The sequence below is a fragment of the Aulostomus chinensis genome, chromosome 21, assembly GCF_037954235.1.
Source record: "Aulostomus chinensis isolate RoL2024-O1b breed Wild chromosome 21, RoL_Achi_v1.0, whole genome shotgun sequence".
NCBI classification, from domain to species: Eukaryota; Metazoa; Chordata; class Actinopteri; order Syngnathiformes; family Aulostomidae; genus Aulostomus; species Aulostomus chinensis.
Genome location: NC_141340.1, coordinates 10,012,633 through 10,156,811, shown reverse-complemented (window position 1 = coordinate 10,156,811; position 144,179 = coordinate 10,012,633). Strand labels below are relative to the sequence as shown.

The following is a 144,179-nucleotide window of genomic DNA, read 5'->3' as shown; positions in this document are numbered from 1 at the left end:
ATAATTTGATTGATTTATTTAATTTGGCTTTCAAACCAAATTCAGTCTGGTCTTCTTGGCCAGCTTCGTACCCTCCTCGGCAGCCTTCGCCATCCTTCTGTGAGAGCAACTTGCGGGAACGAGTGAATTCGAAGCATTTTGTCAAACACCCCAAAAGTAAGAGATGTCATTTAAGATTGTGCCAAGCTGGCCCGGTGCCTTTTATTCCCTTTTTAAACGCCTTGCAACCGTGATTGCAGGTTTATTCTTGCAATCAGACGGCTACATTCAATGACCACAGATATGGAAACGTTTATTCTTAAATTATCAGTATGGGTGAGTCATAAAAATCTATAAATGAATGTAAATCTGCTCCTTTTATTTCCACCTCTGTCAGAGTGCACACTGTGTCTCTGAGTCTATTTTTTTTCTTTACTCACTGAAATAAAAAACATGCCAACGCAAGACGACAGCTACTTTCTGCATCTCACTTGCACCGCTGTCCAATACCCAGATCCTTTCAAAACACTTTATAAAGCCGTAAATTGCAACGAAAAAGTCAAATAAATCCTTAAAAAAAACAAAAAAAAACAACATTTAGCGATTTGAGCAGGAGACCTAAAAGTGAAGTCCGCTTTGCAATTAATTGTTGGGAGTGCAGTGGAACTGTAATGAAGTAAATAAGAAGGAAAGCATCCAAGATTTCCGCTCATAGATTGCTTGATCTCCAGAGGAAGTTTCCTTCCAACCCTAAGTGGATGAAGGGCGGAACATAAAAATGAAGATAACAGTCTGCTGCTAGCTTGAGGCATTCGTAGTAGTCTTCCTCTGAAATTGGATCATTCCTTTGTAGCAGGTGTGCATCATTTGAGCACAAAATTTAAGCTATAACACGCTCATGTCTACCATGCCGCTTTCCCATTACTCTATTACAACTCATTTAAGAACATCTATTCATTTGGAAGATACGACTAAATTTGTATCCACAATAATGTGACACTTGTCAGGGTGGCCATTCATAAAATGAAGGTTTTGCCTTCGAGCACTGACAATTTCACTAATGCTGCAATATGTTTGATGTACGGTAATGACTCCCAGGTTGATTGTGTTGGGCCTGTCAAGGACTCCTCACAACACGCTTAGAGCAGAGGACGAAACCATAATTGGAATTTAGGAAGCTGACAGGCTTGGTGTAATACACTGACCTTGGACTGGAAAACCTGAGACGTGGGGAAGGAGGAAGAGGGAGCGAGACAGGATGCAACACAGGCCTGTTGAAGTTAGTTTCAGTTCCTGGATTCGCTTTAACATCCATGATTTTTGTTTGTTTGTTTGTTGCAGGTGTGTCATTTCAAGATGCGATACAACTGTTTTCCTTAATCAAATCCTTTTTTTCAAGATTCCTCGGTTCCGCGGCGTGAATTATTAGTGAAGGTGTCAACTGCAGTCTGAGATTCTTGAGTCCTGGAAAAAAAACGAAACAAAACAAAACGACTGAAGCATGACTTAATCACGAATTTAGGGTTATTGACGCTCGGGGAATGTGCTGGATACATCTTTGAACGTAAAAAGAGTTTTTTCACAACGAGCGTCAGGTGTTAAATATAAATCATGAATAATAAAATCATTAAGAACTGCGGGTGAAAAAATAAAAATGTATTTTTCAGCAAAATCTTTTTTTAAAAGGTCGAGCAACAGGGACAATTCTTGGATCAGACAGGGGCTCAGCCCCGAAATAAGACACCCAACAAGAACTACTTTGTTCTACACATTATTTTCTGTGTGTGTATGTATATATATATATTTATATATATATATTCTCTCTCTCTCTCTCTCTCTCCACCCAGCGAGGGCCAGGCGAGCAGGATTATAAACCAAAGCGCCGTAACCTTCAGTCATGATGAAAATCAATTAAGTGCATTTCCTCTAACCTCGACAAATGAATGCCTTCGCTACACATAAATAAGATGAAATAACAGAAAAACCGCATGTGAACCGGGGAGCGCTACTTTTCTCCAGGTTGTTATTTGGACATTAGACATTTTTATAGTCTTTTGAAAGAAAAAAAATCTTCCCAGTTCTAAATAATTCACATGAACACAAAACTGAAGAATAAATCGCAGAGGACTTGAGGAAAATGTATAATCTCATGAATGGGAAGTAGAATCAAGAGATTTACTAACAAAAACTCTCAACATCAGGAGTCAACATTCATAAAACAGTCATAATAAAGCAGATCTTCACAAGATTTGCCACAGTAAAGATGGTTTCTTTTTGCCAGTATGTTACTTCGAGTTCAGTTGTATTTGTTCTTGAATCTTCCACAGCAAATGAAGAAACAATTCCCCAATAAGGGTGAATAAAAGTCAGCAACTATCCACGGTACTGCATTTCCATTAATTAGAAGTTTTGGGGGTTTTTTTTTGTTCCAAAGCGCCGCAGTTACTTCATGTTTGGCTGTTCGCCTCAGGCAACAGCAAACCCAGATACCTGCTATTATCGCTTAGCAGGAAGCTAATCAAAGCTTTCTTTTCACTTTATCAGATCTGCTGTTATAATATTCTTATAATGATGACTTTTCTATGATGTGAAAGTTGTAAACAGAAGAACCCTTCATCAGTTACAGTTACGTAGCGTAGTTTCTTCAACATCTGTCTTCGTTCTTATGTGGAGGTTATTTCTGTGTGATATATATTTTGAACAACTATTGCCTCTTCTTCCTCTTCTTCTTCTTCTTCTTCTTCTCCTTCTTTTCCTGCCCGTTCATTGCAGATGGTACAAAGATATCAGATGCACTACCACCAACTTCACCCCGGAGCTTCTTCCATTCTCCGACCTGCGTTTCGGTTCTAGATTCGTTCTCTGTTTAGCTTTACTGCGGTACCAGTAGTGTAACATTTACTGGAGCTATTAGCAATCACAGACGGAAGGTTAAAGAGTAAAAAAAAACAAAAAACACTTCCTGTTCCTGTGCTTGTATAGATTTTTCAGGTATCAAGTCCTATTTTATTGGTCGTTTAAAAGCGATAACAGAGCGATCGTACAGGATGCTAAAATTACGTGTTTGAAAGATGAAAGCTGGAATAGTGAGGTCCAAGTTTAGCTTTTGGGTAGTTAGGAAGCTGGTGTTGTCGTCCTGTGGTTATCTGACACCATCTGGAACGTGCACTTGTTGGCCTTGAAAGATGCGTAAAAGCACAGTGTTGCTGTGTTATTGTGAATGAAAGGAACGCACCACGCGGTTGTTTGACGGTGTGAGACATAATTAAATGTTTACCGACATTTCTCTGCGACAGCAGCCAGTCGGATTACCGTCAGCAAGCCACAAGTCTGAGTCACGAGCGTGAAGGTGTCAGGTTCTTCAGGAGGCTGCAGATGTGTAAAACATTTAAGCAGAGAGTGAGAGAGAGGAGGAGAGATGTTATCGCAGAGGTACGTTTAATGCTCAGCAGACATGGAGATTTAGCCGATAGAACGCACAACCGCGGCGGCGCCAAATCTGCACGCTTATTTGTATCAAACGATACTGCCAGACTAACACCTGAGTCAGCTGTACGGCTGCTTACTGCAGCCTGAAACCTCTCCCAACCACCTCTGCTGCTTTCTTTGAATTCCAGGGAAATTGAACTCTTCGAAACATAAACGTGATTTAAAGATTGTCCTTTTTATTTTTTCCCCCGCAGCAATAACCCACTATCCAATCTCCCCGAGTGTTTCTGCAGTGATGAAATTTGATATGGATCATTGGAATTTTTTGATTTAATAACGCGATCTTGCAAGGTTGACATGTTTGATACACTGGACGGTTAGCAATTAGATGAAAAGATAGATTTTTCGTCTAAATTCATTTCATTTTTTAATCTTGTTTGCATATAGTATTGATGATCAGATATAATTCCCAATAAGAACCTTTTTTTTCAGCCCTTATCTTCTGTTTGTTGAGATTTAATTTGATTTTTAATGGAGACAAGAAGTTTGGGTGCGGTGTTTCCTCAGTTCCTAATGTTATGAGCAGGTGGGAAATGAAGTTAAGTGCTGATGAAATGTAAGCTCTGATGCTATGACATCACACGGCGTTGAAAAACCTCATGTATATTGTCAGCTTTTATTCCTGACATGAAAAATACCACGCAGCCAAAAGCTTTTTCTTGCTTCAGTGGAGCCGAATTTGCAGCTGAACTAATGCACACATACTGTACGCAAGCACACGCGCACACACATGCACACACATGCACACACACACACACACACACACAAGAAATGTGTGAAATATCTTCATTTTGCATTTACTTGTGTGCAAATCTCGTCTAAATTCACAAATTGCATAAATTTCATGTTAAAGTAATGGATGTTTTACTGTACGTTCTTAATGTCCTGCCAGATCCAAATACAATGCATGTAAAGCAGCTTCACACGCATCTTTAGCTTGCCTTAAAATCCACTTCCCTCTCTCTCTCTCTCTCTCTCCCCCTCCCTCTCTCTCTCTTCTTGACCTCCCTGCTAGAGTTTTATAAGTGCAATCTGTAACTGACAAGCTCAACTGGTTTGCATGCAGGGTACGAACATTAAAGACGACATTAATCCTCTCTGATTCCCTGCTACTGTCACTCACACGCACGCACACACACACACACACACACACACACACACACACACACACACACACACACACACACACACACACACACACACACACACCAGACTTACAAGCTGCAAAAATGTTCCAGAATCAAATAACACAGCTTTCGAATCCTTTTATGCCTTTAGTACTTTAAGACTTCAAAATAATACCCTATCATTAGAAATAAATGAATAAATAGAGAAGATTACAGCTGTATGGGTAGCAATCACCTGAGGGATTTTGCTGGACTAATTAGCAGACGTCCCTATGACCTGTAAGATATTCTTTAGAATTCTAGTGGCCTTTAAGATCACAGGAGAAGAACACAGAGTCCCGCCTGTGACCGAGGTGCTCATTTCAGTCACACATGATTATAATACCGGTCATTAATCTGATGATTAATCATTTCACGCGGTCAGAAGCTCCACATTAATGTTGCTGGCAGCAGTCAGCTGGAGCTCATCGTGTTCTCGTACTTTGCCAGATAAACCCATCCAGCAGAAAGATAATAAACCTTTGTAATTGCAAATCATTTTGGCATTTGCACGTGGAACTATGATGTAAATTAGGCTTAAAAACAGGAGCCTGACCCTGTGTGTGTGTGTGTGTGTGTGTGTGTGTGTGTGTGTGTGTGTGTTGAAACTTCACAGTTGCAGTAAAACCTATACGGACGACTAAGCTTCTAATCATAACTCTATTAGAAATGGAAATCAGCCTTTGACGATAAAAATGCATTCCTGCTGCACTGTTAAATGGGTGTGATGTATAGTGTGGATGTTAAGGCGTATAACTGCAAGTGTCATGCTAAATTGTCCTTTTTTAATGCTTCTTTGTGCGTTTATGCTCCGGTTTTTATCTCCCATCACTCTGCAAACAGAAGAAATAAAAACTTGAACCTGAACCTGACATGCAAACCACATTTTTTTTCATCTTAATCCTCTTCCCCAAAAGGTCAGCGAACTCACATCGGAGATATCTTATGCAGTTCTGCGCGAAAGAGTACTCGCTAGAATATAAAGTACTCTTGCGGCACAAAAGGATGCTGATTTGTTTTTTAGTCTTAATTTTTATTTTCTAACGTGAAACCCTGCAGTCTGATTAACATGCTGTTTTAGTCTACCTTGTTGGAGTTTTTGTTGCTCCGCTCCAGCCGAGGATGTTCCTGTTTATTTGTCAGATCATATCCTGACAACTGTGTATGAATTCCTCTCCTACATTTAATGATGTGTCAGATCAAAAAAGTCTAAACCCAGGAAGTCTGCGTCGCCCTCTCCTAGATGTGCCAATAAATCAAAGTGAGCGATAACGCAGGAGCAAACGTACGTTTCTCAATAGATCTTTCAGACTTGATTATTCAGCATCGGATTAAAGTGAAGGGATTTAAGCGTATCCTTCCGAAGCATTCACACTACAGGCAGACTTTTATTAAAAAATGCTCATATTTTAGATGATTAACAACTGATTTTTTTTTTTTTTTAACCTTCGCGCAGTATCTTCTGCGAGCGCGCCAGGCGTGAAACGCGAGTGGCCCCATGAGTCAGTATCAGCAGGTATTGGCTCATACGTGTTTAATGAATAACATGACAGTGCTGCCAATCATCTCACTTTAAAAGGAAAATTGCATCGTAGAAATGTTTCATTGTTCATACCAGTGCTGAAGATGGTATCACAACATAAATGGAGTCACTTGATAAAACTATTGCGTCAAAGCTATCAAGTGTATAGATGAGAAATGTGTCAAAGCCTGTTGCAGGTTCGACTCCCTCAGTATCTGGAGCTGAATGTCTTCTTTAGAACTTTTTCCTTTTTTTTTTCTTGAGCATTGATATTTTTCTGGTCAGCACTGTCCCCTCGCAGCAAGAAGGTTCCAGGTTCAAGTCCCGGCTCCAGCACAGGATCTTTCTGTGTGAGTCTCCATGTTCTCCCTGTTCCTGTGTGGGTTCTCTCTGGTACTCCAGCTTCCTCCCACAGTCCAAAGACATCAAGAGGGGACGGGGCTGATTGATACTCTAAATTGACCGTAGGTGTGACTGTGAGTGTGAATGGTTCTCTGTCTCTATGTGTTGGTCCTGTGATGGACTGGTGACCTGTCCAGGGTGAACCCCGCCTCTCGCCTGAAGGCTGCTGGGATAGGCTCCACCCCCCGCGACCCTTAACAGGCTAAGCGGTAGAAAATGGATGGATATTTTCCAGCAGATTTTTTTTCTTACATGTTTTTAACCTATTTTTATATCTAGATGTGTTTCTAATATAAACTTTTAGAAACATAACACACTTTAAATTTTTTTCTCTCATTATGCTTGGGAAGTTGGATTTTAACGCATGGAAAACAAGGCCTTACTCTTTGACTTCAGGCAGAATAACTGTTGTTTAGATTCGTTCTGTTTGGGCTTTAATCGTTGTGGAAGATGATTGTGTGTTTGTGGTCAAATAAGTGTAAGAAACTTGAATTTGTGTAACCATGATTGACATGGTTGTGATTGTTAATCAGACAGTGAGTTCTTGTGGGTAGAGCGCATTGCTAGTCTGTCGTCATGCAGCAACGCCATCATTTCATTTTACAGATAATTTGACAAAAAAAATGGACAGAATGGATCAGGGTGCAGCCTCGTTCTGTGACACCGTCTTTAAGTTCATTTAGTTCCTGGTTGAACAGATTGTGAAGGACAGAACAGTCCACAGAGCAGAGTCAGACTCCAAGATTATTGGAGTTCAGCAGAGGGACTTGGGTACAATCGAAACAGGTTGCTGAGGGGAAAAAAAAAAAGAAAAGAATCAGCAAACCAGATCAAATTATTTTGATTGATGCCCTCGGGCACTCAAAAGGAGGACAAACCATTACCTCACTTCCCTATTGCTTTCATTGCTTTTATCTTCTGTGGTTCTTATTGTAACTTGTCCCTCCTGCTGTCTCGGTGCCGTGGATTCTGGCTCTTAACCTGGACTAGAAGATCTAATCTGGTGTAAAGGGTTAAAGCAACCACAGAACCACATCCTGAGCAACGGCAACACACCGCCACGGAGCGTTACGTTAGTAATTGGGAGTTACATCACAGTCTCGCCGCTCTCACCTGACATTTGTTTTTGTAAGGTCACTTCTGTATTTTAACGACCTTACTCCAGTGCCTTATGTTCCGGTGAAAGGCCAGTCTTTTTCCAAGGAAACTACAGGCAGCAACATGCATTATTCAGAGGACTGGACCATCTTTTCCTGTCATATCACTTATGCAAGCTGGATCTTCCCCTTGAACAGGACAGTAGCCTCCTTCTTTTTTTTTTTGTCCCCCCCAGAGTGAATCCTCAAGCCCTGAATGAATGTAAGCCTGCGGGTGACACTGCCGTCCCTTTTAATTTATTAACTTTTGTTTTACAGATTAGATATTTACTGTAAAATTCATTATGGTGTTCTTAACTTGGAAAGATGTGAGTCATTTGCAAGTCTCTAGAAATTACACAGCGTAATGTTCTGAAACATGAAACTTCGCACTGGCGTGGAGAGGATGTCGGTTTTTAAGTCAGCTGTTTATTTAGTGACCCTTATTTGACGACCCTGTGCTGAACTATACGGCATCATTTTGCCACTCAAGTGAAGCGAGTGTGGATAGCAGGGAACCAGATCTGGTCCTGGACTCCCTGGGGGGTCCCTCCCATCTGACCCCTGACTTATGACTATGCAGTCCCTCTCGAACCTCCTTCCGTTATAATGCTTCAGTTAAAGAACAGAATTAGCTATAAACAAGCACCTGTAAATTATAGATAACGGTACAGTTGTTGTCGTTATCGGCCTCATCAGGCCCGGTCCAACTGACTTCATATTCAGTGAGCAGATGAAGATTGAACCATCGCACAGAATTCAAAAATAAGGTTAAAACTCCAGCAACAAGGAAGAAGAAGAAGCAGGTAGAATCACGTCAAGGCTGCTGGTATAAATACAACTTTACTATACATCATGATATAGACTATGTTCTATAAGCATAAGCCTTTTTTTAACTTCTACAGAAAACCTGAAGCAGAAATATCACATCATCAACCCAACAGTATGGGCCTGTCGCAGCGACCTTTGACCTTTAAATTCCAACATAGTTTTTACAACTTCATCCCGGACTCCCAGGAGATGCTGGGAGCAAGTTTGGAGAAATTCCAGCCGTGTTCCTCGAGATGTCGTATGGAGAACACGGATGTACGGCAGGGCAGGAAACCTGATGATGTAACGGTCCCGGAATGCACTGTCAGCTCCCAAGGGTCCCTCTGACTTGTTACATTTGATGATTCTATTGCCTCTTTTGTCGGAACAACAACTAGAACGTCTCATTAAGACCAAGATAGTAGGTGTGAGAACGTTCTCCTTATTATGAGGGTGAGCAGGAACTCTTTATCCCACGTTCTGTTAAGTTTTCTCTCTCAGGACTACTTGGAAGTTTGGAGTAACTCTACTAATGTCTAAATAAAGACTCCGCAGAGCCTTCATCATCTCCATTGACCTTTCAAGACAAATCCTCCGGCGTCTCCCAACACTCCCAATTTCATCTCTGTTTCCCGTGGGGGCCGTACCTCTCTCGACGGGCTAAAAATCAATAACCACTTTTCACATTCATCTTACTATTTACGTTTGCTTAATCAGCGATAGAAAAATCACCTGACACCCGGCTCAACTCTCAGGGCTCGGTCGGTAATAACGCTGAGCGCTAATGCTAATCTGTTAGCTCTTGTGCTCTGGCATTTTCTAATTGGCCGTGCTGATGTTTGCTTATTAAAACTATCATTTCAGTCCATTTCTTTTACTTTTTTGGCCCCTCCCACCTCCTTAAATATTTAAACAGCACATTTTTAAACTTTTGTCGGGCTGGACTCGGGTTATGTGAGGCATGAGACGTGATAAATAACGAAACGTATTACCACGCAGGTGCAGAATTCATCTATTTCATCCATCCAGCCATCCTGTGGCATGTATTTGATAATGATTTGCACGGAACAGAGCTTTTTTTTCTACCAGCTGGAAAATCAGCATTCATGCACATAAAATCCAGAAGACTTTTTTTTTCCTCTGAAAAGTAGACTACCTTTTTCCAGAGGAATGTCAGAGAAACCGGCTTCACCGGGACTTGTTGACACCAGGCGAAATTGAACAAGGATAAAAACATGATTGGAAGGATCAAAGTTACAGGAAGGGACACATTAAAAAAAAGAGAGATACAGCAAAAATGCCTGCTCCCTCGAGAGGTTCCACACGGTTCCGCCATCTGTAACCGTCTGCGTGTGTGACGATAGCTACAGTATCGAGTGGGTTAGCTAAACGCCGCATTTCTGTGTGGCAGTGCCAAGTGTCAGACCTTTCACCGACGTCAGCAGAAGGCGCCTCTATATTTCAGTTTTCAATCAGCTCTAATCATTGAAGTTGCACTGATTTGTCTCTCCGAGCATCTTGAATGGCTCCTGCGCTCAGTGAACCACGCATGATCGATGCCTCCTGCTCTGTTCCTGTCGCGGAGGCTGAGCACAGGTAATACCCACGCTGTGACCCCTCTCAAAGACGTTTTCCTTTGTCCTAAGGCCCCCCCACCCCACCCATATCGAGCAAACATCAGCGAAAGACACAGAAACAAACACGAACGCACACCCCTGTCCACTGGCAAAACAGAGCTGTGAGTCAGCTATTGGAAAAGTGGAAACCAAGGCACTTGATATGCAGGCATCTGCTTTGTGGCTTATCTCCATTGCTCAACTGTGCAGAGCAATTTCTGCTTGGCTGGACCCACAAAAGCTTTTCTTTTTCCCCTCCTTCTTCTCCTCATCATTTCCCTCCATTTTTTTTTTGTTCCTTTTCAGATTGGTTTCCTCTGGTTGCCTTTGGTTTAACTGCTCTCGGATGCTATTTTGAGAAAGAAATAACTGCAATAATTTTCAATTATGTCAATTGCAATCGGGATGATTTAAGCCTAATATGAAAGTAGCGCTGCTGAAATAGACGGAAGCGCTGAAGGAAGGGAAAATCTTCCTAATCCAATGTTTAAAGTCAATCAAATAAACGAAACGCTAGGATAAGCTAAAACAGGTAACAATCCCGAAGGCAATCCCTCTATGGACCAAAAAAAAGCAACTTTCCATTTGGTTACAATTGGTTCTGTGAGGTTTAAGGTCTCGGCTTTGCACAAAATGACATTTCAAGTAAACTTGCCTCCAGCGTTGAACTGAATTTAGTCGACAAGCTCATTTCTGACACCGCCTGAAAAAAGGTTCAACCGCAGAGTCAAACGAGGTTTAACAAAGTCGGGCGTTGATTGTAGAGACGTGTCAATCATCTACACACGCCCGCGGGAATTTTAATCGTGAGAAAGGAGGCCGAGGCAGAGACAAATTTGTTGTGTTATCCTCGATATTATACAGAGCCAGATTTGACCAGAATAATCAGTTGATCTCTACAAAATGAATCAATCATGTGGGAGTAAACGTGGAGGTGATTTCTCATCTGATTCCGAGTTTTCTTTCTTAGTGGTGCAGAGAAAAGTCCCAATCATATTTACTACTTCACTTATTTTTTGTATTTTTCAGCATAAAAACATTAAGACTGAAGCGAGTCCACCTTTCTCTGTGTTTATAGCCTTTTTCGCTTTTTATTTTTATTTTTTTTTAGTCCCGGATGAGTTATTGTAGTTTAGTACATACATATAAATATATATGTATGCAATTCAGTTGTTGTGAGAGCTCTGCCTGTGCAATATCACCGTGTCCAGCCACCTCACTGGAGCGCTGAGGTCACGCGGACCACATCATGTGCTGTGGAGCAGCTGGATGCCACCTGAGAGAAAATAATGAATGCAGATTTCATCACCACTCAAAGAAAACCGACACAATAGCCAGGTTTCATCTTCGAACTGTCTTTTATGTATTCAAATGGGGAAAAAAATACATTTTTGTCTTCAAATGATATTCATAATGTTATTTGGGACAGGGCGCTAGCTAAGTGCTACTGTGCACGCCGGTTCATTTATCTATATTTACGCAAGTTTTACACTGACATTTCATTCACGCAAGTTCATCTAGTTTCAGAATATTTCGGCAAATATCCTCCAAAGAAACCACCGCGACAACGGCCCACCTGCCCTCTAATTATCAACGTCAGCCAGGTCACTCGACTACTCATGTCATTACTGAAAAATCAATTGGCGATTCACAATTCATGTTTATGTGATAACCTTGAGGTGCACAGTTTGTGCACCTATTTAGTGGTTCAGGTGTGTAACATTTTTTTTGGTATTAAACCTTCAACTAACCTTTTTTCTGTCACATGATATGATATGATTCCAATGAGGACCTGAGTTAACACTAAATCAGAGAATTAAATGAACTGTCATATTTTAAGTCAATGCTTTCATTTGCTTTCGCCACTAAAGGTCTTCTTTTTTTCTTCTTTTTTTCCCCCCTTTAGTCCATTTCATAATTCCACTCACGAGGACATTACAGTGCGCTGGAACTCTTGGCTCTCCTTGTTTGATGGTATTACCACGAGAGCGCCGCTTCTTTCATCTCATTGTTCACTGTGCAGATCGCAAATGTCACCGAGAGGCCGAGGAATGATCCGGTTCGGGCACGGAACCAAATGAGATATTGAAATATTAAAGTGAAAAAAAAAGGGTACTTTTAAGATTTTCACCATGGATGAGAGATGTTCAATATATTTTATATCTTCTCCACTTTTTTTTTTTTTTTTAAAAGCATTTACTGAGCTTACTAAAAGGTTCTACACCTCAGAGGACACCGCAGAGCTTCTGTCCTGTTTGCTAATCAGGCTGTGAGTGAGGAACGTCGACTCAACGACGGAACGACACAAAATTCTTTTACATATTTGACAGCATAAAAGGAAACCACAATGTTCAAATTCACCTTCTGGTAATTGTCAAGGAATTATCCTTTGTCAAGAAGAAAGGCATATTTGTGTTTGTGCGTGCACTCGTGGCATCGGTACAATTTTCCTTGAAGGTTTACGGGCACAGACCAAACAGAACAGTACAACCAGAGGGGGGCAGCGTCGAGCAGCCAGACAGGAGGAAAGCATTGTTTTTAAAAAAAAAGGTGTAATCTTTTGAATACAAATATGAGTTAGCATAAAACTACAAAACTTGACATAAACTAATACTTTATTTAAATTTCCTTATTTGTTCCCTGCCCCATAGTGGATATATTGCATAACACCCATACATTCACACATAAAGCATGAAAACAGACTTGTCTCACAATTTTGTGGCCTGTCTCTCATCTTCATTTTTTTTTTTTATCCTGCTGGAGGTTATTCCTCTAAATAGATTCATTTATTTGCCTTTGTATAGTTCTTGTATAACCTCTGAATAATGTTTCTATTCCCAGAACCTCTGTAACTAGGAGAGACAAGCAGACAAATGATAGTTTAAATTTGTCAGCTATTCCCAGTTCATAGAACATCCTATAAGGGCTTGTGACAGCGTAGCCTCATGCACACATCTATCACTTAAGCTTTCTTTATCCTCTACAGTAGTAATCAGGTTGCTCGCAAGGACTTATATTTAGTTCATTCAATGCCGTGTAAGGACACACCAGTGATATCTGTAGTGCATCTGCATTATGTTAAAGTCGGTGTCTCCTGTGGAGCTCACCGGATTGAAAGAACATTAGGAAGAAAAAAAGAAAAGAAAAGCAGACTGATGTACTTCATACTACCTGTGCTATGTATCTGAATCAAGTGCAATCTCTCCGGTGTGACGTAAGCGACACTTCAAGCCACGCCGGCGCTCTGATTGCTCATTCCGACTTCATTATGTATGTTTAATTTAATGAACAAATAGATTCAGACACCATTAACTTTTTACATGCGGCCAAATGTAACTGCTAATTCAAATGAGGCCTAAGGGTGGAAATTTGCCCTTCCTCTTCTTTTCTTCTTCTTCAACTTTTCCTTCTCTCTGTCAGGATCAGCAGTTGGGCCAGTATCAGATGCATAATGTGACACCTTAAGCTGAGGTGTGGTCAGTATAACCCAAGACGATGGATTCGTCTTTCGCTTGACATTTGAGAGATTAATAAGTAAATAACTGCAACCATGCAGATTTGCTTTTCAATACAAACAAGACACTAAATGCAGGTTCATCTGACAACAATGGAATGAAATATGAGTGCAATCCAACTGTTTGTGTGAGTGCACACGCGCGTGTGTGTGTGTGTGTGCGCGCGTATGTGCATGTGCGTGTGTGTGATTGATAATTGCTCTACTGTGCCTGCCTGCCATCCCCACTGTGACCTGCCAATTCATCAGGCATCACAGGCAGATTGGGCTGATGACTAATGTCTGCACCCGGTGCTACTGCTGTTTCCTCTGCTGCAGCCAGCTAGCATGCTACTTTCTGGAGGCAACATTGAAATGTTGCATCTAAAAATAACACCCCACCCTTTTAAAAAAAAAATTTCGACATGTCTTAAAAGTTTTGGCTACTCTTGTGTAGCAGCGAGGAACAAACTTTCTTAAAAACATTTTTTTTCTTTTTTTTTTTGGTCCTGTATCTATCAGAATAAATTAGCAGGTGCTCCAGCGGTAGTACCCCTTCCTCTCTAAACACACCATTCCTTGTGTTAATGAGGGAAGGATACGCTCGCAGTCTCTCTGTTCTTTTCCTGATTGACTGCCTATTTTCATTCCTCATTCTAAGATAGCGCCTGTTATTAAGCAAATGAGTTGCTGCTCCAGTGGGCTTTGCCATCAGATAGCCGTGACTGAAGGTTAATGACAACCTTGCTCAGTGGGAAATAACCTCACCATCCATGACGCCTTGCAATGTACACGTGCCCCTTGACCTCCTTATGCTCGGGGTCCTGCGAGAGCAGGTTAACGGCAGAACAACGTCATTAATCAAGCGAGAATAAAGTGTCCTTAGTTTACTTTTCACCTCTGTGGTGCACATGAAGTGTTTATTACTGTAATGTACACCAAGCAGCCAGGGTGGTTGTCACGCAATAAATTAGCAGCCAAGGCTAATGCACCTGAGAAGCATAGTAAGTGGCCTATAGGAAATGTGCTCAAGGTTGGTTTAAATTGAGCACCTCACACGTTTACCTCACAGTCTCACGCTGTATTGAAACGCTATCACATCAAACCTAATATTGGGATATATGCTTATCTCTAGGTTATCATATCATACAGAGTGTGGAGGAGCGGGGCTGGACAAGCGATGGCACTGGTGGCAAAATGGCGGTGGTGCACACTCCAGTTTTAAATGGCATCGGTACATAAAACATGCAGCTAAACAAGAAATCTTAACGCCAAATCACTAATTAAGAATACATTTTTAAAAGAGTCGCACAAATCCTGTCGCAAACAAGAAAACGCAATTATAATATTTCACTTCAAAAAGATATACAAACAATCAAACTCAATTGCAACATTTACAATGATTCCATTTCCATTTTCTTTAACTTATTCCTATTAAAGGTCGCGGGGGGCGGGGGGGGGGGGGGGGCTGGAGCCTATCCCAGCGGCTACGGCCAAGAGGTAGGGTTCACCCTGGACAGGTCACCAGTCCATCTCAGGGCCAACACATAGAGACAGACAACCATTCACACTCACAGTCACACCTACAGTCAATTTAGAGTATCAATCAGCCTCGTCCCCTCTTGATGTCTTTGGACTGTGGGAGGAAGCTGGAGTACCAGAGAGAACCCACACAGGGACAGGGAGAACATGGAGACTCACACAGAAAGATCCTGTACTGGAGCCCGGATTCAAACCCGGAACCTTCTTGCTGTGAGGCAACAGTGCTGACCACTGCACCACCGTGCCGCCCATTTACAATGATATACAGTGGGAAAAAATAATTAAAAATGTGGGCCTCCATAATATCAAAAAGAGGGCATAACGATAAATAGAAGCATTTTTTAGTGTTTATCCACAATTAAAAAACAAAACAAAACAAAGCATTCTGCACATAGCCGCCACCATCGGCGGTGGTGTGGGAGAGGAGGACAGGGCGCTGCCGCCCACCATTACAAGCAGCCTCGATGGTCCGATGGCTCGGCAGTTGTTCGATCGATCTAATTTCACCAACTTTTGTTTATTTTCCTTCATCAAATAATGACTCAGGAAAAAAGTGCATGGGAGGGTGAAGTTACGCCTCTGGGAAACTGGTGGGACGCCTGTGGCGCACACTCACTTGTGATTCACATCCATTAGCTAGGAAACAGACAAAATCTCACACGTGGAAAGTCCGCGTCATCCTAACATCGCCACGGAAACAACACCAGACCTAAACCTCGGAAAACATCACGCCTCAGGTTAAGTTAATCAGCTCCTTGATGCTATTGTCGTGGTTATGACGTAGGAAACGGTTACGTTGGTGATGTCAAAACAAAATAAACAAGAAGCATGCTACAAAATCTGGGGAGGTTAGTGAATGGGACACAAACAGCAGTCTCAGGTTGCACACGCACACACACACGCATATACACACACACACACAAACTCTACAGACTTATGTTCTATGCAGTTTGATGCAATAACAAAAGAAAAGTCGCTGACCAAGTGTTAATAACTGACAAGTCAGGAGTAAAAAAATCGAGTGACTTATGTGTTCTGTCTTTTAAATCAGAAGCATCTCTTCTCCAGTTCTTAATACCTACTACACTTGATTCTGTCACCCCCCCCCCCACACACACACACACACACACACACATACACACAACCTCACTCCTTTAAGCTCCAGCAAACCAATCATTGCTGCATGACATAAAATGCATCATTACCTGTGTGCCAGCCCTGGAACGTCCAACCAGACAGCAGATTGAGAAATTATACTGTGAAATACAGAGAGATTTATCTGGCAGTGATAGGCTTAATCAGCATTGTGTGACCTTGTTTGGCACACGTTTGAACGTAATGGACATTCATTTATATGTTGAAGTCCCAAAGTACAGTTTTAATGCAGCTCTTTAATTGCTTTCCCTTTTTCTGATTTACTTTTACAACTCACAATGACTTCCCCCTCTTGTTCTCATGCATGTTTGACTTCATTTAGGTTTCTCGTGCCTCGTTCGTTTTCCCGTCCTTTTCTGTCAAACCGTCTCAACCAGCATCTGCGAGGTTTAGCGCCCAAATATCTTTTGCCGTAGGTTAATTGCCACATTTGAAAAAATCTTTGCCGGGTCTTGAATGAATCTTTTCTTTGTCTCCTTTGTGCCAAACATAAAAAGAAAAAAAAACTAGCTAGAATCCTTAGGGCTGGCAGTGCCAACAGACGTTGTACTTGGCTCGCTGCCTGGTTTCCAGAGAAGATTCTTGCAATTGCAGGAGGCTTTCCTGCTTCAACAGGGGGATAGAGGAGAAACACAGGTGGATTTTCCAGTATTACACCAGAAAAATCTCTACTTAGCTTGAAATCTGGATTGCTTTTTTTTTGGTCTGTAATGTAAAAAATATGAAACCAATTCTGTTCTTGACCATCAACAAAAAGATCGGTGCAGGAATGAGTTTATAACCCCAAAATAATTTAGCACTGTGGATCATCCAGGCTCCTCATCTTAAAGTCAACGTTTTTTGTTGTTTTTCTAAATAAGTTCAAACCAATTCAGAAATACGGCTAAGTTATCATGCTTATCCCGCTGAACGCAGAAGATGAACAAAGTTTAGCTGTAGTGATGTCATAGTCGTGCGTTCGTGATGCGGTTCATTCACGACGAAGGGTTTGGACTTCTCTCGATTCAGTTAAAACAAAAACAACACACATATCTTGTTTAAATCTCATAAAACTTTGTGTGCTGCATCGCTACATCTGGATCAAATGTCCGAATCCCACTGGTTTGTGGGTAAAGAACCATGAGGAGTTCGCATGTATTGCTGGTGTGTGTTGTAGGCGATACACAACTTCCCAAACCTGATTAGAAAGCGATGCAAACCTATCACTGAACAATACTGTTCTACACAAAACCTGCGATTATGACAACTTTTGCTTTTGACGTGAATTCTGAGACATCTGGTTAAAGGTTAAAGGTGAGTCTTGGTGTGGATGAGAAGGGGGAACATGATGTACGTTGCAGACGGTGGTATGGAAGAGACGATCTGGGGGGTCGGAAGGAAAAGAAGACGACAACAATCGTCTCCTCCTCGCCGCTCGCTGTGACAAAGAGCTCAGCCATCAGCCCAAAAGCCGTCGTGGCCATTCAAATGACATGCTGCACTTTTGTGCCTGGCGGCGGGATGACGTGAGAACATTCGCTGTTAGGCCTTGAAAAAAAAAATCAACTGCATTGTGTTGAGAATATAGAGCCATTGATTGCTAGGAGATGAGCCTGTCAGTCTCCTTGAGAGTGTTGATGTTTCCACAGTGTGTGTGTGTGTGTGTGTGTGTGTGTGTCAGTGGGGGGGGGATTTCGCTCATTTCCTTGCATTTAGTTTGCTATTTCAGATCATTTTCCAGCATGCAGTGTAGAGTGTGTGCCAACTGCATTATTAATTACTCTCTCAGTGGTTAATTACAACAGATTAATAGGTTTGCAAAAAAAAAACAACAATTCACAATATGCATATTTACATGGCACAACCAATAAAGCAGATAACAAACAAAATTAGTAAAACATCAGTTAATTCATTATCCACTCCCTTGAGCATGGAATACGTTTCATCATTTATGAATGGAAGGTAGATTTATTTTCACAGCCTGATAGTGTCATTCTTATTTAACTAGGCAAAACAGAATTGACAATTATTTTTTAATAGCCATGGATTGCTTTTATTAAATAAATGAGAAAGGAATAGATGGAGAGGAACGTCAAAACAAGCTCACGAGTATCTTGAACTGCTCAAAATGGCCTATTTCAACTATTCGGCAGGCAACTTCTCGGACAGCTAAACGACCGTCTCCAAGTTCTTGCCTCATCCGTGCAGAGGAGAGGATTTTTGAGGGAGCTACATTTCGTCACATGCGCATTTGCAAAGGTCCTCACTGACCGTCTGCAGGTTAGGTCAAGATTTATGAGTACTTGTACCCCACGGATGAATTTCTGTAAAAAAAAAAATTTAAAAAAACAACAAAACAAAAAACCAGAACCAAATGTATTCCTGCCATCTGCACCCACATTTAATCTGGACTAATTAAAAGAGGTCAAGCTAAATAGTTTGGTGAACTAAGCAGCCAGAGATCGTGTCCTTTCTCTCTTCTACCTAGAGTTTGTGTCCTTGTAACATGAGGGTGATTATTTTTTTCTTCACCAAGTGGTTTTATTGACCTAAATATGAGCCTGGTTGACCAGGAAGAGTTTATAGGAAACATGGGAAATGATGTCACTGCTTTACCTGGTGGTGAAACACCCTCTGTTAAAGTTACGCTCTGACACTGTGTTTGTACAGAAAGTAAATTCAGATCTTTTTGCGCTGGACACATAAAATACCAGCTTTAAGAACGTAGCGCTCGGGTGGCGTCAACCTGTCATTTGATTTTTGTTAAGAATTAACACTTTTGTCGCTCGACACAGACAGCAGCTTCCTGAAATGAGTCTTCACCGTTTGGAAGTAATAGGTCTGGTTTGGTGACTTGGATGTTGTGCAATGCAATTGCTTGTTGTACCAACTACCACCCCAACATGCCACGTCTTGTATCTCAGATCTTCCGCTGATGATTTTATTAGTCCCAATTTTTCTTTTCATCAGCTTGATAACAATTAATAGCGATCATCCACCAACGGCTGAGTCTGCAGCTTTTCAGAAGTGGGCCTTCTGAGAAAGAAAAGCCCTATGGGGGTGATTATGTCACAAGTTATTGCTCTCTTCATCTTTCTTTCTTTTCCCCTGCCCTCTTCCAGCTGAACACTGCTCGCCAGCACAACATCAATACTTTGGCCGAGAAGTTCAACATGAGGTTTCATCTCCCAGTGAGGAAGAGGAGAAAGCAATTAGACCCATAAATAAGAGAGAGAGACGCCAAAAAAAAAAAAAAAGCAGCCTGTTTTGTCATCGCACTGGGTTCACGACTAGGTCGAGAGTTAAACACGGTCAGACACCCAGAAAAAGCTAAAGTGTGTTGAGAAACAAACGTCTAACAGTTTGCACACCGAGAGATATAGTCGGAAAACACACACCACAGCGAGAAAACATCATCTTTAATGATGTATGTTTAAGTTCCCATGATAGGATGTTGCTCGCAGTTGGAGTTGACCTATTTATAATGCCCAGTGTGAGTAATAAATAATGTATTTCCTACACTGTCTCCAAGGGACAATTGTCACTCACAAACTGCGCTGATAGCGGGGTATAATTACACTGTGCAGTTCGAGAGAACCAGACTCTCTCTATGTGATATTTGAGGTTTTTTCTTGTAACTCCATCGGCATTAAATATTAAAACATTAACTATGAAACCTTACTTGAAAACATCACACTTGTGTACCTCATTTACAGTCCGCTGGCTTGATGCGAGCTTCTAATGTCAAAAGCAATTTATTGTACAACTTCGGAGAGTTAATTGAATTCTCTTTTGCAACTGAACATGTCTTTTGCAATTCTTTGTCAGCTATTTTAAATGGAATCTGTTTCATCATTTACATTCCTGGTTATCCACTGAGACCAGCGTGACTGTGTTCAAGGGTAATTAAAGGTATATTGTGTGTTTAATTGTGTGTATACAGATTTGTAACACCAGCATCAGATTTAATCTACAATTACCTGACCACACTACATTTACAATCATGTTGTTAGAAATCTTCTATTTCTTCTAGAAACGTAACCATTAGTCACTGATTGTTAGAACAACTTACCTTCAACACAACTTCCACAAAATTCCCCCCATTAACGTCGTCTGCGAGGCAAAACGGAGATAGAGGATGATATTTTTTTGTTGTCATTCTGAACATGTTTCCTTGCCTGTGGCTGTCCGTGCTAGCCTCTGTTTGAGCTAGCATTAAGACGTAACCCTGATATTCCCTTGTTTTGCGGCAGAAATGATCAATAGGGACCAAAATGTTTGGAATGGTTCCGACGCTATGACACAGACCCTTAAAATGACTATGATGTAATAATATTTGGCAATCATCCACAGCAAAGTCCATCTACTAAAAGTGTTTACTTTCATTTTCTGTATTGATGTTGTGTGGTGTGTCACCTGGAAACTTGTCGGATCAGGGTACACATTTGTAGAGATCCTGTCAATTATGTTATCAGACACTAAAGGTGTGTTCACACCAAACGTGACGCGAATTTTGCGCAACAAGTTGACATGTAAAGTCTATGTAGAGAGGCCAGGCATACGCGAAATTCACGTTATTCGCGTGACGTTGTGTCGAGAGAGCCTATCAGCGTTGAGATTCCCCTGGTGTCGGTGAAGTCACGTCAACGGTCCTGACTGTAGTTGGTGTCCGGCCGTGATATCCTGGCACCGATCCTCACCAACAGGTCATTGAACTCGGCCCTCGCCAGCCTTAACTACCGCTGGAAACGGCCGTCGTCCAGACGCAGTTCCCGGGGAAAGCGGTGAAATTTACCCGGCTGTGTGCTCCTCCGGATTTTGTCATGGATCTTGATACAACGGTGTTTGGTTTTTCCGCCGTATCTGGGACTTCCACAACACATACAAGCCAGCCACCGTTGTTAGGTCAGCCATGGGTGATGATGGAAAGAAATGGCAGAAATAAACTCTCCTCACAGGGGAAAAAAGTTTGCGCGAATGACACGAATATAAACAAATGGATCCAGTGATCAAATTTGCGCGAATAAAACGATGCGAAAATTTGCGTCGCGTTTGGTGTGAACACACCTTAATACTAACAATAAAAAGACGCTCTTTTAGTGGATGGACTTTGACATGGATAAGGTTACCCCTGTGCTATTTGCAGCAGGTTCCTAGTTTCCTAGTTGCGCTTAATAAAGGAAACAATTTTTTTTTTTTTTTAAGTTTGTCCTTTTAAATTATTTCCACTCAAACACACTGAAAAATTGGGCCTGGTCTAAAACTACCTGAATTTCCCTTCAAAACTAAAGGTGACTGGAAGTAAAAAGTTAAAGTCAGTGCATGTTGAGGACAATTTCCACTTGTCCCACTTCTGTCTGCCCTTTATGTGTCAGTGTACAGCGTGTGTTTCGATGTGTGCCGCAGCAAAGCAAAGACTGTGGCCCCTGGGATACTGATACGGTATCAGAAGGGTCACAGAAGACCAAGAGGAATTCAGCAACTGTTTATCACCAGGGATGGGAAAGGACAGACTGGGAGGTCGAGAGGCTTAAAGCTGTATTGTTGTTTTCTTCTGTCGCTATTGCTTCTCGTCCGTCTGCTACTGAGCTTGGTGGAAGATGAGGTTTGAGTGATCCTGATGTTTTCTCCTATGCTGATTCGAAGTTGTAAAAAAATCTTTACTGGATGGTGTGAACTTCCTGGAGCGTGTATGTCTTCGTGCTCTCATCCAATTTCCCTGAATTCCTTACCGTGTCTCTATTATTGTGAAAAATAATGCTACGTTGATAAAAAAAAAAAAAAAAAATTATAAGAATTTGAAAAAAGCAAAGGCAGCAAAAAGTGCAAGATGGTGCTTCTGCAAAGCCCTAACGAAGTATGTCACCTTCCGTGAAGAGGCTACTAGAAAGCACTTGTGTGTTTTTGCAGGGAAATTAAAAAAATATTATCATTCAAAATTCCTATATCGATAAAAAAAAGGTCAATTTTTTTTTATACATAATCCTGCAAATGTGAAGCAACATGAGCAATCAGAAAGCGCCGCATGCGGCTTTTATTCTCAGTGGAAAAAGCTCTTCTTTTTTTTTCACCTTCTCAAAAAACACTTGGTTTGTGTTCGGAAAAGATCACGGTTTAGATTACAATACAAACCAGTAAATCCAATGCAGGCTGCAAAATGACCCGATTTCGTCAAAAACACCTGCATGATGCCAACTGCAAAATGTCTTAATATCTCACCGCTGGCTCCTGGATTAAGTGGGGCACTACGAATTGTCGTACATTAATTTCTTAAGTAAGAAGGCGAGTGAGGACATTCAGTCTTGAGTTGGAACGAGTTGTTCTCGCCACAAACATACGGTACAGGACAGCACGGTTATGATCCATATTTGAAAAGCTATTTGACGCTTCATCTGTACGAGCCAGCAAGGAACCCTTCCCTTTACTTTCACACCACATTTAACCCAATAAACGAAGGAGACATCGCAGGAACGTAAAAAAAACAACAACAACAAACATGTATGACACTTTCATGGCTGTTGTGATTCCCGTGAAGCCCACAATTAATTAGAAGTCATCCGCGTGAACAACATCAACAACAAGCTCGTTACAGGCTTACAAATCACATTTTACGGCTGATAATATTTAATAAAATACATATAGTTTTTGCTTCTTGATTTCATGATTAGCATTTGATGGTAAAAAAAAAAAAAATCTCAGAATGAATTCATGTCTAGTAATAAACAAGAAAATCCATGAAAACAAGTTGTTGTTTTTTTGTTATTGAAGTTGGAAAAGAATGCGGTTGGGAAAGTGTAGCTTGGTGCCGCTGGTGTGTGGAGTTCCATTAGCCGGCCAATAACGGAGACATCTGGGTGAACATCTTTATGCTGTTCATTCACATGTGGAAAGCTATTCATCATTTAGAGTTACAACTCCGTAGGAAATAATGGAAATACCCATTAATCTTCTAACTCTCGGCGATGTGTCGAGCCCATTTCAGCCTGTTGTCACTTTCCTTTGCTCTCTCTAACTCAATAGTGGTTCCAACAGTGATAGTGGTTAAATATTGATTGAGTTAAAAATACAATTATTATAAGGCAGTGTCGTTCAGTAAAGGTAATGAGCTCTAAATGTCATCGTTTTTTCTCCTTTCTGAATGCTACAGTAGGTTTCCGTGTCGCTTTACCACGGGTCTTTGGTTTGAAATCACTTATAACTCAAGGTGAAGAAAAGCCTCCCATCTATTTCAGTGAGCGTCTGTGTGTTGGGAGGCTGAGGGAGATGGAGGGGTACCTTTAAATATGATGTTAGCTGCTCTTGTTTTTAGCAGACAGCTCCAGCAGCAGCTATGACTCAGCCATCACAATGACTTCAGACACAGAGGTGGATCTATTTGTGACCTCACGACCACAGACTGCTTCTCACAGATTCTAAATCCGACGAGTCTATATAAAAAATAAGGAGGGGCGTATATGTTATTCACATTTATTCATTGGGAACAATAGGGATAAAGAAAGCTGGATTTTTTTGCCATGATGCTAATAATTTAGAACCGATTTGGCCAACAGCTGATAGTCACAGAAGTTGATATTATCCCTATTAAACATGTTTATGTAGTTTGATATTCCCATTTTGCACATTTAAACATTGAAAATGTTAAAAGAGTTGCATTCTCCTTAATTTTCAGAACATTTGGGTAATGATATTTGTTGTTGTCTTATCACTGATGACGAGCAAAGAAGGAACCTGAGCACAACTGGGCCAGTACTGGTATATCACTGGATTGATTCTGATATACTGGAAACCTGTCCAGGGTGTACCCTGCCTCTCACCAGATGACAGCCGGGATGGGCTCCGGCCCCCCCGGCAGCCATGGCACAGAAAAATAATTAACTCCAATTAATGTTAAATAATTTTGAAAACATGGTATGTGGATTAAATAAACTTTAACAAAGTTAACTTTAACTTAATTCACAGCTGTGCCTCTGCAGCCGCCATGTGGTTTTATATATATAGGAACTTATGAGGAGGTGTCACTAAGGTTGAATCTACGCACCATGCTGTCACACGTGTGTCGTCCTCCCTCCAAAATAAAACGTTGGATTTAATCTGCATCCTTCCTGCTTCTATCCTCTGTGTGTGTGAGTGTGTGTGTGTGTGTGTGTGTTAGGTGTCATCATAAGTTACAAGCGCACCCACTCTAGATCGTTCGCCCCCAATAATTTCAGTTTGATTATGTGTCTGTTTCCCTCAGCGCAGAGGTCTGCAGAGGAAATAAATACAATATGAGAAAGGAAATGTGGATGTAGACGTTCTAAACATGAATATCTGAGAGAGCGAGAGAGAGAGGGAGAGAGAGAGGGAGGGAGGGAGAGCAAGCACTCAACTGTTAAATTTCCACTTTAATTCGTCTCACTCAGGGCCATAACTGTAGTGCTCCACTATGTTTTATCTTCCATTGTCACATCAAGTCAAAAGTGGAGCTTCTGTACTGTATTTCTTTCCTATTATGTTGAGTGCAGAAGTGACCACGTGTATCTGTACGCAGCAATGTGGTACTTGGCCACGCCAGCTACTCTAGAACCTTCTGTTTGCTGCTCCTGTAGTGAAAAGAGTGATGGAATGTTGAACGGCGAGCTGAGCAAGAAACGGAGCCATGGAAACAAAACAGAGAATGAAACTTTATTTGCGATTCAACTTCATTCATTCACGTACTTTTTTTGTTTTATTCGATCAGTCAGTGAGTGAAGCACGCATGTTAGCAAAAGCCCTGGGCTCTGCTCACAGAAATTAAATGCATCATTAATGTTATTTCCATCTGTGTTTTTTCTGCTTAAAGGAGTCACAACGTCTGATGTGAATGTGCACCGAGGACACGCGTGGATTTTAGTATCTCAGGAATTTACTTGGCGTCTTTTACAGCGTGAGTAACTTTCAGCTTTGTTCAAATTTAACATGTTCTGGTTTAAATCAAAACTTCTGAACAGATGAATTGTAAATTGATTCAGTGATTAATTGAAGGGAATTTACAAACTTGATTATTACTCAAGAAATAAAATAAATATGAGAAGAAAATAATGAAAGAAAAGTACCGTAACTCTTTAACGTTTTTCTCAACTTGAGCTTGCCGGTCAAAATAAACGGGGCTTGTATGTTTGTTTGATGGGATACAACTTTATTCATGACTATTACATCGTTAGTTATGTGACCTTAGAGTCTCGAGTCCAAACAAGAAACGATAACCAGGTTATGAAGTTGTGCAACTGAAAACTTCAGTTTAATAGAAACTCGTACTCAAGTTGAGTTTACTTGTGTTTTGAAGGGTGACATTTAATTTATAAGGTTAATCAACTGGAAATAAATTGGAATAGTGTGTATGTGGACTTTGATTTTTTTTTAAATTTGACCTTTATCTTACCAGGAAGACATTAGGGAAAATTCCTTTTTACAAAAGCAACACGGCAAAAAAGTGAACTCGTCTTGAGAAACGCGTACGGTCGCACAGGAAAAAAATGGCGAATAGATGCTACAAGACTTTGCATAGCATGTACGTGCAACATCATGCAAGATAACACACGACGGACACAAGGCAGAACAGAACCACGAATGAATGATGATCATGACTGGTTCAATCCATCACTTCATCTGTAGTTCCCCTCATCTTTTCAGTCATATTGGACAATCCTCTAGTGAGCACTAGCCATTAGCAGACATAGCTTCACACAACTGTTCAGGTGAACTATCTGTGCACTTTCTCACTGTTTGTTACTCTCTTGTCACCTTACAATGTCCAGATATTCCACATCACACGATAAAGGTCACATGAATGCCTGACAGTAACTTGTAGTTAATCACTTGTGGTGCTCACTTGATAACACGTGCAACCTTCTGAACGTGAACTTGGCGATTACTGGGCTGCAAGTGACAGCAGACTGCTGTTTTTCAAAGCTGCTGGGTTTAGAGATGGGCTGCTGTTTAATATGCATGGACTCACTAATTACAGTCCTCTTACTCTAATGATGTGGCCTTGAGACTAGCATGCAAAGGAACGGGTTCAAATATGTATGCAAGTGCGCACACACACACACACACACACACACACACACACACACACACACACATACACGTTTCGATCTCAAACACCGTGCAGAACTCGCTGCAGTCTGCTCACTGAGGAGCCCTTCAGCAAATCAGCATGTTTGCGTAAATTTGAGATGGTTGGTGCGTAGGTTGGCGCGGCACATGTGTCATAGCAGATAAAATACAACAGAAGGCTATAAGGTATATAAGGGCTATAAGATAATAAACAGGAAGAGATTTATACATAATTTATAACACGTGTAAGCCATAATTTTGGGTCTGAAGGTTGAACCTGAACCTGCAGACTCAAGTCGAAGTCCCTCCTGCCTTCCTATTCACACCGCTTGCACGCACATCTCAAAGAGAACCACGTCTCACATCATTCGCTCCGTACAAACACAATTATTTGTCTCCCTTTCATTTACACACACGCTCCTGCACAAAATCTACACACTCCCAAAACTCACACATTCCCACACTCAAAAAGTGAACACACACACACACACACACACACACACACACACACACACACACAGCCTCTTTCTCTCTGTAAAGGCAATGTGGGAGCTTGCTGTGGCAGAGACATTAAACACATGGAAGCAAAATATCCTGTTAGAACCAGAACGGAGTGACACAACACTCTTTAGTGAACACCCAGGAGAAATCTAGTGATGAAAATGAAGTTTCGCAGAGTCGATGCCACTCTGAGTCACAGGAGGTGATTGTAGATCAGAACTTCACACAAAACAAAATCACATTCTGCACTTTACATGTTCCCATTACCTATTATATTATTAGTATTATTATTATTTCAGGGTCTCTGCTGCTTCTACATGTCAGAAATTCCACAGCTAATAGTCAAGGTGTTCCTGATGGTGGTGGAGATTACAGCGTTGTGCATGCTCTGCTGTATCACTCCTGCTCGGCGGGTGTGTTTTTATGCCTACAAATGGCTCAGTTATCCAGTCATACACACACACACACACACTCACACAATTAACATCCCCCTGACACATGTCAAGTGGCTGATTTCTCAGTTATAATATCAGTCTTATGCGCATGTGTCACTGCCCCATCTGCATGGTAGAGACACTGATCTCAGCCGTGTATGTGACTGCCAAGCAGATTTAATTAGACACGGGTAAAAAAGCTCCAAGACCGAAAGGCTGCACTTGTTTGTTGCACATTTACATCATGGACCCAATTTGTAAAAAAAAAAAAAAGATTCTGAATGTGACTGCCCCCCCCCCCCCCCCCCCCCCGTGGTTTGTCTCAATATTTTTCTGACCTCACTTGTCCTGCTTGACCCTAAATTAACCACATGGGGTTTATCATTACTATTCTATCATAAGTTCTCAAGGAACGAAGATGAATCAAACAGGATTCTGTGGGTTCCAAACAAAAAAAATACACGTTCATAAACTGTCATGAGGATCAGCAATAGCCAGTGATGACTTTTTTTTTCACAATAAGTACTTAAGGGATTAAAAGGTGAAATGCAGTAATGACATTTCTTTAAAATCCAAATGATGCCCCAGTAATACTTAAGACAGCAGCTTTTAAAATATGATGGAGGTGAGAGCGTAGGTCGTTACACTGGATATGACTAAGCTACAGGAAGATATTCTTTTCCTGAAAAGGCTAAGCTAAAAAAAAAAAAAAAAAAAAAAGGCAATAACAAGGATTTACAGGAAGAGGAGCATCAGAAAGGTATGGCTCTTCCTATTCACTCTTTGTACCTGCAAAACAACAGTGTGCCATCATTCGTATGTTGTTATTGTGAGCCAGCAGAGACATGTTGACTATTTTTTTTTTAGCCGGGTGTCGTCAGCAAAGACTTTTTTAGCTGTTGTACTGTCGACGAAACCACACGCTTTTAACATGATTTCAGAATATTGTTAACGTCGTCTGGTCATTTAATTGTTTCCTAAGTGGCTTTATACCTAAAGTGACATGAAACATTGTCCACAATCTTCAGTGCAAGAGACTCCACCGCAAAGACGCCGTCCTGTCACGGATCGTTCACGCGCCGATAATCGCGCGCTACTTTTCGGTTCATGAAAATATGACGCAGCAGGAGAGTATAACCAACCTCAAATCTTTCAACAGAAACACACAAACATTCATTCTCAAAGAAGTCTTATTTCGAATTTTCAACCAAATCTTTAAATGTTGTTGACCAAAAAACATTATTACAGATTTAACAAAGTCGACATCCGAGTTTCGTGTTCATTGACATTCAAATCACCGTAATCTTAAGCGTCACAACAGGTGTTGACTGACGAAATGTAGTTTATTGTGGGTAAAACAGACCTCAGGAATCGTGAGGGAGATTCAATCCTCACTCGCCAAAAGGTGAAATCATGATGAAACTGTTAAAAATGTGCTTTTGACAAACGTTACGAATAGGAAAAGGTGAATAACAGTGAAAAAGATGAGCGCGCACACACACATTCACTGCAGGCACATACTGCACCTCTGTTAAATCACTGTATCTTTACGACCTGATTTAGCAGGTAAAGAGCAATCTACCGTGTGTGTGTGTGTGTGTGTGTGTGTGTGTGCGCGCGCGCGTGCACGCGCATGAGCGTCAGCGTGTTTGGGACTGTGTAAAGACAGTGTCAGGAACAAGAGGCATTGGAGGAGAGACTGTAAAAGAGGAGGTGAAGGACAACGCTGCCTCAGCACTGTAAAACACCCTTGAACATCTCTGCCGTGTGAACGATCACACGACAGAGAGAAAGATAGAGAGAAAAGAAAAAAGATCCATCAGTACCGTATGATCTTAGTATGAAGTCATGAATGGCATAGTGGCATAGAGGCAATTACTTTCGGACAAACTTTTCAGAACAACTCACATTTCCATTAGCATATGTTCAGCCAGACATTTTATTGCCTGCCTGATTTTTTTTCATTGCTCCAACAGATGTTCTAGTGGCTATCATCAAAGAGATTTATGCAAGCTGATTACAGCCAAAGACTCTCCGGAACGGAATAAACATATTCAAGCCTGAAATGGACTCGGGCTCCTTCTGTGGCTAAACAAGTGTTGCTCTCATTTGGTTTGTAGTTTAACTTGCATGTGGAGAGAAAGAAAGAAAAAGAAAAAAAAAAACAGACCCGGTATGTTTTAGACATGTGGGAAGTAAAATCTTGCTCACAGCTTGTTGCGCTTTGAAGAAAATCCATAAAAATCTTCCAAATCTATTCTACCGCACAAGCAGCAGGACTATGAAAATGTAGAGTTCCCTCTCAATCTGTTTCTCCGTCTCTTCAGCGGGACCTCTCCTTTCATGTTGGAGAGCTTGTCGGGAGCATTGATAGGGAGCAATAGCAGCTACCTTACAGGCTTGATTCAATTTAGAACAGAGGAACATCAAATGCTCAAGGGAAAAAAAAAATGAACCAGCCACATATAATATAAAGCATATGCACATGCTAAATATAACCTGATCTCATCAAAATGCATTAAATGTCCATGATAATGATAATAATGATTAAAGAGAAGGAACACAGTGGTGACAAAAAAAATCAGTGCCAGCAGCACCAAAACACCAGTAGGAACCTTTGTTGTCGAATGTTAATATAAAGCTAATGTTTTCTCAATTGCAAAACTTATCGTTATTCACTGATAAAAGCACCAGGATTTGACATTCATATGTAGGAGATTTAGGTTTTATGATGTCACATACAGCAACAAAAAACTGTCAAAGACCAGGTTTTTAGAAAAATCCAACCTGCTCTTTTACATGTTTTTGTTTTGTTATTTAAAAAAGAAAACAGGAAATGGCAAGACGACCATCTGATTTGTTCTGATGTGATCGGGAATTAAAACGCTCGCAAGACGAGAACATATTTCTCAGTTAATTGGTGTATTGGTCACACCCCAGGATTATGTGTCTCGCAGCACAACTAAAATAACTGATTTCCTCGAGGGAGCCGAAAAGGGATTTCTCTACTCATTGATTATTTGTCCGTTCCAATTTGTTGATTATTTCAATTGATCTGAAGCGTAGGTGTAATGACACCCCACCAAAATGAGTGCTCTGTTTACATTAGGATAATCAAACCTACTACAAAGGCACTCACAGTCTGATGTGTAAGTCGCTGCTGTAGTATTTATATAGACTTACATTCATTTTGATTAAACCTAACTGCTTCATGTCTTATCCTAACTGTAACCTGCTGATCCAAAAATCAGGACCGTCATCGCCGTGTGTTGCCCCGCCATTTTCCTGCGCCAGTACTACGGTACAAAAATGCCCTGTATTTTTTGTATTTCTGCAAGCATATAATAATGTGGGCGGTGCTAAACCCAAGATGCAGTGACAGCGTCCTTGCATAATAGAACTGGCTGGAAACTGTTCTATTCAAGAAATGATTTTATATGTTCAGTTTTATTGTTGATCTTTACAGCTACTTACCAAAATAATTCAATGCACCTTACTTATTTTTATGTTCCAAATCTTCAGCAAAACTTGTTATTTTCAGCATGTAGATTGCTACTAGCTTGGAGTTGGTAGCCGTTTTACCTAGAAGGGAGCACTTTGAAAAAGCAGCATGCAAAAAGCAGAAGGAGTAGAGAGTGCCGATTGAAAATAGTCCCCCAGTGACAACCTTAAATCTACAGTGTTGTTCTCATTCAGCAGACCAGCTGTCACTCACACCCAACGTTTTTTCGGTTACATTTAGCATTGTTGAGATAATTGAGTAACACAAATATAGAGAAACAAGTTTCCTTAATTTATGGATGGACGTTCCTGCAAAGAGAAGCACTAAAAGCATGTAACAGAATTAATTTAAATCCCCTTTACACTTTTCAGCAGTTCCAGTGCGTTGGACTGTGCTTTCAGCGGCCTCTTGGTGCTAACAATATAAACTAAATAGCTTATTCGAAGGCTTCTTTTGTCTTTTGTGTAAAATCAAGAACTCACTTCATTAAAAATTTCCATGAGTGTTAAAGTGATAAAGTTGATAACCTTTGTCATTATGCCGGTTCCAGGCAGCTGGGCTGTGTTTTTAGCTGCCTAATGGAGCTAACGTTACAAGCTTAATAGCTAATTTGTCATTTTAACTCATTAAAAGGCTACTTTTGTCTTTTATGTAAAATTAAGGACTCACTTCATTAAAAATTTCCAAGAGTTCTGAAGTGATGAAGCTGATAATCTTCGTCACTATTCTGGTTCAGCTAGGCTGAGTTTCTAGGCTGAACGGAGACAAAGACATAAGCTAACTAGCTAACTGTTGACAATCCAACTCTATAGAACTCTTTCCTCAGTTATAAGAGATCATCTCTCACTTTAAAAAATAAATTACCGAGCATCTTGGCAAAACTTATTACCATGTCATTACAAACTGGTACCAGTGGACTGAACTGCGTTTTTCACTGCCTAACGGAGCCAACTACATAAGCTAACAAGCTAACGGTTGTCAATCCAACCCTCTAGAACTCATACCATTTGTGTGAAATTGAAGAAGTGCTAAACCAAAAAACATCTAAGAATCTTAAGAGAATAAATTGATAACCCTTGTCATTATAGCAGTGACACAGGCGTAGTTTTCTTCACGTTTTGCACAGTAAGTGAAACCTATATTTGTTTTTGCTACAGCACTGATGCCTGACTGCATGTGCGAATGCACAATCACAGGTACACACACATAAGTTGTACAGCAGTTGGGCTTGAGAAGTGCCTTCTACTCCCTGCGGTCTGCTGCTGGCTAAGCCTCTGTTAATTCCACTAACCACCTTGGCCATCTTCTCTATAGTCATCATTAATCATCTCTCTTCTCCTTCCATTCCCCTTCTCCTCTCCTCTCTACCCTCCCCCTACATCTCCTTTATTTTCGTCCTCTTTAGTACCCCCACCCCCACCCCCACTCCTCTCTCTGCTCTGCTGCCGTAGTGCTCCAGCATTTGTGTAAGATCTGCAGTGATGAGATAACACCAACTGGCCTAATGGCAATGAAGTTTACGGAGAACCCAGAACTTACAATTTTATACAGATAATGAGCTGCTACACTGTTGCTAATAGTCTTAAATACAATGTTTTGCACCATATAGAATAAATTAATAAACAAGAAGTATTCTTAATTATGTCTTGCACATTAATTCAAAGCATTGGTAGACTAAAATGTAAACAGCTTATATAGCAAATGGCCGATTTAATCCTTATTCCTTATGATTTGACAACATCCTTTAATATATAACATTTTCTGTTCCACTTGTAGAGGTCTTGTTAGTGCATGATGCTGGTAGCACCTTGAACTACAAAAGAACAATTTACCATCATGTGGTATTCATGTGGTCCTTTTTTTTTTTGACTGAAACCATTATTCACACTGAATGAAGAAATGTAACACAGAAGAGGAAAAAGTGAGTCTGTTCATTCAGATGAACGAGACCACGGAAAATGAATCTTATCAATGTCTCATAAAGTGTTTATAGTATGAGATTAAGGCAATATGGCAAGCGCCTTCTCTAACATGAATTATTCAATTGCCATATTGCGACACAATTCTCTCATGAATCCATATGTCACCTTGTTCTTTTGTTCGAAATTTGCATCGTGATTGAAGAATATGTTACGATACATAAAAAACATAAATCTGTCTGACACATTTGAAGAATTATGCTTGTTTGTGTTCATGCCAAGAATTAAACAAGGAAGTTCTACATCTCTGTAGTTTGTCTCTCTGTAGATGTACAGACTGGAAGCGGTATCATAAGTGGGCGGAGCTGGTGTAAGATCGTGCATTGGTTGTTGGACTCAGACCAGAAGTAACTATTTGGATAAGAAAAGAGAGCGGCAGAGGAGCAAGACTTGGATCAACATGAGGCTGACACCCACCTGCACCCCCTAAAGCCATGCACTTAAGCTTTTATATAATCAAAAAACGCAAAACATATAAAATGACCCCGCTGTGAAGTTGTCATGAAATAAGAATGGAACTGTAGAGAGCAAAACTGTCTTCTGTACAGGGCTGTAAACGTGTGTCTACCTGCTCTGATGTTAAAATTGCAAATTGAGAGGAACTTACTTTCTATTAAAGTCTGCCTCAAGTGGCCAATTAAGGAACTACAGTTAGCTAGCATGAAGATTGAAAACTGATTAATCCTGGAATTATCACTGTTCCCGTGAGCTGGTTCTTTTTATTTTTATTATTATCCATATATACATAAAGAAATACCAAGAAAGTATGACCAATTTTGTTTTTATTTTTCCTCATGTCAAAAAAAAACACAAAAATTTGTCAAACAGGTGGAACTTTTACATCATCGTAACCGTCTGAAATGAAGTTGGTCCCTACAATTTCATTGCAGCTAAATGTTAAAAAAAAAAAAAATTGACATAACTAATGCAAATAAAGAAATGGCATTTTTACCTCAAAACATTCTACTGTGTTCGGTTTATTCCTTCCCTACAAATGGAACTTCAAAGTTTGTATAAAACTTTCCTCTTTCACTTAGACAAAATCATTTCTTCCATTATAGACATTAACTGCTGCCCTGCGCCCCAGAAAACTGAATTTGTCACACATCAGTGGCTTGACTTCACATATCAATGAGTAGGTTAGGACTTTTTTCACATCACACAGCTTGTACCCAGCAGTGCCTGTAAGGAAGATGAGACGGCTTTTGTTGGAGAGTCAAGTTATGTTATATAACTAAAGTTTTTTTTTTTTCATATTTCTACTTTCATTTCATGTCCACGTCTTTGATTCTAATGAATGAAAGTCACATTGTTTGTGTTTTTATTGGGTTTTACGGAGTGTTAGCTTGCCAGCGTTTTAAATTTAGCTTTTATTTTGTTCTTCTTCAGCTTCTTCCAACTTGCATCAGACGGTGACATTTATAAAATACCAAAAAAAAAAAACCACACAAAAAAACAACCCAGCAACAACACCACAATTCACTTCAGTTCAAGTGAATGAAATGTACTGTGCGCAAATACTGAGGAAAAGGTGAAAAATGGAGCAGAGACGTTTAAGGGTGAGAGGATCTCCGCATGCCAGCCTGTGTCTTCAAATATTGAGGCCGATATAAAAGGTCATCTCTCTCCAGTACAGAGCTCACCTGGCATTTTCAGCTGAAATGATCTCTCTCCACGCCGGTTTACAGTGGCGAATGCAGGGCAAGGACGAATAGCAGTTTTACTCTGCCGCAGAGGGGAGTGAGAGAATGAATCAAGAGGGGAAAAAAAAGAAAGACACAAACTTTAACGTATGAGTTTGCAATGGGGTTCAATGCATTGTATTGTTTTGATATTCACTCTCTTACGGAAAGAAGGCTCCGTCTGTGTGGGTGCAACTGCATGTTTGGGTCGTGCTATAGTGCTGGTGACTCTAACTCCCCCATCGGGGTGTTACAGCCCCGGCAGTGTCCATGTTACCCCCCACCACGACCAACAACAACCCCTCGTCAAGTGGCTGATGAGGTCAAACGATGAATTACACAGTCAGTTTAACCCTGGGTCTTGGGACTCCATGCACAGAGCAGACTGCGGAGGGCATGTTAGCAAAATTCAGGCCACCTGTGATGCAACACACGACGGTATCTTTCATGGCTGGTCATGTAGACAGTGGAATAGCGAAGATGAAACACATGATTTGCTGAAAACAGCTAAAAAAAAAACCCTATATATTCCGATCTCACATCCTTGGAATATGGAGAAGGAATGTGCAGACGAGGCGTAGCGACTCAGCAGACATTGAGGTTCATAGACAGTGCAGCTGCCCCTCCTGGGCTGAGATTAATTGCTGGATGGATGAAGTTACTGTGACTGACAGATGAGTTGCAGCATCGAAGAGACATGAGGATGTTGAGCAAAGTAAAATTAACATCTAGCGATACGAATTCCTAAAAACAAACACACAATGGAGAAACCATGACAAAAAATTTTTACAAAATGCACAGGTCACCATGGAAACTCTTGTGAGCTGAAGTTTTGAGTTGAAGTTTGAATGGAGTCTGACTGCAAGTATGCCAGAGCCTGTTGATATAAAGTTTAGTTTGGTTCCCTTTAAAAAAAAAAAAAAAAAAGACCCAAAATGTTAACGAAACGGACAAAATCTTTCTAATTTGTACTTTGAATATGAAAATGTTCATGTACGATTGTTATTATTTTGTAAAGTAAAGTGAATTGAACTTTACAGGATAAAAAAAAATGGCAATCAGAAATACTGTAAGGTACTGACAATGAAAGTACAGTCATGATTTTGAAAAGTAAAACGTGGAATGCTGTATCACAGCAGCATTTTTACAGTGAAATTTACCTGAAATTAAACATTAAACACATCATTTAAGCAATTTAACAGTGTTTCTAGGATGGGACCTGGGAGCCGAACCAGAATAAACAAGTCTCTCTCTCTCTCTCTCTCTCTCTCTCTCTCTCTCTCTCTCTCTCTCTAAACTAAAAAAAACACTTACCGTAGCATAAAAACAGCTCAAAGTTTGACAGTGGTCACTCTGTCCTTTGATTTAACTGGCTAATGAACTTACAAGGTGCCTTGCGCGACAAATAATATCTTTTTTAGTCCAACCAACTGCTCAATGAATCACTAATAAGGTTAATTTGAGTCCCACCCGGCAGGAGCCATTAGCCTAAGTGTTTATCTGCTTTAGCTGTGTCCCCCGTTAGACTGACAGAAAGATACATTGCTGGCATTAGAAAGACGCCTGATTAACTCAACATACAGTCTGCAATCATGTATTATTCAATGCAGTTTAAAGAGTCGTAAAAATGACAATATACTGTACCAAGCTGTATAGTTTATTTTTGTCTCAGTCCCCCAAAACATTTGGGGAAAGAAAAAGGATAAATAAGAATTTCTGGATAAAAGCTAAAAGTTAATTTTTCATTTTAGACACTTATTAAACACGTATCTACTATTTTATACATACTACTTTTGTGAAGATTTCAGAAATTCCACTTCAAGCACCCAAACTCTTCATCCTCATGGGTGAGGTTTCACTAGAGATATGAAGATTTTCAAAAAAAAAAAAAAGAAAGAACTGGATTCTAGTTCTTTCAGCTTAAAGCCAAATCATCTCTTTACACAGGGCTCTGAGACAAAGTAGGCCACCGTCTTACATCTAGCTGAGATTGTTCTGTAACTTCTGATATAAAACACTTGAGTATTACATTGTCTCCGAGTACCAAAAAAGCCGAATTTTTTTTATTTAAATAAAAAACATCACAAACTCAAGAAGATACTTTTGACAGTTTTTTTTAAGTTTTGTATTTTTTTTTTTTTTTTTTTTTTTTTACATGTTTTCAGCAAAGAGTCTTCATTGAGAAAACAAGCGAACCTGAAATAAGGAGATTGAAGCCGGACGAACAATGATGAGACTTAATTGAATTAAACAGCACGTTGATCTGTTTTCTTGTCTGCTTAGTCATGCGTGCGCTGGCTGCATTTACTGCATGTGAAACAGACTGGATGCCCCCCCCCCCCCCCCCCAAAAAAAAATGATCACACATTTAGGTGAAGCCAACACACACACTTATCTCTGTCCAAATGATAGACTTCCTTAATTAAAAATGGCAGAGTTTGAGACTGCCTATGAATGAATTATTTCTCTGCGATGCTCCCAACCGCTCCACTGCTATTCATTCAAACAGTTGCCAGAGTGCTAACTGGAGGCTGTTGTTAAATTCACCAGGGCTACTGTTGCATACAGTCAGATAGATAAGCCTCATTTGAATAATTCCCATATAGCTCTGCTGCTTTATCTCGCTGCTTACCCATCAGTAAAACGTGCACTCTTGTGCTTATAAAGTTGTCAGATGATGCAGCTCCACTGTTCATCAATAATTAGCTTCGGATGCGAGAGAAATTCTTCTCAGCTTTGTTGTGTTTTCAGTGAAATTTCGTGGAAAGCAAAGCGAGCTATGCGGCACTGTTGGTTTCATGGAAGTTGATTGCACAATAGCAAGAAAGTTAAGTGGCTAAGCTTCAGTTCTTGTGTTGAGGGTCTAAATCCCAAATCCATTAAATCACTCTGTATAACAGATTAGCAGGAGCCTATTAGTTTTAAAGAGTTCTGAGATTTCCTGCTCCCACGTGTATTCTCAAAGTGAACACGGTATACCTGCAAAGTCTGCATCACCTGCTATCAAACCAAACACTTTAAGAGTGGTGAGTAACAGGATGTAATTATGAAGAGGACGTCGGAGACAATAATGTCTTTATCTTTGAAATCTCTTGAGAGCTTTGAAAAATACACACAAAGGAAGACAGAAGGGGAGAAAGAGAGAGAGAACAAATATGTCCCGGGCAAAACATGACAGCAAAGGACTCCACACCGTAATCAGGATGACTCATTAACATTAAAAGAGGGTGAGTTGTTTCTGATACCCCAGTGAGTCTCTTTGCAAAATAAGATCCAGCTTGACTCACGTCCACTGAGTGACAGGTTTTAATTCACACAAGGCTTGTTTTTTCCCCTTCTTATAAGGTTTTATCATTTAGATTTTATTTTAGGTATAGGGCGTCATGGTGGTGCAGTGGTCAGCGCTGTCGCCTCACAGCAAGAATGTTCCAAGTTCAAGTCCCGGCTCCAGCACAGGATCTTTCTGTGTGAGTCTCCATGTTCTCCCTGTTCCTGTGTGGGTTCTCTCTGGTACTCCAGCTTCCTCCCACAGTCCAAAGACATCAAGAGGGGACGAGGCTGATTGATACTCTAAATTGACTGTAGGTGTGAGTGCGAGTGTGAATGGTTGTCTGTCTCTATGTGTTGGCCCTGTGATGGACTGGCGACCTGTCCAGGGTGAACCCTGCCTCTCACCCGAATGCTGCTGGGATAGGCTCCAGCCCCCCGACCCTTAACAGGAGTCTGGCGTTTTCGCCGCCCTGGCTTCTCCTGGATCCTCGTCATGTTTGTCACCAGACTACCACATGCTTTCTAGGCTCGTCAGTCTAATTGGATTTCTGTTTGAAACCAACACGAGCAAATGTCTGAGTATCCTTAGATATCATAGTTGAAGAGGTTCTCTTAGCTGCTGCCCGTTCTAAAGAATCAGTATGAAGTGATATACAGCGCTCAAGTTGCAACATATTCAACAAGGTTGCAAAAACCCTCTCAATGTTCAGCTTAACTACTGTATAGAGTATGTTTCTGTAAACATTTGTAGTGAAAAATATGCAGCACAGGAACAGAATTTGGGGGGCAGCATGGCTCAGAGGTAGAGCGGCCATCTCGAAACCGAAGGGTCGCTGTTTCGACCCTCACTTCCCTGGATGGGTCGCCTGTCCGTCACAGGGCCATCGGGGCAATTAGGGGCTCAATGTCTTGCTCAAGGATGCTTTAACATGGTCACCGAGGGAAGTGAGGATTGAACCAGCGAACCTTTGGTTGCTAGATGGCCACTCTACCTCTGAGCCACGGCGCCCCTTGACGCACACAGGGCTTGTTTCTTTTCTCTTTTTACAAGGTTTTTTTTTTTTTAATTCAGATTTCATTTTTAGAGTAAATGCCTTAACCTTCATCAACAGTACAAACACAACACCCTCTCTCCTCATTCTCTCATATTGAGTTATGTATTTCAACACAGAAAAATATGATCAATGTAATCCTTGGAATATAAACCTTTAGAATAAATCTAGAAAGTTTTGAAGATACAATGTCTTCCTAATTTATTTCTGTATTTGATAGAGACATAAAGCTTCAGTGAGCATCAGTGTATAGAGAATACACGATGGAAATGCACTTATTGAGAAGTTCACAAGAATGCTAATTTACATCCATAGTCCCTCTCCAGGTAAATACAACTTTCAGATACAAATATATGAAATTATATGATGCATAAAATGGATAAAGAAACCAACTCCATTATTCTGATGGGACCCTCCAGCTGCCCTCTCCTGGTTCAGGTGAGGTTAACAGTGGTCCTGATTTGACACAAATCGACGACGTGATGCAACGCGAACTGTCAGTCTAAGTGTGTTTCTGTTTGTACGTCCAATGACCCTGAGATGATGATGAAGCTGGGAGTTCTCGTACAAACCCTGTCGTTTCGGTCACTGTGTAACGCGACTGGCATCACAGTCACTCGTGATTTGGAACCAGTGACTGCAGCTATAAAGCCCATGCAACAATCTGTGACGCACTGTGTATTCTTACACCTTTCTATGAGAACTAACACGAACTTCTTAAGCAGTCTGAGCTACAGGAGCTCGTCTGTTGGATCGGACCACACGGGCCAGCTTTCTCTCCCCGTGTGCATCAGTGAGTCTTGGCCACCCATGACCCTGCTGCTGATTCACCTCTGTTCCTTCCTTGGACCACTTTTGAGATAGATACTGACCACTGCAGAATAGGAACACACCACAAGAGCCGCAGTTTTAGTGTTGCTCTGACCCAGTTGTCTAGCCGTAACCCTTTGCCCCTTGCCAAACTCATTCAAATCCTTACGCTTGCCCATTTTCCCGGTTTCTAACACATCAACTTGAGGCCTAATATATCCCATTCACTAACAGGTGCCATGATGAAGAGATAATTAGTTATTCACTTTCCTTCTCAGTGGTCATAATGTTGTGCCCCACACACACACACACACACACACACACACACACGAGGGACTGAGTCCAAGATTGGTTTCTGCAGCAAGACTTTCTGAAGATGGATATTGTCTGCTGGGTGCCAAGACTATTTTCGGATCCTGACTTCCTGACTCGTCCCTCCCTCTGATCAGCTTTGTCATCATGTGCGAGAGAGTGTGGTTACACACTTGGTGAATAAGTGCGAATACATCCTGACAATCCCCCCCCCCCCCAAAAAAAACAGTCTTTGTCACTGTCTTCTGAGTCAAAAACATAAAGAAAAACAAAACAGCTTTCTTGTCTACTTTAATTTACCTCTCCATTTCTTCTACAAATAAGAGACACAGAGAATCTGAAGTAAGTCTGAACGTTCCTTCCATGATAACCGTGAAGTTGGCCACTTCCCCAAAAATAAGAAATATCACAGTCATCTTTTTCTAAACGTTGATGGAACAAGAATAAACTGCACAGACACAGTGCACACCTCACTAGCAGAATCTGCACTAAATCCTGTACATTTGCCAAAAATCTTTAGGTTTGATCGATATTTGACAACCAACGTATACGTGCAACACTGCCACCTACAGGACCAGACTGGAGCTTGGATTAGTATTAGCATACAAAATGAGAAATTACATCCTCCTGGATGTTCAAAAACTCTGCAACATGTCCATTACTCGCCAGCATTCCTAAAACTTGCTGAAAGCGAGGATTTCCTCTTCTTCTTCTACTCTGCTTATTACAGCCGTGCATATCATCACCTATACAGCCACCTTCTGACAAAAATAGGCATATCTAATAATAGGCTATTTTTGCTTTGAACCGATTGATGGAAAAGCATGTAATTCCTTTTTTGCAATATTTCCAACTTAACTTTGTAGAAACCCCAAGAGTGACATAGTTTAAAGGCGGAGTCACTGCCAAAGAGCCCATAATTGAAGAGATCGAGGGGATGAATTCCATCCTTAACGTAAACTGTGAACACCTTCTTGTTTGGCGCATGTTGCACTAGTTTTCATGAGACCAGGCTCAATCGTTATTTTTGCTTTATCTTACTGATGTACAAACAAAGTGCACTGACAGACGTGATAACCAACCCCGCTGTGAGTCTGGTTAGCCAAGAAAGCATAATGATGTTTGTTTGTTTGTTTGTTTGTTTGTTTGTTTGTTTGTTTTCCCCTGCGAGAGCTCTGATTTAGACCATTCTATTCTGCTGGTTTGTAATGTTTGATCACGCTGATTGACTGCAGTCTTTGACATTTATCAGCTTTTTCCTTGTTTATTCCATTTCCTATCTCAATTCTCTCTCTCTCTCTCTCTCTCTCTCTCTCTCTCTCTCTCTCTCTCTCTCTCTCTCTCTCTCTAGTTTAACGTTTAATTTTGGTTGCGCCTGAAAATCCAAGAGCTGAAATGAATTCTGCAGCGCACACACACACACACACACACACACACACACACACACACACACACACACGCTGCTACCCCTTTCTTCCTTGTGTGTGTGGAGATGAAGTCGCGTCCCGGAGAACTTTCCAATACTGTACGTGCGTCAAAGCGCGTGCGGATTGTGGCGCATTGGTCGAGCGCGTAGTGGTGAATGGACGGAAGGAGGAGGGCGATCATACATTAACTCCTGCTGGCTGCAGGGACTCTCCAGTTGACAGAAGCCAAGGCAGAGGGATGCGCTTAGAACAAGATTCACATTTTTTTATGCATTCTTGAATTACAGAAACGACCCATGAACACCAAAAGAAAACCTACATAACTGTTTTTTTTTCTTATTCCAGGGGATTTCTTCTTTTTTTGAGTCTTTTTTTTTCTTTTATACGCAGCGCAAAAGAGTGAAAGGTACCGTTGCAGAGATGAGTGTTGTGCGATATGATATTCTCCTGAAGGACCCTCTCTCCTGATAAAGGGACCAAAGAAGACTCTAAAACAGAACAAAAAACCCACAAACAGCAACAACAACAAAACCCCCTCAAGGCTGCCAATGATATTTTCAAAAAGAAGATCGCAAAGGTGGAGCGATTAGAGAAGGGCTGATGACGGGACTATTAATCCTTTCAGTGCATCAAAAGCACCAAAGGGTTTTAGAAACGTTTGGATGGAAATCGGGCGAGTGTTTAGAACTGTTTTTGGTGTTATATGAAACTGGCGATTAGTTATGTGCGAGGATTTTTTTCTCCCTTCAAGATATTATTCAGGAGTAAATGGGTTTTTGTTTTCAGTGTAAGCTATGAGCTGTTTCTCGGTGTGATTTCTTCTCCTTTTTTAAAATTTTTTTCAAGAAACTCTTGTTCTCTCTTCAAGTATTCCCAAATCTAAATGGAAGTAGTTGAGTCTGAAGCCGTTTGTGAAAGGAACAGACATGGTACATGGACGCAGCTTCCATCACGGTAAGTCTGGAGAAGTCTCCGGGAGCTGCACAGGACTTACAAAAGATGCTTTTCCTTAACATGTCTTCCCCTAAAACCACCTTTTATCCGATTAGAAGGGCGTTGCATATCAGAGCAACAGATTAAAAAAAATAAATCTAGAATCACGCTAGAAGTTCATTGTAATTCTTATGTGTGTGTGCGTGGAACACGTCCCATATATTCAATTTAGACATCTTTAATATTTTTTCAGCAAGATTTGGAGTGAAAGGCTGCATTAAGTCACTCAATGTGAGGTGATGGGAGTGTATCAGCAAGCTTTTGTTACAATCCAAAAATATGTAAATTATTTCAATTGATGTATTTTTACAGTTCCACCTTATTATTTTGGTCATCATGCACTGTTTTTAGGGTTCGTTAAGGTTTCATCTGAAATCCAACATCTGGATAGTCTACTTTGCTGACTCCACACTTTTTTTCAAGCTGAAAATGAGCTGCCAACGATGAATGACAACAAAAAATAAACTAGATGGATTTGTCTCTTCATTACAGTTGTTGCAAGTCTTCTCATACTTGGGTTGTCCGGGGCGACAAAGAAAGATGCAGCAGGTAATCACCACACATTCCTACATCCTCTTAACTGATCTTTATCAATCATTTTTATATGAATATATCTATGTGTGTGTATATTTCAGTGAAAAACAATTCTGGAGTGAAGCCTGCAGGTCAATGTGGAACGTGGGTGAAGGAACCAGAAGGAGGGCTCTTCACATCTCCCAATTATCCAAACAAATACCCCCCAGAAACAGAGTGTGTTTACATCCTTGAAGGTGAATATTCCCTTGAAGTACAAAAGCAATAAAAAGCCGATCAATTTTGGATTATTCCAAAGGGGTAATCACGGAATATATGTTCACGATAGGAACTGATTAATGAGTGCGTGGGATCTATTAAAATACTGTCAGTGTCAATGAGGGAGTCTGCATGCTGGTGCTGCTGCTGACACTCCTTAATGAAAGTATACTTTACTTCCTGCTTTGTGCTTATTATTTTCATTCTATCCCGCAGCCCCGCCAAGGCAGTGTATTGAGCTACACTTTGAGGAGAATTATTCAATCGAATCCTCTTGGGAATGTAAATTCGACAACATCGAGGTTCGCAATGGACCGTTTGGCTTCTCCCCGATGCTTGGACGCTATTGTGGGCAACACAGCCCACCTGATATCAGGAGTAGCGGCCGATATCTGTGGATAAAATTTGTTACCGATGGTGAACTGGAAGCAGTGGGATTTTCAGCAAGTTATAACTTCACTGCAGGTACGCTTGTTCTTTTTTTGGGGGGGGGGGGGGGGGTTCGCTCTTGCCAATTCATTTTTTTTCCTTTGTCAACATTTCCATAGCTTCTACAGCAAGCAGAATAACAAACATCATCCAAAGGAACTCGGGCCTTGGGGGAGCCTCTCGGAGATGTATCGATTGTTCTGTCTGCTGGTTATTTCTATTGGCTGAACACTATCTCTTGCTGGGACAGTCTTTTTAGATGTGGAACGATGTGGAATAATGTGAAATTTCAGCAGCAGGAGGCTGAGAAACAAACTGACCGAGCACAGAAAACTCATTTCCATTTCTCAAACACAACTGTGGGCAATTATTGCTGCCTAGAAAAACCTTGGTTTTATTAATTTGACTCATCTTTGGTTGAGAGGGTTGATGTTAAAGAACCATAACCTTGATTTAATATTCCTTCACCTCCTGGATCTGTCCACTTTGTTTGAGGCATGAAAGGCATAGTGCCAGGATCAGGATCACAATTTGTCTCCATGGGGCGAGGGGGGGTTACCTTAGCTTGCCATTGTTTCTATGATGAAAAGCTATGCAGTACATCGACCCAACATCCAGGAACACTTGCTACTGGCTACAGGCTACTGAAAACAAAGTCAGCGAGGTAAAAAGGGAATAGAGATTGATCTCCGAAGGCTTTGTGCGTATTGTTACTGACAACTCAGAATGGTTGGAAAGCACTGCATTGGGAATTACAGTGGAGGAAATTCAGTCTGCAGCAATGAAATGAGGAGAAAGTCATGGATTTCACCCCATGCATCATCAAACAGAAGCCCGGCTACTTGTTCAAGATTCATGAGGTTAAATATACTATCAAGGCTTCATGTGTTGTGTGTCATCTCTGTAAAAGCTGTCATATACGGTAGTTTCCATGTAATTCAGAAGGTAGTTAGAAAACAACAAGAGCATGAAATGTAAGACATGAATCAACATGCATTTCGAGGAAATGTCAGGCTATGTATGAATCTCTGTTACCTGCATCAATTGCTGTCTCAACTTTGTACTCCTGAGAAATTTGTTGTTGGTTTTTTTCTGTTGTTGTTGTTCTTTGCTTTTTAATGTGCTATTTTAGCTACATCGCTCGTTGGGGAGCACGAACATTTACCAGGATTTGTAAATGGACGGATGGTTTATGACAAGAATACATTTTTATGGTAGCATATTCATGAGCTTTCTTTACAACATTTAGATTAATTTACCGTTCATTTAAATATATTTACATAAAATTGCACCAAATGGAAAAAATAGTCATTCACATGCACGCACGCACGCACACACACACGCACACACACGTATGGTACACAAGATGAAGGAGGGTAAGGGCCTTATTGGGCTCTTATCAGGTTCTTATTGAAGTCGGTCACACATGAGGGAATAAAGGATTTCTCATAACCTCTCTCCCCGACCACTGGGACTCTCAGCCTGATGGTGGCCGAGTGGAGGAGGTGGGTGAGGTCACGATAGATCCAGATTGAGAAAATAAGTAGTTGTTGATTGTCGCGTGTGGTCTTTGTGTTTAGTTGAATTGTTTTCATGTCAAATGTGAGAAGCCCTCAGTTAGGGATTTGTAGACATGGTAAATCCCCTCAGTACCTGTGTTAGGTATCTGTGTCCTGCTTTCTTAAAAATAGAGTTGACATTGTCTTGAAAGTGAGATTATTGTCTCGTTTTGTTCCTGGATATTTGAACGTGTGCTACACTTCCTGCTGCGTCATTCTCTCGCTACTGATTTCAGTACCATTTGCTGGATTACGCAAAAATTTGTGACAGTGATTTTCACTGAACTTGGTGGAGGTGTGGATTATGGGTCAAGGAAAAACCCGTTAAATTGTGCTTTAGATTGGTGATAGCGCCTCCTGTTGGCAAAAAGAATTTACTTTTTTTAACACTTTGATGTGCTCCCACTAGTTGGTGGATCAGATCCATCTGGTTTTTAGGGAGCAGTTCAAAACAGAAAAATGTTGTTACTGGACTCCACATGATCGGATCTTTTCCATACACGATGGAAGTCCCAACCTGATAACATCTACAAGCTGAGTTCATTCATAGATGTAGCACCGCCTAGTGGTTACAGGCAGAAACCTGCTAAAACAAACATCAAATGAACCTGTGTGGTCTTCACATAATGTACAGCAACATTATTTACTCTGTGTGTGTGTGTGTGTGTGTGTGTGTGTGTGTGTGTGTGTGTGTGTGTGTGTGTGTGTGTGTGTTCGTTCCCCAGCACCAACTGCTGAAATGGATTCAAGATGATAATTGCACCAAAGTGCAAGTTTTAGTCTACAATTTTATACAAAATCCAAATGTGATCAGGTTTCACCTCTGTCTCGCTGTACAGGACAGGCGCAAACTTCAATCTGTTCAGGAGTGTGAAGGTCTGCTCATTGCTGCTTGCTTCTTAAACGAGGACCGAGCAGGAGAGTGCTAGGGACCGACATGGTTCTTAGAGTCTGGCTGAGTGTTAGTCATGTTACCATCAATGGTGCTTATTTGAAGTATTGCATTAGAAAAGATTGATTTAAATTCAACAAAGAACTCCCCAAATATTGCAAAAATGATTTTACACTCGCTTACAGTAGGTGGTGCAAAAGAGGAGTATGAAATCTCTTGTGCAAATATGCTCTGACATGGCGTAGCTTTAACCCACATGACTGACCATGATGGAAACACACCTAATGTGAATTTTCTTTTCTGCAACTTTTCCAAAGACAACTACAGACTAGCCGGTTCAGGTCTTTTCCTGTCTTTCCCCCTTCTCCTCCCTTGACGTAAGCAGCTCCTCAGTCTTTGTATATAATACAAGATGCTGTTGTCACACAGGGAGGTAATGCTACTGATGTATTAAGAGTCAGGAAAGCAGGGCCATCTCAAAGTTGACAAAAGAGAGGTCACTGCTGTCGCACTCCATTTCATTTGTGAATAGTAGAAACAGCAGGGGAGATAGTGCACATCCCTGTGGGACCCCTGTGTTCAGGACAAGGCAGAAAGAAAGAGTGTTGTGTTTCCATGACAACAATTTCTCAACACACTCTATGATTGTCTCTAATGGGCCCTTTACTTTTAATGATTTATACTTTCATTATTGTTTTCTTCCATCGTGCGCATCAACTTGCAACAGTCCACTCGCTCATAGCTGTAGATCCAAAATTATACCCTTACAAATGTTACCTTTAATTTAAAAAAGGGCAGGTAAGTCACCAATGAAAATAGTACTTATTTTAAACGAACCGGTCCTGATAACAATGGAAAACCCAGGCCACAGTTTCCTGTAATTTGCAGTTTAAGTATTGTTTCTTCTCCCTGCATCTCTCGGGAGTCTAACTGGAAATTTGCTGAGAGGAAAGAAACAAAAATGTTCTGCCTCTTGACTTGATAGGAAATATCTGTAGCATATGATTTACATAATTAAAGAAGATAAAAGTCCTGAATTCACTTGACTTGATATGCGGAAATCTAGTTATATGAATAGTGTCTCACATCTGCAGCTGCCCTGCTAACCATTTTAATTCACGCAGCTCTCCTCGGAGGAATGAAGGAGAGGAAAAGAGGCAACAAAGGTGAAATGAATCATCTCCTCTTATTCTCTTTCCTCAGACATAAAGACTCTTGCTGTCTCCTTCATATTCTACCAATGTCCTTTCAGAGCGTCACACTCTTGATGACTTAGGCCCTGATCACACCTGCAATTGGAACAGATCTGAGTGACTGGATCGAACTTCCCCACCTTATCTTCTAATAAACTCGTATCGATTTTGTTTTTTTACCTATTCGTTACAAACAGCACACGTTATATGTTCCTTGAATTATATGCAATAAAATGTAATATTTTTTGATCAGTACATAGGTTCATTCAGAATACGGACAATTTAATTCTGTCTAAGAAAAGATCTTTTGTGGATTGTTTGGATAATCTGGCTGGATTATTATTTAAAAGATGGGCTTTGAGGCAGCAATCAAAAAGAAACTCTTTAGTAGTTTGCTTTGATATTACAATCCCTCTGATCAAATAGGTAGTGGGAAACGCGAGCGCACGGAATGAATTCTAGAAACGAGCCAATTCTTTTGCAGTTCTGAAGTCAAATCAAGCAAAATTTTGAGTAGGCATGTTGTCTATGGTACCGTGTGCTGGAGTTCGATGGGTCTGTCACACACACACACACTGAAGAAGAAAAAGCAAGACATTATAGTCAGATTATGTTGACTGCTAATCCATCCAACTTCACACATGACATTGCACTTTGATGGATTCAAAGTTTCCTTTGTATGTGCAGGTCCCCGTGGTGTGTTTTCTGTTTATTCTATTCTATTCTATTCTATTCTTTTCTATTCTATTCTATTCAGCTGTCTGTGTACATGCATGATTTGCTCACTATGCAGACATACAGGGGGGAAAAAATGGCAAAATTGAGCAACTGCTGGTAGCAGAAGTGACGAAGTACACACTCATTTCTTCTGTTTTTCGTCAATTTTATACATTGGTCTCAGGAATGTTGTGCTCCCCCTCAGTTTATTTAGAGGGCAGACAGACCACCTCCTCCTCCTCCTCCTCCTCCTCCTATTCTGTTGCAGCAGGACTAAACAAAGCAGCTGTCCTTGGAGGGAATTTTTGGGGTATGCCATTTTTGTAAAGATTGAGACGAAACTGTGCAGTAGATGTAAGTTTTTGAAACGCTGCTCCCCATACCAGTTTGCAGCAAAGAGAAACCTGCATGGACTATAAAAGCCCCACACTTATGCACGTTGTGACTCTGCGTTAGTTCCTGTGTGTGCAAATGTCTCTGCAGTGAGCAATACTGAACCTTTAGAAGGTTCTATGTTTCGGAATGAATGAAAATCCACAGTAGTAGCGATCCATTGTGCTTTGGAACTAAGAGTCTTTGGGAACCATAGGAGCTAAATTCTATACACCACATGATTGCTCATTTCATAAATGCTTTGACTGAAGTTTTATGCCCACTTCATTCCAGCAGTCATTGAAGACGCGCACAGAAAATGGATGAGTGTAGGAGGCGTTCATCGTCTCTTCCGGTGTGAATGTACAGAAACATCGCTGCCACTGAATGAAGAATTAGCCACTGGAATCGCACAATATCTAGTCACGTGAAATGTTGAGCTACTAGGAGGCATTTAAAGTCTGCAGATATTTAATGTACTGTATGTGATATCAGAGGAAGTAAGAAAAGTTGCTGTGACAAACACTAGAGTTTCAGCCCTGACTAAATCATTGGCTGGCTCAGCGATGCGCAATTTTCTTTGTCAAGCAAATTACTCTCAGATGCCTCATAACCGGTATGTGCTTGCGTCATGGAACTTCTAAAAACGCTCTTTTTTTCATCCCTGCCAAGTTGTGTGTTCTGCAAATTAGAGAGAGGATATCGTCATAGCGTGTTTATGAAAATCCAGAGTAGATCTCCTTTTTAATAAATCAATTCACAAAATACAAAACCATAATACAACTGAGAGGTGTGAGGACACTACCACGCTGCATTTACACCACAGTTTGGTTATGGGTGTGTGGTTGCATAGATTAAATTTGACCTGCTCTATATACAGTCTAAAGTACATGTCAGGCTTGAACATTCTGTCTGTGTGAAGAACAGAGGTGGGCTTTTTTTCCTTTCTTTCTGTGTTTTTACATCATTTTTACATCCAAGGCCCTGGAAGTAAACCAAAAAAATAAAAGTCCACCAAATCCAATCAACGTCATTTCACTAAAGATAATCCAAGCCACTCCTCGGGATTGGTATCAAGGCTCATCCAACCACGTTTGATACAACTGGCTGAAGTAAAATCGATCAAAATATGATCTTGTTGATGTTTCATTGGCTTCTACCTGCTAGTGTTGCTGGGCTCTTCTCCACATATTCTCCCGCATGATAAAATGAAAATTTTTAAGTGAATGTAAAAGATTATTTCGGTGCAACAGTGAAGACATTCCCAATTCTTCCATTTATGTTTGAAACAGGACCTCTAGCCTGTAGCCTTAGCTTATTAGCTGAGCCTTCTAACTGCTAAAGCTAACTGTAGTCTCTTCAGCAAAAAGAAGTGATTTCAGCACTAATACGTTCCTTACAGGTACAAGCAAGCAGCTGTGCTTCCTACAAGCTACGGTGGGCACAATCTTTTCACAATAGCAATGACACTGCTGAGACTTAGCAAATAAAGAAACTCAAATATAACAGGTTATTAACCTCACAGGTTGAATCTAACAAACGATTAAGGGAGTCGTCTTAAAGAAAAGCAAAGACGCTGTATACCCAACCCTAAAGTTGTGACCTCGTACCAAGTAAGTCATCAGATTCTACTGCTCCACAATCACATCCATATACAGAAAGGCTGTTGGGTCAATTAAGAGAGCAGATGACGAGCTGTCAGCAGAAAAAGGCTTGAGCCCCACAAGAGAAGTAAAAGAAGAATGTGTTTGAGTTTTTCTTTTTCTTTTTTCTTTTTGCCTTTGATGAAGATGATTAATTTTTCTACACAAATCGTGTCAACTTTTAAAAGTGTTAGAATGAGCCATTTTGCCTTTGTGCTATTTTTAGTCATTCGGTTGATACAGATGGAGCAGATGTATTATGACTCAGCTTTCTGTCTTTTGAAGTCAATTCATACGCGATCGCTGCTGGAGGTCAGTACAGAAAGCAAGAAAAATACACAGTGACAGGCGGTCTTGTAGTTAGAATGATAAAAAGTCAAGCAAACTGATGAAAACAGCAGCACTCTGGCTTGCTGTTGGGCTCATTTTTGGACATCACAACATTAGAACACACTAGAGTGGTATTAAGTGGTGTTTCACCACCTTTAGCCAAAGCCAGAGCAAATGGAAGCTGCAAGTTCTCCCCCTCGTGCTCCCTGCACTTAGCTGTTTGCAACGCCAAGACCTGATGGTGAGGCAGATGCTGCTGTATGGCAGTAGTTGTGTCCTTGATCCTTTGACCACTAATATATCATCACTTTTATGAGAATGTTGTGAGGAAGTAAAGAAATACGCGTCACAGTCCACTGGCCTTTCTACTCTATCATAGATGCGATGTTTATCTCAACTGTCCTTATAGGAATATTAGTTTATACGTAAAACATTATTATATTTTTGGTGTTTAAAGAGCATATCAAATTATATTTAGAATGAAATTGGATTTGAAAGTTACGTGGAACACTATCAGCTGATGGGCTTCCTGTATGTTGCACTGCTCCATTATGTTTTATAACGTAAAAGATCTACTTTGACACTGATTGATTTAAGTGCTTTGCAGCCCAACTGAGCTCGAGCCGCACTGGAATCAATTTGAAATAAAATGATATTTTAGATTATAGCTGGAATAGGATATATGAGACTATTATTGAACCTAGATGGGCTCAAACTGGAAAATAGAAAATTAAACTGAAGAGATGGACTCTTCAGTCTTCGGGTGGGAACTGATGACGGCAGCACCACTGTCAGGGATGTGCAGAACATTCAATTACTTCCACTGTTTTACGTCTGTCTCCAAAACTATTCGGCTGTGGCAACCCCCCAACATTTAAATGTTTTGAGTCACTTTGTGTTAAGCTGCATCTGTACACACACACACTCACAATTTATGAGTTTGAATAATGTAAAAGCTTGGCAGAAAGGGAGACAGTCTAACAGGTATTTGACAGTAAAAAGGCCGGTTTTTGACACCTTCCACTTCAGTCAGTATTGAGGTGATTCAAGGAACTTGTTTTATTGCACAACATAGCAAGTGCACACTGCAATGAAAATGACAAATGGTTAAACACTGATGGTAGGGAGCGCTCACTGTGGCCTTGAAAGTCATTGTTTTCCTCTCACTTAGGTAGAGCAACAAGAATTTGCTTGAGTCCCATTTCTACCGGCCAAAAAGCCTGCAAACACTCAGCTCTTTCTTGCAGAGGGAACAGCTTTTATCTGCATTCACTTGTGGGTTGAATGCCCCTGCAGTACAAACGGGTATTTACGGTGAACGGGATCATCCGTAGTACTTCCACTGCGTCCAATCTCGGACACAAATACACAACAAGCGATTAGAGCTACAATATCAAAAACTATATATAAATGGAAAGTTTGTCACCTTTCCGCAACTTCCTCCCCTTTCAGCTCCAAATTCAACCCGTCTGTGTTCAAGCAGCGGCACTGCAACATCATGCAGTCTCTGCAAAAAATACAAAAGAAACACCATCACTGTCCGTTATGCTGCTTTTACTACGGCTACCAAAGATTGTTCACAAGCTGAACATGCTACACTTTGACTACACCTTTCACATCTTGCCTGTGTGATGACGGTGTCGAGACGTTGAACACAACGCGCCAAAAAACACGGGCAATTCCTCATCTGCTCAACATGGAGATGGGATTGTTCTGCTTTTAAAAGCTGAAAACCTACGTGTTTGCACAGATGAATCCAGTGACGTCTCTCAGACGATTTTCTTTCCAAAAAATTGCTGTCATAAGAAAATGACTAAAATGTCAAACTTCTGCTTACATATTTTTTGGTGCAACTTAATGATAAATAACGCCATTTGGTTGCAGAGTGGCTTTTTTCTTATTGAGAAACTGCTCAACTCGTACATTCAATTGATGAGTGCGCGAGAGTGTAAATTCATTTACTACGCTTGAACAGTGGTCGAAGTTTGATGAAATTAATAAGGAGAAATATCCTGTGGTGCATTTTTTGGTCAGAAATCTCATTAAAGAGTATATTTGCCTGAATAAAGTACTTGCATAATCACACAAAACAAAACACAAATAATAATAAAAAAAATCCTCCCAGTTTTCTATTCTAATGTTCATTGCCATTAACAAACTCCTGAGCAGTGCTCGTCACATTCTCTGGGGTTGTTGTTTTTTTGCGATTGTTCTTAGCTGCCTACTCTTTCTCTGATAGTTATGGGTCTGTCTTTTACTGGGTAAATATATAGCTCTTCATGACTCACAGCGTAGGTATGCTCCTCATGTGTAATGCAATTTCCCCAAAGTAATGCTATCAGCTAGAGGGCTTTGGCACAGAGAATGCAGTCTATTTTTTAGCATCTCAATCAAAAAATAAAGGTGCAAGACAAAAGAAACAGGCAGTTTAGCCTTTTGGCTGTCTCACTGATTTGATTTCATACACACACACACACACACACACACACACACACACACACACACACCAAAAAAAATTGTATTGGTTGTTTGTGTTGAGGAAGAATGAGTGTTGTCAAGTTTGAGCTTCACTCAGGACACTCTTCACTGCCTCTGTTTTAGCAGGTTGAGATGGATGGAGTGACTTAGCATTGCAGGCACACCTCCTGCAGCTGTGGAAGAGGTCGGTCGCACCCTCACTCTCTAAATCTCTCTCCCTCTCTCTCTCTTTTTCAGTTAACACTGTTTCTTTTCTTCTCTCACTTTAGCCTCTCTTCCTGCTGTGGCTGGTTTACGCTCTCTCTCTACGTAGTGCACAGCAGATCCCTGTGAATGCAAAATCACTTTACCTTTGAACACACGTCCATTAGTAGCACTCTAAAGATCCAGCTATGCAGACCCTCTCTAACCTGAAGAATAATTCTGGTTTATCATTTTTCATAGTTTCGGTAGTGGTTTCTCTAGTAGAAATGCACCCGCCAAGTTGACGAGTTATGGCAACGGATAATGCGTGTGAATAGCATGTCATTTCTTTCGTCATTTGGCGTGATATCAGGACGTGTTTTGTGCTTCCTGCGTGACATAAAATACAGTTTAGTCTCTTTCATGTAGCGAGACTTTAGGGTCTGATGTTGGTTAATAATTTCATTTCATTACAACCCGAACCCTCATATTTTCCAATCTCTGACAATTTTGTGCCTGAACCAAACCGGACCTTAAATACAGCACTTCAAAACCGATCTCAGATACTGCGTTCTCAACTGTGGAGAAAAGGAATTCCCAGCATTTTGAGTGTGGCTGCCATTGGCATTATTTGCTGCTCAGACTAATATTCAGCATTTTACTGGAAAGCTCATGGACACTTATGACAGAAGCCGAACGCGACTTCTTCTACTGAGTTTCACCGGTACGTATGACAGCTGAAAGTAGCGGGATGAGACTGGCTTATAAGAGTTTGGTTGAACCAGAAATCTGTCTAAATATGAAAGAAGGTTCTGTTACTGCATTGCCTGTTTCTCACAAAAAAACTTCTTCAGAAACACACTTAAGTGCACAGCTTGGTTGATAAATGAGATTTTTTTTGTTCATACTTAGCCGCCATGGTGGAAACAATCATCGCAAATGATGTTTTGTGGGCACGCCAATCATAATTAGGGGGCGTGACACATGGAAAAACAAGCTTGGGTAGACATGGCTAGCAAAATGTCCTTAAAAGTGGGGCGCTATTCATTTACATTGTTGTGAGATCACGTTGAAAATTATTTCTGAAGTTCCCCTCGAAGGTTACACACTTAGTTTGGGTGTAGACTTGAGGTAGAATTGAAATATTAAAACATCTCATGGCATAAGGTCATGAGACTAGATCCTAGACTTTTACACCATGTTAAAATCAGCCTAAGCGGACCGAGATAAGCGCCTGATCACGATAAAATGTACTCTTGTCCGTATCTGAACTCACCGTTTCCCCTCAGCTTTGCTGGCATATCTGGCTGATTTTTGTGGTGGTGAGACTTTTAACTCTTTTATGAAACTAGATTGAGCTGAAATGATTTAAGGGGAAAACAAAATAGACTCTGTATCGAATGGATTAAGCTCTGAGACACACACACACACACACACACACACACACACACACACCTGAATCATCCTCCACTGTATTGTTACCTGGCACCCGCTGACACAACAAGACTAGACTGAGTAGGTCGGCACATTGCATGACAGCGTCCATTATCAGTGTTTGAATGTGCTGTGAATGTAAATGGGTGAATTAGGCGGTACAGTAAAGCACTTTGAGTAGAACTCAGGTAGAAAGGCATGGAAAAAGCTGGAAAAGAGATGTGACAGTGCATTCTTTGATTTTCCTCAACTGCGGACTATCATAGAATGGACAAAACCATCAGTTTCATGCGCTTGGAATGATCTTTGAAAAAGAACTAGCCACAAACACAAATTCTGTTTATTCCACTGTCCTAATTTGCACCAATGGTCACAGTAGCCTATCTTGGCAGTGCAGGGAACCGAGAGTCCATAACAACGGCAATAATTGTAGCTTATTGGCTTTTACTTTACCCTCCAGTGTCTGGGGTATAAACCGCCTCACAAGGATGTGACTACCATTACTGACTTGTTAACGCTTGCTCTGCTCGTTCTTATTCAGCTCCACTTCTGCTTCACTTGACTCTTTTCCCATCCTGCTCTGATATCACACCTCGCTCCTTCCCTCCATGCAGGAAAAAAAAAAAAAAAAAAGAAACCCGGCACAGAATGTCCGCCTGCTTATCAGACAACGAGCCTTCACTCGGGGGACAACCAGTCAGAGTTTATCACCCTGTGGAACTTAACCCACCATCCAGCAGGATGGCTGATATTTCTGTCCTTTGGCTGTTTCACTGACTCCCAGCCAATTACCCCGCAGATCAATCAGAGGCTCAGCCTGCCTCCTGCCTCCATCCTCTGTGGCACTTTGTTAGCCAGGCCTGCTGTTCAGCTACAGATGCTGAGGGGGTCAGGGCGCCGCTCTGTTTTATCTGGAAGTCTGCAGTAAAGTAAACCACCCTGTGGCCTAGTTTAGGGACTGGAGTTTATATATGTGTGTATACTCTCTATGCGTACACTGATGAAACGTGTATGAGTTTGGCTGCTCTCCCATACAAACGGCGGTGTCCTTCCTCTGTAGTGCCACTATTGTGTATTCACACAGTGTTTGCTACATCGCACACATGATGCATAAGGTCTTTGCTCTCAGAGCTGCATTAGAAATTAGCTCAGCAGATGTAAATGTGTTTTTCCTCCGTGGGTATAACAGTTCGCCTAGGGCTCTTTGTTTCATTAGCCTATCACCACGGTGGATCCTTGCGCTGTCATGCTGGGAGCCTGACTCTCTCCATTATGCTGTATTAGGCAGCAATGAGACTGAGCTGTGGGTTTTATCTGTGCACACATTAACCCATCAAAAACGTCGCAGGGAGTTATTCTCTTAAGAGTTTGATGGAAAGAGTTGCCTTTTTTATTTTCCAAAAAGGGGAATTGGTTTGTTTTGGGGTTGTTTTCTTTCTTTCTTTTTGTTTTTCTTTTTTTTTGGGGGGGGGGGGTGTAACAGCATCACACCACAGATTTCTTTCCATGCTTGATGCTTTTGTTTTCATGTCCTCAACAGTAGAATAATTCCTTTAGGACATGGTGTACAAACAAAAAGGGATAACTGCCTCTCAAGGAGAATGGATGATGGTTTTTTTTCATTATCTACTCTTCGCTCCCTCGTTTTCTGACATCTTTTTTTTTCTTTTCGTGGACTCGATCCTGCATTGCCAGCTTATCATCTAAGAGCAAATGTCTGATTCTGAAGGGACCTATATTACATTTGGCATTGGGGGTAATCTAATATGTAATGGCAAGCCTTTGTCTTGCCGCTGGGAGAAAGCATGTCAATGTTCATGGTCGCCAATGTAAAAGGGCACGACCATGATGGGATTATGAAATGTGTAATTTGGGTAATCCTCACAACATTTCCGACAGATAAAGCAGTTCAGCAGATGCCCACAAAAGTACATTTGATGTAAGCTTTTAGAAAATGATTTGCCGGTATATTTTATGATAGTGCATCTTGGGTCGTATAGTGGTCGCTCTGGGAGTGTGTGTGTGTGTGTGTGTGTGTGTGTGTGTGTGTGTGTGTGTGTGTGTGTGTGTGTGTGTGTGTGTTGGAGGGTTAATGCATATCATTACCATTTGATAGGCTTATAGAAAAGCCATGAAAAGTGGTTTACGGGTTACAACTGACTGTAATTCTCCGGCTCCGCTCAGTCCGGTATGTTTTATTCATTCTTGAGTTCATTCAGATTAATCAAAGTGTGGATAGTCAAACACAATTTATATACAAAGCAGATCTGTGCCGTGTTGAAGTGATGTTGGGTTTTGAAGTGGAATTGACCTCTTAGCCTTTTATTTATTTTACAGCTCATTCATAACTATAACAGCAGTATTTCCGGGCAGACCAATCCTACCTTTTACATAAAGAGACCTGCTTGGTTTTCTTGTTTTCCCCCTGTCTCCATGAAGGATTGCTATAGCACCCAAAGGATCCATTCCACAAGCGCACAGCCTGCTAAACAGCTCCTACGGGAAGGACCAGCTCAATGTGAAATGTTACTGTTTGTCGTCTCATAAGTGTGTGTGACATTTGGTCTCCTGGAGGTGTGAAACAGATTGCGGTTCATTTGGTTGAAGGTGTCATGCATTTGCTTGGGTTTTAAAAGCTGAAAGAACTGTCACACGCTTTTTTTTTTTTTTTTTTGCGCAAAGTGTCAGTTTCCATCAGCTTTTCTAGCACGAATCGTCCTCTTTCATTCTCGTCAACGCTCAAATTGCTCATCCGTCTGTGATTATTGAGGTGCAGGGGTGTGTGTGTGAGAGAACATTTATATATCCACCGTACTATCACTGAATGTACACCAGCAGAGTCCTGCAAGTCAATTAAGACCGTCTTCTTCCATTGGATGACTGAAGTCTCTGTGGCAGACTGCCAGGAGCAAGAACCTGGAAAAGTCAGAAAGTCGATCATGTGTGCTCATCTCTGTTTCACTCTCAAACAAACACTAACAGCTTGCTGAGCAGCATGGCCTTGCTGGCATTTCATTTTCCATTTGGCAAGCTCGATTAATCACAGCACTCCTATACAATGCGACGCACATGGCCACACACCGCTGCTGGATCTTATTATTCCCCTACACGGGAGAATGTACAGCTGGGAGAAAACAGAGAGGAGAGAGAGAGAGGAAGAGAGTGATAAACCCCTGTAGCTGTAGCACTGCACACTGTAAATGTTACAGGAACGTTAGCGCACGGCAAAACAGGACAAGACACAAAGGAAAGAGGGATTCAGCAATGTAGGGAAAGATTTGGATTGCTTTGAATAGGTTATGGCCATGCTGGGAGGATGACTGATAAAAGATTGGTGCTGCTCCATGTCCCCTCGAGGCTCCGCTTCTATCTGAATATTCATTGAGCTGACACCGGCTTTTCTCGCCACCGTCTAAAAAAGGATGCCAATTGGCTTTTTACCTTGTGGCTTCTAATAAAGCTTTCTGCCTAATATGGATTACACATGCGCACATTCCTCAAAGAAGCCTTGAAACTGATTAAACCGCCTCAACAGTAAACACAGAACTAGACACTCGCATGTGAGAGAATCGCCTGGCTTCATATCTCCAGGATTGAAGCAGAGATACTTTCATGCATGCACTATGATTGTTTATTCATTCAGTATAATGAAATATCTGATCTGCTGCAGGGGGATGAAATCGTTTTAGGAAATCCCTCACGAACACACACACACACACACACACACACACACACAAAAAGTGGATTTTTCAGCTATTCATCACATTTCGATAATTGTTAATCAGTTATGAATCCATTTCTTCAGGTTTAAAGCAAGTTTTATAAAATTCTAATATTGCACAGGACACAAAGTGTTCTTGCTGACAATACTGAGCCTGTTTTCTGAAGAAAAAAAAAAAAAAAAAACCTGCACTCTGCAGCAGATACAACACCCTGCGACGATCACCCAGCCGTGCCTGAGCTGCAGCAGTGCAGGAGCCTGTCAGGGTAAATGAGACAGGTGAGCTCTACTTTCTAGGAATCTTTTTTACACTCACACGTGTGAAGTGTCCTGCAGACTCACGCATGCTCTGATTTGTGTGTGTGTGTGTGTGTGTGTGTGTGTGTGTGTGTGTGTGTGTGTTTGTCTTAAAGAGTGTGCAGGAACAGTTCTCATCTAAAGCTTGGGTCAAGCTGGATTTTAGCTAGGGTAAACTACTCAAATCTGTATGCGACTCTTAATCCCTGCTCACAAACACAGACACACTGGACCTCCACTGAACATTCAGATAAAAAAAAAAAGAAATCCTTTTCATTTCCAGTGAGAGTTGGAAGTAAAATCAAGCATGGAAAATAATGGCAACCTGCTCCTAAACAGGGATTTTTTCTTAATCTGCTACACACAATACACTATGAAATTACAGCCCTGTATCTTTTTTTTTTGTGTGCGTGTTGTCCCTACATTTTCATTCAATTAACAAGAATCTCAAACTTTCAGACATTTTCTGCTTTTTTGGTAAGATTCAAAGTGAGATTGAAATCTCCATTCCTTCCATAGATAGCTGTGTGCCACAAGTCATTTTCTTTTTAGATAAATTAGAAAAGATTAGGCAGAGAATTTCTTTATTTTTTTTTTTTGGCCCTCTGGGCAACACTTTTTCATTGTACATCAAAAGTTTGCTCACTTGACCTTCTGATTTAGTTGATATGTCATGTTTCGCCTTTAAGCCCCGTCTTTTTTGCAATAGAAGGTTAAAAACCGATGTGTGTTGCAAGCCGTAGAGGTCATTCATAACAGTAAATTCTTTTTTTTTTTCTTGTGCAAAATAAACTTGTTTCAGAGCCCTTTGGCTTCTTCACCTGTTGTATGATACAGTAATGTAGTAAAACAGCTATTCATTCTCTCCAGAACTGCATTCAAAAAGCCATTTCACCTCTTTCCCTGGATATAATCTGTCATGTTTGCAATCATACAGCCATGAATGAATCTCCTCAGTCACAGCATTCATTTCATCACAGCACAGATTGAGGTGTAAGAGGGCCTAAAATGACTCAGTAGGTCAGATGGAGAAATAAAAATGTCGTGGGATGGGATTAGCTTTAGCCCCCACCTAAGAACCTCATTGTGTGCTTGTAGCTTATAGGAGAGATTGAGTGTGATCAGGAGGGCTGTGTGAGTCATTGATTTGAACATGCTCTGCTTCTGAAGAGGCAAGCCTGGAAACTTACAAAGGGCTCAGAGAAAATGCTGCAATTGAGTTTGCGTGGAGGACAGATTTGGTCGGGTTTAAATATTCATTTACTGGAGGCATTAGCTCGGGAATTAGGTTTTACATTCTAGAGGTTGAGCTCTCGACGCACATGCGGTCTCAACTTGTTAACGGAAACAAAACATATTTCAGCAGAGAGTTGCAATGCAGTCATTGTTTTTATGCAGAATGAAGGGGTTTCAACAATTTATTGAAGATGAGATTATTGCGAATTGTCTTGGAAATGTTGCTTGAAAATAATGTGCTTATCATAATTATCGAAAGACAATCCAGACTGCTCACTGAAATAGAGTCCCTCACGATTGTACCTTTACTTGAAGAGAACCACAACATCATCCATTGTCTTTTCCATCCCCGTCTCAAAAGTCTCAACTTGACGAGCAGTTGAGAGTTAATCTGACCAGGGGATTGTATTGGTGCTCCTGAAACATTCTGAACTATCACCTGCTCTTGCCTGGATGCACAAGTTTCGACAATAACTATGGAGGCTAAATCGCAAGTGCAGTGTCAAGAACATGATTGTCAACTGGTCAGTTGTTTTGGAAAATATTGTATATCGCAACTAGTTCAGCATCTCCGTCTAAACACTGAGAACTTGCGGGTAAACAGCTTTGTATTCCAACAGGTAGCGTAATATACAACCTTGACGGCAGAGCTTGTGTTTGGTCAGCATATTCAAATCTGGTTTGGATGATCTCCACGCAGTGGGGACTGGGTTTTTCATTTCATTAAATGTTAGCGGATTTTCATCAGGTAGAGGCAACAGTTTGCCTTGGTTTCAGATATGAGAAGCAACAGATATTTTGGAATTTTCTTCCTATGAACTGACATTTGTATTAATAGAACGGGATTAGATACTGAGTGATTAAAGAGTTTATTTGAGGACAAGTGAGGTTTCCTTTCGTGCCAAAGGTTTCATTGGAACAAACATCACAATCAAAAGTCCGATAGAACTACTTGATTTTCATCATTATTTTGTTTTTATCTTCAACATGCAACATCACACTCAACAAACAACCTGATTTATTTTATATGTCAATTAAAACATGTTATATTAAACTCACTATATGTGATTTTTTGATAGAATTTATCACCACAAGTGTCGGTTATAAGCAGGAGGAGAACACTTGCATTCCTTCCCCAACTTGAGGGACCACAGAGAAGGTGTGGAAGGAGAAGGAAATGTTTCAGATGCATCCCCTCAATCAGTGAAGGAGACGAGCAGGTGATTTTCTTAACCTCGTTGCTGAGCTCAGGCTGTACGGCCAACGCCATCATCAGTATTTTAGAATGAGTGCAGAGCAGATGGAGGAACTTCTGTCCATTGCTGGCTCTGAATTGGCCGAACAACTGACAAAATACAGAGCTGCAATCGACACCCAAGCAGAGACCGGCTGTTGGACAGTTCATTTACACATTTCACAAGAGTCTTTTTGATGAAGAAAAGTCTCACTCAAAGAAATAGGATGAAATGTATTTAATACATTGAAGAAAATACAATATCTGTTCAAATCGTAACAAAAGAAACTCAAATATACCTCTGAAAAATTGCATGAAAAGTTTATACAAGTCAAAAGAATGTTCAAAAGAAATCCTCACACATGTCCAAAAAAGCAAACATTTATACAAAGTCATTTGTGGGACTACAGTTCGTACAGTTCCAATGCTGCTAGGAGACAGCATTTTCATGAACATCCCTATTGATCTTGGCATGCATTGAAAGGATGGGGAACTGGCTGGAAGCCTACTGGCCTTGAGATGTTACTTGGGGGGCCAGAGATTTCCTCAGTGTCTGAGTGTGGGCTGTTGGTGGTGGTAGATGAACACGTTGCCATCCAGGTGTGCGTTGTTGGGGGAGGGTTAATCCGATATTGGTGGGGATGCCTTCCTCTCAAGGCTGTGTGGTTTTCAAAATCCTTATCTTGGCCTTGTGCCTACTGTCCCTGACCAGCACTGAAGAGGCTCACATGGGTGATGTGCCCTTTGCCACGGTCGGTAACGTTGCTTTCTTCTTAAACTGTAACTGCTGAGACTGGAGCCTTACTTCTTGTCTGGCTTATCAGCAATGTGCAGTTTGACATGCTTCCTTCTGGGATGCCCCTGAAAAGCACTTTGGAGGGTCGGACCACGTCTGGGATGCCCCTGAAACTCGTCAGGGATGGCCAGGCCACGTCTGGGATGCCCATGAAACTGGTGACCGAGTGCCTGGCTACGTCTGGGACGCCCCAGAAACTCGTCACGGGATGCAGGGCCACATGCGGGATGCCCCTGGAACTCCACATGGAGAGCAGGGCCACATCTGGGATGCCCCTGAAATGGGTCACGGGGTGCAGGGCCACATCTTGGATGCCCCTGAAACGGGTCACGGGGTGCAGGGCCACATCTGGGATGCCCCTGAAACTGGTTGTGGTGCACCCAACCACCTCTGGGATGCCTTTGGAGTAAACCATGGTGTGCCTTACCACCTCTGGGATGCCCTTGAAATGGGTGGTGGTGCGGTGGGCCATGTCTGGGATTCTCCTGAAATGCACTGTGACACTTCTGATGGAAACCCAAGCGCTGTGGAGAATGCCTGCGATTAGCACCGGCTACTTCCTTTGTATCCGGCTGCTCTGCCATGGCCTTAGGTTGATGCAGCCGCTTCTGGGGGCAATAAGGCTCCACTCTGTTCCGTCTTTTTGGTGGAGCATCTTTATATGAGGTGGAGCCTGAATGTACCTTCTTTGTACTCTGATCTCTGTTCACACTGATCACTTCGAAAGCATAGTTTAGGGTTACTGCTGGCTGACCTGGAGAGGCAGATGGAAAGGTGAAAAATTTAACAGGGTTGCTTTTCTCTTTCCTAAGGAACCACAATGAAAGCGCTGGTGTTCAGCGCCACTGAAACAGTTAAGGTACTGCTCAGGTCAATCCTGTACTTACTACGGAGCTCCTCTTCCCACTCAAGCAGCAAGGCAACCTCCTCCTCGTCCATATGCTGGTACTGACGCAGATCTTTGTATGCCATACTGGACAAATCGCTTTTTGGTGTAAGTTTCAACAGTTACATGAATTCCTATATATATCACAGCTTCATCGCTGTCATATTCTTAGATCACAGAGTTCTTTACTTGATTTCGACTCTGAGTTCTAAATTCTGTGATCATCAAATACACGCATGCAGACGCCATGAGCCACGTCTGTCAAAAGTCCTGTCCTGTCGTCTCAGAATTTTTGACTGTCGTCTATGAGCCCCTTAGACCCCAGAACACAAAACTGGAAGAAAAGTGAGACAACATGATCAATACCTTTTTTTTTTGTGTCTGTACGTCCAGTAGCTGACTTTTAGCTCTTAACCTCATGTCTTAGTTCAGTACTAAAACTGGCAGTGGATTGAAGTCAGCAGCATACTTGGTAAAAGTGAAAGCTAATTTTCACTGCCATCATAAGCTAAGTTGCGATGCTAACAGCTAAAAGCTGATGACTATGGGCGAATCCCAAAGCGATAAAATGCAGACTCCTCTCTTCTCTTTTGGACTAGTAACTTTAATCTGATTACCGGCTTGGAAAGAGTAAAGCATCAGATTACTTGTCGAAAAAAGTGCTCATATAAGATCTTCATCACTTATCATGATAAAAGGGTCGTTGTGCTTCAACATAACAAACACCACGAATAAAAGAGCTACAATAAGTCTCATTTTTGGGGTGAGGAGGAAACAGCCTTCCTTCTAAAATGAACACAGTGATCAGTTAACAAAAAGTTGCTGATCAACTTAAGGCAGCCAGACACAGTGCCACTATCGAATAGGAGTCTGAATCTCTTTTACCCCACGGTGACTTTTCCATTGAGCTGTGACCTCGGTCGGACTACTGCGTGCCTGTAAAAAAGCAAGTCACAAGTCCTTAATCTGGAGATTTATGTCTGACTCAAGTCAAAGTCACTCGACTCAAATCCTCATCTATGAATGCCTCAATAGGCTGATGTTAGCTAACATACGCTAGCGTTAGCTAGCAAACGCTAACAGTCATAGCAGTAAGTAAAACATATGAACAGACAAACTTGCGTGTTTACTGATCTTGTTGTTTTTCTTCAAAAGAAAAAAACGATGGTGCAAAAGTTAATTTAGCAGGCCGCCTTCCGTGCATGGCTGGACTGGCATGTTGGTTACAGAGCAGGAGACTGAATAACGCTACTGCACAGGCTCAGTTCTTCTTCTTAGAATACACAGTCGGAGTGAGACTGTGTCAGCGACTTATTGTTGTGAGCGAGCATAACTCTAAATAAAGTAATCTTAACTCTAAACACTGAGTATGTTGCATTTTCTCCATGCAAGTATTGTAACTGTTGCTTCCTAAATGTCAGTAAGAAATACGTATTGTTGATAACCTAGGAAAGTTAACAAAGGAATGTACGGCAGGGCAGCTATTTGATTTTACAGTGCAAAGAGCTGTATTCACTGGTGACGTGTAGCTTTTCACACACTGAGGGTTTTTTTCAACTGTAAGAATCAGTACAATCATGTTGCTAACACTTAAGTTGTAGCAGAGTTTGCAGTTTGCTGGTTGGGATTTAAGAATGTTTCAGCAATTAATTAAAATACAAATATGCTGTCAGTCTGCAGGTAAAGTTTTGAAGATTGGGAACCAACTAAATGGGATTTGATGTTTTGTGCTTCTGGTCAACGGTGTAAGAAGATAATGAAGATAAAAACTGTTTATTTGTGTCAGAAACATGAGAAAACTGCATTGTTTTCTCACATGGAGCGTAATATACAACCTTGACGGCAGAGCTTGTGTTTGGTCAGCATATTCAAATCTGGTTTGGATGATCTCCACGCAGTGGGGACTGGGTTTTTCATTTCATTAAATGTTAGCGGATTTTCATCAGGTAGAGGCAACAGTTTGCCTTGGTTTCAGATATGAGAAGCAACAGATATTTTGGTATTTTCTGCCTATGAACTGACATTTGTATTATCGGAACAGGATTAGATACTGAGTGATTAAAGAGTTTATTTGAGGACAAGTGAGGTTTCCTTTCGTGCCAAAGGTTTCATTGGAACAAACATCACAATCAAAAGTTCGATAGAACTACTTGATTTTCATCATTATTTTGTTTCTATCTTCAACATGCAACATCACACTAAACAAACAACCTGATTTATTTTATATGTCAATTAAAACATGTTATATTAAACTCACTATATGTGATTTTTTGATAGAATTTATCACCACAAGTGTCGGTTATAAGCAGGAGGAGAACACTTGCATTCCTTCCCCAACTTGAGGGACCACAGAGAAGGTGTGGAAGGAGAAGAAAATGTTTCAGATGCATCCCCTCAATCAGTGAAGGAGACGAGCAGGTGATTTTCTTCACCTCGTTGCTGAGCTCAGGCTGGACGGCCAACGCCATCATCAGTATTTTAGAATGAGTGCAGAGCAGATGGAGGAACTTCTGTCCATTGCTGGCTCTGAACTGGCCGAACAACTGACAAAATACAGAGCTGCAATCGACACCCAAGCAGAGACCGGCTGTTGGGCAGTTCATTTACACATTTCACAAGAGTCTTTTTGATGAAGAAAAGTCTCACTCAAAGAAATAGGATGAAATGTATTTAATACATTGAAGAAAATACAATATCTGTTCAAATCGCAACAAAAGAAACTCAAATATACCTCTGAAAAATTGCATGAAAAGTTTATACAAGTCAAAAGAATGTTCAAAAGAAATCCTCACACATGTCCAAAAAAGCAAACATTTATACAAAGTCATTTGTGGGACTACAGTTCGTACAGTTTCAATGCTGCTAGGAGACAGCATTTTCATGAACATCCCTATTGATCTTGGCATGCATTGAAAGGATGGGGAACTGGCTGGAAGCCTACTGGCCTTGAGATGTTACTTGGGGGGCCAGAGATTTCCTCAGTGTCTGAGTGTGGGCTGTTGGTGGTGGTAGATGAACACGTTGCCATCCAGGTGTGCGTTGTTGGGGGAGGGTTAATCCGATATTGGTGGGGATGCCTTCCTCTCAAGGCCGTGTGGTTTTCAAAATCCTTATCTTGGCCTTGTGCCTACTGTCCCTGACCAGCACTGAAGAGGCTCACATGGGTGATGTGCCCTTTGCCACGGTCGGTAACGTTGCTTTCTTCTTAAACTGTAACTGCTGAGACTGGAGCCTTACTTCTTGTCTGGCTTATCAGCAATGTGCAGTTTGACATGCTTCCTTCTGGGATGCCCCTGAAAAGCACTTTGGAGGGTCGGACCACGTCTGGGATGCCCCTGAAACTCGTCAGGGATGGCCAGGCCACGTCTGGGATGCCCATGAAACTGGTGACCGAGTGCCTGGCTACGTCTGGGACGCCCCAGAAACTCGTCACGGGATGCAGGGCCACATGCGGGATGCCCCTGGAACTCCACATGGAGAGCAGGGCCACATCTGGGATGCCCCTGAAATGGGTCACGGGGTGCAGGGCCACATCTTGGATGCCCCTGAAACGGGTCACGGGGTGCAGGGCCACATCTGGGATGCCCCTGAAACTGGTTGTGGTGCACCCAACCACCTCTGGGATGCCTTTGGAGTAAAACATGGTGTGCCTTACCACCTCTGGGATGCCCTTGAAATGGGTGGTGGTGCGGTGGGCCATGTCTGGGATTCTCCTGAAATGCACTGTGACACTTCTGATGGAAACCCAAGCGCTGTGGAGAATGCCTGCGATTAGCACCGGCTACTTCCTTTGTATCCGGCTGCTCTGCCATGGCCTTAGGTTGATGCAGCCGCTTCTGGGGGCAATAAGGCTCCACTCTGTTCCGTCTTTTTGGTGGAGCATCTTTATATGAGGTGGAGCCTGAATGTACCTTCTTTGTACTCTGATCTCTGTTCACACTGATCACTTCGAAAGCATAGTTTAGGGTTACTGCTGGCTGACCTGGAGAGGCAGATGGAAAGGTGAAAAATTTAACAGGGTTGCTTTTCTCTTTCCTAAGGAACCACAATGAAAGCGCTGGTGTTCAGCGCCACTGAAACAGTTAAGGTAATGCTCAGGTCAATCCTGTACTTACTACGGAGCTCCTCTTCCCACTCAAGCAGCAAGGCAACCTCCTCCTCGTCCATATGCTGGTACTGACGCAGATCTTTGTATGCCATACTGGACAAATCGCTTTTTGGTGTAAGTTTCAACAGTTACATGAATTCCTATATATATCACAGCTTCATCGCTGTCATATTCTTAGATCACAGAGTTCTTTACTTGATTTCGACTCTGAGTTCCAAATTCTGTGATCATCAAATACACGCATGCAGACGCCATGAGCCACGTCTGTCAAAAGCTCTGTCCTGTCGTCTCAGAATTTTTGACTGTCGTCTATGAGCCCCTTAGACCCCAGAACACTAAATTGGTACTTGACAAACAGATGGGGTTTGAACTTTGTTACGGGTTTGTGTTTGGGCATGACCATTATCCACCATCACCTGCTCTTGCTCTTAAAGTGCTCAAGTTTTGAGACTTCAGAAAGACGCACTCCAACTAAGTCACTGTGGTCATTTCAAGGACATGATTGCTCATTGGCTTGCAAACCTGAGAAGACTTAAATTGTGTATCTTGGAACTATTGCTGCCAGGATTTATACCTCCCACAGACAATGTTCCCTCTAATGTCTCATGTGTCTGAGCACACACGCAAGCCCCCTGAGCACACAGAGGATCGCGGTGAGCAACGTGAGTCGTGCAGGCTTAGCACACACCTGTTCAACACCTGGGAGCATAGCAAGGTACATGGCTTATTAAAAGAATCAAATTACAACAGCAATTTCTATTAGTTTACTTTTAATATTTTCGATGGTTTACCTCTCAACCGCTGAGCTACCGGATCTGGCCCGTCGCCATCTCTTATCTCTGCCGTACTGTTGTCAGCTAGCTAACCTGCACGATCCACGCCGCGTACGAGGAGAGCACAAACGCGGGCACTGCCAATGCTATGATTGGCTGCGTAGCCTCAGTGAACTGTATTGTATCATTGGCTGGACACCTGTCACTCACTGAGTCAACGCGCTGCAGAGATTTTCTTGTGCGCTGAGAATGTGCGAGCGGTGCGCGATTGCGCAAGCGCGCAGCTTCGAGGGATCATTGCCCACAGAGCCGTATTTGCTGCTGAAACGTGTACCTTTTCACACACTGAGGCCCTTTTCAACTTTAAGAATCTCTACAAGCGTGTTGCTGATGTTTGAGTTGTAGCAAAAAAGAAGACAATGAAGATATCAAATGGTTTTGTGTGTCAGAATCGTGAGAAAACTGCTTTGTTTTCTCACATGGAGCGTAATGTTAAACCTTTACGGCACAGCTTGTGTTTGGCCAGCATATTCAAATCTTTTTTGGATGATCTCCGTGCAGTGGGGACTGGGTTCTTCGTTTCATTATAGTGAGCGGATTTTCATCAGGTAGAGGCAACAGTTTGCCTTGGTTTCAGATATGAGAAGCAACAGGAATTTGGGCATTTTCTCTCTATAAACTGACAGTTTGGATTATCGGAACGGGATTAGATACTGAGTGATTAAAGAGTTTATTTGAGGACAAGTCAACAGATGAGGCTTTGTGGCAAAGTCTTCATCACATATATCATAACAGAACATGTTGTTCTACCATCTTTTGTTAACTTGTTTCCGATCGTAGCTTTTTCCTCTTATATTTGAAAGAAATGACTATACATTACTCCGGCTCCTCCGCCCGTTCCCATGCATCCCCGTCTCCTTCCTTAGTCCAGCTTCCTCTTGTCCCTCTGTCTGACAAAAAAGTCAAGATTGACTTTTAAAGAATGTGATTCAGTGTCCAAAGCTTCCAGAGTCCTCAGCCTGTCATTCTAAAAGTGTCAGGAATCCTGACCTGTCCTTTCAGGTGTTCCAACAATCGTCTCCGATCCCTTAGACCACAAAATTTAAATTCACATTTAATGTTTTGTTTCTCTGTCAGGCTGTTACTGCTTATTTTCTATCTGACAAGCGAGAGTGCGATGTTCGGATGGATATTCATCTTGTACTTGTATATTTAAGCCATCGGTCACAAAAAGTAAGAACGACAACAACTGCAACAAATTACCCCTTGGGAGGACATAGTTTTTAGATTTACATATCATCTTGAAGGTGTTCACTGATTTATGTATTTGCTTTTTTTTTTTTTTTTACTACATTACACTACAAACATAACCAAGGAGTCAGAACTGTTGCATTCACAATGGGAGGGTGCTTTTACACAGGCTTTTCTTATTACACTTGGCAATCTGTGCTCCAACTCAGCTAGCATGATTAGCTAGTGCTAATTAAAGAAAAGCACTTATTACATTAGAGTGAAATCTTTATTTGCTCCAACTTTCTTCGAACATTTTCCTGATATATATATATATATATATATATATATATACAGTATATATACAGTATATATATATATATATATATATATATATATATAAACCTTCTGATGTCTGTTAAAAACGATCAGTTATGTGCTCCCACCACACACACACACACACACACACACACACACACACACACACACACACACACACACACTCTATCAGACACAAAGAGCCAATTTGAGAAAATTAAAAATCTTTTAAAAGGATGGGGCTCTATCTCGCCTGTTTCCAACGCACATTACTATGTAACTCAATTGATGCATGACTGCTTCCATTAAGTTCTGATCCCTAAGTCGTTATAAATACTCTTTTCAATTTAGATAGTGGTGAGTGGGTGTAGAGTACCCACCGCCGCCAGAAATTTGCCTAATAATCCGTTTTTTTTTTTTTTAAATGACTGAACTCATATTTACTTGGTAGCGCATTCAAAGAAGCATTTGTTCACAGTGTGGGTGAGATATACATCACTCGTGTTTTATGGTGACTTAAGCCTGATATTGCATTGTAGATCTTAAGCAACACAACCTTGTCTGGATCTGATTTCACCATCAGTGAATGATGATTATTTATCTTCCAACCAACCCTTCCTCACTCACTTATCCAAGTTTAATGCCGTGTCAAAGCAACCTTGTGTTTTTGCCCTTACACTTATTCCTCTGAGGCTGAGAGTGGGTTTATGAGAGAGAGAAAGAGAAAGACAGCGAGAGAGAAAGAGAGAGAGAGAGAGAGAGAGAGAGAACAACACTCTAACAGGGTTTATCAAAGTCAACCTGAATAGTCTTAACAGTCTGGGCCTGAACATCAAAGCCCAGTCTCCACTCCACTGCCAGCTTCTCTGGCCATCCATCAAACACCCAAGTAGGGTGAAACCTAAATTGACTAAATTGGGTGACGGAAATGTTTGCTTTCTAAGGACAGATTCGCTGATGAATCCCAGTCATTGTGACTTTGAATCAAACTGACATTTTCAGCTTGAAAGAGCCAAAGAAGCTCCTCTCAATTTGGGAGGGGAAAAAAAAAAAAAGGAGAGAAAAAAACTGTGTGGAAAAGAAATCCTCATCTGCCAAGTCTACTCCAACATACTTTATGACATGCTATCGATTCACGATGAGAGATGAAAGGAAATGCTGTGGGATTTGATTTCTCATTCAGGGGTCTTAATTCCCCCTGACACGCATTGAGAAGCAGACAGTCCCTTTGATTGCAGGGAATCTGACCAACAGGGTTCTTCTTTCCCGGAGATTGGAGTGTTTCTCCCCATTTTTATTACACTTCAAAGGTTACATGCAGAAATACATGCAGTGTTTATACAGTAGATTTATTCATGGCTGCGGACACACTTTAATCCATCATGAATGTGTGAGTGAGTGTGTGTGTGTGTGTGTGTGTGTGTGTGTGTGTGTGTGTGTGTGTGTGTTCGTCTATCTGGATGCAGAGTCATGTTTATATACTTTCCTATCAGTGATAAATGAAACTTCATTGCTATAATAAAAAAATGTGACCCTTTGCGCCATAAAACAGTGTAAAATATGAAAATCCATTATGTGAACTGCGCGTTTCGTTCTCCGCAGGTCATGGAAAGCGATATTTGCATAAAGCTAATCATGTTTCACTTTGAAATACTCAGTAACAGATCATCTTCTCAGCAGCCATATTTTGCCACTCTTAAGTGGACCCAAAATAGAAATAGATTTAAGTATTATGCTGCTTCTCATGGAGATTAGAGGCTCCCTTCTTGGTTTATAATATTGGGAGATGAGATAAAGAGACCGTACGGACCATCTACTTCAGTTACACAATCTTGATCTCTTATCATCGTCAAAGAGGACAAGAACAAGGAAGGTGCTTTGTATTTTGGTACAAAAATAACATTAGAACACACGTTCTCATACACTTATGTCAAAGCACGACACTGACCTCTAACATCCGTAGCAGCTTGTACCAGAATGGCTATAAAGACCCTTCAGTTAATATTGTACCCTTCCTGTTTCTCAAAAAAGTAGATATCTGGCCTGTTGAAGTACAATTATGTATTTTTGAGGTATTCTTCTTAAGTGTTATCTGCTGACACTGAACTTTTCTTGTTTCACATGTCTTTTTCTTTTCTTTTCTTAACGCGTGTATAACTATAAACTTATTGATTGCTACTTCGGTGTTTTGCTGACAAGACTCATTGACTGGTGGCATTTCACTCATCACATTTGCCTCTCTGGCTTTCCTGTGTGCTTCATCAGCAGTTCTATGGACACACAAACACACGTGCGCGCCCACGCACACACACACACACATACACTTTAAACACAGTGTGTCATTATATCACTTGTATCCACTTCTGCCAATACCCCTCTGTCAGTCTATCCCCTTGTTTACTCTGTTAACTCTGCTACATTTCCAAACATCCGATTGCATTTGAACATAATTAAAATCGTGATTTATCAATAATAACTACAACCTGCATCCTGTTTATTTTCTTTATCAGTACCAGTGTTTACATCTGTAATTCAAAGAGTAAACACAGCAATGTAAAGCTTAAAACCTTAAAAACAAATTTAAGACTTAACCTGATAAGAACTAGAGAGAGAGAGAGAGAGAGAGAGGGCAAGGAAGAATCTCCTCAACTGTGCACGAGGGATGAACCCAGCTGCAGCTCTCAGACGATGAAGTATATTCTTCATCGGAGACAACAGTGTCCTCTGATACGTTTGTTTGGAAACACTTTTTATTTTGAAAGTTGTGTGCTTCACTATCCAGGATTTGGAACCTTGGACTTCTCTGTTTGCTTTTGACAAGGACGTGTGTAGGTGTTGCTTCCGCAAGGTGTTATTGGGGAAACCACATTGTACTCCTGTGACATATTCTACACCAATAAATAATAATAAATGCATCGAAAGCAAAGCTTTTCACGGGGTATGTAAGGCATCCGTCTTGTCCCTAGAAGGCTCCTTGGGGCTTGTATTCTAACAAGTGAACTGTTGCGTAATTTACTTGTAGGAACCACAGTTGGAAGAGCTTAACCAGCAGTAATCTCCTCATCTGGCACTATGAGCTGTGTCAAAGCTCTAGTGGGCTTTATTTCACTTATTTTGTTTGCTCATCAAAAAAATTGTACTCAATTTGGCAATGTTGAGCTAATGCATGTGACAAAAAAGGCTAATGAGTGATCATAGCAGGTGTCAGAAGTATTTTTGATTTGAAGCCCAGGGGCTAAAGGGAAAATTGGATGAAATCTTGCTGTGTTTATTTATTTATGCTCAAATCTGGCAGACATGTAGCAAACGCTATGTTGCGCTACAGCCCCCCTGCCGCTCAGACCCCTGCTGCTATATAGTGCTGAGAGCGAGTGTTTGGCTAGCTTCCTGTTGCCTCTTATTGTGCTGGTGGCAGCTAAGTGTCCCTCTGCCAAGTAGGCCTCATCCTTGCTTAAAGCTGCACAGTATTGGAGGGGGAAAGTTTGAAGAACATTATGGTACTCTAAAAGAAAAAAAAATAAAATTATGCACTCTTCAAGTTGAAGAATCACCGCCAGCAAAGAATTCATTTCACTTTTTTTTTAGGATATTTTCATTTATGGTGACTGGTATGTTCACGTGTGTAATTGTCAAATGTATGATCTCAAGTGTAAATACGAGACAAGAATCTTCGTGACGTCGCCGCCCGCTGAGTCTGACACACATGTCACCTTCCAAACAGGCAGGCGCTCCCTGATGCAAAGCCATGTTAGGCAAGAGTGCAACATGTTGAAATGATGCAAAGCTCGAAGGCTGAGCTGTCGTCACACTCGAGAGAGTCGACGGGTAGTGACCTTAGTACCTCCCGGTGACAGCAGAGACCACGCAGCTGGAAAAGTATGCAGAAACCACACATGACCTCCCACACATGAAGCTGAGATATTACCCTGCTTACATTGGACGCTCAATTTGAGTCGTGACAATGTTGACGGTGTGTCATGGGCCACTATAGCTGTCTGAAAGTTCTAACTCAAGAATGATGAGTAGATGCAGGAAGATGAAGGAGGTGAGGGAGGGGGAAGAGGGGCTTTCCTAACCTGTCACTGTTTTGGTGCAAGTAGGGGATAGCAGAGTGAGAGTGAGAGAGAGAGAGAGAGAGATAGAGAGAGAGAGAGAGAGAGAGAGAGGCTGGCACATTGACAGTTCCATGTTCACCCTAATACATCATTACACTCTCCAAAAGTGCTACATCCATAAATTTACTGTCATTATGCTTAAACAGAAAATTGCAATTCTGCGATCATATAAAACAAAATCAGCCAGTCTTCTTGCACACCTTTAAAATCCCCTCATGTTTGCACTTTTGCTGCAAAAAAGTCAGGAAGTGCCGCAAGCGAAGTCTGTTAGCGGCAATACGTGACACGCCATCGCCTCTTGTGCCCATTCTGTGACAACAAACAACCGGTCTTGTCTACCAACAAATTGCAATTTTTCACACCAAATCGCCAATTTTGCCAGTTCACACAATATTGTCACAAAATTAGAAAAAAAAAAAAAATCACGTTTACAACGTTTCAGGAAAAGCCGCTGCAAAATCAAGTATTTTTGATGGGAACAATCACAAAAAAAACGCCCACCTTAGCATAATCCTGGAGATCCTGATAAACAGGAGTCTCAGCTGATTTAGAACCATGTGGCTGCATGAGATCCCACCACGTCATGCGTCATCATAACTTGTGTTTTTACCCTATCCACACCGTCACCTTGACAAGTGAACTATGAAGTCAGTTTTTAGGATGCCAAGCTTGTCAGCAGCTCCCCTGAAAAAGTATTCTTACAATGTTTTAGCCCGGTGATATTAAGCCTACTGCAGGAACTGAGGACTGATAGAGGGCAAAGCCATTAAAACTAAAAGTACGCAGAGAAGGTAGAGTGGATTTGGCAGGACTTTTCCTTTTTTTTTAGTATTGTTTTATTTTTTTTCAAGATTAAATTCAACCTTTACTGCTATCATCCAGATGATAAAGGAGCCTTTTCTGTAAGTGTTTGTAGTTGATAGCAGTTTCAGAGGAAATAAACCACAATTTAAACACTTTTTTGTCAAACTTGTGTTTGATGCTGTAATAAACTGCTTGCACAGTATGTTAATATGTCTGATAAAAAGATTATTGTAGCAGTATACACTGGAGTGCACTCTCTCATTTAATCCACAAAAGATTTCAGTGCCATGCAGGGGCTTTGTATGAAGCTTACAATGGAGATTAACAGAAGACAGATTGAAGAAAAGATACATGGCAAAAACAGGATATGAATGAGGTCCAAAAGAGGCCGAGCTTCAGTTCAGATTTGAGATCTTGTCCCTTAATCTCAGCATCCAGGCTCTGCGTCGCTCTATTTCATGGCCATCCTTAGCTCTATACTGTAGTTCCACATATAGATTAACCCTCTAGGGCAGTCTCACACTGGCCTTTTTGGTTGTGACTGATTATACATTCGGCTTCACTGTACAGCCTCAGGCTTCAGAAGGCAACAATGCTGGATTATAGGCTCCCTAAAGACACAGATTATGGTAAATGTTTCAACATCATCAGTGCCCTACTGGGACTAATTCACCATTTAAGAATTTTGACAATGTTTTTAACACTCATTTTACATTTGTGCACAGTTATACTTCTCCTTCTGGAAAATCCTTTTAAAAGCAATTCTCCAAAGCACTGAGCAGCTTCAGTTTGGTTTTGATGTGACGTGGTTAAATATTTGCTTATGAATGCTCTTTCTTTCTCTGATTGGAAAAAGAAGCCATGTTTCTTTAACCTTTTGACAACGGTCAATCAGTCATGCAATGCAACTGCAAATTTGCTTCAGTTTGACTACTTTTAATATATGTTCAAATTTGCACCATGTAGTAAGATATCAAGCTGGAGTTCAGTCCTCCTTCTTATGGGTATGCCGTATTGCTGCCACATAGCTACAGCATATGTTTTCGACCCACAATGCACTGTGTTTTGATTAGGGTTGTCACTTTTTTCAAAAAGATCCAGTTCAAACAAAGTTCCAATGAATAATTTGAATATACCCCACCGACTCCATCCCATACTGTCTTTACTAAGAGTGAGTAATCTTTATGATGTATAACATTAAGGGACGTATTGAAGCGATCTATAGTGGCAGGCAGTTGGCAGATGCTGCCATGTGTACGCCGTCTGTTCAGGGCGTGTTTAGCTTCATTAAGGTATTTAGAGGCCGTGTAATCAGAGCACAAACCATTTTCTTGTGTCCCAAAATATCAGTGTGCTGTGGTTGTGCCAGACCAAACCTCATTAACATACTGAAGCACCGGCCGGCGCAGATAAAGGGGTTCATGCGCTGGTGAGTGTGCTTGGTGTGAAAACGTCATATGCGACCGCTTGAAACTAGTACCTGGGTGGACTGAGCGTCAGCTTGCGCCGTGCTTAAAATAGGGCCCTAAATGTTCTTGCCTGTGCATGAGAAGCGGAAAGCAGGGAATTTTAAAGATAGGTGGGTCTTTGCTGTTTCTGAGTAACATTAAGCTCAATGACAAAGGCCACTAGAAGCGATCAGGGAACAAATCCCGACTTTTCAAGAGGACCATTCTGCGATTGTTTGGTCCGAAAATGTTGTGGACTGTGGAAGGTTTTATATCAGTAATTAAACTTAACCATGCACAAGTGTACTGAACCCCTAATTGCTCCTGATGGTCCTGCAATGGACTGGCGACGCATCCAGGGTGAACCCCACCTCTTGGCCAGTGTCAGCTGGGATAGGCTCCAGCACCCCAGCCCACGACCCTTAACAGATAAGCAGTATAGAAAATGGATGGATGGCTGGATGCACAAGTGAAAGGGCCTCGAGATGCTCTACATTGTCCATAACACTAGCAAGGATCTACGATGTGAGAGACAATAGGCAAAGGTTTTTTTCCGTTGTACCGTGTGAGTGTTCGATTGAAGATATGACAAGAGTGAGCAAAAAAGGCTTGATGTGATTGCCCATCCGTGGTTAGAGAGGAAGCTCTGGCAGTGGTCCAGTCTTATTAGAAGGCTTTCTCTAACTAAAGTGATGAGCCTGTCACTAAATATGTGTCCATATGGGTGCATGTTGAAGCAGTGGTAATGACAGCACGCAGTAAGACAAAATGGAACATCTGGACCCTCAGAGCTGAGCGTGCATGCAAATCATGAATGTACACATGCAGCCACATAATTGGATGCGGACCCTCATATACATGCGTACTTGTACGAAGCACATTCACATATAAAAATACAAAAAAAGAATCCCTTCTGCAGCATTACCATCCCTACGGATCTCTAACCTACTTTTGGATTGACCAGAAAGATCAACACATAAAAAGCTCATATGTCACCGTCTGTTCAATAAAAGCTGTCTGTGCTGACAGCAATCAGTCATATGCTGAGATGACAGCGTGATGAAACGCTTTGTGTGTCTCTGTCCTTTAGCTCGATGTCGAGACTGGAGTGTGAGGGGGAAAGATGGATGTAGTGGGTTTAGCAGAAGCTCAATGTGCATGCTGATATTTGTTGCTATGCCAACAGGGACTTCATCAAGTGTCACTGCAGTGAGTGGAAGTATATTTATGAGTGCAAATCTATTTATGTCTGTTTAAGAGGCATTCAACATCTTGTTTAGTAGATTAATCTAAACAGACCTTTGCTACACGGGGGTGTTAATTTCAAGTTTGACATTTCGGGATATATATTTGCTTTCTTCACAAAAGTTAGGTGAGAAAATTGAAACCAATGACACACTGACAGTTTAAAGCTGGAGCTAAAAGCTTTTTGGTTAGCACAACAACTGGAAGAATGGGGAAACAGCTAGCCTGGCTTTTCTCAAAGATGGTGAAACCTACAACCAGCACTTAGAAATCTCAATTTTTCCCAAACTATAAATTACCCTCTGAAAAGGTAGAGTCTTTAGCATGGTTCATTTCCAATTGTGAACTCAACATTCAAACTGGGCCCTTTCTCTCAGTCTAAACGGCACCAAGAGGGTACATGCATGCAGGCCCGTCGGAGGTAGTCCACCACAAAGAACATTTCCCGTCTGATTCAGCTAACGTCACAAAAAAGGCCAGGGGTCACAGCACAACACTTGTGGGTTTGTGCATGTTAGAGTTTGGCAGCTTCACTTGATGCAAAAACTTTCACTGATTATTTTAAGCGCTTGTGTAGCCAGCAAAATTGCAAACTCCTGCATCTCCTTGGCGAAAACAAAAAGAAGCAGTTTTCTGACTTGTGCGAAGATAGAGTGCTGGTTATTAGTGATGCTGCTGAAGCAAAAAGGTCCCTAGTAACCAACTCACTTTTCATTTCATCATGCATAGGTGGAAAATGTGGGCTCTTGTTGGCCTTTTTAAACTAATTGTTTACAAGTCGGTCTGAGCCTGTTGTATGACAGGGAAACATGAGTACAGCAAGAAAATAAACACAAGATTACTTCTGTTTTTATGCTGATTGATACAAAGCAATAGGTCCAATAGAGTTTAGGTATGATCGTTAAATTTGAGTCGTGGTCAATTTCTATGTGTTTTCCTGGAGCAGCAACATTCCCGAATTTCCTTTGTAGTATAGTCAAAAGTTTCAGGAAGTAGAAAACTTGATTTGCTCAAAATCGGACCAGACGAGATTCCGAATCAAGGATTGAGAGTATGAACTCATTAGGAAAATGTTTACTAAGATGACAAATGAACTCAAAAGCTGGGAAATTTTCTCTGACAATTTTTTTTTCAATCTCCCCCTAACGCCCATTGGAAATGATGCATGTTTAAAGTGCATGAGCTATAGAAGGCACTGTCTATTTGTTACACAAACAAAGGTTTTTGTTAGCTTAGAATTAGCCATGGAGCCTGCTGCTCTGCACTGCTTTGCAGTGCTCATGGACAGGAAGAAAGACGAGGGGTTTCTGGTGCTAGCTCGCCATTTTGCAATGAAAAACTACAGCTTAAGCTGCAGCCATAGACTGTGACAATATCAGCACTAGATTTTGATAAATCCTTGAACACCTAAAGAATTAAACCTGTTTTGTACATGTGAGAGAATGATTTAACAATAAAATAATCGCAATCAATAAAGTATAAAGCAGTATCTGTCCTGGTAAAGCTCCACAGATAGCTGGGTGGACAGATTCTTCAGGATGTCACAGGGGTTATTTTCTCAGCTCCCTTCAGAGTCGCACAAGATATTATATAACAGATTTCACATGCAAAGACACTGACAGCACAATGGTTTTCCTTTTTTTTTTTTCCTCTTCCCAGACCGTGCATAAAAATTAATGCTGCTGGTGGTCTTAATGACACTTTTAGAATGCTCATAAATGTATGTACCACAGGTGTGAAATTCTGCAGTCATGCAAGTAATGAGGAGCTCATTTTCATTCATTTTTTTCCTTCTTCTATATTCTCAATAACTCTCTGAATGAGATGAGTCTTCCTGTAAATGGCCCACTTGTTTATCTGTTAACTGTGCTTCACTGCCAGTAGCTGGCGTAGTACCATATGTCTACATTCCCAAAGGGAATATGAATGTTGGAATATCCAGCATGTCTGACAGATTGTTACCCGAAATCTAGATTTTACTGTTTGCTCTGCCTCTGGGCTAATGACTGGATCCCTTTAGAGTTGTTGTTGTGCCACACAGCTGCATCGGCAGTACAAAATTCTTAACAATTTGTTTGTCTGGTGACAGAAAAGTGAAAGAAATTGAGGAGCTTTTAGTCCAAAATCTGCTTCAGCCTTTTTTTTCTTCTTTTGCTATCATTCATCTCTTCACATCGTATCTAAATGTACCCATTGTTTTAACTCCTTTCTCATAGTTTATGTAAGGGCTAACATTTCACAAAATTCCACTCTGAAATCACATTATTCCTAATTCTATGCTGCCGTAGTGGTTAGTCCTTTCACGTGGCATGCAATTTGTTCTGCATTCCTCTGTTAAATGCATCTATGTTTGTATTGGCTACTAGCTAAAGTGGGTTTGGCTGCAGTTTATCGCCCTACTGGGTCAATTTGAACCACGTTGTTGGCATAGAAATGTTTGTGAGTCATTGATTCCCCCCCGGGTCCTGTGGAACAGATGTAGAGTGGCAGTGAAAATTGAAACTGGAGTCCGTTACCTCTCATAATTCCATGACTGTGAAATGAAACACTATCTCAAGAAAGCAATCAGATTCTCAAATTACCTTTTTGTTTGCAGATCAGCACAACTGTCCTGGCTCTGTCCCTTTGTGTCACTCTCTCTCTCTGTCTCTCTGTCTCTCTGGATCTCTCTCTCTCTCTCTCTCCTCAGACACAACAATAATGAGTGGCAGAGTGGCAATGTTGTGTTGATTTATTGCATGGTTGCCCAAATGGAACCTGGATAGAGTGTGTCTGAAATTTGGGGCGTCACTTAGATAGAAACAGTAGAGACGCCAAGGGACTGTTAACTGCTCCATCAGGAACGCCGTCCACTCTGAGCCATCAGCACATCTTAGACACAGATACACAATCCCTGCGCTAACAAAGCTGCAAAGTCATTCACACAAACCTGCTTATGATTCAGTGTAGCTTCCACAGAGTGTACCAGTGCTCACACATACACACACACACACACACACACGTATATATTTACAAAGATTGGATGGGGGACATTGTTTGCAAAGGTGCTGCAGGAGTAGTGTTACTCCAGTATCAGCTTTGCGTCCTTGGTATTGTTTCCCAGGGGCATTCTGGGAGGAAGGAAAGGAAGAGAGCAGCTAACTGCTTGATCAATGGTAGAGATGGAAGAACACGCACACGCACGCACACACATGCAAACACACACGCACGCACACACACAGGCAAACACACACACACACACATACACAGCTATGAGCAGATTTTTCAAATCTATCATGAATAAAGGTGCAAAACGAAGTGAAACTCCATTCTAGACTAAATTCCCTGGTGTCCTCTCCAAAAAAAGAAAAAAAAAACACCTCATACCATTTGATAGAGACTTTCATCAGATGTGGCATACACACACTTGCCTGAGCGACGCTTCAATAAACAGAGAGACGCAGGGTCAGTGATGAATGTGCAGAAGAGCGGTGAATTAATAAATTAAGAAGTTTTTTCCTTTAATATCGTAATGCTCAACTGGCTAGAGACAAGAATAATCTTTCAGTCAATGAAATCAAAACTGACCAGAAATCAAAACTAACCACAGAGGTTGCAAACCTCCCTGGTCCTCACACCCTGCTTCATGAAGAGTGAGGGAGGTGAAACCAGATGATATTTGTATCGATGAGGACACTGACACGTGCACAAGGAGTGCACGTGTCACTTCTTCTGTCCACTAAGCAGCGCTAGAGAACACATCATTTCTATAACTGATGCTGCACAACATGCAAAGACAACAAAGTGGATTGTCACGTAGGTGAAGTGTTAAAATGTAATTTTTCTTTTGCCACCAGGTGGTGCTCTGTTTAATCTGTTTAAAAAAAATAAGTAAAAAAAATGCATTCTTTCTTGGTACACACCTCTCCAACATGTTTCATGACAGTTAGCCCCTTTTTGACTCAAAGCTCCTGAGGTTCAAGTCTCAGGAAGTCTCTGTCACGGAGCTAAAAAGGTTCCTTCAGTCCATCTTTGTATGCCCTTCCATTTCGGGCAAAAGACTTGTGAGGATTTGGCAAATTAGTCTGCTAAAAGATGTAAAAGCTCCACACTGTCTTACTGTGGGACACTTTCTAATTTCTGAAGGCCTAAATTGTTATTGTTGGTCCATTGGTAGTAAGCTTTCTCATTACTCTGCTTCCCTTTGTATTGGTACTACTGCAACTATAAACGCAGTTGGGCTTTGGGACCAAAATACAACAAGCTCAGTAGGAACTGCTCAGAAATGTTCCACAAAAGAAGACCCACGCTTTATCATTTCTGGAACTTCAAAAGTTACTACTGAAGTGCAACTTTCTTGGGGTAAAATAACAACCGCGGAACTAAATTTAGATCCTACTTTTAGGGCTTCATTTTTTGCGTACCGGTAATCCTGCTGACTGACTGACAAACACCAGCGAAAACAGGAGCTTGTTGGTGGGGTTGAGATTGTAATTAACACATCAGTGCACGAGTGTAGCTCTATACTGACATATATGTTGCATGCTGAGAACCATGGCGGAGCAGTGGTCGAGATGTCAACGAGTTACGCGTTTTCCTCGTTGGACTGTCCTCCAGCCAAATTCTGTATCCCCTCCCGCTTGCGGCGCTCTCCTATGATGGGGATCGATAATGTATCAAATGAGCCGTTGGTTCAAACACACAAAGGCAAAGATCACACTGTTCTTGTCATGTATATGCTTCTGGAATTCCGAGATGGTCTGACCTCCAAGCTCTGACAGATGATCTCATTTTTGAAAACTGATATCTCTGACTACTGAGCACCTCCGTCAGAACATTTGGGGGTCAACTGCTTTGCTCAAGGGTACATTTCACATCAGTGTATTAGTTTAAGTGGTTTATGAGATACTGTAAATACAGGTCAAAGTCAAGTTTAATGTCTTTATGAGTGGGAAGTTAAGCTTCCATTGATGAATCAGAGTCAAATTATCATTCACGACACAAAGATGTATCAGGTTTTTCCATGCTTTTGTCCGCTGCTGACAAGGTCGCAACAGTGCTTAGGGGGATCATTGGTGACACTTGTGGTGTGACATTGTGGGGGTACGCATGGCTGCTAATCGCCGTGCGGGGCATAGACCCAGCTCACTGGCCATGACACCCAGGGTGTGGTGAATCCTATCAGTCCGCCACAGATTCCATGTCCTCCTGTCATCGGTACAGTTGGGCTGTCATGCGCAGGGTCAACAAAACCCCATGGAGTGACCTAATGGCTAATCTTTACAGCGTCAGTGACAAAGTGGTCTTTTGTTTGCTTGGACCAATTTTTGTCATTTTTTTTTTCTTTTTCAAGTGTTAAAACTGACAAGCGTTATTTTTTTTATGCAGTGTTTTGGTGGAAAATCTCTCCTTTTTTTCTCCTTGTCCCTCTTCTTTATCTTTTGACTTATTGGTCTCCATCCTCAGCTGTACCTGGTGTGTTTAATGGCAGACATTCATTAGCTTGATCAACCACTTTAGCAGAGATTATTAGTCAGATGCTTATTTAAATGTCACCACTGAGCAACTGAGAGGAAATGAGGCCACTGGGAAATGTGTGTGTGTGTTTTTTTTATGTGTGGTCTACTTGTGTTTGTGTGCTTTGACTCCTGGAATATTGCCACACACCGATAAACACGAGTCTCATTCATAAGCTGTTTTACATACATGGGCGCTCATCGGCTAATGCTGAGGGATGTCTAGCAATGGAGCCTTTATGTTCAACTCCAAAAATGTGAGGCACTGTGTCTCATTAATAAAACATAGTGTTTCGCCTGTATTATGAAGCATCAAAATACTTATGGGATTGTGAAGTTATTAGATGTACATCTCCTGACAGCGCTGCAATTTTCTTTTTTTCTGTGGGTGTATTTGCTTTCTCAATAAAGCGCATTTCCCTGTCACGGCCAAAAAGGACTAATCGGGGACTTCTCGTGATGTGTGTCAGAATTTTTTTACCAGTGTGAATTCTTAATAATCTTTTGTGTGTGTTTGTGTGTGTGTGTGTGTGTGTGTGTGTGTGTGTGTGTGTGTGTGTGTCTGTCTCTCTCTCTCTCTCTCTCTCACACATGGTGGGAACAAGTTGTGTCCATGGATTTATCAAATTGTAGGAACAAGTTACATCTCGTCTCCACAGATTAATCAAAATTTGGGCGCGAGTGGCATCTGGTGCCCACAGATTGATCAAAGTCTTAGAACAAGTTAGATCTCACACTAATTAATAGAAAATATATATATAAAAACAACTTCAGTTGTTCCAGCACAACTGAATTTACATCCATGTTCTCTCAGGCTGTGGCCATTCAGCTCCAGGTCTCAGGATGAATATATCTCTGCTTGAAATATTTCCACAAAAACGCGTGTTAAGTGTGCAGATTTTATAGGATTACAGGTTATTGTAGGATGGCGCCATTTTGCCGTTGACTTTCTACATGACAACATCATGTCTGACCAGACTTCAGAGTGCAGCATTTACTGTATTGCAAAGGGTAAATACAGTAAGCCGCAGCAGATTACTCTCTTAGCTGAGCTGTATGAAGGCAGAGAGGGCGTGGCGATACAAGGATGTGCTCAGCTCCATCAGGCACAGGCATTCATACAATGCAGCGGGAGGCACCATAGAGAATCTGCAGCAGAATAGAATGGCAGCAGTGAATAGACACAGTCCAGATGTCAGCGTGTGCCGTGATGAAATTTCTTTCTCTGCTCACCGTGGTGTGTTTGCACAGGAAATGCTATTTATTATTCATTGTAGCAACAGCCAGAGATGCTTTTGAAGTTTGATGCACACCTTGTCCTCAGATATTAGTGTGACGAGGCATCCATCCGCCCAAGAAATCGAAGGGTTAAATCAGATAAGTGTGGAAATAGTATTTTATAGAACCCATCAATCATTTTATCAATCTATGTAATTGATTGAACCGATTAATCAAGGGGAGCAGAGGAGGAGTGGAAGTGATTGATGGTGGACGGGATGGCTCCTGATTGAAATTCAGGAGCCAGAGTTAAAAGGTCAAGGGTCACACACGAGGCATTTATGGGTATAGCAGACTCTTAGTGGGACATCCATTGCTATGTTAAGAATAGCCTTTATCCAAGGTGTGTGTGTGCGCGCGCGTGTGTGTGTGTATACATGCATGTATTCCTCAGAGGTTGCTTGGCCTTGTGATGGTGTTGGGTTAAGTGATGCTGAAGCCAAATGATAAATCTCTGGTGCAACCAGCCCAGATGACCTGAAGGTCACTGTTTCATTAACTGTCTTCCACTTTGATTTTCTCATCCTTCATGCTTGTCTGCTTCCCCTACCTACCTACCACACACACACACACACACACACACACACACACACACACACACGCACCCTTTAAGTCAACTAGACATGGATAAAGTACCATATTCAGTGACCATATACAAGTGGCATCATTTTACTAAAAGAAGTGCATTATCCAAACTGTCAAAACTATTTTGTGATTTTTCATGTCAATCAGTCCATTTGACATTTTAAAAGGGCATTTTTACAACTTTATGTAGGTTCTCTGAAGTTTGCTTCCTTTTAGTTTGTTTTTTTTTTATTTTGAACTTTGAATTATCTGAACTTTGTTGCTATTTTCTTCCACCATAATCCAAATAATGTCTGGATGATAAAAGAAATGTTAAGCGGATTCACTAAAAATGGTAAAAATGGTAGTTGCAACCGTAAAAACGCATCACTCAAGATGTACTTTTTCCTAAAAAAAAAGGTTCAGGTTTATCTGTAGTTGTAATGAATATTGTCCATGTACTTGTCTAAGGGGAAAAAAGTAGTTCCTAGGGAATTTTACAGGGGGAATTAGAGTTAACGCCTGTGTTTTCCTCTTCAAAAACAACAGGTGTACCACTGTTGAAGTGTACCAGCCCTCCAGATTGAGAGCCAACTACCCTTCTTTTCTATGTTTGAATTGTACAACCAAAAACACTGCCTTCCCCACAGACCCCCATCCCCACCCACACACACCTACACCCAAAGAAAAAAAGTTGTTCACTCGCCATCCAAGGCCAGAGGCACAACTTGCATCATTTGAGCTTTAGTTGAAAGCAACAATTAATCAGAAGGGGGGATGTAGTGAAAATCCTCAGGAGAAGCTTTTAAGTAGACTCTAAGCACCTCTCTCTTGACCATGGGTTGGTTTTTTGTTTTTTTTGTGTTCACCTGAATGCTTTACTCAGTTGATGCCATAGAGAGAGAGAGGCTTTTATTTCGCCTTGCTAGATTTCTCATTGGCTCGTCTTCATTTTATCAAGAGGGAAGATCACAAACTGTATAAAATAAGTAAGTGGATGGAGCCTCGGGGTCTGAAAAGAACCTGCATTCTTTCCTTTCTTTTCCTGGCCAGCAGGAAGCGACTGCAATGGTCATAAAATCAAAATGTGCACAATAAAATGACTACCTGGTTCATTTAGTAAACTTTTCAAATGAGGTCTCAGTCACGAGTCCTCAACTTCACAATGGTCATTTCTGGTGGTTCTGTTTAAATGTGGCCCACATGACAGGATTTTCAAATCTCAATTTATTTATTTATTTTCGAAAAAGACAAATCAGTCAAGACGCAGGACAACACTTAGCTTTGATGCTAAACGATTTCAGAATAGCAGCTCCAGGGATTCGTGGGCTCAAACGTGCCCACAGATGTTTGCAAACACGGAGGCAGACTATCGACATCAACTGCTTGAGCAGCTGTGTTTTGTGCTGTGGTTTACACAGTGTGCAGCGTTAAGTTGGAAAGAAAGTCTTACTGTCTCAAACAGCGCTAATGTTCATGTTTGTGACTCTTCCATCCCAAGTTTCTGCTCAATAATAAATCTCTCTTTCGCAATTTCAATATTTAGAATAGGAAACCTGTATCCCTCCAGCACATGCAGCGACATTAAAATTATGTATGTAAACTCCTAAATGATGCCCACTATCCCTGAAGGTGGTAGCAGCCGTCTAACTTTGGACTCACATGCATTAATAAGTCTATCCAAACAACGACAGTCAAGCTAAAATTGATTTAATATGTTCCTTTCCTTGCTTGTGATTGATAAGTGCTACCATTGCTTCCTGTCTGTGTCCCTCACTTGCAAATATGGTTCACTTTTGATGGCGCTTACCAATGAGGAACACCGCGGTGTCTCCATCTATGAGGGAGGTTTGCCTGCTCAGTTGAAATCAGGCCAAGAATCTCTCCCCTTTGATTATAGGTTTTATCCAGCTTGTGTCATCATCATACACACACGCACACGCACACACACACACACGCACACACACACACACACACACACAAACTGATCAAGCTATCATTTGACTCTGTCCTCGTGTCCATCTTAGACACACACATACTGTACACACACACACACACACACACGCACACATACACACACAAACACACACACACTGATCAACCAATCATTTGACTCTGTCCTCGTGTCCATCTTAGACACACACACACACACACACACACACACACACACACACACACACACTGAAGTTGTGACTCATGTCTAGACAGAAAAATTAGGGCACACATAATACAGACAAAACGCTGTGACATTTAGACGAGGTGTTCCTGCTGTGCAATCAGAGCTGCGTCAGTGGTAGCTGTGTCTCGAGCTTGGCAAGGAACAATCCAATTTAATACGATGCCATTTTGTTTTTCCTGTTTTCTTGAACTTCGTCTTCAGATGAACGCAGCTCAAAGCTCACAGCGTATCTTTGGAGGCGCAAGAGCTCCGTCGATAGCGTGGAATACAGAGGAACACAGGAGTGGTTGCTCTTTTGCTGGATGGTTCCAAATGCAAACTCAGAAATGATGTAATTATTTTTTTGTTAGGATTAAATTTCTGAATTGCAATTAATCTCTGAATCACAATACTTGATCAACAGTATGATTAACAATACATTTGAAATTTCACACATTTAAGGCGGTATCTATACGGTGTGCACCAATTTGACTGTCATTTGCAGAAACAGAAAAAAGCTAACTGTTCAACCCACATGTGCTGAGTGGTGCATGTCGCACTTGCACACGTGCTGAGTGGCTCATTAGCGCCGCCCTTGCTGAGGGAGTAGAGGAGGTAGTACAATGGCGAAAATAAATGACAACAGTTGTGACTATGATTATGGTTTTTATCTATGTCAGTTCATGCTGGGAATGTTTTTCTTCCTTCTAAATTACAAATCAAAATGAACCAAAACTGAGAGCCTAAAAATGCAAGCCAAACTCTGGGCTTGCTGATGTGTTCCACTGCTAACCTCACAGTTTTCAGGAGTTTGTTTGCTCTTCCGGTGTCATACAGGTCTTGTACGTGTGTTTACATAATGCTGACCTTGTCTGCAGTATTTTTGAATCCAGCTAATGAACGCTGTAGTTAAGGAGTCATCGGATGTGTCTGTATCAGTTTAAATAAGAGATGTTTTCAGAGGTCTGAGGGCACAAGGAGAAATTTGCCCCGGAGTTTTTCTGGCAGTGAGCCCCCTCTGTCAGAAAAGGGTTAGATTTAGGAAAACTGTCCTGGTTTGGGTTAAAATAGAACATCTCACAAAGGCTGTCTGTTTAAAAAAAAAACAAAAAAAACAGCTCCTGGCAGACATGCTTTAGGGCAAATGTCTCCCTTGTGCAATGTGAGGTCCAGCTAGCAGGGACAGATATCAGCTCTCACAGTGGCATCAAATTTTGGGCTTTATCTCAGTAGGATTAAACCAGAGTTAAGGTATAAACGCCTACAATGTCAGCTGAATAAATCAGAAAATTGCACATAAAGAGTACCAGTTCACCGACAAGTGGAACAGACGAAGCAGCGTGTGGTTAGAACAGGATTAAAAATGTAACATGTCAGATAATGTGATAATGCTAACAGAACTAAATATAATTGAATCGAAAACTGAGAAACCACGAAAGTTTAAATAAGAGCATGATAATTGAATGAGTCCCTTGGTCCTTTGAAGTGAATTCAAATTGATTAATTTCAAAGTTGATAAGTCAAAGCAATTTATTCCTTAAAACGGTGTATTGAAATTCTGTATCTTAGTATCATCAGTCAAAGAAGAGTCAATTTCTGCTGCTTTTTTAGTCATCTGAGGAGCTCTGATGAAGACGGGACTGTGATGTCTCAGCAGCGTGAGGAGGTACCACACCTCAGCCGTGTTGATGTAATTCATTGCAACATTATACATGGAAAAAAAAACTGGGGGAAAAAAAAAACCCTTTCGCTTCAAGCTGACTTTCAAAACTTTACCAGAAGCTTCCCTTATCGTATTTCGCTGACTAAACCTATGGTCCGGGGCCTGGGCTTACTCCCAGCGTGTAGAGCTTTGATAAAGGATTAAATTCATTGTCCCCACACGTCTTCTAAATTTTCCAAACCCTTTTCTTTAGGACAGTTATAATGTTCCTGCTCTTCCATTTATCTCGGTTAAGCTTTAACTCTGTTTTGTTCTGACAATCCAGAATACAACAAAGATAGGACTTAAAGTCCAAGTGAAATCCAATCGTGTGCCACAGCATACATAACCACTCTGTAAATCACTTGTCCTGCATTGTCCTTTGAGAAAACACAGAAACCAAAAAAAAGGAGAAATCTATCTTCTATAGACTTTTGCATTAACTAACCTTTGAAGATTGGCGTGTAATTACACCAATAAATGGTCTTTCAGAGATGCAACAGGCAAATACAAATAGCCTGAAAGCAGATAACTTAGACTCATGTATCTTCTTGGCAAAAGTTGCTGAGATTAAAAGGGAAGATATTGTGGAAATGTGCAGCGCGGGACATTTGTAACCATATAAATGAACACCTCCATCTTCTGCTCTTTCTCCTCAGATCCAGACTTTGCAGACTTGGGAGCCCCTCCACCTCTGCCCTGTAGGTATTCTGTCTCTCGCTCTGTCTCTCTCTCTGTGTCTCTCTCTCTGTGTCTCTCTGTCTGTCTATCTCTGTCTCTCTCTCTCTCTATTTTATCCAATTGAAACCTGTTTACACTGAGATGCTTCCAGGTGTATACATCATTTTTTTGTGTGCTTGATTTGCATTTGTATTCACCCACAAATGGCCACTTCATTAGCAGCAAACACTGCAAGAAATTCAGATTTTTATGAAGATATTAATGGTTACTGATGCTGTCAGAGATGTATGAATTTCATTTAGATGATTTAGTTTCCATAATTTGGGGGGGGGGGGGCCTATCCCGTTTGCATAAGAGAGAGGGTCAGAATACTCAGAACCCTTTTCAGCATGTGGCCGTGAAGTGCAACACGACAATTAGGAAAAACACAGCCGCAAATAGCAAAACACACTCATGAGTTAGCAGTGAAACAATAACTTGTCAGTCCTTCCTATTAAAAAGATTGACAGTTTGCTTGTCCCATCAGCAACAGTCGCCACTAATGTTAGATAATACATTTTTGTTCATTTTGTTCATACTATCTGTAGAATAAGCGTTACTTAAGCATAATTTACATTTTATTAATTTCAACACTCCTTGCCACACCCCATCTTCCTCCAGTTTTTCCATTTTATTTGCTGTACCGTGAAGACCATTAAGAAAGGATTAATAGACACATAATTACAGCGTTAATTAGGCATTACTAAGAGTTAACTAAGGGCTGTGCAATATATGGATATCGTGATATGACATTGAATATCATCTTAGATTTTAAGATATGAAGTTACGGCGTGAGTGCTGTTTTCTTTTTCCTGGTTGTACAAGATAACATGATGTCATTATATCGCCATCACTGATAATTATTTAACAATAACTCGTATTTAATTTTCTGCATATTGCCCAGCCCGCTGGTTAGCAGATGTTAAGTGTTTCTTTGCGTTTTTGTTCATTTTGTGTTTTCTGCTTTGGGGCTCCTTGTTAATGTTGTGATTTCCATTTTTTTCTCCTCTTTTGCTCACTTGATTTTCAAAACTGCGCTCGCAACATGTTGCGCGTTCTTGTTGTTGTTGTGTTTTCCAATTTTATGTTGTAATTTGGACTTCCCAGCCACCGTACACCCTCCAGTGCACCACCCGCCTATCATGACCTCACTGATAAACATCCACACCAATGTTATATTGGATTGCATTATCCAGGCGTAACTAATGAAGTGGTCAGTGTGAGTATACGCTATACTGTACGTGTGCGTGCCTCTGTGTGTGTGTGTGTGTGTGTGTGTGTGTGTGTGTGTGTGTGTGTGTGTGTGTGTGTGTGTGATGTATTTCAGCCTGTCAGTATGATATGGTTGGTCCAGAAGGTATTGTTGAGTCCCATCAGATCACCAGAGATGGCAAGGCTGGCGCCACCGAGGCTGTTGACTGTAAATGGTACATCCGTGCTCCGCCGCGCTCCAAGGTTAGTGAGATCATATCTATGACTTTTCTTCTTTCTTTTTTAATATCGCATAAAGGAGGATTTAAATGCGAAAGGTGGTCTATAGAAACTTCTTCAAAATACTGTTTTCAACCTCGAGAGGAGACGTTTCTCATATTAATTTGCTTCTTGCACGCAGCATTCCACACATGCGCTGAGATCAGGGTCAGAGGGTTGCATCAGGAAGCTTTGATATTGCATGCAGGGGGTTTGTCTGCAGCTGTCAGCAGTATCCCGACGTGAGTGTTCGTGGCTGTGGGGGGACTTGTTCCCCCTGCTGGGGTCAGACAGATCGGCAGGAGGGTTTACGTTGGGTCAGTCCTATTTTTTTAATCAGTGAGCTGTTGCCAAGAAGAATAGATGGAAGGAAGGGAGAAAGAGAAACAGTGAGAGCTTTAGTGCTGATGAAATAGTGTTGCTGTTGTAGTTTGACCCCAAGGCCTCCAACAGCCTGTATTTGTTTTCCCTGCCAGCCAGCGTTCTCTACAATAACCTGCGCACACATGCATGCGCGCGCACACACACACACACACACACACACACACACACACACACACACACACACACACACACACACACACGGGTTAATCCCTTAATACACAACAGTCATGCTTCCTTTGTCCACAAGAGGTACCTGTGCTGCATTCAGGATTAAACACATCCCAAGGGGGAGCAGCAGTGTAGAAAAAACAAAGTTTTAAATGCAAAAATGTCTCATATATGACTACACACACACACACACACACACACACACACACACACACACACACACACACACACACACACACACGTTCCAGTCCTGCAGTAAAACTCCTGCTGCAATAGTGTTGGCCCACTTCTGACTGCATTTACTGGGTTTGATTTACCAGACTAAGACCACTTCTTCTCTTCTTTCTTTTGTTTTGTTTTGTTTTGTTTTGTTTTGTTTTGTTTTGACTTTTACGGTGAGAACAATTCACCCAAGGACAGAAAGTATTACAGTGCTTGCTTTTCTAAGGATTTACAGGGTCTAGTCCCATTTATAATACTGTAATTGTAACTGTGAGAAGAAATAAGACCTGAATGTTATTTTAAAATAGCTTAAGGGGTGTTAAATGTTTAGAATTTGTCTAGATAGAACCGCCATTAGGATTACCATTCTTAGTAAGTTACAGCCACATCGCAAAAAATGGAGATTGTGATGAAGGCGTGGGGGTGTGAGCCACATTGTCATTTTAACTGTGTCACTCTTTGTTTCTTAATGTTAATCATCTTTTATGGCTGCTGCAGACATCTTTTTGGAGTCATATAGAACACATTAGGGAAGCTATTAAGCTTCCCTATGATTTGGCTCACCGTGCAGGTTTCACACTGTGCCCTACCAAGTTTATGACACGTCTGATGGTGCGATTACGATTCCCAGCCACAGCAGTTAGCTTAGCTCTAATTAGACATATTCTCTGGTTTGAGTGGCGTTCTCGTTTCCCTTCAGGTTCAGTTATTTGAGCCTAAATTCTAATGCATAGCTAAAAAAAATAAATAAATCCTGCATTATCCACATGCTACACAGTCACATTCTTCTCAGCCCCTTCAAGTGGGACCGTACAATAAGTGCAACCCTGGCCCCGGTTAAATGTGAAGGTCGACTGGAAGAGCAGCATTGATTCCTCAGTCGCTCTAAGTGGAGTGTCAGATAATATATTGCAGCTACAGCATCAAAGACCACCATAAGTCAATTTTGTGTGTTCGCATGTGTGTACCTTTGCGGTTGAATATATGCATGAAAGCACATCAGAGTGAGCGAGGCCTGGCAGTGTGAATTTTTTTGGGGGGGGTCTGGATCAGTGTCATATTTCGCCCTGCAGGAGTGTCTCACAAGGCAAGTCCTCAGGGCCAAAGGCTGACAGTTATTGGCACTGACAGACAAGTCGACAAATAAAATTTTTAGTACAAATCTATCTTCACTCCCATGATCCTCTCACTTCTAACCGCCACTCAGCTGCGCATTAGCAACATAAAATTCACAACGTCCCTCTCTCTATATGTCTCTTTTGATTTCTTTCTAAAATGGTTACATGCAACTAAAGGAGGAGATGCAGGGTGTCGTGTATGAGTGAGGATGTGCTGGCGCGGGGGGGGGGGGGGGCTGGGCTTTCATTTCCCTATGCTGATACAGTACTGCACTGTACCCAGTGTGCCAGAAACAGCAGAGAGATAATGACATCCTACACCGGAGGCTCTAATTAGACTGCACCGAAGAGTTCCAGAGAGAGAGAGAAGGAAGAGGACGAGAGGTGTGGTGGGGGCAGAGGAGAAAAAAATGGGAAAGGAGGGGACTGAGGGAAGATGTTTTAATAATACATTTTATCAAAGATCTAAATGTATAAGTTTAAGAAGAGGAGGCACAAGAAGATAAATATATATATATATTTATTTATTAAAAAAAATATATATATGATATAGTACAAATATGCAATAATGACCACGTGTTGTTGCCAGGAGTGAAAGCACTGCAGCAACTTTAATGCCATAATGTGATTCCTTTACAGCAGCAAATTCTTTTCCTTCAAATGTGCCGCTCAGAAAGTAACTCATAACTAATTAGCACATGCAGTTAGTTGGCAATTCTAAGTGACGAAATCAGCCACTAAATACAAGTATAACAGTATTGGAAGACAATAAGGAAATCCCAGTAGACAACTTTTTTTTTGTTTTTGTTAAAGAACTGGAACCATCTAGGTTTAACAAAACAATAGTCACCTCCAATCTGTTGTCCTATAATTCTTCCCTCTATTTCGATTTTGGACAGCTGTCAGAATTCCACCAGCAGCTGCTATCTTTTAAGGAATACCTTCATTTGCCTTCATAGCAGTATAACTTTTTACACGCTAGATTTTTTTTTTTACCAGCACACCTGCCTGCCCATCTCCGTCTGACACATTCCTCGCGTCTTTTCATGAAAACCATGAAGGACAAAAATGTAGATATTCATCCTGACCATAATGAAGAGCATGAAGACTTCTACAGGCGCCTTTTTAGCAGCAGTGAGAACATATTCTTCCCCAGTCAGTGATGGATTCTGCATCATTACTAGGCGCTGCTGAATCAATGAAGAGCCAGCCTATTTTTCCTTGCCTGAGCCAATCTCTGGCTTTACAAATTGGTGATTGTATCTATTTGATCCATTGCTGTCATTTGGCTTTGTGATGCCGTCCACGGTCTGAGATTGTTTTGGTTTGTTTCGTCTCTTTTTTTTTCCCCCTCTCTGTCTTTGGTCAGCTCGTCCACCATCAAGAGCTGTAGAAAAACAAACAGAAAAAAACCCTAGCATCTAAAGTTTCTCTGTTTATGGATTTTTTTTTAAAACAGAAAGTAACACAGACACAGATTTGGTGGATGTAAAGTTTGAGAAAATAATTTCTTCTTTGTTTTGGGATTTTGTTTAAGATTAAACTCATTCAGAAACATTGGCTACATTTACATGCACAATATAATATTCTGCTATTATTCACAAAAGTTGACCATATTCTTAACTTGCTAAGGCTCAGGTAAACACTAACTTTTTTATTTTCTGATTGATAGGTAGGATGTGCCGATATAAGTCTGGTTTTGGGTTTTTTTTCTTTTAACATGTGTACTGTCCATCCATCCATCCATCCATTCGTTTTCTATACAGCCTATCCATTAAGGGTCACATGGGCGGGAGGCTGGAGCCTATCCCAGCTGACATAGGGCAAGAGGCGGGGTTCACCCTTGATGGGTTGCCAGTCCATCATAGAGCTGTCAGAAGCAGTTAGGGGCTCAGTATCTTGCACAAGGATACGGGGGGAAGTGAGGATCGAACTGGAAACCCATCGGCCACGCAAACTGTGAGCCATGCTGCCCCTACATGTATACAGCATATTCCTTACATGTATCTTGAGTTGCATGTAAACAGTCGCCGCATCATTTTTGTCATCTCATTTGATGGCAAACATTCATTTCATTTTATCATTTTCATATACACTAGAAGACTAGCAAGTGAACCATTAAGGAAATGTTTGGAAAGGTAATAAATCATATGAGCTTCATAGTTGCAAACTTCTGTCCATTCAATGCACAGCTTATCAAAGCTTTTTATTTTTTAGCCAGAATTGAAAAAAATGTTTGTTTCTCTGTTTTAACATGTTGTATGCAATAATCAGCTGTGACTTACAAGGGAAACCACTTCCAGAAACCCTTTGTTCAGCACTGTTGTTGCAGCATTTCTACTTGGCCTCGCTGGATCAGTGAGTGCAGCAGTACGTCTGAGGTGCTTTATGTCTGAGTACAGATGTCAGTATAGATCTGTTTGTTCCAGATACACTGCATGAGCTGGATTGGTTTATTTTACCCGTTTTAGATAAGAACAGTATCACCTGTCGATTGTCTTTGTTAGTAAAGCGGTCCCTGAAACAAGTGAGAGATCGAGGAACCTAGTTGAGGACGAGCTTGTAAGAATAGATCTATAATATTCGCATCAAAAATAAGACGATGACATCTCACAGATGTCTTATCATTAACGCCACGACTAAAAATACAAGGAGTGAGAGCAGTCATCCACCCCTTCTCTTTTCCTCACTGAAAGAATTGTGTAATTTTTGTTTTAATGTTCATTTATGGTACCTACGCTTCCTTTCCAGTACACAACCTTGCATAAAACTTCAATTACACCTTAAACCTGCCATCAAACTTATTCCAGATCATGTATCACTAAGGAATATGATCAAGGAAAAAAATACAGCAGCCTTCGGGATCAATTTGATCCGGATCACCTCCAACAGCGAATCACTGGTTCCTTGTAATATCATCTAGCTTTCCTCCAAAATTCCTCCAAACCTATCTCTTAGTTTAGTCTTGCGCTATCCCGCGGCAGCGATCACTTACCGTTCCTTTCAGATCCCTGACCTAATCGCAGCTCATCACAACAGTTCACCACGCTGCTGAGAAACCACAATTTAGACACTTACACCCACACTCTTCAAGCTTTCACTTATATTAAAAGGTGATTGTGTACTGGGAAATCCATGCAATATTGAAGGAGACCACACCAACGCTCCCTGGTGACTATGAGAACCTCTTCCATCTTTTAGCTTTAGAGATTAAGACATTAATATCAACTCTGTACACAGTTTAGGAAATGATTTTTCACCCCAATGAGAGAGTAGATTCCTTACACACACACACACACACACACACACACACACACACACACACACACACACACACACACACACACACACACACACACACAAAAGTTACTTGGGACAAAACCAATACAGCTGACAGAGCAGGCTAATATGACAACGTTTTATCCAAATGGAAGATCATTGACACCGATATGCAACCTTGGGGGGGTGGGGGGTGGAACTGGTTTGCTTGTTTTCCACCTTCCGAGATCCATTTCACTTGTCATGTCATAGAAGCCACGTTGACATTGCAGGGTCCATTATCCTGCTCCATCTGCAGCTTTTGTCTTTAGGCGTTTAAAAACGTCACATTTGCCTGTCACAGTTCGTGAGCAGCCCACTCATTAACCGTAATGATGGCGAAGTGCTGTGAGCAGCGGACCGGGACCCTTGCTGTGATTGGGCAATCTGATGAATGAGGGACAGACAAATGATGTGGGAGCAATCGGGAAGGGTTAGTTCTTAGGGATTTTGAGGGAGATGTGTGGCTGTCTCAGCTTGACAAAGCTGTCATGGTCTTCATTAAACTGCAGGAAGGAGTTGGAGTCTAAAAGTTAGTAAGTGGATGAGATTTTGTGTAAAGCTTTATCATACAGATACGGTTAATGAGTCTAAAGCTAAGAGACTCTGCCTGTCTCTTCATTTGATATGCGTTTGTAATGACTTTGTTCAAACTGCAGTGTGCCAGTCTTATTTCATTACAGGGCTGCTGTATCAGGCACTGTGATAATGATTAAGATGCTATAATAAGAAGGGGCTGAAATCTTTTTTTTCTCTCACCTCCCTCTCTTTCTCTTGTCACATCTCTAAAATGCCCTCATTTGACCACATCTTTCACTTTGTCCTTCTAATTTCCTTCCTCTCTCCGCCTCTTTTGCATTCAACAGATCTACCTGCGTTTTCTCGACTACGAGATGGCCAATTCCAACGAGTGCAAGCGCAACTTTGTGGCAGTGTACGATGGCGGCAGGTGTGAATATTTAACACTTTCAACTCGAGGAGACAAAAAATGGTGACGGTCGCTTAGCAGTGTCTTTATACACAAGGTGTCATGACTTAAGCTGTGTTATATCATGCAGCAACAGCAACAACTTTTAACTTTGAATGAGTATTCATTATATCCAACAAAATATTGGTTTGCAAAAGTGGTAGCTGAAACTTGTGAACACAGACACTACTGTTTGTACTGCTACTACTGTATAACTGTGAGTGCTCATGTTCTCATTATAACCATTTAGCTTGTTGTCTAGATAGAACAAAAGAAAATTGCTTTAAAAAGTAAAAATCTTCGTTCTCATCATCTGTAATTTTTTACCGTCGTCCATCCATCCATCGTCATCTTCCGCTTATTCCTACACATTAAGGGTCGCGGGGGGGCTGGAGCCGATCCCAGCGTCATCGGGCGAGAGGCGGGGTACACCCTGGACAGGACGCCAGTCCATCGCCAACATAGAGAGACGAACAACATAGAGAGACGAACAATCATTCACACTCACATTCATACCTACGGTCAATTTAGAGGATCAATCAGACTAGTCCCCAATTGCATGTTTTTGGACTGTGGGAGGAAGCCGGAGTACCCAGAGAGAACCCACGCAGACACGGGGAGAACATGGAGACTCCACACAGAAAGATCCTGTGCTGGAGCTGGGACTCAAACCCGCAACCCTCTTGCTGTGAGGCCACAGTGCTGACCACTGCACCACCGTGCAGCCCTTTTTACCGTCGTCTGGCTGAGAAATTAAAAACATGAATAATAAGCAGATTTGGTTTGACTTTTTGATAGAGGAACTAAAATCACGATTCTGAAACTGAAGAGGGCAGTATACCACTGGATACACTATATTTATTTGGCTATGCTAGCTGTAGCTAAATAGCAGCCGGTTAGCTTAGCTTGGAGCTGACTTGAAGCAAGAAGAGATAGCAAGTCACTGCATCTAGCTTCGATATAGTCCGACAAACATCCCCCTTGGAATTGCAAAAATATTTACATGTTTACAAGTTTTGAGGATTTTTTTTTTCCTTTGAGTAGAGGCAGGATTTCAATTTCTCCTTGTCTCTATGCTAAGCTGAGCTAAGCTAACTGCCAGCTAGGTTTAATCCTCCAACAAAATAGACAGATGACAGCTTCATAAGCAAATGCCACTTTCAAATCAATGATTCATGTTTATCTCAACATACTGACTATTCTCATCGACTTAAAGTGTTGAGATAAGGATGTAATTGAATCATTAACTCTTAACATGCCTGGGACTAAATGAGCTCCCCATCAACATTGTTTGTTATCTTCAGATAATAACAATGTGTTTGAAAGATAAGGGGCTTGATAGATGGACGCAACAATGGCCGCCCTGGGCTTGTTGGAGGATTATTGAGACGCACAGCAGATGTTACTCGATATGAAAAATATAACGATTCTTATCTTTTTCTGTCTCATTTTAGTTCAGTGGAAGATCTGAAGAGCAAGTACTGCTCCACAGTGGCTAACGACCTTATGCTGGTTTCCACACTGGGCGTCATCCGTATGTGGGCAGACGAGGCCAGCCGCAAAAGTCGCTTCCGAATCCTTTTCACGACTTACCAAGAACGTAAGAAGAACACTACACACCTGCTTTTATGGGCTCTCTATTGCAACATGGCCTAATGAAGGAAACTGATTGGTCCCAAAACAAAAGAGGATGGATGGCAAAGTGTAAGCGCAGTGACCATGTTTAGCTGTGTTACATCAGATGCTGTTTTGTAGGAAAGAGGCAGCCAGAGGCTTCCATTTAGTTTTATGGCCATTTAAATGGCAGCAAGCAGGAACCCAGGGAATATGATTTCTGTTACAGGGACTATTCCCTGTGTGTGATTGTGGGGATGGCAGCACCGGTGGAATTGAGCTAAACTGCAGCACATTTGTAGGTGGAAAGAAAAAAAAATGGAGAAAACAAAAAAGGGACTAAGCCTGCGACAAAGAATATGAGGATGAGCAATAGTGTGCTTGCACCTACTCCTTTTCTTTGAGCGGGAACACCAGGGAAAGCACAAAGATGGTCTGAGGCTTTAGAACATGTCATTCATTGCCTATTCATACTAAAGATACACACACACACACACACACACACACACACACACACACACACACACACACACCTCTGCCTTTCTGGTGAAGACCTGCATTGACATAAAGATAATTGGCTATTTCATCTGCATTTATCCTGAAGACAAAAGTAAAACAGCAGAGGTTTAGTGAGAATATTAACTCCAAAGTGATCCACATGCAAGATGCAATAACTTTGCATGTCTGCATGGAGTTCTACCTTGTGCTCTAGTCTTCTCTCACCCCCCCCCCCCCCCAAAGACTTGTATGTTAATAATACTCCTGCAGTAATGGTCCCCACTGCAGAGGATACATTTCCCTATATAAAGAGACTTCTCCCTCCTCTTAACTACATAATCCACGACATTAATGGTACAATAAACCATTTATTAAGCATTTAAAGTTCAAAATGCTAAATACATCAGTATTACTGAACCCTCATTTAAATCCCTCCTTATGCCAGAATATGTTATGAAGAAATAATGAATAGTAGAAAAAAGGATGCACCTGGAGTTTAAAAGGGAGTTGAATTTGCCTTGCCTTCATGCTGCAGGGTAAATTGGAGAAATACGTCCACACATTCACACACAGATACACACTCAAACATAGATGATGATGTTGATGCTCCATTTACCAACAGAATGTGGGCATTTATTCTTATTTCACATGAATTTTCTAACAATATCATGTCGTGACTATAGCTGATCCAGAAGACATGTAGTATCAACAGATTTGTTTGTGTTGTCAAGTCAGCATCCCTTTTGTAAGGCCTTTTTCACCAAGCAGAGCCAGGATGTGCGGTTGCCGGGGCAACGCTTCTGCCTAAGTCACTCAGGCAATCCCCCCGCCAGACCACAGCCTTTCGAGCAGCATCCACCACTATTTAGCAGCAATGCGGCCAACGCTGTCAACAGTGAATGCTGAGGTGCAAAGGACCTCTGAGATTCAATCGGCGCTCCTCATGCACGTGATTCAAATATAATAAACACACTATAATGAAGCGCATTTCAATGCGTGTTGTCATTTGTTTACATAAGAACAGGGGAGCTGGATTAGCATGTGAATGATAAAGACAATATTAAGTTACATGGTGTGATCAGATATGTTAATGGTTTTCACTCACTCGTGTCCATTATTTAGTTTAATTATGACACAACACTTAGGTACATCCTGCTGATTTCATTATGTAAAACTGTTTTTTTTTTTAATAAAAAGCCATAATTACCAATTATGAAATGACACAATTACACTTATTTGCAATATTAGTGCTGCTTTAAATACAGCCATTTGACTAGATCTCTTCATGAGGCTAATTTTAGAAATCTCAGTAAAATATCATGATGTCTGTCTATGAAAGCTTCCCGTCAGAGTGCCTCTTGACTTTCTAAGAGAAAATAACACCTTTGTGAGTTTAGTACTGAAAAGACCAATACTGAGTATAAAAAGTACTCGTTCACGATGAGAGGCAAGTATTGTCATTGAGTATTCCATCCATCCATTTTCTACGGCTTATCCTGTTAAGGGGGGCGGAGCCTATCCCGGTAGCCTTCGGGTGAGAGGGTTCACCCTGGACAGGTCACCAGTCCATCACCGAGCCAACACATAGAGACAGACAACCATTCACACTCACAGTCACACCTACAGTCAATTTAGAGTATCAATCAGCCTCGTCCTCTCTTGATGTCTTTGGACTGTGGGAGGAAGCTGGAGTACCAGAGAGAACCCACACAGGAACAGGGAGAACATGCAGACTCACACAGAAAGATCCCGTGCTGGAGCCGGGACTCAAACCCAGAACCTTCTTGTTGTGAGGAGACAGTGCTGACCACTGCACCACCGTGCCGCCCCCATTGGGTATTCATTGGTTTTAATAAAACAAAATCTCTGTGCTGAAGAAGAAATACTGCAATAATCTAAAAGATATGCTTGAAAAAATGAAGTCTGACTTTAGTTTTTCGATACACCCCCATGGGACCAAAGCAGCCTCTGTTAATGACTGTGCATATATACACATGAGATCAATGCATAAATAAGTCACACAGTTAATGTTGGAAATTTAAAGTGATGCGCTAGTGGTAGTAAAACACGATAATATTGTGTTTTCAATTCAATGTTGTGTTCATTTCACAGATTTTGACAAATGAGATGAAGCGCAAAGTGCATAGTCTTAGTTTAGAAGCCTATTTAGCAAAAACACACACGTACACATTTCAGCCAACACTTTCTTATATGTTCATTTGTTCTTGAACATTACAGGACTTTTCAGCCATAAATTTAGTCTTACAGGCAGGATTCAAAGTAACTCCTTGCTCCTGACATCTACTGTGTACCTCTTGTAATGTCCTTAAAAGCCTGGGTGATGAATGTTACAATAGATGTCAGGAGCAAGGAGTTACAAAAAGGCTTTGCTTCTTGCCTGTAAGACAAAATTGAGGGTTTAAAAAAGGCCTAGGTGTTTAAGAACATTTCTGTTACAAGTGAACTCACTGACTTTGCAGCTTATATGACAGTTACTTTCCTAAACCTTTATGTTTGTTCACAGCTGCTCATTCCCAGTGGGACCAGCAGCTCTTAGAGAACCATTCACAGCTGCTGACTCCCAGCGAGATGCTCTGATGAGGAGGGGAATGTTTCCAAACCGCCACCCTTATCATCTGTGCAGTGTTAATACCTGCACATACAACTAATGTTGCTCTGTGTTTCAGGTTTAGGGACACACACACACACACACACACACACACACACACACACACACACACACACACACACACACACCTCTGCAAAGCTACAGTGTCAGATTATGGATGTGAAGTCTAAGAAAGTGAAGCCTATCTTTACAAAAAAAAAGGGGGGGGGGAGGCAATTATGTCGTGGGTGATAAATGTGCTTGTGTGACACCTCAGCTGTCAGCATTGTTGCAGCCCATCAAGTGAGACCCATCTCTGGGGTTGCAGATGGAAATTTCCTCTGGCTTCACACATCACATCTTGTTTCCCACAAATCTCATTTACTGTATGCATGAAAGCACTGGAGAACAACACAGTCCAATCTTGTCTGCCAACGTATGGAGTTTTGCTTAGATTAGATTGCATTTGTCTGTGTGTACCTGTTATATTGGATGCTTTTTTTTTTCTTTTAAAGAAAACTGTACATATATTAGACTGTTGTGATATATGAATAGATAGTTGGATGATGACAGGTTTTGGGGGGAAAAAAGATTTTGTGTGTTGATTAGAAAAGTGGTCAGTGTCGTCTGAGACAAATATTGAATGGATGTGACAAATCCCAGGAAAGTGAATTGACTTCCACGCTATAGGACCCAGTGAAACACTTACATAAACAAATGATATTAAGACATTTCTGTAGCCTCACAGTTGCTAAATTTGTGCTTTCAAAAAAGGTTTGAGAAAAAGATAATAACTGCAAGCACAATACAGCTCAAAGCATGAAAGACTGTGGTGCAAATATCAGTAAAAACACAATAGCTGACTTAAGTTCAGCTTGTAGATGTCTTCAGGCACTCAGCAAACACGTGAAGTTTGAAAGAGATCTGAACATTAGTCCAGTGGTTACAGTTGAAGATTCTATGGCGAAATATCAAAATTAGCCGCCTCGCCACAGTAACGCTCCTTAATGACAACTCAGTCTTCAATCTGTCCCTGAGCTCTTGATGTTTTTGACCAAATTTGAAACGAATCTGATCAACCCACAAGGAGTACATCAGCGTAAAAAAAAAAAATGAATAAATAAAAAAAACCCTCGTAATTTCCTGCCCCAAAAAACATGTAATGGGCTCTTCCTCAGCTCTGCCGAGTTTGGTGAAAATGAGCCTCTTTTGCATAATCCTGCTGACAGATTAAAAAAAGAAGAAAAAAATCACCCAAAACATGATCCCCTTAGCAGAGGTAAATATTAGGACAAACAGATATAATTACATGAATCATGATCCCCTAAACAAAATTACACCACTTCAAAAAAAACCAAAAAAACCAAAACATGGACAAAATGATTATTTGATTTAAAACAATCCGGAATGTGTGCTGCCTCTTCACTGCATTAGCCTCCCTCCTCTTGAAGCCCCCCACCCCCCCACAGAGACTATTTTCATGAGCCACTCATTTAGGAGTTAATTTATGCCTCCAGCAGTGACTAGGAATGTTTATGTGTGGGCAAAAGGGCACTTTTATTACAGAATGTCTTGGAACTAATTTCACAGGAGATTAGTGTGGATCCCACTCTGGTCTCAGTGTGCAGTGGGTTTTTTTTGGGGGGGGGGGGGTATTAGAAAAGAGAATTCAGCAGGAAAGAGATATGGACTGGGCTCCCTCTGCTGGTTGTTAATGGTAAAGTGTTGGCTTATGAAAGAAGAGGAAGAAATGCTGACAAAGGCCCACACAGGATGGGATGGAGAAAAAGAAAAGGAGATATAGATAAGTCATTCTAATTTGGTGTGTTATTACTCACTTGGGAGAAGAACTGGGATGAAAACAGCCATACATCACAGTTGTTATACTGTCAAATAGTCCCCAGTTATATGCCATAGCTCTGGCAGGCTGCTCTAGTAGCCAGTGCCAGAGTTGTGTATGGCTGCCCGGGAGTGGTGAGAGATAAAGAAGGAGAGAGAGAAACACAGAGATCAAGCTAAGCTATGCAGAGGCGTCATATCTCTGTGACGAAATAAGCAACTTCCTGAACATTCAGAAATTAAAAATAGTACTGAATATCTGTACTCCCACATACAAAGCTGCGTATAAGAGATGCTCTGTACAATACCAGTGTTTTTATAATCCGTATTTGTTGTTGGAGAAGAAGTATTGATGTCATCGATGTTTATTTGTAATTCCTGTGGACAGGAAAAGAGGTGAATTGTACTTCTTTGTAATATATACTGAAGTGAGATACATGACATTCGTCTCTGCTTTGTGAGGTTAACAGAGGGTTTGTGTGGCTGTAGCAATGCTTGTAAAACTATTAAGCGGTTATTTCCCAAAGAAGATTCTTTAAGAGCAGCCGGGGCAAAAGTACACACATTCACTACTCAAGAAGAGGCACAGATACTATTGTAAAAAATACAATGAAAAGGTACTAACCAGTACTGATATTTACTCAGGTAAAAGCAAAGAACTACAGGCTCTGAAATGTACTCAAAGTCGATAGTATTGAGCCTGTGTATAATGGAACCTACTTAAAATGTTGGGAGAAAAAGCTGTCAGATAAATAATCATGTAAAGTACCAAAATTGAAAAAAGTACATTTGTGAGGTGTTTTGCTACTTCCCAGTTTTGCCTGTGAATACGTGGAAATGTGTCACTGAACTTGATGTATTGTATATATTAAACTGGAATATTTTTTGGTACATATTAAAATGGGCAATTTCAAAAACCACCTTTAAAATTGTGATTATATTCCATATTATTGTCAATTGTACATCTTTGGTTGGATGATTTTGCTCCACCCATAGATGGCTGCTGCACCTGCCTCACTGCCTGAGTCCACAATCGGGGTTCTGATTTTTGATTCCACCAGTTTCAATCAATTCCCAGACTGATTGTTAGTGGCAGGTGTCGGATGGGTCTTGTATTTTGAGGAAATGCCTCTCGCTCGGTTTTAGATGCAGGTTGACAAAAGCACTGTGAACAAATAAACATTTTTGAAAAAAGAAAAAAAAAGACAATTTGTTTTGTATTTGTTGTGTGTGCAGATGACGTTAAAATGTCACAGCAGACACATCCACACACGCAGTATACAAAAACACACACACACACACATTCCAAGAAGTTAATTCATACACGTCTATGCAAATTGCAGGGGTATTTTCAAGGGAAGTGATCTAATTTGATTAATGCTCATCCAAATGGATTCCCACAAAGTCTGGAAAACTGGAAACTTTGCCTATGCTGTAATGAAGATGCTGACTTGAGGCACTGGCATATCTTGACAGATTTTGTTAATAACGGTGGAGATTTTCTGTTAAAAACTAGTTAATAATGGAGGAAGTTAAAGTTCTTTAGTCTCTTCTCTGTGGAATAACCGTTTTATTAAATGTCTTTCAGCTCCTTGTGATGCAGATGCCTTCTTCTGTCACAGTAACATGTGCATAAACAACACGCTGGTGTGCAACGGAATGCAGAACTGTGTCTACCCATGGGATGAGAATCAGTGTAAAGGTGAGATATCATATTTTGGTCTCATCATTCGTCATCGTTTATAGAAACTAATCTTTAACATGGAGGTGAGACAAGAAGAGCTTCAAAGGTATAGTATGTAACATTTCAGCATTGAAACGTCCATGGAAGTCTTTTGCAGCGCTATATTTACATCATCCCATCCGTTTCAAACAGTCTTCACACATCGAAAATCTGTATTTTGATTCAAGTTGTGGTGCATTTTATGTTTGCCAATTCATGGTGTCAGAATCCTTGTAGCCTCCGAGCTAACATGTAATGCTACAATGCAGTACAGTGTTTCTGTGAGGTGTTTTTTTTTTTTTTTTTTTTACTATGACACTTTTGCAGCTCAGGTAACATTTCAGGATACAATTTACCATTTGCCGTTAGCAAGGGTAGCTATATGGTTAGTGGACTTGTCAAATGGTAAGCTAGCAAGTTAGAGTTCAGAATCAGAATCAGATACAGAATACTTTATTCATCCCCCAAGGAAAATTGTGTTACAGTAGCTAATGTAGTGTGAGAGTCCCATGTCCTTGTTGGTCTCTCCATATTTTATGCATTAAACATACTCACGGCCTTCCCACACATGTATTTGCATGACTAGGGCAATAGGGATTTCTCCTGCAACTCCCCTTTGCTCTGAGCAGTCATGCACTTCCTCAAAACCTCAGTGGGAAAGGTGCTCAATACAAAAATCAATAAAGGATATCTGTACACTGGAATCAAAGCCCTCTTTTCTTTTAATAAGCTATGGTTCAACTAACTTGGTAGGTCAAATACAATCACTTGAATCCAAGCAAACACACACACACACACACACACACACACACACACACACACACACTGTATCTCCACGTAGATAACTCAGATCTCAGGTCTATACTGTAGCCATCCTGATCCTTCTCGCATTGCAAATCCCTCATCAGTAAATGCAACATATTTTTGACGATCTGTTGGGCTAACCTTACAGAAAAAATACATTATTCCCTATTTTTCCCCTTCCCTAAATCAGATAGAGCCATGTCTGTGTGTTCTACCAAAGTACTTTAACTTGTTCAAACTTTTAGTGGAACCAGTGACTTGTGTCATGGCCTATTCCACAGTTTCCAACCTAATCCGTGTTTGAAATTGTGCAGAACTCAACGAGACGAGGCCATGTTTCTTATTCTTTTACTCCGTCTTTTACTTGCTCTCCGCTCTAGTAATGCAGAGCTGCTGCATTGCCCACATTTGTCCTCATTAGTGGTAAAATGTCAAGATTTGTTCCTTTCTCCTTTACGCTTCTGAATGTAACCATTTACTGTCATCGAGGCCCAGTGTACTGCTGTGCCATAAGTTCATTCAGCATTTAAATGTCACACATCTCCCAGCAGATTTTCCTTGCTACACACAGTTAGTCTCTGCTACTTTTTTGTGGTTTCTCTTTCTCTTATGATAGATAGCTAGATAGCTAGATAGAAATATAGATAGTCTCATGAAAGTCATGGCATCAACTTTATACATGATAAGGCCCATTTGGTTGTCACATGTAAGTTCGTTAAATGTTACGATATGCCTACATTGCCCAGCATAGAGCTATTACATTCCGCTTTACAGGAAAGAAACACAAAATAATGCACTTAAATGCACTTATTTTTTTATAGCAACTATTTAAAGGTTGCTGTTACATGCAGGTCTCTGCTGCTAAAGTATGTCTTTCAGACGACAAGATGCAGTGAATAAAAAAAAAATCCATTCTACGGTCTTTTATTTAACAGTGGGAAATGTAAGCAAATTTCATATGTTGTGATACTATGAAATCTCAAGAGTAAAGGTAGTGCAACATGGACAGTTGCTGTTTTGGTGAGCAGTTGTAGTTCTGTTGGAAACATTGAAATGCGTTTTGTTTTCTAAACTGATAATCATGATGTGTATTTCATGATAGTTGTATTATTCTAAACTACACTCCCCTCTGTCTCTCTACCCTGTATAGAGAAGAGGAAAGCCAACATCCTGGACAACCTGAACAACACAAACGGGACCATCATTGGTGTCACTTGTTGCATCGTCCTCATCCTCCTCATCGTCTCTGTCATTGTCCAGATCAAACAGCCACGAAAAAAGTACATCTTGCGGCGTGAGGACTTTGACCCCACAATGTTTCAAGAGGTCTTTGAGCCGCCTCACTACGAGTTGTGTACTTTACGGAGCGCCACCACAGCCGCGGCAGCCTCAGCAGACTTAGTCGACCTGGCGGAAGACTTTGAGAACTACCACGCCCTTCGCCGTGCCTCCTCACGCTGCATCCACGATCACCACTGTGGTTCATCCTCCAACCCAGGCTCAGCCCATATATCCCAGCTGTCACTCAGTGGGCGAGGAAGCCGAGGAAACTTGAGTGCACGTGACGCTGCAGCCGCCACTCTACTCACGGACCTTCCGCAGCCGCCAATGGCAGTGCGGCCCTTGCTGCCGCCTACAGGAAACCGCAGGAGCATCTTGGTCATGAAGCACAGCTACTCACAAGAAGCAGCGGACAATGGATGCGACCTGGACGACGACCTGGAAGAAGTTCCCACCACCAGCCACCGGCTTTCACGCCACGAAAAGGCAGTACAGCGGTCAGTATCCATAGATTTCTGATGACAGACGAGCAGCAACTCTAAATTTATACGGAGATGTTTGAGATGCTTGTGGGGATATTCATTTATTTATTTTTTGTTTTGTTTCCCCCTCTGTTAGCTTTGTTCTTCCCCCTCCTCTCATTATATTTCTATATTACAAGTTTCTTTTTTTTCGCATTGACCCTCATTCTTCCGTTTCTTTCTGTTATATTTTCTTTCGAATTTTCACAAATAGCTAAATTATAATCGTAATTTCTGCTCCATTTTGCATGCTCATCCGTGAACATGTAAATTCCCCTTGCTAGGATTCCACAAATTATAATTTATAGCCTACATTTAAATAACTGCTGGGTTGGTAAAGCTAAAACCGACATCATTTTTTTAAGCACATGTGAATTCTCTAATCGGTCTTATTCTGACTGTCAAGACAAGGGCTTGAATCAGTGCCTGATATTAATCCATGATGACCTTCATTGATATGAATGCAAAAAAAATCTAATATGCATTTAATCAATCAAATATGCATTTGTTTCCTCAATTTTATGGGTAAAAAAATGGCTTCAATTCACCGTAGTTTGACATTTTGGCATGACTTTTTAAAAAAATGTTATATATTCTGTGTACTTTATTGCTTGAAAAGTAACGGTTGGAGTTACAAATACATTTTGGGCGTGCAAATTAAGTCTCCTGCATGCACTGTTCGGCGTTCCAGAGTGCTCTTGACTGTTTTAGTAGTTTTTCTATGAGTCTGCATGCGAAGCTCCTACAGACTTTACAAAGACATTGATTGCTGTTATGTAGCACAGTATGCATTCTGACCTCTCTATGCAAAATGAATCTGATATTAAATGAAAGAGCCGTGACATTTCAGGTTCTGCCTCATTGGCTCTTTGAGCAAACATGAATCAGAGTACAACACAACTAGGGTCTAAGAGACAATCTCAAGGTAAGCACCCTTATCCAACAATCAACATCTTTACATGTTGTTGTGTAGTCATCATTTGCCCTGTTATGAATCTTATTTTTTTTTCTCTTTTTTTGTGATTATTGCGCAGGCTCATATTTTTCTTTTTTTTTTGTGTAACTGTTTATTCTTCCGCCAAGATGGTTTTCTTGCTTGCAGCCATCTTGCCCTCCTAGTGAGTTTATTTTAAAGTGTCTGTGATGCTCAAGTTTACTGTATGTTCTCCGGAGGACATACATTGTGTTTCTCAGTGGATATTTGTTAGCATGGACTTTTTCCGCCCCCACCCCCATCATCTTAAGTTGAATCAAAATGTTTTTTTCACTACTCTCCTCATAGCACAAAAGGGATGTCAGTAATGTAAAAACAATCCCACTTAACATCAGTGGGGTTTTTCTGCACTTACTTAACCTACACATAAAGGAAAGCACATTTAAATATCCCATTCATGTCTACATTTATGCAGAATTCCTCTGTAGTTTTTGCATGTTTTATGTCTTTTGTACATTTGATTTTTGTACTTGGTTAATTGTGAAGTTTTTTGGTTTTGTTTTGCTTTTGTGTAACATTTCATGTGTACGCTCCAAGATCATGAGGCTGCTCTGAACACAATATATTACATTCACCTGTAACTAACTTGATGATTTGAGGAGCGCTTCTTATTTAGTCATGGAGTAGAAGGTCACATGACCTTTAATGGCGCAGTCACATTAAGTGCTACCTATCGTTTTGTCATTAAGTGTGAATACTGTTCTGTCCTGTTGTGTGTACGTGTGTGCTTATGTTCTACATTATGTTGCATTGTCTCCATCATGTAGACTTCTTGAGAATAGTGCAATCCTGGATCAGTACGAACGGGCGTCACTGAAATATGAAAAAGTGGAGCGGGGATTTACACCAGCATGAGGCTGATGATGATGATGATGATGATGATGAAGGGACACTTTGACGAAAAAAGGATATTAAACATGTATTTATGAGCAAAGATGATGAACATAAAGGACTAGAGGAAAACACTCCACCTGGAAAGTTTTGAGAACTAGTCTGCTCTTCTGTGTGCACCGTAGTTAGTACCAATTCTTGTTTTGTTTTTTGTGTCATGGAAAGAAAGCTATGGACCATTTAAATTACTATTCACAACTTTACATTTGCCAGAAACATGTCCTTTCACTGTCATAGACTCCTCACCGGCAACAAAATGTAACATTTCACTTTTAAAGCATGCTTTTTTTTTAAAAAAAATAACTAGCGTCCATATTATGATTTTAGAATAATTTTAGATGCTTGCAATGTCAAATTTAGGAAAAAAAATATTTCTTTTTTAATAATAAAATTGGAATTAATCTCAATCTATTTACTAATATAACTATTTCATGTAATAATGACCAAAACAAGTTTAATTTGTATAACCAAGGCCCAGTTGTATGGCTTCTGCATGCTTCTTCAATACCCATTTAAGAATTAACATACTAACATTAAACTAAGGGCCCCATCTACTAATACATTAGGATATCAGAAGAGTGGGGAAAAAGCACCTTTGAAATTAACTGTACTGCATGCTTAGCAAAATCACTAGAGAACGGCACAAATAATTTTCAGTTTTTTTAATTTGACCATAGACTAACAGTTTGGGTTAGGGTTCTACTTCTTCTTCTTCTACTGTAGAAGCTTAATATCTTTGTATTAGACCAGACTTTTCTACTAAGGCAAATTGAAACGCTGATTTTTAAAATTATTCAGATTATTTTTCAGGCCTGGTTTTACTGATGCTTTGTAAAAAAAATCTAAAAAAAAAAAAAAACTAAAAAAAAAACCCCAAAACAATAAAGCTTCACTTTACCTCTTTGTTTTACTGACTTCCGGTCAATAGTTCCTCTCTCTACCAATCGATGTGTCATCAGACTGTCAACACACACCTTCCGTGTCCCTCGGTTGTGTATTTTTAGATGTTTGTTTTGCTTGATTTGCTTCATGGGAAGATCGGTCTGAATTTTAAGTGCCAGAAACATTTGTTTCAGCTATCAGGGAGAGATAATGAGTTCAAATAATCCAAGACATCAGACGGACAAATTCACTTTACTCGATGTCCCTGTTGTGTATCACCGAATAACACAACTGAAAAACAACCTGCTTCATGTATAGAGAGAAAAGAGAGCACAATGAAACACACGTGCTTGCATATGACATATATTCTTCTTTTTAAATCCAAGGAATTCTTTTCACGTCTGCCAAGGGGGTGATGTAACTGTTGTGTGGTTGTTTGTTCGCAAAATATCTTTGACGCTTACATATAGATTTGGATCAAATTTGGTACATATATAAGTTTACAATTAAATTTCAGATGCCCTCTGGATCAAATTGTAGGTCCTGGAACCTGAGGACTGTCACAAGGTCACTGACATGATACAGATAGTACAGTAGCCGACATGAATGACTTTTGATCCAATCTTTAGAGCCCAAGAACAAAATTTTCTTGATTGAATGGACTGTTCCGATATGACAGTCAAAATGACTTAAGTACTTGAGCATGAAATTCACTGAGGTTTTGTAATTAAAGGGATAACTATCAAGCTGGATCTGTAACCTATTTTTGGTGGTTGGGATGAAAATTTGTGAAGGAACTTTGATGATACTATGTTCTGTATCCAGGTAATCCTCCTTGGCAGAGCGATGTGCTCTGAGTGCTTTTGTCTTCTTACTGTTTCAGTTGTTTGCTATCTTCCGTCTGTGTGTGAACATTTTTATTTTCTGTATTCAAAGCCATACATGTCTTATTTCCATCCATGCTCTCCTCATGTTTATAGTCAAAATTTAGTCTCATATTCCAGCAGAAATTGAATAAAATATTGTTTTCTTTTCTATAAACATATTCCTCTGACATCTCTGTGTTGTCTGTTTCTCTCAAGACTTCCTCATAGGTATTAAAAATGTTCAAAGTAACACACACACACACACACACACACACTCTTTCACTGTGTTTTTCTTTTATTTTTTTTCACTCAGACACCAACGCACACTTAGTCACAAACTCCAGTAAATAGATGGATGCAAACACCTCAGTAATTAAAGTAAAGTGTGAATCAATTCAATGACAAGCAGCTCAGGCAGCAGATGAGAGAAACCCAGAAACAGACTTAAAGTAATAGTGTTTTCATCTCTCTGCAGATACATCAGACAGATGCATCATTCCTCTGCATCTTGCCAAGTTTGACTGCTTTCGGATCTAAAGGTTTCTCTCTCTCCCTTGTGCATCTTGAGTGAACAATGTAGAGTGTTGTGACGAGAAAATCTTAAGAAAAAAAAACAAAAAAGAAAAACAAAAAGGTTTGTGGCGTATGCATCAAGTTTTTTGTTTGTTTGTTTGTTTTTTCCTTTGCTTTGGAACACAGAGGTGCATTATCCCTACCTGTGCTCCACGACTGGCAAGGATTGACGAGCCATGGAACCCTGATCGTTTCAGATAAGGGACTGAAACTTTGGTTTTCTGAAAAACAAAATACCTTTAATGTAAAGTTTTTCATCAAGGGGTACAAAAAAACAATCAGGTTTTTTTAAATGCATTTTCATGATACCACCAGAATATAAAATTCCGTATATCAGCTGCTTTATTGACATTAGATTTCTTTATTCATTTATTTGTGTTATGCCTTTAACAGTAGATGGATGTTTTTACTTACAAATTGACAGGATGTAGGAAACAAAGTGATATTGAATTTCATAAATGGGTGCATATACATGATTCTACTGAACCATCAATTAACCTTTATTTACTCCCACTATGTCTGAGCATTATTATTTATTTGTTTATCTGTCATTAATTGCCTATGCTGTGGTTTTTCCAAAAAAAAATTACTTATTAATTTGATAACACGTTAAGAAAATGCTGGACAGAATGTTTTCAATAAACAAATGTTTACTGATTTTATTGTATGATTCATTTTGTTAGACACTGCATATTTGATATATGATATTACATCAAATATTCTCTCAGAATATTTGTATAAAAGGATATTAAGTCATGTAGTATTTCCTCACCAGGATTTGGTTGTCGCATAAGGAACTCAGTCTCCCATGAGTCGTAGCGGTGGTGCGTGAACCTAGCTTGAACTACGAAGCACGCGCACATCATGTAGCGCACTATGTCATTGTAGGTTTATTAAAGTTATAAGTTGCGTATAAATGTTTTTTTTAACGTAACTATAGGTTATAGGTGTTTCCAGCTTTAGCAAGCAGGTAGCTGTAACTATTAGCACTAAAACGCTGACTTGCTAGCTGTAAGCAACACAGCGTTATCTTAAGCTAACTATAAAGGGCATAAACATGGCTTACACCATGGCTTACTCGCTCATATCTAAAGCCTTAAACCGGAATTTGACACAAACAGCGACACTCTACTTCGCACAGACACGCAAGCTCCCACCGGCTAGCTTCCTAATTCACACACACCGGACGGTGTCAACAGGACTGACCTTCCTGAGAGGAGACGAGGGTCCCGGGCTGAGCTGCTTCCTCCAGTTAAGACGAGGCTTCTCCCTCTACCCAGCGGCCAGGAATCAAGCAAGTCCCGAGGAAAGAGAAGCCAGACACAAATCTGTCTCCAGGTATCAGAGCGGGAGCCCCAGACTTTCAGCTGCACAGAAAGGTGAGCTGCAGATTTGTACATTTGGTCAAAGAAACTGTAGATAAATTTCCATATTTAAGAGTTCCTGAATACACTTGCTAATGCACATGGTACATGTAAAACACAAGGACAGTTCTGCAGTAAACCCTGGAGGATTCTAATGCTCATTGTTAAGAGGAAAGTGATTCATTTTGATTGTCGTTATTAGTGGCTTTATTTTGGATAAACGAATATAACCGTAAGTTTAGTTCATCCTTGTTTAGGTCCACAGACGGGGGAAATCCAGGGATTACAACAGCAAAACAAAAACAAAAAAAATAGAACATCACAACATACATTTTATATCACATGCTTCTTTATTCACAAACAATGTACAAAATAATCTCTAAAATATAGAAATGATGATATCCCAGTTGTACTCGTTTTCACTAAAATACAAAGATGATGAGGTGTTGTGAATTCTCTGGGGAATCGGTTAAAAAAGATATTTCTAAAGTGCCTTTCACACATTATTCACATCAGTAAACCTTTCAAATCATCATTGCAGTTTAGCATTATCTGTATAAATTTTCAACATTCACGCTGCAATTTCCTCAGAAACTTAATGCTCTAGTTTATCAGATGTTACATCCACCAGCAATGTTAAAATTGCTGTAGGCCATGTTGCGATTTCTATTAATTGTGCTGTCCCAATCGATGCATAATTTCTGTAATGTAACATTTTACTGTTTTATCAACCTTAGTTCACAAATCTCTTTCAGTGAAAGATGCCGGCAGAGATTTCACCTACTTGATAGTCGTACTCATCGGGCTTGGAGTGACAGGTGATACAACGCGAGATTTTAAGAGTAATGGTCCCAAATAAACTGATTTCTCATTAAACTGGTGTGTGTTTCAGGTGGCCTGCTCTACGTGGTTTTCCAGGAGCTTTTTTCATCCTCAAGTCCAAATAAAATCTACGGGAAAGCGTACAACAAAGTCAAGTCACACCCTGAGGTAAAGAGAAGGACCTTCATCCTGTCTAAGGAGTTCAGGGTAGCTGTGGATGTATTGTGGATACCCACTTTTACTTGATCCTACATAAGTATTTCCTAGCTACAGTAGGTAAAGCAGTACTGTGATTGTTGAGGTGATTTTCTTTCGAAAATTGAAGATGCCATAAATCCTTTTTTTTTCCTAAACGTAGGTTATTGGTGCCTTCGGAGAGCCGATTAAGTGTTACGGTGAGACGACCCGGCGAGGAAGGAGGCAGCAAGTCAGGTTGGAATTTTAATCCAAGAGTAAACGTCCAGATAATTTATTAATTCTTAGGATATGAGGGCAAATGATGAGCTGCTGTTGCTATGGTAACTACACCTAAGCTGTACGCTTAAAAAAAAAATGACAGTCTAAAATAGTAACATTTAAAGGAGACGAGGATATGTCATAAATTCTGTGCATATCTGTGGGCTGATATTACTGTATTTATATTCTCTGTGTGTGTTTTCCTAGTCATTTGGAGTACCTGAAGGACGGACTCAAGCATATGAGACTTAAGTTTTACATTGAAGGTTCGGAGCCAGGCCTCAAAGGAACCGTGCATTCAGAGTCAAAAGAGGTTGGTGTTAGTACACAGCATCATTTTTGCTGTGTTCAAATACTCTCTAGTGCTTTTGCACAGCCAAGCAGAGACTTCAGTTATAGAATTGAGTGCTAAATGTTGTGTGTTCTTTTAAATACTAAATAATTTGTCCCTTTACAGAATCCTGAGACTGGAAGATACGAGTTTCGTTTCATATTTGTGGACATTGATACCTACCCAAGACGGACCATCATTGTGGAAGATAACCGATAAAAAAAAGACCTCGCACTCAGCTGCTCAGTGGGGACTGGCAAAATATTGTGAATAATTGAAACAGCCGTGTGTTGTTGGACAAATAGCTGATGATGTAAATTCAACATTAATTTGCTGAATAATAAGCTGTTTTATTAAAGAACTCTTACATTTGATTTAAACTTTGCCTATAAAGTGTTTGATGTGACTTTGGTAAAAACAGGTGTAATTATCTCAGATTTTTAGTTTTTTTTAAATGTGTTTTTAATGCGTTCTCAATACTTTTACGAGTCCTTGTGCAACTTATTGATGTTGATAGCTTGTGTTCATTAAGTCAGTCACATACACCTCTATTTAATTTTTTTTTCCACAGCCTATATTCAGTTTAATCTCTACCCTGCATATTTTGCTCTCTGGGAACTACATGATGATGTGATTTCATTACACAACAATGGCCACATGATGGCGACATACACGTAGGGAAAGGTACAATCCAATATGTATTTCTGTCATGAATTTCTTTTATTTTTTTAGGAATGCCGTTGTTGTAATTTGTATTAGAAATACTAATTTCATCAGCTCATTAAGATAATGCATTTATTTTTTTGCCCTCAACTATTATAATGCATCTCATTCATCATGGAGTGGTTATGGAAATATGTTCCATTTGGTCTTAATTCACCCCTTTGTCCGTTTTCATTCCATGCTACTTTAACGGACGCACGTAAATTTAGACATTTTGAATGGAATTTGATGAAACGCCCTAGAATTAACCGTGGGAAGCTCTCATTTTGCTACAAGTCTTTCAATGAGTGGTTCCTTAAACACTTAACATGTTATTAAGGTTCTGGTTTCTTTGTCAAATACACTGTTTACAGTATGTGTTTTCTGCGGGCATACACACGACACATCTTTATTATATTTAACCCTGTGGCAGTAATGCTCGGGTTTACAGAAAGAGTATGTAAGAAACACATATTATTAGGTGTTATAACGAACATTTCGTCCGGTAAAAACGTACTTGATAACACTAAACATAATTTTTAATGGCAAAAATTAGCAAGTTACGGGAAGCCCTGAAGGCAACAGGGCGACGAACACCGCCCACTATGTAACCGAATGCTGGGACGTGTTGTAATGTTAAATGCTAGCAAAAAAGAAACTCAGTAGGGAGAGTGAAGTTGTTTTCTTTGGTGTAAAGTTCGCGGCCAGTAAGTCGTATACACCAACGAAGGCATGTGTAATAGATAAGGTTGTTAACAGTTGTCTTTATTTCGGAAGGGGTGATGTGTAAATAGAGAAGCGTCTGTTGTTATTGTTGTGGCCTGCGTCGCGATAGCCTGGTGGAACTAGCCGTAGCCTCTCATCTGGCTCCTGGAGCTCTACCTCGCCTCCCATCCTCCAAAACCACACGGGAAATGGCACTGTTTGCCAGCTAACTCAGGGGAACGAGGGGGTTTTCTTCAAGTAAGTTCAACAAAGAGTTTACTTAGCAGAGTTTGACTGTTAGCTGCGTTAGCGTTGTTAGCTGTCGTGCTAAACATCTGTTTTAAGTTACACAAAGTGGTTGAACATTTAAATTTACGTAGCCTGTCAAACCGTGTTAGGTTTACTTCAGCTTTATGTGTGTTATAAGTGAGTTATGTTTTTAAATTACGAATTAAATGGGATGTCATATATGCAGTGATTTAAATATGATGTAATGACAAGTTCTGTTTTTGGTCAGGAAACAGCAATGGTTTCCTCAGGTATGATTGCCTCTGCTCAGTGATCAAAACCTGGCTAAAATGGAGCTGTACTGGTATATGTAAGTATATCTTGTGAGTACTTTCTCTCTCTTGTTGTCATGTTTTGAGTGATGGACTTCGGAACTAATGTGTATTTTTTAACTGTCATCTCCCCTTCACAGAGTTGTTATCGTATTCATCATCATCAAGATATTCTTCTATGTGTGCTGGTACCGGTCCAGACAAAGACAACTGGCAGCATACCTGAGTAATCCACGCAATGCTCAGATAGTCATTGTTGGAGGAAGGGCCTACCTTCATCAGATGTGTGAGCGACAGAGTGTAAGTGTAGCCCCTACATCGGAAACACATAATCTCATTGTCAGCAGAAGGAGTGGTTTTGCACCCCCAGGTTATATCTTTTTTCATGACTGAAACCAAGTATACGTGGGTTCAGTGATTCTGGTAATAGAGTGTTACACGCGTGTAGAGACGCTGTGTTAAAGGAGAGAAATCCAAATAAGGTCGCTGATGGTTTACATATTTGCAGAGGAGTTGTTTGCTCTCTGGTGCGAGCATGCGGTTTTTCGTTTCTGTCAATTTGAACAGAAAGATAAGACAGGCTACAATTCACTCTGGGATGTACTCAGGGAGTTTGAGTTTTTGTTTGCTGTGAAGTTTGTTTGACCCTTGGATGGCATCTAGAGCTGGATTCAGCTTTGACAGCCCCTCTGTCAGAATGTGATGAAGTGTGTGTGTGTGTGTGGGGGGGGGGGGGGGCATTTTTCGAAATAAGTCTGTAAAATGTGGCAAATGCATGCCAGATCTCTGCTGTTAACCGCTCTGAAACCATGAACCTGACCAATACCTTGGTGTGGAAGATGAATTTGGCAGATACTGCACTGTCAGGTACATGCGTGTTTAAGTTTGTCTGAAATCCTTTCTTTAAACAGAAAATGAGAGAAAAATATTCCTGCAGTAAGATGTGATTATTAAATCCTGAGTGAGGTTAATTATTTCAGTGCACTGATACCTTTTGGATGACATAAACTAACCTGCCAGTTTTTGGCATCAAGGGAATCATTGAAAGAAAGAATAATGTTTGATAATTCCACAAATCAAAAACATGGGTTTCTTTATCAGGATTTTCTGTCTCTGACATTGGCATCAGGCCCTTCGTTGATTATTTTGCATTCGATGCATTGAAGTTTGTTATCGCGTTACATGTTTGCCCTTAATTGCAACTTCCAAATGGAAGGTGAATGTACTCTTAGATGTTTTTAGTGATATTCCTTTTTTCAGTATCACTCTGTATGGAGTTGTTTCTTCAACCAGCACCTCAGACCGCCATCATGTACTAATGCCCCCAGGGCTCTTAAGCTTCTGTGTTTTTCTAAGCACTTGCCAGCAATCTCTATGATTCAGCACACTCCCACTTTATACTCCATCAATCTCAGAAACAGTATTTTTTTTTATCTATATTTTTTCCTATTCACTTTGGTGCTCCCGCTCATTGCAGAAACTTAATAACTAAAGATGGTACAGGAATGACATTTTACCAAGAAATGACTAATTTTATTGGAGCTGGTATAAAAAGTTATTTGAGTGATTTCCTGTTAATCTTGCCCCTGACCTATTGCAGTTGTTGCAAAGGAGCCCAGCCTGTCTTATTTTTAGCACTGTTTAGAATATTTGTGCAACAGGAAATGCTCTAGTTGTATGAAGAGAAAAAAAAATCCCAAATCAAGAAACGGAAGGATGCGGTGGCAGGCTGTGATGATATCTTGTGTGCCATCAAAGTGTTTGAGTTAAGATGCCCGTCTCAACCTTTTGTGAGCTTGTCACAGTCATATATTTTAATGACCTATTGTTCATGTAGAAACAGGCCCGACGTTAATTTGCTAATTGAAGCACTCCCTTGTACATCCCTCCATCGTCCTCTCCCCCTCCAGTATCTGATCTTATCTTCTCCCTTCCACCTTTTTCTTCCCTGCGTTGTTTCTCATTTAGATCCCTGGTTCTCAGCTGTTCTTGCTCCCTCTGCCTTTGCATGGTTTCCCTGTTTGGATTTTAGTGGAATGTGCTGCAGGGAGGCCCCCGTGGTCACCTATTACCCCTGCACCCTGAAAGTTTACTGGAGAGATGCCAAGACAAGTCAAGTCACTGGCCCAACATGTAGTTTGGGGGCAAAGTCTGGACGTAGTGTATCATTCACTGAGCTCTTTGACAACTGTATTGATGGTTAGAACGCGAGGAATTCATAGGAGCTAGATGAAGACAGATGGAAGAGAGAAATGGCTTTTAAAAAGTCACCTTTGAGTATTACATTTCCAGAGTAAATAGGTGTGCTTTTTTTCTCAACAATCAGGCTGCAGAACATTAACCTCTCCGACAATGCAATCCAGTGTGATGAACGTGCAGGAATTAGGAACTTTATAGACTTTAAAAGGTTTTAATCGGAGGTAAATGAATTGAATTAGCACGAGCTGCAATCTTTCCCGACCACAGAAGGATGCTAATTCAAATGTAACTGAATTTGCCAGACTGTGAGGTCACGAGTCCATCATTACTGCCTTAACTACCCACTGGCACCACTGCATCGAGCTAGCTCATGTCAAGAGGTGAGATTGGAGTAGTTCAACATGTTTTCTTGTCAAACATTTGTCCCATTTGTTGTAAACTGTTTTCCCAGTGGGGAAACGTCAGACAACACGTGTTTGAAACACAGCAGAAAAATGTACGGGGGTGGGGTGGGGGTGCGCCTTAACCTCAACCTCTATTGCTCTTGTCGTGCTGTTAGTTTAGTGATGTTTGACGTGTTTGTCTAACTTTGGCCTGAAGCAAAAGCATTTAAAAGGACAAGCAGAAGCATAAATCCAATATTATCCTAAACGGTGTGACGTCTTCCCCAGAGATATGTACACTAGAACCAGCCTAGCTAGTCTCTTAATTGTGTTAGCAGAGCTGATATTCAGCCCACTGGCTTCATGTAATACATTTATGACTGTTGTGCTTCCTTTTTTTCTTTTTTCTTTTTTGTTTGGCCGTGAGTGTGTATTAAAGGGTTGTAGTCGACTCTAACTAATTGCAAATGACATCATGAGCCAAACATTAACACAAGCTTTTCACGAGTTAACTCAGAACAGAAAAAAAAAGGAAAAAAATAGTTCCGCCTCAGAGCAACGACAATTATTGACACAACAATCTTCTTTTTCCTCCTCTTCTGTAGCAAACATCTCTCTGGCCAAGTTGGTACGGTGTTCAGGATGATCTGTCCATGGAGGAGCCCTCCACCGCCCTGCCACCTGCCGGATCCTTCTCTCACCTGGACATGCCACCGCCGTACGAGGCAGTCTCTGGAGGTATCACGCATACACACACTATAGCCCAGTAAAACACCATGTGACTTCTGCTTCCATTATATCAAGATAATTAAAAAAAAAATATATTTTTAAATGCTTCCCCTTTACTTTTCCTCCCACGATTTCCTGCGAGCAACATGACAGTGCATTTTTTTCCCAACACTTGAAAACATAAAAAACAAGAACAACTGAAATTGCCTTTATATTTAAAAAAAAAAAGGGGGGGGGGGACAATCCAGTATGCAGCATCAACTCATTGCAGGAATTCTCTGCGAGTCGTTTGTTCCAGTCTGATTTCCCAGGGCTCATTACTATATACTCGCAGGGAATGAACACCAGATGAAGTCAAAAGCATGACTAGATATAAAGGAGTCTGGCACGTAGTCGCAGCTTGGGAACTGTACCGTTGGTGGAAGCAGAGCTAATAACGGGCAGTGGAGCGGTCAGATTGTACCAACTTGTGTGTTCATTTTTGGATCATCCTGACAGTCAGCAGGGCCCTAATCCTTCAGTATCTGCTTTGATCTGAAGGAAGTCTGACAGCAGGATGTGGTTTTAGAGGGAACTGTGTTGCGTAACACTACAGCCTCATTCCTCCCCCCATATATTTCTCTTTCGATAAGACGTTTGCTCTAGTAGATTATTTTAATGTTCTTTGCATGAATGCCGAAAAAAAGTGCCTGTTGCAGCGTGGTGTTGAAGTTGCGTCTTCGTCTTTTTTTTACATTTCAGAGGACGATCTGAAGCCCCCTCCCTACAGCGAGTGCGCCCACAGCGATGGGGCAGACGCTCCTCGTCCGTCCCATCACACACCTCTCATTTCAGAGGGAGGAGATTCAATCAGCGTAAACGAGGCCCCGCCCCCTTACACGCCATCTCCAGCTACACGACAAGAAGGCCCTACAGGCCACAGCGAGTCACAGTCAGAGAACAGGCCCGCTTAATCGATCTCCGATACCAGTTTGCCTTCTCTATGCACTGCCTTCCTACATTCGACCTCAGAGATCGTTGCCAGCCTAAACTCTCACCACACGAGAGACATGAGTGTGTATGCGTGTGTGTGCTCAGTGATTTTTAGGAAGCCGTGATGTGGGGGTTTTGTTTTTGTTTGGGGTTTTTTTTTTTCTACTTTGTATTGTATAAAAGTGGTTCATCTGATCCCTCCGATGATAACAGATGACATCAGCAAGCCTATGTGCCTCAGCCAGGACGGCAGAACCTGCCAAGCAGGCTCATGTTTTATGTGAAAACCAATCTCAAACCCTTGGATTATGAAGAACCACCAGGGGGGCAGCCAAACTCTAGGAGCTTCTGTTGTAGCCAGAGAATATCCAACGCCAAGTTATGGCGACCAGAGCTGCCGCTGGATTATTTCACATGAATGCAGTGAAACTAGACAATAGCAGATGGGTTGCAAGACTGCATTTCATCCAACGTGAGAAGCTGCTCACGGACTGTTCACCCGCACGGAACCAGTCAAGTCTGTTCAAAACAATTGCCCAATACTACTCGGACTAAAAATGCAAATCTTCCAGCTCCAAAATCTGGTCTCTTGTCTTCAGGTTCTCCGTGCTTATGCAAATATCTCCATATTCACAGGTTGTGTTTAGCTTTTCAAGGCCATCACAACTTCAACATCCATGAGCTTGCGACATCGGAGAATGGAAGCCGGTGAGATAGAATATTTTCCAACTGTAGACGGCAGCTTCTCACCTTCTGTCTTTCTACCACTCTACATTAGCACCTCCACTCACTTGCCAAATTATGAAGCAGTAAAATACAACACCAGTGTGATAAATCCTCCCCGGCATGACAATTAAAAAGGTCCAGGTTTTATTGATGAGTTGGGGAAAGGATTTGATTTAGTGCCTGTTCTGTTCTCACCGCTTAACTCCAGGGGGAAGTGGAAGAAAACAGTTGTCGTAGTATCAGGTGAAAGAGTGAAAAGTGCTGTGGTGTGTTAAGGCCTGTCGATGACATCACCGAGCAGCGTTGGGGAAAGCACCGGTCAAGAAAACAAAAACAAACCCTTGACCCAGAATTGTGCGAGCGGTCATTTTTGGAAGCTGTTCGACTGAGCTGGATTTGTAGTGTTTTTTCGTGTGTTTTATTTATAGCAACAACAACAACAAAAAGTTGATGAAATATTTAGGACACCTCAGTAGAACCCAGCACAATGGAACCAGTTACATAATGGTTTTTAAAAAGGAAGGCACAGCTAACAAAAGTGAACTGAAGGGAGTTTTTATTGCAGTGTTATATTACACTGCATTTAATTTTGTTCCTTACGAATTGCCAAACGATCGTATATGCCAGAGTGTCTGTGCTTAATAGTGTAAACATGACTTTTTACTACTGTGTCTCACAATCGAATGAAAACGATCCTCAGAAGAATAGTAAGAACTTTGCGTTCGTCCTTGAACACGCTTCACGCAGTCATGGGACTCCTCCTCTGTAAGATAACCATGATCATCGAGGTCATATTTTGAGCCCAGGGCTCCAATAGAAGGAGGAAAAAATGTTTTGCAATCCTGGGGGACAAACTAGTCACAGGACTGTTAGCTTGACAAAAAAAGAACACACTTGGCACTAAAAAAAGCTGCAGTTAATGCACAAGAATTCATCTGTTGTCTATTTCTTCTTGTCTTAATTGTTGCTAGTCCTACCAACAGTGTAGTGCGTGTTAATCGGATGTCAGCCATCTTTGTCTTCTGGTGGATTATTCCTTGGGGGAAAGTTCTTTCTTACTGTGCTAAGTTGTTTTGTGCTGTTACATTTCACCTATAAGAAGCTCCCAGCTCCCATATTGATAAAGATATGTACACAGTTTCTGAACATCAGAGAAAATGGGTGCTTTGTTAATGTTTTATTTTTAGAATTTTTATTGGGAGTGCAAGTATTTAATTGGGGAGAACCCGTCGTGTTTTAATGAGAAATCCTTCGTATTGTGAGGACAAATGGCGGCGCGTCCCTCTCCCTCCCCCTCTTCAGCCTGCTACGTGAAGGTGCCGGGTGAACACACGCGAGGCTGGCAGGTACAAGTGAAGCTCTGAGGACATTGAAGCACCTGCAGACCTCAGCTAAAACGTACGTCCAGTCTCAGCAACACCTCGGCTGATGTGGTAGAGCTCTTCGGTCTGTAGCCTTTTGAGTTGAAGATATACACACACACTCGTTTCTGATTTGAGGAGGGGACAGGAGGGGTGGTCAATTATCTGTAATAAACTGTTGTTCCTAATCTTTTATGTGTTGTTTTCTCTTATCAAGTTTGAACACGTCAGGGAAACCCAGCCTACAGTCAAAGACAGACCTGTTCAGAAGCGTATTGTGCAACGGCCTCTCATCCAAAAAGCACTAACAGTAGAATATAAAAAAGTCAATTACCTCCCCCTGCTGGACTGTTATATATGGTATCCTATTTTATTGATAATAAAGATAAATGAAAACAAAACCAGTATTAGAAAAGGATTTAATCTCTGCAGCGTTTAATTTTTTTAGTTGCAGTTTACCTCCTTTTATTACCAACAAGTTAGTAAAACAAAACATCTTGCAGCTGAAATAAAAATGAAGTGATTTAATAAACAGGATAATGAATTTAAAGTCCAGTTGAACTATTGAGTACTTTATGTGGTACACACATCATAGTACCCTGTTGCCCTCCGCTGCTGCTACTTTCTTTGAATATTTCCTCACATCATCATGATATTTAGTTTTGTTTCTACCGGTGTTGATGGGGTTGTACTCTGTGAACACAGGGCATCTTTTGAACACATTTCACAATCAAGTTTATAATGCTTGTTTGTTTTTTAATAAGTCATAATTTAAGTGTAAAATTTTTAGGTTTCCCCGTTCAGTTTATACCAGCACATCCTCGTTTGCTTGATTGTAATGTTGTTATTGTACCAATAGAGGGCAGTGTTGCACCGTTGAAGATCCCAACGTTGTCAAGCAAACCCGCACCTGTTGCCGAGGCTACGCGCCGCTGATGGAGTTCACCTCAGTTCGGTTTTTGATTTAGGTTCCACACGACAACAACAACTATGTGACACAGATGTATTCTTCTTCAGGTAGACGGGGGGGGGGACAATATCAGACTCGATGAAGATCAACGCTACACCTTTGAGAAGTGTAGCAATCCACGCACTCAAGGGCATTCATTTTCCATACCTGAGCCTTCCTAACTGCTGCATACGAATAAGCTCAGGTTGGAGGATTTGCAACGTGTTGGCACATTATGAGGCCCGGCAAAAAAAAGAAAGAAAAAAAGTTGCATGTAAAAAAAAAAACAAACAAACGTTACTTTTACGATCACAAAGCGCATTCCAAAAAATAAATACTGAATTTCAAAACGCATGGCAACCTTGATTAATTGTTTACTCGCTACGGAGTTGATCTGGAGTTAGCAAATGTTGACGTTGTTCCTCCACGCGTTCAAAAGCTGATGTTCCACAGGTTTTCAAGGCGTTTATTTGCTTTTTTTTTTTTTTCGGGGGGTTGGAGGTTGTTGTTTTAAAAAAAAAATCTATCTTTTAAACGACTTTGCTAATCATTCCATCTTGATGTAAACAGCTGTATAATGGCTACAGAGGAGAACACGCTCCTCACGGATGTTTACCGAACCTCTTTTAAGATTATTGAGGTCTTCAAGGCCGCTGGTGAAATAGAATAGAAAAGCTCAATTACCCTCTGTTGTCTTGTCGGAGATGTATTGCACTTCCAAAGCAGCACATATACGTGCAGTAACTATTAAATTACAAGTACTTGGAGGGCCGTATGCAATGAAAAGAAGGAGCGGGAGAGAGAGAGAGAAAGCAAAGCCACACCTTTTTTTTTTCCCCCTGTTTAATTTAGTACATTCCTGGTGTGAAGGAGGATGGATAAGGTGTCAAAAAACAACCACTGCTATTGATTTTCCTCATGAAAGTCATTTCAGGTGAGGATACCCATCACTAGCCTGACCAAAGCTTTGTTTGACACTGTTTAAAATTTCATTTCATTTCATTTTCACTTGAAATTCATATTTGATCCGACAACAGCGGAGCACGGCAGCACGCTGACGGATGTCCTCCATCAGTCCGCTTCACCTTTACAGTCAGGTTTTACGCGCGGTACTCCAACCAAATGTGTCTGTAATTAAAATCCAATTATGTAGAAACAGTAATATGAGTTATTAGCGTATATTTAAAAGCTCAGCTCTACTGTTAGGATTTTTTTTTTTTTTTGGAAAGAAAATCTGCCATAGTTGTTTATCCTTTTATCAGCAGTGGCGGCTTGTTTACAGACAAGACGATGTCCTGCTGCACATCTGTCCCAGAGCGCAGACATTCACATCTGCTCAAAAAAAAAAAAAAAAAAAAATCAGAAACAGCAGGGATGGGGGAGTGCTGCCGGCTCAGGAGCGTCACATCTTTATCCACTTCAAGTGCACGGCCTTGGAAGCTGATTTTATTTTTAGGTAAACGCTAATATGTCAGACGTGTAGAGGATCTTTGGAACGTTTTCGATGAACGGGATGTATGGTTTTTGTTTTTGTTTTTGAACCGGTGTTGATCAGAGCTAGGAGTAGGAAGCATGTCTCCTTGGTCCAGCGGTACAGATGAAATCTAGAGGGCAGGTCCCTGCCATGCTGCTGCTGTCGTCTGATGACAGGATAAATGAGGATATCTGAATGTCAGAATCACCCGGCTGACACACACGTGCATACCTTTGGGCAGACATGTCTCTAATTTTAAGAATTCATCATGACAATCCTTCATTATACTCAGCTTTTTCTTTTTTTTGAGGTAGAATCAGGCTCAGGAGTAATTTGTTGGTCACAAGAGTCGATATGTTTTGCTGCAAATGGAAAGATGTCATCCAGGCAAGTGGGTTTGTGACTTATATCCCTCAGTGACTTAATCTGAAAGATGAAAGGTGAAAATTAGAAACTCCCAGAGGAGCCGGCGCTCGTCTCCTCATCGTTCCTAGAGGAAGCGAGCCATTCATCACTCCCTCCTCTCTTCTTCGGCATTGTCAAAAATCAGAAGAGAGTCGATGCAGGAACAGTTTGGAGGTATATATAAATATATATCCGACTAGAAATATAGTATACTTTTCTGTATTCAGTCTTCCAATGCTGCATTTGCCCTTCAGCGTATTAGGTTTGACGTGATGTGCATTGCGGACTACTTCAAAAACTGCCACACGTCGAAGAAGTGTGTCAGCTCGTTGCCAACAATGTCTCTCAGTTTTCATAGAAAAAAAAAAAAAACCTTCAAAGCTGCAGACCAGAGTTTTATGGAAGCTGTCAATAGATAAGACAAAGACCTGCAGAAGACTTGTGTTGGGCAGGAAGCCAATGAAGCAGTAAATCCTTCTGAATGGCGCCTGCTGACCTTTGACCTCAATGTTACTCTCCACCAGTACCTTGCTGGGCCTCATCGCTCACCTGCTGTCCTACACGACCAAGCCTCACGAGCACTTGTTGGTTTAAAAAGGAAAAAAGACACATACCGTTGGGCGTCCTGAGGAAAATGAGAGCGGCTGTTGCCCCCCCCCCCCCCCGCACGCACACACACACACACACACACACACACGCACGCACACACACACACACACACGCACGCACACCCCTACCCTCGTTTATCAGCTTAGCGAGAATTTACATTTTAATTGAATCCTGATGATTGAGCCAAACTATAGCCTTAGCTGCTGCTGAGTAACTGGTGCTCCTACACAGTGGAGAATTTACCGATTTTATAAGTGTGAGTGTGCTGGGAATGACAGCTTTGTCACACTCATTCACACCTACTATGCACCATTCATGTGCCAAGATCTGCTCCCATCGCTAAGAATAGCTGTGGAATGTGTGTGTGTGTGTGTGTGTGTGTGTGTGTGTGTGTGTGTGTGTGTGTGTGTGTGTGTGTGTGTCGGAATTACAAAGCAACACCTGGGCTCTCTGTGTTTGTGTGTGTATTTGCACATCGCCATGTGTTTAATGATTTTTTTCTTGCATCCACTGCTAGAAATGTGTGTTTGTGTGAAGACAACGGGGGGATGAGTCTACAGGTACGTCACGTTAGCCTGTGTGTGTGCGTGCGTGCATGCGTGCGTGCGTGCGTGCGTGCGTGCGTGTTCTCGGATCAGCTCTCGTCGTACTAATTCCAGCGGACGAGTTCGCTCCTACACTTGGTCTTTGATGTGCTCTCTTGATGGGAGAGATTGTGTCTAATAAGATATAAAAAGAAAAAAAAGAAAAGCTTTGCTTCATCAGCAGCTTCCCTTGGTGTGGTCCAACCTTTTTCCCATCTGTTCACACCATCAAACGACACGGGGCTGATCACACGACCCCACCTGCTCTCCATCGACACCGGTGGAAACGCTCGTCAACGCTAATCGCCTTCAATCATTTTCACTTCTGTCAGGCTCTAACGAACGAAGGTTTGGTTTTTTTCCAATTAACAATGTTTCAGCAATAATAAATGGATGTTTAATTTCAATGCTGCAAGAGATTAAAAGTGGTTCAGTCCGCTCTCTGTTTTGTACCCAAAAACAAATGAAAGAAATTTGTCGCTTATTTAATTGTAAATACTTCTTTTTTCTTGGTTTCTGTGACTTTTTCCCTCCAACACTGAGGTCATGTGACACCAGCGTTGGTTTGGCTGTTTGGAAAATGACCAAAAACGTTAAGGACTGATCCGGAGGACATTTTGTAGGATGACAAGTTGAGGGCAAATGCTAAAGTGTTTCACAAGTTTTTGGCTTTGTTTGTTTCTTTCACAAGCCTTTAAGTCTTTTTGTGGTTCGGCTCTGTTGTTTTCTTTGCATTTACAGGATTACATGTTTGCTTTTAATTGCCTCTCTTTAACTGCTTGTACGTTTTCATGGTCTTTGATTCTGGTGCAGAACTTTAAGTTGATTTCTGTGAAAGGTGCTTCAATAAACGTATTGTTAGAGAATGTCCTAAAAGCTGAGAAGTGACTGATTATCTTGTGAACTTATCAAGTGATTTCACAGCTTTCATTCCTCCTTCCTTTGTCTCGTGCTCTTCCGAGGCGCAGTGCTACTGATTTGACCAACGTGAAAACTTTTTTTTTTTTAAAGATGGAATAATCTTGTGAAAACTCCTCATCAACCCTCTGCGGCGAAAGGACTGTGTTTATCTTTCGATACGAGGACAACAAACAACATTGCACAACAATTATTTGTCGCGTGGTCGTCGATTTATTCGCGGACTTGGTCACCTGCGGCCTCAACTTCTGCGGTATCGTTCCGCTCGAGAGCGAGTCGAGAGTGTTAATTGAGCGACAGACTGACGGAGCTATTTGAAAGTGAAATAAAAAGCCTTCATTAGAACTAATTACATCTCGTCTGACCTTTCATACCAATCCTCTTGAAGAAAGAGATGTTCTCCTCACTATGCACACGTGGAAAGGAAAATAAAGTAAGAGATGTTAGCGGGGACATTGTAACTTTAGCAGATTATATGCTTTGGTATCCCACTGGAACGCGCTATCGTAAAAATAAAAGCAGATAAGAGTTAATTAACTGATAATGGCAGTCTATTCACGCAGATGAAAGTCAGAAGCGAAAGAAATGAAAGGGTGGGAATGAATAAGGAAAAAAAGAAGAAGAAAAAAAAACCTGTCATTTTGTAAAGAAAAGCAGATGATTTTTACTGGCGGTAATTAAGTTTCACATTGGGAGGGCACGAATGACAAGAATGATGAGTAATCTTCGTTGCAGCTGCCACGAGCGTGACCTGAAACCGAGGAGTATTAGTTTCATTGCGTCTGCTTCCGTACATGAAAAAAAACAACAACAACACACGCGAGCGCGCGCGAGACGTCTGTCACTCTCTCGTCTTCTGATCTCCGCGCGATGACCTCTTCCATTCACCCTCACGCTCCTTCTAAAAAGCCCGGAATAAGACAGCAGAAGAAATCAATAGGAGGGAAAAACCCCAAAAGTGTTCCGTTTTAGTGAAACGTAACAAAAAAGCGTGGAAAAGGGAGAGGAAAAAAAAAAACACAAACCAACACAATACTTCCTTCCTTCCTGTATGCAAAGCTTTTTTTGATCAACTTTCCAGTCGGGCAAGTTGAGGGGGGAGGGCTTTTTATCAGCTCTATCCTCCTCTCTCACAGATGAGAAACAATGTGCTTTATTCCATTACACTGTAAATCCAATCTCATGCTTCACGGTCTGTAGAGGAGTAGCAGGAAGAGCCACTGAATGAGATGGCACCAGGAAGTGTTGACACAAATCCCACAATCCCTAAGGCGTTGCCAGTGGGTCATTAAGGTACAGTTTAGGGCTTCTGAGCAATTAACCAATCAATTAAATTGGCTTGATGGGACCCCGTGCAGCTATTTTGGCAATATACGTGTTGCTGAAATGAGAAGAGAGCACTTGGCTCCACAATGAGCCAAAAAAAAAAATAGGCTTGTTTATTAATTTTGTTGCAGATTGTAAACCAGGAGGTTCCACTTGGGAAATCAGCGTCCCCTTCCTAGAGGGGAAGCACATAAGTTGATAGGATAATGAGCAGTTTCCTGTTTAAAAGGTAGACCTACAGTGTTTGTCACTATCGCAGAGAAGGTTTTTGTAAAAGCAGCAGAAGATCTCAGAACACCACCAGCCTCCCAATGAGTCTCCACTCCAAGACAATCGATGAAGGACTAAATTAATCATGGGTCGGGGAAATAAATATTTAATTCTTTAAATCTGTAGCAAACAGCCGGTAATATAGCTCCTGTATGATTCAATCAGTAATGATACCTTTAGAAAGGTATCATTACTGCCGCAACGCAGTTTAGAGTTCCAGAGGGTGCGTGACTGAATTGCTTCAGCTGCAAAACATCCATCCATCCATCCATCCATCCATTTTCTTCTGCTTATTCCTATTAAGGGTCGCGGGGGGGGGGTGGAGTCTATCCCAGCAGCTATGGGCGAGAGGCGGGGTTCACCCTGGACAGGTCACCAGTCCATCACAGGGCCAACACATGGAGACAGACAACCATTCACACTCACAGTCACACCTACGGTCAATTTAGAGTATCAATCAGCCTCGTCCTCTCTTGATGTCTTTGGACTGTGGAGGAAGCTGGAGTACCAGAGAGAACCCACACAGGAACAGGGAGAACATGGAGACTCACACAGAAAGATCCTGTGATGGAGCCGGGACTCGAACCTGGAACCTTCTTGCTGTGAGGAGACAGTGCTGACCACTGCACCACCGTGCCGCCAGCTGCAAAACAAATAGAACAAAATAAAACCTGCTCAAAAACATGTAAACTTTAACCACATCTATATATATATATATAGATGTGTGTATGTATATATATATATATATATACATACACACACACACATATATATATAGATATATACATACACACACACATATATATATATACATATACACATCTATATATATATATATGTGTGTGTGTGTGTATGTATATATCTATATATATATATATGTGTGTGTGTGTATGTATATATATATATATATATATATGTTCTTAAAGTCACCATCATGTTAAATCAAGTTTCTGACTCTGGTTTGAATTATCAGCCATTCTATAAATGCTCGATAATGAGGAACGGACTGCATTTATAGTCTTAATGCATTTTACATTCACCTATTCACACACACACACACACACACACACACACACACACACACACACACACACACACACACAGATGCATACCGAAACTTAAAGACACGTCGACACGGCCGTGAACTGAGGATTAAACCAGGAACAGCCGCCTCTATAAATGTCCAACTATTACAACTTTTTCCAATTGGAAATACATTAAAGTGGATGGATAAACTGACGTGATTATGTAGCTTGACTGACAATTAGAAGTAAAAGTACTTTCCTCTGATCAGGACCTTCACAGCGTCACCGTACACTTGTCCTGTAAAATACTGCAAATATATATATATATATATATATATATATATATATAAATTTGCTCAATATGGTTCACAGATGGTGAATCCTCCTGACTTTGAAGATCCTGCTCCCCCTTTTTCCCTTAGTGCCTCCATGAGGTTTGGATTTGTCTGCTTAACAGCAATTTAATAACGTCTATACAGATATCTGCCTCGCTTCAGGAATCAACGCAAATTTTTTTGCATCTTCAGCCCCGATTGTTACTTAAAAATCGAGGGCCAAGGCCATGTGATGTCATCAGATACGATTTTGGAATCAATTCCAAAATCATCCATCTAAATTTCATTTGAAAAATCCACGCTCAATTTTTTTCCAGTAATCTCGCAAACAAACAAACTAATCACATGACATCTTTAGTGGAAGTAACAACAGCAACAGCCTCTAAACAGTATTTGTCTAAATAAGCACTGTCACCACCGTTTAAGTCTTTTACCAATTACCAGAATTGACTTCTAGACCATTTAAGAATTTAATGCAAAAGCATGTGGTCGGTTCAATACAATTAAAGCATTATAAACAGTCTTGTCCTGCTTTGCCTTCTTGCTTTTAGAGGCTCTTTATTTCACTCCATGTAGTCCTCTAGCAGACCTGACTGAAGCCTTCAGACGTGAGCTTTCATCTTGCCCACAGACATGCCTCAAAGATGTGGAAAAGGTGAAAGGGACTTGGGGAAGTGGGTAAAAATGCATGTTCAAAGCCCAAAGCAAAAAGAGCATTTCTTTCTTTTTGCAGACAGGTCCAAATCTTCGCACACAAAAACACAAGAAGGTGCCTCCATCTTATAACGCCATTTTCAGGTTTGAAGTGTGAAGACACAGAGAGCCTCCCTGGAGCTTATAGTCTCTCAATCAGTAGGCAGAGCAGCTCTTTAGACAACTTCAGAGAGACCACTGTCTGAATCTATTAACAGGTAACTCATCAACCCCCTGTACAGCTGATGAATAGCAAAATAAATATTAGTTTCCTCCACAATCTGGTCCAGCACTGACCTCTGACCTAAACCTCAGAGCCGCCGCTAATTGAAATTGATTAACGTGTCTAAATTAAGGCAAAAATAATATTACCCAAGAGTCACTTGTCAACACTGTTGGTTTCTCATGCAAACGATGGCTCGGGCTCCATTCTGGTGCAGCTGCCCCCTACAGAGGACGTGCAGGGATGATGGATGTCTGTATTTCCAATGGTGTCTTCTTTCTAATGAGTTCCTCTGCCATATTGCAAGCTCATTAGAAGCAACAGGATCTGAATTTCTCAAAATAATAAGAAATGATAATATCCCCGTAATGAGTGGGATTATTATCTGTTAATGCATGTTTTTGTCAGCCTTGCCTGTTGTTGTGGAGCAGTTTGTTAGTCAATGTTTTCCGAAGGATATAAAATCATCATCATTACAGAAAGAACATGTTTTTTAATGCATGTTCCACCTCCTCCGTGCTGTTCCACTTCTTCACAATGGTTGCAGACGGTTCAGATGGTTCTGAACATGGTTTTGCCCTGAGGAAGGCCACATGGTGGCACTTCTACTTGTGATACCACGACCTTCCAATAAAGGTTGGCTTTGAGAGCCTGGATCATCCCTCCTCTTCCCTGTGGTCCAACACCACCAACCTCATACAGAATTACCACATTTTGACTCACTTGCCAAGTTATAGTGTGTGTGTGTGTGTGTGTGTGTGTGTGTGTGTTTTCAGGATTTCAACAGTATTGACCTATTTTTCTTCTTCAGCAGCTAACTGCAGCAAGAGCGAGTACAGAAAAAAGAACAGGTGACTGATAATCAAAAGTCTTTAACCACAGTGATATATTCATAAAATACGTTACTTTAATGACCCCTCCAGGGTGAACCTTGCCTCTCACCCGAAAGCCGCTGGGAAAGGCTCCAGCTCCCCCGTGACCCTTGACAGGATAAGCAGTAGAAAATGGATGGATGTTACTTTGATGCTAACATCCTCAATGATCTTAAAACAATTTGGCACCAAAAAAAATTGTATTTAGTCTTTAAAGTACTTGCAAATAGTTGTCCTGAGCTAGTACTGTGCCACAGTGAATTAGTGCCAAACCTGAAGCGTTATATCATTTTGATTTGTGTTCACATCAAAGTATTTATGAAGTACTGAGCATCCGGCTGAATAAAGACAAAGTAGATTGTACTGGTTGATGCCCTTGAGAGTTTGCAAACAGCCTTTTTTTGGCAGGTTTTTGGTTGTTTTTTGTTAGCTATTGTTAGCAACCGTTAGCTTTAAGATAACAATAGCTTAGCCAGCTATTTCTGTATTCTGGACTGACAAATAAATAATGGAGGAAGGGGGAAAAAAACAAAGCAAAATAAACTTTGAGTGAGGAGTTGCTTTAAGCTGTGTCAAAGTGCGGTGGGTTTTTTAATTTTGTGAAGAGCAGATTCACTTGAACTGAGATTTTCAGAGATAATTGCCTATTAATCAGATAACACAAGATGGTGTTTTAATGCTGAAGTTCATGTGTGTCCAGTGAATCCATGAAGAAAAATTTTGCCTGTGTTAACCTTACACAGTCAGCCTATTTTTTTGCAGTTTTGCGTTTTTGTTGTTGTTGTTGTTGTTGTTTTGCTAGTTATTGTTAGCCACTGTTAGTTTCAAGCTAACAATAGCTTAGCCAGCTATTTCTGCATTCTGGAGTGACAAATAAAGAGAGAAGGGAAAAGAAACAAAACGAATGCAAAATAACTTTTTTTTTAGCGAGATGTTGCTTTAAATTCTGCAAACATGCAGTGTTTTTTCTTAATTTTATGGAGAGCAGATTCTCTTGAACTGAGATTTTCAGAGATAATTGCCTTTTAATCAGATAACACAAGGTGGCCTTTTAAATGTCAAAGTTCATGTGTGTACAGTAAATTCGTGAGGAATAATCTCCGCTGTGTTAACCTTACACAGTCACTCCGGGAGTTGAATTAACATTAAGACTTTAGTACAAGCTGCTTACTCGGAGGTAATTCAGCAGCGCAGATTCACATTTAAGGCGAGGTTATTTTCAAGATAATCATTGGCTCAGAAATTACGTGCTGAAGATTTGCTTTGCTCTAACCCACTGCTTCCTCAAATCTGTGCAAGTGAGGCTGGTTTGTTTGTTTTTTTGCAGTGTAGTGTTAATTGCATTGGCATAAGTCTGCTTGATGACATGTTGATCGTGCAGTAAAAGCCATTAAAGTTAACTCAGGCGCTCTCTCACTCGGAGAGAGGCCATACATCAACCACTGTCAAATCCTTAGATTTTCACATAACCATGTGGCTCCCTTGTTTTATCTTGATATTCATATTAATATAAAAAGTAAACAGTGATAAGAACTAAACTAAAATAGTCTGTTAAGTGTAGAAAACTGCAAAAGTATCAATACAATACTAAGTCTTACAGTGACAGTAACTTAATGGAAAATCCAGATTCCAATTTTACAGGGAATTTGTTTGCAGCATCTCACATTTGTCACATTTCTTGTTCCCTCTGCAAAGCAAAAGGAGTAAGCAGAAAATCAAGATTTCCAAGACTCTGGAGATGGAAATACAGCGTAGCAAAAAGACTAATCTTGATTCCTGTGCATACCTGCTCAGGGTGCATCACGGTTCGCTCAAAGACAAAATCCCTTTTCAGTGGGTGTGTTTGGATTTGAGGATATGAAAAACAGAGACACAAAAATACAATGTATGAAAATGTATGCAAGGACACATGCATTCATATTCAGAAATTTAGTATTACCATTTGTAATAGGAACATATTTGATGTCTGTGCCCTCAGGTACTTGTTATGTGTGGAATAAGATCCACAGGAAGAACAGAAGGCATCATTGTGTCGGATACCTACAGTATGATGTCAGTCTGAAACACAAGATGGTGTTGAAAAGAAACAAATTATCTTAGGTTACAAGTTAAAAACAGCTCATGTTTTAGCCTCAATCTTCCTCAGCCTTACCTCAAATGATGGAACAACTTTCCCCTATGATTCTGTAAATACTTCCCATTTCCTGATACAGTACTTGGATCTGTGCGTAGTTGAACGAGAGAAACTTGTCAGGGGGTGCAGCGGTAAACAGAGGCATTGGCAACAGCACCTGAAAAACACAAAGTACAACAAGAAAAACAAGTGGTTGCTCACAGCAGTTGTGAGTCATGTTTTCAAGTGTTAAAAGTCACAATCACACTCCGGGGACTTGTTCTTGTTGTTGTTTGTTTGTATGCACTCATTTGGAAGAAGATCATTTTTATAAAATTAAAAAAAAATTCTGCTGGTCGACACAAAATGGATATTTTTGTACATCTCAAGTCTCAATACGTGTTCAAGTCAGAACATCAGGTCACTGTTAAGCGTCATTTCGATGCAAATGTGGAGTAACAGCTGAAGGGTGGAGGTACAGTATAACTACACAGTTCTCCCATTCTTTTAGTGAATACTAAGAATACTAAGTGAGTACTAAATACACTTCAATACTAAGTACTTCTTGCGAAGCTTTAAGTAATTTTATGTGCACAGAAATCCAAACACAGGCTTCACAGCTACATCATCACACCTACAGCTGAGTTTGAAATTGTTGTTCTTCCCAATCTCACTGGTGAGTACTGAGCACTTACTTATTCTGTTAAATTACTTGTACTCACAACAGAAACTTGAAAAGCACAAAAATACTACAAAAATAAGTACCTACAAATTTTGATACACGACTGTTACTATCTTGCGTCACTTAAGTCAATTTCAGTACCAGTAGGAACCCTTCAGTATTTTGTTTCCACACATTCTTGTGCTCTACATTTAATTTCTCATTTCATAATTGTACTTGTTGACCTAATCTGTGACGGTAATCTCCAATTAAGAATGAGGGGAAAGGTGAAAATTGAGGTTTTCACTGTTGAAGACATTATCGGCGATACAAAGTCCACTGTTAAAAAACATTTTTACGCTCCTCAAAACCCACACGCACACATTTAACAGGTTTATGTGTACGGCCTGGACAATTTCCTGCTTTTGAATAATATATACATTCTTTAATTGCGTGGTATTTTAACGGTGTGTCTGCCTTCAGGAGATTACAATGCACCAGATGTGGCAGCACTTTTTTTTCCCCACTGTGACTTTTCTGAATTATATGTGCCTTGAGTACTTACATAAGTGGCTTTATTTTTCTATCCATTTAGCCATGGGTAGCTTTTCTACTCTATCTTCACTTAAATTGCTTTTGGCTCACCCAAATTACTGAGTGGGAATAATATATATATATATATATACATATATATATATATATATATATATATATATATTTATATATATTCCCAACACAGACAAAAATCAGACTCTTTACTGTGACGAGTGATCACCATGGCCGGCAGTCACATAGATAATTGTCCTCTACAGCCTCTCCATTTTGACATTAATTAATCTGAAGCAACCTCCAAACTGCCCATGGGGCCAAGACCTCACGCCTCCGAACCTTCAGTTCTCATGATTGAATTTCACAGAGTTCATCTCGTCAGCCCTAACTTTGCCAGTTCGTTAATGGTAATCCCCCCCCCCCCCAAAAAAGAAAGAAAAAAAGAAAGACGGTAAAATAGAAAAAAACAACCTCACCGTCAGCCGTATTCTTTTAGCTATACATCACTGACCGAGAGGGGAGGACAAAGATAAATATAATCAGCTGGGATCTCCGCAGAAAGATGACCCTGCTGGACTCCCGTGCTGCGTTTCATTATCTAACAGTCCATTCATTCCTAACTTTGGACCGTCCAAATCTACTGGTCGCAAAGAGCCCGCAAGGATTAGATGAAGACAGTGAAGATGTACGTAAGAACAAGAGGTTAAGAATAGATATAAAGAGGTCAAGGTACCAATGATAGCCAACATTTAGGTGATGAATTAGCCTCTTAATTATTTTTTTGCTGAGCCTGACACTTCCAGAAGTGCCCCTCGCTTCCAACGTCACAGACATACTTCCTCTAACCCGTGACAGTTATGGCATCATCGTGCAATCCTTCCTCCGACGGAGCGTGGCAGTGAAAGTAGACTTTGTGGAGTCTTGGCACTACAAGGCCCCGGCTGCTGCTGCTGCTGCTGCTGCTGCGGGGGCACAGTAAGGCTGAGTAAGCTTGAGAAATCGCACGGCTTTGGCCCTGCTTCAATGTGGGACGGCTCATTGAGTCTGCAGGTACGGAGCTGAGAATGAAGAATGACTGCAGTCTTTCACAGCTGGCCGACGTTCCTCTCTCGCCTTCTCACCCTTATAATGTTTTCATACTCTTTCTCCCTCACCCCTGTTTGTGCCCTTTGCTCTTGCACCACCCCCCCCCCCCCACCCAACAACCCCCTTCCTTCCCTTGCCGCTCGTCTGAATCACACAGCTAAAAGTATTGCAATCAGATCATGTTTTGCATGTCCGGAGGTCTGGTTGGTTCGCTCCAGTGTTTGCAAGGTGTGAGGTGACCTGAGGTTTCAAACTGGCTGAGAAGCTGCATGACAGATGGCTTGTTTTGGAGAGGGATTTTTTTTGGGGGGGGTGGGGGGGTGAGTTTACGGTCAACTGTCACCAAAGCAGAGGCTCGGCCTGCTGTTTAGTATATTTCACAAGCAAACCTCCACAGCTGCTAGCAAGACAGGAACACAACAATGAAGAGATGTGACAGGGAATGTTCTCAAATTAAATTTTTTTTTTATGTCCTGTTAAGTCGTCTTTTCTCTCACAGATAAAAGTTGGCCTTCAGTTTCTGTCACTTTTGAAAATATTATTTGGTCACTGAACCCAGCAGCGCTTTTTTTTTCCCTTCAAAAAACAAGAGAGATGAAACATCACACACACACACACACACACACACACACACACACACACACACACACACACTATAACTTGGCAAATGAGTCAAAATGTGGTAATTCTGCATACTGTACTGAAATCTTGTGTGACCAGGTGAGATATAGGAGGCTCCTTCTTCTCCTTCCTGCAGTTTTTTTCTTTTCTGGGGGGGGGGGGGGGGGGCTGCCTGGCAATTTGAGTATGTTTGCTTGACATCAAACCAGGAATGCTGTGCAACAAAGGTGGCCACACACACACACACACACACACACACACACACACACACACACACACACACACACACACGAGTCCCATTTTCTCAAACGAAGCACTACTTGCTAACCTTACATAATAACCAACTATAATCCTCAGGCTGTATTTTGTTCTTCTTCTTACATTTTATTAAAAGTGGGATGTAGGCGAACTGTTACTGAGCTCTGTTGGCCTTCGATTGGCACTACTAAAGGACACATCAAATTCCCAGAGCTCTTTGCTGGAGGCAATGTATGCGGGTGGCGTTCATTGGCTCTTTCCTGCCTGGGATTAACTGTCCGGATGACCGCAATTTAGTAAAACTAGAGTTCACCAGAACTGTTGAGCCTAATTTATACTTCTGCACTGAATCAACGCCTCGTAACCTCCGCCCTTGCCTGAAAATACACCTTTCTACTCATGTCACTCAATTTTCTCAATTTTAGTTGCCATTGTTTGGACTATACAAAGAAAATCTCAACAGGAGCCCCAACGCCGACTCGCCAGAGCAGACGTGCTCACCAAGGTCACCTGCTCAGTCTTTGGTGTAGGACATGGTCTGACCCAAAAAAAACAGTCTAACCTACTGTGGATGAGCCTATTGTCTGGTTTGTATCCTTGAAAGAGACACACACACACACACACACGACATCCAGAGGACATTTGAATGAGAGCATATACATTTGATTCATTCCGTCTCAGGCCTGCCTTCACAAACTCCTCCAATTCATCCATCACCTTGCCTAACGGCTCATTCAGAGATGCCGCATTGTTTGTTATTGATGAAACTTGCTCGCTCAGAGCGGCTTAGACAGCTGTAGCCTCCCTCTAAAGTTTCACTGGAGCTCCGCGGGTCAGGCTTTTGGCCGTGAGCGAGTAGCACGTCTGTTGTGCGAGAGAGAGCAGATCATACAGAGAAAAAAGAGACACTGAGATTCCTGACACGAGGAGGCAAAAAAAAAAAAACCCAGAGTGGTGGAGGTCGCAGCGCTTTACAAAAGATAAAACTACATTTGATAGCAGATTTTTCTACCTTTTGAAACTGAAATCTCATGTATTGACAGTTTTATGGTACAACTGCATTGTGACATCATGATGATGCACCAAATATCATGTTTGACCAGAACTCTAGATGTGGCTGAGTGGGGGGGGCATTTCAGCCCCCTCAAAGTACTATCAAAGTACTTTTCCTCAGTTTTCTTTTTTTTTGGGGGGGGGGAGGTGTTTTGATTCTATTGGTCAACCACAGTTATTGCTACCGGCATCCCATATCTCCATCCAATCTGTTCTGATATTTCAAGAAAGTGGTTCTGCTACCTCTGCGTCTCCCTGCGCAGCATGAGGGAGGAAAAGGTTACCCACGCATTTCCCATATAGTTGCAGGGAGGCCACTTGAAATGTAAATCTCATCTTTACCCCCCCCCCCCTCCCCCAACCACCACCATCACTGCTGCCACCCAAACGTGGGTAGCTACATTTTTATGAAAATCACCTGATTTGAATTTAGATGTGGGTATGAGGGAGCCGAGGCATTCACGGAGGCACGTTCCTCTTTAACAAAGGGATGTATTAACAGGCTGTTGTTGACTCGGCTACGTCTATCAAAAAGACAGACTCGTGCGCGCACGCGCGCACACGCGCACACACACACACACACACACACACACACACACACACTTCTTCATATAGCCCTGAAGCTGTGTGAGACTGTTCATGGCTTTGGAGCTTGATAGTGTTCATTCACTGAGGGATAAACAGGTAATTGAACTGTGGGTGGCACTGCTAAAGAGCCCCTCCACGTACGACAAACACCTTTAGTAAAACTAGAATGTGTGTCTGCTGAAGTTGGTTCAGAAAAACAACGATAATTACTACATAAAAATCCTTGAAAACACCAATTACTCTCAAGAAAAGGACACTAGTATATAACTATTTCTCATTTAACATGTTTGACTGCTCTGCTTTTTGCTTGGTAAAATACACGTTCTACTCGTGTACAAGCTGAATATTGGAAAAGTAAAACAAACCAGCACTTACGATATGTCCTTTTAAGTGAATTTTACTGGCTAGTTTAACCACAGGAGGGACAATACCAGGTTTTTCTCTGCTTAAATACCAGACTGGGATCAGACAAAAACTTTTTTTTGTCAGTTTTTGGCATCTGGGTACAGACACGCATGACGTAGTTGCAGCAACCGCTAAGATCTGTGTTTGCTCCGTCTCAGCTTGAATAATCTGCATTATTTTGGTCATCTTGGTTGAAAAATAGTTTTATTCTATTTTTTTAAAAAAAACTGGCACCAAATCCAAATAAATATTGGTAGACTTTTAAGTATTTGGCCGCCATGAGCTGCCAAAACAGCTTCAAAGTGGCTTGGAAGTTGGGTGGACCGCCAAGAGATATTCGAGTTTGATGATGACGATGATGGTGGGAAAGTTCAAAGATCATTGATGTTTTTGCTCTTGTTTATCCAGGATTTTATTCCAAGGACCAGGAATAGGACTGCTGGAATCAATCAAGAACGTGTCAAAAATGTCCAACAAAATAGTCCAGCCATCCCACTTGTTGCAGAGGTACATGGCCAGTATTTCCCCTGCTCTCCTCCACCTGCAGGACAGCTGCGCGCCGCTGCCACGTCTCTCTCTCTCTCTCTCTCTCTCGCTCTGTATCTCTGTCTGTATCTCTCTCTCTCTCTCTCTCTCTCTGCTGGAGCGAGCGGACGCAAAGTGGGGGCGCACTCTTCTTCTCCCGTCAAAACCCAATTGCGCAGCAGAGGCCAGCATCGGACTCTCGCGGTTTTCTCCAACACACAAGAACTGTCCGTTTACTTGAGGGAAAAGTTTTGCTTTTTTTTTTTTTTTTAGCTTTTTTTTTTTTGGCGTGGTCGCTTCTGCGCACCCCCCCCCCCCCCCCTTTCCAACCTCACCACTCTTCCTCCTCCTCCTTCTCTCTCTCCTGAGAGCGGAGGCACATTGTCTGTGGCGCAGCGCGACAGTGCGGTGTCCGGTTACAAGCCGTGAGGCGAGGAGCTACCGGCACCGAGCGCTCCTCTGTGGGGCAGAAATAGAAAGCCAGTGCTCTGGAGGGAGAGCGCAGTGGAGGAATCTCTGCAGACAGACACTTTCACCCAGGTCGCTCCGTTCCTGACAACAGCACTGAGGATATTTGATATTCAGATCGGTTTTATTTTGGTTCATCCACACTCTTCTCACCGGGACAAGACACGCAGCCTCGATCTCTACTAGATGACCGGGAGTTGGGCACCTCACTTGGTAAGATCCTGATCTTTTTTTATGAATTAAACGCTAGCTTTTATTATATAAATACAGCTCCTCTTATGTGAGGTTTTTGTGTGTGTGTGTGTGTGTGTGTGTGTGTGTGTGTGTGTGTGTTTGTGTTGAAGTCACCTGATAGAACATCTCATAATACATCCGCAGGCATCTGATAAACCAAACACAAATCCATAAATCTTCCATTCCACAACGTTACTAATCAGTTTGAGAAGTTTTGCAATGTGTCTTTGTGATGTCTGACCGCTGGGTGGCGCTGGCTGAGTGCACCCGTCACCATCCAGAGATCTTTGTATTCAAGGAAAAATTCACAGCATTTCTGTGTCTGTATACAATATCTCCTGACAGTTGAATAAGGTCTGGTATCATAAGCAATATACAGCTCCAGGAGAACAAGTCTGCTCTGACTGCTGCTGCAGCAAGTAGAAAGAACAGCATGCAAGGCTTTTTCTGGCGGGGGCTTTTTTTGGAGGGGGGAAGGAAATCACTGCAGCAAATGCATTGACACATTTTCACACTTATCTTTCCTCTTCACATTATCCTCTTGTGATGGTAACAGAAGTTACTGAACGCATGTCACATATAGACGCCTCTGTTTTTACATGGAACTTTTAAAGGTGGTCCTGCTCTATGAAGTGTGCTTTTTTTGGTCGACTTTGTCGTTCATTCTTAAATTTTCACTGAAGGTGAAAATTGTGAATACGCTGGTATATTTTGAAACGCACAAATATGAACAGAATGTGACCTTTTTTGACTTCCAGTTGTGTGCAGTGCTACGCTAGTATTTCACATTGTGCTCACCTTAAGTGAGCAAACAGACGCACGCGCACACACACACACACACACACACACACACTTACACACACACCTGAACTTCCACCGAATACTAATTTCAACCCAGACAATCAACTCTTAATCCCACAAACAGACTTTTAAAAGTGTCCAAGAAAAGTGAAGGCTAACTAAAATGTCCTCACTATGAACCGTCATGAAAGGCCAATCCTCACAAAGGTAGATGTACAAGGACACACCCACTCACACACACGCATTAACACTTAGTCCTTGAGGTCTCTGGTTTTCAAAAAAAAAAAAAAACCTGATTATCAGATCAGAATAAAAGATAACTACGTTTTTTTGGAATATCTGAACATATCTCTTTTGAATGGATGCAACCCTGCTGTCTCAGAGGTTAAAGGATAAAGAATTGTTCTAAAAATCTGGTTTGAGGTGTGAAAGAGGCACCTGCTCTTGGTTTGGATGAATAATTGACCAGCTGATGAATGTGCATTAACTCCTAATTGTTAACTAAGTCACTTATTCACTGTTTTTTTTTTCCCTCCAACACCACATCTGTTGTTTTTATGCTAATCTGTAGCCTGATTTCCCCCCCCTTGACTATAAAACACTGTTCGGTTCCTAGTCTTGGTGTAACTATCTTGAAAGATGCGGTTCTGCTGCCCCCCCCTGCCCTGCCTCCTCCCCAGCCCCCCTTGATCCCATGGCCTCAGCCCCACGAGGCTGCTGGGACTCTTCTGTCCAGTCACACTGTGTTTGCTCACCAGTGAAATGGACCCCGCGCTGACCCTCTCATCCAGATGGTAGAATTACTTTAAACTTGCTGCATCTAGATTTTTATTAGACGTTGGAGAAAGAAAAAAAAACAAAACTCCCGGGATTGAAGTGGAAATAAGAGATGAAAAAGAAATGGGGGGGGGGGCATAAGAAAGGAGGAGGATGGTGTGAAAAGTGCTGAATCAAGAGATCACGTGAGAGACGATGCCTTGTGGCAAACATACAGTGGATATTGCAGCCGAAGTGAAAACAACATTTCGCTGGTGTCTGACTGAGAGTCACAGGAGAGCCAAGCAGCTCTACATTCCCTGTGCCAAGTGACGAGCAGCACCGTGTGATTAGCGTGATTGATTTTGTGTGTGTGTGTGTGTGTGTGTGTGTGTGTGTGTGTGTGTGTTTGGGAATTTGCCCGAGTACTGACACTCAACACAATCACAAACACATACAATTAGTCCAAACCAGGAGATTTCCAAGATGAAAATGACCCTCTGCGGCCTTATAGCACCGGTTGTGTGGTCGCTATGGAAACCGATTGAATGACAAGGCTATTGTCGTTTGACCTTTGTGATTTTGGCATCCCCTCGGGGTCGAGTCCTGCTGGGAGTGAAAGGGAAAGGCATTGTCATGCACGTGTAAACTAAACAGCCGTTACCCTCTGGCCTCTCGCTGCTCTTTAAAGTCTTTTGGTTGGATATTTATCTGACGCAAGCAAGATTGGACACACACACACACACACACACACACACACACACACACACACACACGCACACACCACAAAAGATCCAAGGATATTGACCGTGAATCGCATTGCGACTTGATTTTACAAATCCTCCTCACTGTGGATGATTTATTGCTCTTAGTAAACTTGGAGACTGATACAATAGGTGAAGTGGTTTGCTGTTGTTCCCCGCTGTGCTTTGTCCTCTCACCACCACAGGCTATTTATATATCACAAGCTCTTTGCCATTATCTCCTCCCTCTCTCGTTCTTCCTGCTCCTGCTTATTCCAAGACTGTAGCTGCCGAGAATCATCCCACGTTAGAAGATCCAAAATAGTCGTGTTTTAGTGCTCTACAGGGTTAGGAGAATATCCTATTCAGATATATTTCTGACCCCCATGAAAAAAAGAACTCAAAACAATGAACAAAGAAAGTTTTCTTTTCTACCACTCTTAGTAAGGTTGCCATGGCTACTCAAGGCTTCCTATAGGGAATCTGAATACCCAGCCGTCACCAAGGAAATCAAAAATGTTGGCAAAATGAAATGTTTATCATCCCTGCTAGACTGCACTTTAAAAGTGTCACACCGGTTGCCGTAGAGATCAGATGGAAGCTTTCAAGTGTGATGCAACCCACTTGTTTTTGACTTTCGTTAAAGTCAAAGTAAGACGGTGTGTCCACTAAAGCGAGCGCTGTTGCTGTTGTTGTTGTTGTTTTTTAAGAAACATTTCACCAAGTGCAGCTGTTCAGTTCCAGAGCACTTCTGTTGTTCCCGCCTCTCCTCCCTCCTTGTCATTGGACGTAGAAGTGACCCTAAACAGTGCAGCATTTCACAAAAAAAGTTACACAAATTGCCAACTATATATAAAAAAAACTCTTAAATTTAGTGTTTTGCGCACAAAAACATCGCAAACAAGTTTGTGTACCTTTATGTCTTGCACGGAAATGGTAACGCATCACCTCTCGAGCATACAAGACACTCAGCGGCGAGTGTTGTGTGATAAAACAAGCAGTGAATGAATAATGATAATAAAAAGTATCATTAAAGGGGAAGTTCCATGCTAAAACAGACACGGGGGGGGGCGGGTGGGATGCGGGGGGGGGGCAGGTGGAGGGAA

At 41.2% G+C, this 144,179-nt stretch overlaps 6 protein-coding genes and 2 long non-coding RNA genes across 14 annotated transcripts in view; 4 read left to right on the top strand and 4 right to left on the bottom strand.

Moving 5' to 3' along the window:
- Nucleotides 1–1,198: 1,198 nt before the first annotated feature.
- Nucleotides 1,199–16,623, bottom strand: LOC147241636 (uncharacterized). The gene is made up of 3 exons (XR_015110826.1): nucleotides 16,588–16,623; nucleotides 16,361–16,411; nucleotides 1,199–1,443 (listed from the first exon to the last, which is right to left on the bottom strand). It is a non-coding gene; the product is annotated as an uncharacterized LOC147241636 (long non-coding RNA).
- Nucleotides 16,624–33,520: 16,897 nt separating this feature from the next.
- Nucleotides 33,521–112,607, bottom strand: LOC147241632 (uncharacterized). 2 transcript variants are annotated; one of them, XR_015111083.1, is made up of 5 exons: nucleotides 112,426–112,607; nucleotides 111,363–111,440; nucleotides 51,682–51,762; nucleotides 34,426–34,507; nucleotides 33,521–33,964 (listed from the first exon to the last, which is right to left on the bottom strand). It is a non-coding gene; the product is annotated as an uncharacterized LOC147241632 (long non-coding RNA). The 2 variants fall into 2 exon arrangements; XR_015111082.1 differs by lacking the exons at nucleotides 33,521–33,964; nucleotides 34,426–34,507; nucleotides 51,682–51,762 and adding an exon at nucleotides 110,933–111,245.
- On the top strand, nucleotides 41,401–111,801 carry neto1l (neuropilin (NRP) and tolloid (TLL)-like 1, like). 3 transcript variants are annotated; one of them, XM_086192310.1, is made up of 12 exons: nucleotides 41,401–42,289; nucleotides 42,821–42,877; nucleotides 42,964–43,098; nucleotides 43,337–43,585; nucleotides 88,418–88,459; nucleotides 89,806–89,933; nucleotides 96,025–96,107; nucleotides 97,580–97,725; nucleotides 104,273–104,386; nucleotides 106,362–106,989; nucleotides 107,864–107,938; nucleotides 108,775–111,801. In XM_086192310.1, exons 1-11 carry the CDS (start codon nucleotides 42,262–42,264, stop codon nucleotides 107,922–107,924), a joined length of 1,671 nt encoding a protein of 556 aa, XP_086048436.1. In that variant the 5' UTR covers nucleotides 41,401–42,261; the 3' UTR covers nucleotides 107,925–107,938; nucleotides 108,775–111,801. The 3 variants fall into 3 exon arrangements, with proteins under 3 accessions (XP_086048436.1, XP_086048435.1, XP_086048437.1); XM_086192309.1 differs by having other exon boundaries at nucleotides 111,122–111,800; XM_086192311.1 differs by lacking the exon at nucleotides 107,864–107,938 and having other exon boundaries at nucleotides 111,122–111,800.
- LOC147241635 (uncharacterized) lies at nucleotides 61,080–62,770 on the bottom strand. Its single transcript, XM_086192312.1, has 2 exons — nucleotides 62,522–62,770; nucleotides 61,080–62,388 (listed from the first exon to the last, which is right to left on the bottom strand). Exons 1-2 carry the CDS (start codon nucleotides 62,604–62,606, stop codon nucleotides 61,640–61,642), a joined length of 834 nt encoding a protein of 277 aa, XP_086048438.1. The 5' UTR covers nucleotides 62,607–62,770; the 3' UTR covers nucleotides 61,080–61,639.
- On the bottom strand, nucleotides 65,207–66,879 carry LOC147241634 (uncharacterized). Its single transcript, XM_086192313.1, has 2 exons — nucleotides 66,636–66,879; nucleotides 65,207–66,502 (listed from the first exon to the last, which is right to left on the bottom strand). The coding sequence occupies exons 1-2, from the start codon at nucleotides 66,718–66,720 to the stop codon at nucleotides 65,754–65,756; spliced, it is 834 nt and encodes a 277-aa protein (XP_086048439.1). The 5' UTR covers nucleotides 66,721–66,879; the 3' UTR covers nucleotides 65,207–65,753.
- Nucleotides 112,017–114,566, top strand: timm21 (translocase of inner mitochondrial membrane 21). The gene is made up of 6 exons (XM_086192314.1): nucleotides 112,017–112,598; nucleotides 113,339–113,401; nucleotides 113,476–113,573; nucleotides 113,764–113,837; nucleotides 114,069–114,174; nucleotides 114,319–114,566. Exons 1-6 carry the CDS (start codon nucleotides 112,277–112,279, stop codon nucleotides 114,409–114,411), a joined length of 756 nt encoding a protein of 251 aa, XP_086048440.1. The 5' UTR covers nucleotides 112,017–112,276; the 3' UTR covers nucleotides 114,412–114,566.
- Nucleotides 114,567–115,378: 812 nt separating this feature from the next.
- On the top strand, nucleotides 115,379–126,309 carry LOC147241630 (uncharacterized). The gene is made up of 5 exons (XM_086191900.1): nucleotides 115,379–115,857; nucleotides 116,117–116,197; nucleotides 116,300–116,459; nucleotides 119,347–119,479; nucleotides 120,212–126,309. The coding sequence occupies exons 2-5, from the start codon at nucleotides 116,178–116,180 to the stop codon at nucleotides 120,421–120,423; spliced, it is 525 nt and encodes a 174-aa protein (XP_086048026.1). The 5' UTR covers nucleotides 115,379–115,857; nucleotides 116,117–116,177; the 3' UTR covers nucleotides 120,424–126,309.
- A 14,112-nt stretch (nucleotides 126,310–140,421) lies between these two features.
- Nucleotides 140,422–144,179, top strand: part of sema5a (sema domain, seven thrombospondin repeats (type 1 and type 1-like), transmembrane domain (TM) and short cytoplasmic domain, (semaphorin) 5A) — a 121,106-nt gene continuing 117,348 nt past the window's right edge. For 2 of the 4 annotated variants that reach the window (XM_086191441.1, XM_086191440.1), the window contains exon 1: nucleotides 140,423–140,752. The gene's annotated coding sequence lies outside the window, so the exon portion shown is untranslated. Of the gene's footprint in view, nucleotides 140,753–144,179 lie in introns of all 4 variants that reach the window. The other 2 variants (XR_015110902.1, XM_086191442.1) reach the window with 2 other exon arrangements.

Coding starts and splice junctions, on each gene's coding strand:
- LOC147241630 (XM_086191900.1), top strand. CDS start 116,178: ATGGAGCTGTACTGGTATAT. Junction 116,198..116,299: donor ATGGAGCTGTACTGGTATAT/GTAAGTATATCT, acceptor TCCCCTTCACAG/AGTTGTTATCGTATTCATCA. Junction 116,460..119,346: donor AGATGTGTGAGCGACAGAGT/GTAAGTGTAGCC, acceptor CCTCTTCTGTAG/CAAACATCTCTCTGGCCAAG.
- LOC147241634 (XM_086192313.1), bottom strand. CDS start 66,720: ATGGCATACAAAGATCTGCGTCAGTACCAGCATATGGACGAGGAGGAG. Junction 66,503..66,635: donor GTGGGAAGAGGAGCTCCGTA/GTAAGTACAGGA, acceptor CTGCCTCTCCAG/GTCAGCCAGCAGTAACCCTA.
- neto1l (XM_086192310.1), top strand. CDS start 42,262: ATGGTACATGGACGCAGCTTCCATCACG. Junction 43,099..43,336: donor GTGTGTTTACATCCTTGAAG/GTGAATATTCCC, acceptor TCTATCCCGCAG/CCCCGCCAAGGCAGTGTATT. Junction 88,460..89,805: donor AGCCCCTCCACCTCTGCCCT/GTAGGTATTCTG, acceptor GATGTATTTCAG/CCTGTCAGTATGATATGGTT.
- timm21 (XM_086192314.1), top strand. CDS start 112,277: ATGGCTTACACCATGGCTTACTCGCTCATATCTAAAGCCTTAAACCGG. Junction 113,574..113,763: donor AAGTCAAGTCACACCCTGAG/GTAAAGAGAAGG, acceptor TCCTAAACGTAG/GTTATTGGTGCCTTCGGAGA. Junction 113,838..114,068: donor GGAAGGAGGCAGCAAGTCAG/GTTGGAATTTTA, acceptor GTGTTTTCCTAG/TCATTTGGAGTACCTGAAGG.
- LOC147241635 (XM_086192312.1), bottom strand. CDS start 62,606: ATGGCATACAAAGATCTGCGTCAGTACCAGCATATGGACGAGGAGGAG. Junction 62,389..62,521: donor GTGGGAAGAGGAGCTCCGTA/GTAAGTACAGGA, acceptor CTGCCTCTCCAG/GTCAGCCAGCAGTAACCCTA.